General features: G+C 42.9%; 3 protein-coding genes across 4 annotated transcripts in view; all 3 read left to right on the top strand.

The window, feature by feature from the left end:
- Positions 1 to 44,795, top strand: part of CCDC187 (coiled-coil domain containing 187) — a 68,693-nt gene extending 23,898 nt beyond the window's left edge. Inside the window, exons 11-31 of the mRNA XM_065418577.1 lie at positions 6,893 to 7,083; positions 17,015 to 17,109; positions 18,103 to 18,213; positions 19,669 to 19,787; positions 20,838 to 20,968; positions 21,576 to 21,721; positions 21,860 to 22,047; positions 23,396 to 23,483; positions 24,901 to 25,047; positions 26,059 to 26,240; positions 29,055 to 29,239; positions 31,470 to 31,582; positions 32,989 to 33,070; positions 35,103 to 35,224; positions 36,034 to 36,128; positions 37,178 to 37,263; positions 38,764 to 41,762; positions 42,360 to 42,701; positions 43,276 to 43,419; positions 43,990 to 44,115; positions 44,640 to 44,795. Of these exons, the coding sequence (XP_065274649.1) occupies positions 6,893 to 7,083; positions 17,015 to 17,109; positions 18,103 to 18,213; positions 19,669 to 19,787; positions 20,838 to 20,968; positions 21,576 to 21,721; positions 21,860 to 22,047; positions 23,396 to 23,483; positions 24,901 to 25,047; positions 26,059 to 26,240; positions 29,055 to 29,239; positions 31,470 to 31,582; positions 32,989 to 33,070; positions 35,103 to 35,224; positions 36,034 to 36,128; positions 37,178 to 37,263; positions 38,764 to 41,762; positions 42,360 to 42,701; positions 43,276 to 43,419; positions 43,990 to 44,115; positions 44,640 to 44,795 (5,848 nt within the window). The remainder of the gene's footprint in view (positions 1 to 6,892; positions 7,084 to 17,014; positions 17,110 to 18,102; positions 18,214 to 19,668; positions 19,788 to 20,837; positions 20,969 to 21,575; positions 21,722 to 21,859; positions 22,048 to 23,395; positions 23,484 to 24,900; positions 25,048 to 26,058; positions 26,241 to 29,054; positions 29,240 to 31,469; positions 31,583 to 32,988; positions 33,071 to 35,102; positions 35,225 to 36,033; positions 36,129 to 37,177; positions 37,264 to 38,763; positions 41,763 to 42,359; positions 42,702 to 43,275; positions 43,420 to 43,989; positions 44,116 to 44,639) is intronic.
- An 8,235-nt stretch (positions 44,796 to 53,030) lies between these two features.
- On the top strand, positions 53,031 to 90,097 carry QSOX2 (quiescin sulfhydryl oxidase 2). The gene is made up of 12 exons (XM_065418826.1): positions 53,031 to 53,292; positions 63,551 to 63,651; positions 65,966 to 66,014; positions 67,256 to 67,364; positions 67,558 to 67,648; positions 72,306 to 72,451; positions 73,505 to 73,648; positions 76,822 to 76,951; positions 80,061 to 80,183; positions 81,973 to 82,123; positions 86,764 to 86,952; positions 89,131 to 90,097. The coding sequence occupies exons 1-12, from the start codon at positions 53,031 to 53,033 to the stop codon at positions 89,679 to 89,681; spliced, it is 2,046 nt and encodes a 681-aa protein (XP_065274898.1). The 3' UTR covers positions 89,682 to 90,097.
- Positions 90,098 to 101,682: 11,585 nt separating this feature from the next.
- LHX3 (LIM homeobox 3) lies at positions 101,683 to 123,364 on the top strand. 2 transcript variants are annotated; one of them, XM_065418855.1, is made up of 6 exons: positions 101,683 to 101,752; positions 113,944 to 114,115; positions 116,037 to 116,239; positions 119,417 to 119,568; positions 120,558 to 120,729; positions 122,946 to 123,364. In XM_065418855.1, exons 1-6 carry the CDS (start codon positions 101,683 to 101,685, stop codon positions 123,362 to 123,364), a joined length of 1,188 nt encoding a protein of 395 aa, XP_065274927.1. The 2 variants fall into 2 exon arrangements, with proteins under 2 accessions (XP_065274927.1, XP_065274925.1); XM_065418853.1 differs by lacking the exon at positions 101,683 to 101,752 and adding an exon at positions 107,048 to 107,324.
- Positions 123,365 to 144,179: the final 20,815 nt, after the last annotated feature.

Here is a 144,179-nt window from a genome sequence, read left to right as displayed (position 1 = left end):
ATAGTAGGAGTTGTGGGGGATCCCAAGGTTATTGTAGGGGGGGTTGCGGTACTGCCACCCTTACTTCTGTGCTGCTGCTTGACATGGCGCTGCCTTCAGAGCTGGGTGCCCGGCTAACAGCCACCACTCTCCAGCCACCCAGCTCTGAAGGCAGTGCTCTGCCAGCAGCAGCGCAGAAGTAAGGGCGGCAATACTGTGACTCCCCTAAAATAACCTTGTGACCCCCCGCAACTCCCTTTTGGGTCAGGACCCCCAATTCGAGAAACACAGGTTAAAAGCACACAAAAAAGACCAGATAACCTCGTTATCTCTAGCCTGACTCACTCTTGCTTGCATATTTATACCTGCCTCTGGAAATTTCCACTACTTGCATCCAACGAAGTGGGTATTCACCCACGAAAGCTCATGCTTCAATACGTCTGTTAGTCTATAAGGTGCCACAGGACTCTGTGTTGCTTTTACAGATCCAGACTAACACGGCTACCCCTCTGATACAAAAGACCAGATTTCACATGGAGAAACCAGATTTCACTGCCTGTGATGCATTTTTCATGGCCATGCATTTGGCAGGGCCCTAGTCAGTGTCGACTTAACTCCTCAATCCCCACAGGACAGAGCACTAACAAATATACCCCTGGATTGGCCAGGGATGGACCAGGAGACCCAAATCTTGTCCCTAACTTGCAGTTCCCAGGAAAAGGGAAGGAGATTGCAGGGCTGCGGCAGGGATCCTTGAACTGGAGGGAGGATCGGAGCTTCAAGTGCAGATTCAGCATTGCCTGAGACAAAGTCAGCATTTGCGTTTCCCATTCTTGACATGTTCCTGCTCCTAATTGGGGGAGATAGGAGGTGCAGCATAAGACTAAGGGCCATATCCTGCCCTGCGTTTTTCATTTGACTTCGAAACCACCAATACGATGGGCCAATATCACTCTCACTTTACAAAGATTTAAATGCAGAGTAACTGCATGAGGTGCTGGATTTACACTGGTGTAATAGAGCACAGTTTGGCTGTTTGCCTCCTCAGGGCCAAATTCAAACTCTCAGTGTGCGTATACTGGGAAGAAAGCAGAAGAAAGGCAATATTTGACGTGTGTGGGATTGGATTTCCAGTGTTAGATTCTATTTAACTATTGAACTGCAGAATGATCTACCAAAAGGGAGACCTGCTGCTCTTCACATGCAAGCTGGGCTCTGCCATTCATACAGTAAATGCCTTTAATACGGCACAAGATTCTTCTAAGAAGATTGTTTGATCAGTAAAACTGTAAACAAAGTAAACAAGAGGGAAATGGAAATTGGAGAGAGAAATCCGGATAGCTCAGCTTACTGAAGTTATGAACAGTAATTACTGGAATTACTGAAAGGTAAAACCTCTTCTTTGTGTGCATCAACCATGTTCACAAAGGTTTTACTGATTCCTGTTCCAGTGGATCAGTTGCAAGGATTATGCAGCAGTTACGTCACCCATGTACAGCACAAAAGATCTCGAAAACAAACATCCTTGGAGGGAAGCAAGGTGGCAGATGCTCTGCACCTCTCAGGATCAGGCCCATTATCTGAAGACACTGTGGGGTCTGTTAGTCTCATCTTGATGCCCTGGGATTTATATGGAACTCTCATTCACGCTAATGGCATTGAGGTGCAGAAATCCCCCTGAATCCAGATGGGACTAGACCTCAACTGTAATTGACAAACACCAGACACAGTAGAAATAGGATAGATTGTGCTGATCTCCTGAACAATGCAATTACTGAGAAAGCGAGCTCAGTTTGTTTAACAAGCAGAGTCAAAGTCCTTACGGCGTCACAGAAACGCTTTCACCAATAGAGGCCTTCCCACAAAGCATCACAACCCCGTTGCGATCGCTGCCCTGAGAGATGAAAGGAACGGTGTATGTACAAAATATGGCTACAGTTGGACTTGAGGGATGGTGGCAGGCTGTGGTGGTGGGTAACTCCGAGCTCAGTCCATTACTAGCTGAAGAACTTCTAGTGGTGGTGCTGTACTGATAGAGATGGAGGGGTGAGTGGAGAATATAAAGAGACACTCACTCCAATTCTGCCCTATAACACATAGCTAACTCCTTCGTTTTCAGTTTAAACGATTTTTACCAAAAAAAATCCCGGGGTTTTACAAAAAATATTAGTTTCCCCCCCCCCCGATTTTTACCCTACTTTTGTATCATTAAATATATAAAAAATAACTTGTTTTATTAGGAAAATACAATACATCGCATGAGATCTATGTATGACGATAATACATTAGTCTGTGTGTATATGCAAAGCTGCCTGTTGACATAAGGCAATGTATTAGTCTAGAAGATAAACACAATAAACAATCAGGCACGCATGCAAGCTCTGAAGTGCGGCCGCAGCTGAACGTACTGATGAATCTCACGCCCACCACGCACACATTTCAAGGTAACAGTTTAAAGATTTGACACACTAAAAGGGGAAGGAAATTAAAATCTGTATCAGAATACCTTTCAGAACCCAAGGAAGTATTAGAAAGTTAAAAAACAAAACAAAACAGGAGAAAAGGATGAAGTTGAGTGTATGCGCTGCAAATGGTGTGGTCCAATTATTAAATGTAAATATTTATAGGCTAATAATTTTAAGTGTACAACAGTAAACTGTTTATTCAAATGAAAAGTTTTATTTGGGGAACAGAGATACATTGTTTTCTTAAACTCACAAGTGGCACTGTGTTTTGAGTTCGGTTTTAGTTCTGCAGCAAACCAAACTGAATTCTGTTCCAAGCATTAATATTTCCCCCGTCCTTCTGTCCACCAAATTAGACCCCAATATTTACCCAGAAAAATTCATAGTTTTTTGCACCGATTTTCACCTGTTTTTGTTGTAGTAATAAACATTAATAAATTCCCAGGAAAAAATTAAATAAAATAAAACCCGAAAACGAAGGGCCCTACACATAGCCAAGGCAGCCAGTCTGTATAATGGGGAAGGAATGTCTCATGCAGAGCTTCTTACCTGAAAGCTTTTGGTCAATACCCCTATAAACAGGTCCTTGTCTTCCTCTCTTAGCCAGTGGTGGACTAGACAAGAGGGGGAATCAGAATGCCTGGAAATCAGAGATGGGCCTAGATCAAAACTCTGGCTCTGAACCACCCCAAACTTTGGACTGCTTGAAATCAAGATCCTAATTTTGCAGCGTGGTCCTATAGCCCCAATATAGATTTATATAAAACAAAGAAGAGGCATCTCTTGGATGCACAGTGATGGGAAGAATCAGTCAAGTGATGAGAACAGTCACCTTGCCCAGGAACAAGGGAATCAAAATGAAGAGAAACCCAGTAGTGAAGGTCCCACTTAAAATCCAGGAAGAATGGGAAGAATCAGGGAATTCATCTGGGCAACTAAGAGAAGTAGGAGGGTCTTGTATCCTGCGATCCAGGGAGGAGACCGAGAAGGGGGAAAACAGTCCTGCCTAGATTATGTGCATGTGATTGTGGGTGGGAAAGTCGAAGAACATAATGGGTGAAAATCCTGGCCCCAGTCGAGTCAATGAGAGTTTTGCCACGGACTTCAAGGGGCCAGCATGTCCTCCAGTATCTGAGTATTTATGTGTTTGGCTGTTACTGAACTAGGGCTGGGTGGAAAATGATGAGCCAAGTTCTGCTCTCAGGGCGAGATCATGCCATCGGTTATTTCTCAAGCTGAATTCCCTTTGAGTTGACAGACAACCGATATAAAAGCTTGAACTGTATTTTCCATTAAAGAAATGAGAGAGACCGTCTCCTAGGAGCCATCATGTAGTAGTGAAGGGTCATTAAACAGACCAGGGCTGGTCAGAACGTTTGGAACAAACTGAGTCTTAAACAAAAAGCGGTTTTCAAATGTGAATGTTTGCAGGGCTGGCTCCTCAGTGGGTGGAAGTCAGGACAGTCCCATTGCAGAGATGTGCTGATTTATACGAGCGGAGGATCTAGCGTATCAGGTTTGAATAGGCACCAATGAAGACCTCTGGCTTTGAAGAGCTCCATCTATTAGCAAATTACACGTCGCTTCCACAGGATTCGAAACTCCTTTTCCCCCAGTGACTCTGCCATGCCCCTTTTCCCTCTGTGTTTGCTGAGATCTGTGCCTGAGGCTTTGATCCTGCCCTGCACGGGTGCTGCGGTGCCAGCCTACGTGCAAGTTGAAAGACAATGAGCTGAATGGGGATTGCAAAGCAACCAGGCCCTGCATTGGAGCAAGGCTGCACGGTCACCCAGTCACCCCTGCCGAGCAGCAGGTCTGAGGCCCAAGAGGGGAGCACATGCCTCGTTAATACAAAGGAGGACTGCGCTGAAGTCCGTGCGCGCTGAGACACACCCATTGGTCTATGCTCTGCCCCTTTGACTCTGCGCACAAGAGGCACCTGAACTGGTGACTGCTCAGCTCGGGCAGCTCCGCCATACTTCTGCCCCTGGCTCCTGAACAGCTCCCTGCACTTCCACGTGTTCTGGAGCATGTGCTCCATGTCATGTCCTAGGCTCAAGGCCAAGCTCCCTGTGGACATGGCCAATGCCAAGCTCTGCTTTCCATTCAGCTACCCTACCATGCAGGAGAGGTCACCACGTGCACGTCTGTTCCCTGCTATCACTATATTCCCGTAGGGCCTGAGCCTGTCAGCAGGATAATGGGAGTTTGGATCAGGCCCTTGATCTCCACCCTTTCTGAAGCAGAATCTGTCCTTTCCCAAGTGATCCCTAAGGAAGTCGTGGAGCCTGTTAAGAAACTGGCACAAAATGCGAAGACAGAAACCAGGCCCCAGGTATTTGTCAGAGACAAATATTAGAATTTCTTCCTGAGAAATCCCCTCCCACTTCTCCCTACTCCATCTTCATACCACTTTCTGAAGACGGCATCCAAGGCGCAAGTTGGTCGGAGCCGTTCTACTCGTTCTAGCTATTTCTGGGTCATTCTGCACCAGGAAAAACAAAGAAAAGCTTATTAATGAAAAAAATGAAATGGGATTTCCCTAAGCTGATTGCTGATAAAAAAAAAACCTTTTCCACGTTCATTTTTTTGTACAAAAACCATCTGTCAATATTTCAGGCTGCCTTGGTCTCCCCGCCTTGTTCGAGCTGCTACTAGATCAATAGATGTCCATTTTCACGCGTTCCTTCCTAATCTTTTTAGCTAAGCTTTGTGCAGGGTTTTTTAAAACATTCCCAGTGGATCCTGTGTCCATTTAGCCCACAGGCAATGAGCTGTTTTGTGCTCAGAGACGCGCAGCTCCAATCCAGGGTAAAAGCGGTCTGGCTACTGAGATGTCGGACAGGATCGCGGGAAAAAGCAGCTCATTGGGACTCCTAGGCTGCATTTTGACATGATTCACCGTATTAAAGTATTTACACCTATTGCAGGACTTAGCTGGGCCTTCGCCATGCTCACTACAAGTCCTAGAAATGTGATACAGAGCGATACTTTGCAATTCCATAGCACCTTGCATAAAAGCATTTCAACGAGCTTTGCAAACATCTAGGGCGAGGCTGTGCAACCCTGACTCATGGTGGTGGAACAAGTACTCCCTAACGTGAGCATGGATTGCACAATCCAGCTGTAATGAATTAAGCCTCAAAACAGCGAGGTACTTATTTCCATTTTCAGGAGTGCTGAAAAATCCAAGCTGTGAGCAAGTAGTAATTTGGATGGGTAATTAGGTGCCTCTTTAGCTTCTCCAGCATCATCAAGGTACAGGAAGGGGAATTTTGTACATTGGCAGGTATGATTTTTGGTCCAACTTTATGTGAAGCTTCCATTTATAAAAGAGCTAATAAACAGACGTTTTACTAAATGGTTAATCCATTGTTACAAAGTCCAGCAAATTGCTTATAACCATATAGGACACTTTGTAGTGGTATGTTTATAACCAACGCTCTACTCATATCTGTATCTCTGTTTATAACATTTGTTTGCTAATGAAATCTAACTGGAAAGTGTGACTTTTTTTAAATGCCAATTGTGCCGGTCTGTTTTATAGGTGTGGAAGCTGACAGAGGTCAGGTGAATTTCCACAGATCACTCAATTAAATGGAGTTGGGAATAGAACATAGGACTCTGACCCCCAGTCCTTTGCTCTTATCCCACAGACCAGGCTTCTTCTCCAGTCCTCTTCTCCTTCCCAGCCTCCTAATTGTTTTTCTTGTTGTTTAGCAAAAAGTGTCTTGCTGAGCATTCAGAGCAAGCCTTCAGAATGAGGACTCACAGGCATTCCTCCCCATTTTGTGACTCTGCACCTCGGGCAAGGTGCTTTACCTCTGCCTCAGTCTCTCCATCTGTAAAATGGGAATAATTATCCATAATGATGGTCTAAGGACTGATGGTCCAAGGACTGTAAACTCTTCAGGACAGGGACCATCTTTTGGTTGTGTGTTTGTATAGCAAACCTAGCACAATGGGGCCCTGATCTGGGCCTGTAAACAAACAAATTCCTTACCTCAGAGAGTTTACTCATTCTTGTTTGGAAATCCTCAGATGAATCAAACAGTCTTATTGTTAGTACAGCTTGAAGCCATTTTAGGCAGCAAGATTCTATAGTCAGACAAAATTTTCTGCGTCCATGTCTGTATTCACTATTTCCTCAGGAGATTGTGTGTGGGAGTTTTAGTGACACTACACATAGCTTTCATTCATTCGTCTATTGAGAAATATAGAATCAGGCTCAGCACTGAATGGCAAGTTGACAGTGGGAAAAATCCATCCCTGGCATAACTTTGATGTAAATCTAGATTCTATTGATTTAACCCAAGACAAATTTGGCCCACTTTATCTTGAGGTCAAATTTTAACCCTATTATATATTTTTTTCTTGTTAACGTAATACAGTGCTCTCTCTCATTCACATCTGTCATTCAGCAAATTTTTGTTGTTGGCTTAACACAGTCCAGAGAGAAAACCAGCAAGTGAAAGGAATCGCTCCATATTTGATGCTCTTTCTGAAGCTCAGAATCAAGCGGAAATTATTTCATCCTCTCCTAGACGAAGTCTCAAAACATCTCTCAGGCATGGATTTGAACCCCACGCTTCTCCAACCAGAAGGATTGGGATGCAAAAAGAATTTGAGGACGACTTTGGTATGACAGCATTTAACAAAGTATCACAAAATGCAGTAGTTATTCATTACATTTCTAAGACAGTTTGTAATGCCATCAGATGTTCTCTTCTGTCCTGCATTAGAAGAGTATTATGGGGCTCGTATGACCAGTTGTGACAAGGGATAGTCCAGGGGTTCTCAAACCTGGGGTCATGACCCCTCAGAGGGTTGCAAGATTATTACGCGAGCTGTCAGCCTCCACCCCAAATCCCGCTTTGCCTCCAGAATTTATAACAGTGTTAAATATAAAAAAATGCGTTTTTAATTTATAGGGGGGGGGGGGGGGGTTTCGCATTCATAGGTTTGCTGTGTGAGAGGGATCACCAGTACAAAAGTTTGAAAACTACTGGGATAGTCAGACGTTTTTTGAATTTTTGATATTTCAGCTAAAATGGTCATTGAAATGTCAAACTTTGGCACATACACAAAAAAGGAAAAAAAACACGAGCTTTGCTGTGGAAAAAAAAATTCCCCCTGTCTTTCTAGCCAACTGTAGTAGTGACAAACAGGCCCCTGATTGTGATAGTCTATATTGTTGCCATGTGCTTTTGTAACCCCTTGAGGCTTCATTTGAGGATGTCAAAAAGCTTTACGATTAACCCTCCCAACCCCCTCTTTGGTACATACGGGATACTGTCCCAGTTCTGCAAATGGGGAAACTGAGGGAGAGAGATTTTAACCAAGTGAACCAAGGTCAGTGGTAGAGTCAGGAGTTGAACTCAGGATTGCTGGGGGATTGGCAGGAGGAAGGTTGTCACTTTATACTCTAAATAAATGTTTGCATAGAGACAAGGGAAAGTTTGTTGCTGAAAGGGTTAAGGAGCAAACAATAGCAAGCATGCCTTTGTCAGAGGAGACCTTGGCTTCCTTTTGCCAAACAGTAGCAGATGGTGCATTGTTTCGAGGGCTTTTCAGAGACAAAAGAACAAGATCAGATAATCTTTCTCCAAAGAGGGTACTTTGAAAAAGCCCTTGCTCTTATCAAGGATGCTTCATTGTTGCCCCCGCAAGATTTTATATGCAATATCGGATTTTTGAGGTGGGTGAGCAATCAACATTATTTATTCTGTCTCTTCCTCAGCCTCCAACAAATAGGAAGGGCAGTTCAGAGGCTTGCACACTAAGTCTCTTGTCTGCAGAGTTTCCCATTGAACAAAAGATGTTTCACTCATCTGGTATTAATGGATAAGGGCCCGGATTCTGCAGTCTCTTGATCAGCGAGGAAAACACCCTGCCACATACAGTGTATGAGTTGAATGATAGAAACTTCTTCCTGTATACAAGCCAGGCAGAAGTCTTTGCAAACCCCCAGCATTTGCAGAGGTTAAGGGAGTTTGACTGAATCCAGCCCCAAGTTTGATTGTAAGCAGGGTAGCTTCCAGCCTGTGTCACTTCTTCCTAGGTGAGGTAAGGTATTGTCATTTTGAGGGACAATATAGATTTAAACTACGGGTCACAAAGAGCACTGCTCAGCACTGGTGTCAAATGGGAGATGCATATGAAAGACAGTATTAAATGCTCCCATAACTAACAACCACCATCAGTTAATACTGGTACACGCTTTTGCAGAAAAGAGTGAGAGTCATTTCTGCAGTGCAGATTGTATAATGAGGCGCAATTATATAGATCACTGCAAAATGTAAATATTTATCTTTAAAATACGTATGCATCCCCTAAGTACTAATTGCTACTGAGTATTTCCTTTACACGATAATGAAATCCTTAAAGTATACAACAGAAGGCAGCAGAACAAATGGGAGCTTGCAAAATATCTAATATTTGTTAATATCTACCACCGAGAGTTAAGTGAAAGAGCCCATCCCTGGCTCTTGACACTTCTGTTTTTATAAGAAAATGTTGACCAAAATCCACAGCCCCCCTCAAATACAATGGACTGCCCACTTCATATATACAAGTTGTTCTTTGACAAACCCATGTAATCTCCACAGAGGATCGCTGGAAAGCAACACACTTTTTTAATAGAGGGGCATGCCAATCAATTTAGGCAGAAAATATACTTTAACTTAGTATTGGTCTGAGCTGGTAAGCAAATGTTCTCCAGATTCTGATTAACACCAGCCACTCTTCTGTAGGGTCCTGGGCTGCATTCTTCTTCCGCGCAGCCCGGCTACTGCACAAGACTGAGGCGGGACCACATATTAAAAGATCATTGAAAAGCGGCAGCCCCAAAAGTTCTGCTCTTTTTTTCTTGCCTTAGGAAAATCTCCCCAGCAGCTTAAATGAGTTTTGCCTGTATAGGAGTTGGCACTATAATTGTTTATAAGATTTGTTTAATCTGCTATAGATCAAATCTTGCGCCTGTCGAAATCAATGGGAGTTTTCAAGGGAGTGGAACCAGAATTCCACCTTAAGTGTGTGGTCCTCCAAAGCTATTGTATATATTGGGGAAGATTTTGGGAGGTACTAACAGCAGTTAAGCACTTGTTTGTATTTCTGTAACTATATTGGGCTAGAAACAGATACAAGTAAAATATAGTGTGCATGGAGATATACTAACAAAGGTATAGTTTATTTAATATCGAGGTTAACATGTATGCTATTTAACATATCGTCTCCTAGGTGCCTAAATCCCTTTTGAAAAAGGGACTTAGGTGCTTTTGAAAAATCTTACTCTTAATGCCCAATCCTATAGTCTGCTCATGTGACTGGCATGATTTTCAGTTAAGAGGACTTGTGAAAGTAAGGTCTTCTCACATGACTATGGGTCACAGAATGAGTGCATGCTTGTGGTGACTAGAATGAATAGTTTGGGATCTTCTGAGATGAAAGATTGTGGGCTTTAAAACTGAAATTCACTGTTGACCCAAGATTTCCCTTTTTTTTTTTTTTAATTCAAACTACAGTACAGCAGATGTTTTAAATTATTTCATTAGAGTTGGGAATAGAGGTGCAATCCGAGCAAATAGCCTTAAAATGTAATAATTTCACTGGAAGCACAAAGAAGAGGTATTTGTACATAAAACCATTTCCTTCCTTTGCAGACGCTTAATAATCTTTTGTGTCACTAGAGGGAGCTAGCCTCTTGTTTGTAGAACACGGAGAAGTGATTAAATTAATAATCAAAGCATGGCAGAGACTTGTAACATCACTGCTTCCATTAATTGTCCTCAGACTGAAGAGCTTGAGAGAAGACTCCTTTGGTGTTTTGCTTTAAGATCATAAGCATCACCTCATGTATTTCACAACAGCTTACAACCTCGTTGCCTAGCAAAGCTCAAACAAGTTTGGTCTTTGACTTCCAACTGGCTTTAAAGTGTTTTGCGATGAGCCCCCTTTCAGTGGGAGGCATGGAAGTGTAGCTTTCCCCTTGAATCAATAAAGAAAATTGCTCTGATTCTCATCACTACTAACTTTCTCCTTCTTTGACCTAGTACCATTCCCCATTTGAGAGGACTGTTTGCATTGTTCATTATCCGGCAGATAAATCAGACCATGGACTGTTTGTTCAGGAAGAGACCCCCCCTCCCCACTCCCTCATTCTGTGTCACAGCAACTCTTCTCCCAAGCTCTAGCATGCCGCTATTTGAAACATCCCACTCCAGGAAGTGTCCTGGGCATGTGTGTGTCTCCTACACTGAAGCAACCAGCATTGGTCTTGCACCACTGGTTGCACATTAGAAGTGCAGTGGATTGGGAGAATTCAATCCAAACGTAACTGGTGAACAATGGAAATGACATTTTATGGAGATTTTCACAACTTTGACCAGCTATAGTTTAAAGATTTAATAGCTCATATTTCTCTGTCCCACGCAAAGGCTGGAACCATAGCTAACATGCTCCAATTTGGAATGATCTCCCTGCCTAGCTCTGCTCCCATTAACTAGCAGCAGAAGCCAACTGCTTTGTCACTGTAGAAACGGCCATAGGTAGAAATTTTGGCTGCCTCCTGGACTACTGTGCAGAGTTGCAGTAGGGGAGTTGAATCGAGCCTATCAGTGGAATTTTGGCCAACCTCTTGTGCTAAAGGATTTAAAAAGAAGCACAAAATACGCCAGAAGCCAGCGAGAGTAGACAAAGTGATTCCGAGAGGTAGATAGTATGAAGACAAGCCAAAAATGTGGAAGTGCTCAGGGCCCAGGCAGATTTACTTATATAGGAAAATAGACCCAAAACACAAAGGCTACAATTCAACAGGATACACAAAACTGCCAACCTCATGAAAGTAAACCAATCAATTTCACTTAGCTACAATCCGTTCCTAATTACACTCCATCTCAGGCTCTCCTGCACTAGTGCAATGTGGAAATGTTTGGGCTGAAAACAATGCAGAGGATGTTTTCCCCTCCCCATCACAAACTGTTTCCACTGGATTTTGATTTCCTTAACTCATGGAAACATTTATCATCAGGCTGAAATTGTGAAAAGCTTGGTTCAAATTTGACCTGACTTTTCCCCTCCTCCTATAAGGTGATCATGGCACAGGGGATTGGACATTCAATTGTGAGATTATAAATCCCTTTTAGAGGTTTATAGAGTCCAAGGTCAGGAGATACCATTGCGATCATCTAGTCTGTGCTCCTGTATAACACAGACCACAGAACGTCCCCAAAATCATTTCTAGGGCAGATCTTTTAGAAAAAACATCCAGTCTTGATTTTAAAATTGTCAGTGAATCCACCACAATCGTTGGCAAATTGTTCCAATGGTTAATTACTCTCACTGTTAAAAATGTACAACTTATTTCCGGTCTGAATTTGTCTAGCTTCTAGTTCCAGCTATTGGATTTCTTTGCTAGACCAAACAGCCCATTATCAAATATTTGTATTTATAGATTGCAGTCAAGTTACCCCTTAACCTTCTCTTTGCTAAACTAAATAGATTGAGCTCCTTCAGTCTATCACTATAAGGCACATTTTCTAATCCTTTAATCATTCTCGTGGCTCTTCGCTGAACCCTCTCCAATTTATCAACATCCTTCTTGAACTGTGGACACCAAAACTGGACACAATATGCCAGCAGTAGTTGCACCAGTGCAAATGTATGTGAGATCTTGGGCTGCTGAACCGCCTTAAGGCTCTCTTACATGGAAAAAGAAAGCTCTTCATAAGAATTACTCCAATTTTATCATAAAGGAAAAAAATACTGCATGGTAGTTAGTCGTCTCCAAGTTGCACTTACACACATTTCAAGTTGCAAGTGCATATCTTTGTAATAATTGGTTCGGACTGATTGCTGACACTGGCAGAAAAAAGGGAAGTTGTCCTTGAATAAAGCAGCAGTAAGTGCTTCTGTCTAACTTCAAGTGATTAGAAAAATTAGACTTTGAGCCCAGCTTTTAAAATTATATCTAGTAGGGATTCTACAGGGTTTACTTAGATTATGCAGGTGTAGCGGTAAGTGATTTAATAAATAGCCTCAATGTACGCACATTCCGATATGTTTTTTTAAACGCTATTGGAATAGAATGGAGGCTGTGAAATTTAGCCAGATAAGGGGTTTTTTGAATGCAGGATGCAAAGAGTGCATCAAGATATAGCAAGATGGATACACGAGGGTGCTGGATGAGTGGGGTTTGTTTAAATGAGGTCCAGCTTTATTTAGCTTGCTTTCATGCTGGGCATATATAGGCATTAGGTGCACTTGCATCATCTGCATCGGCAAGTTCCCTTTACAGGTTCCATAGAACTGCATCTGACCTGCTCCTTATGCGTCTGCATGGCACATACCACTTGCACACAATGAATGAGGTTCTGCACTAGGGTGACCAGATGTCCCGATTTTATAGGGACAGTCCTGATATTCAGGGCTTTTTCTTATATTAGCACCCATTACCCCCCACCCCCGTCCCGATTTTTCACACTTTCTATCTGGTCACCCTATTCTGCACTAAGCTGCCAACAAGCTTCCTTGCACACACTCTGCCAGGGAACGTCCCTGAAACTATTTAAAGTCAGGAGAGAGACAATACCACGTGCTTTCGTGAAACAATAAGCTCCCAGTGAGTAATAATGTGACCTCACATTAACCTTATGTTCAAGAGAAATAAAACAAGATGGAAGTGATGCAGCAAATCATTTATTCACTGTGGCCGAAGTAGCATTTTGATGCCTCTAATCTGTATAGCCGTAAAACTTTCAAATTTGGAGGATAAGCTGAGGCTACCTCATAGTCATAATTATATCCTGGAGAATCCTTTCCGGGTTAGCGTGCCTTTAAACAACCAGATAAGCAGAATTCGTGTTTAGAACCTTAGTTTATACACTTGTATATAAAATTACCCTATATACAATTATATAAGGCGACACCCTGAAATGGCTGTTGAACGTGATGAGGAATCCAAGTAGAAGCTAAGGTACTGCTCATCTGTCTTTTCCCTGCTATTCTCTTCAATACATGCAAGATCTTGCTATGCAATCAACAGTTCTTTTCCCTACAAGGTCACTAAAAATGTGAGATTCCACTGCTTTTTGGCTAAAGTACCTTGTAACATTTCACCAGCTCAGTATGGCCAGCCCAAGTATGCAAAAGTCATGAGTCAGGCCCCCCCCCCCCAAAAAAAATCACAAGATCGTCTTACTTAAAAAAAAAAAAAAAAAAAAAAAAAAAAAAGATTTTTTTTTTTTTTTAAAGTGATGGATTCTTTTTATTCGCCTCCTGGTTTGTGTGTCTTTAGGACACACTTGCTTCACCTTTTCAAGCTTTTCCCCAGAACCAGGAGAGCTAGAAACATCCTTTAAAAAAAATAATAAAAAAAAAAAGCTGAGATTCTCATGCACTCTTCTCTTGAGTCCAGAAGCTGGGTCTTTAATAGAAAGCCCCAAATATCATAAGACTTGTGCTAAAATCATGAGATCTGACACCACCGCACGAGGTCAGTGAAACTGACGGCAGAGCTCTTAATCATCTCGCAAAATAGCAACAACGTTCCCGTGGAAGCCTGAATAAATTTGGGGCATTGACGTTTTATTTCCCCCACCTCTGTGTACATATGCCATGATGCTTTTTAGGTCAAGAAACCCACACGCTTTCTACAGCTTTGATAGAAGCCCCTATAAAAAAAAAAGAGGCTTCGGCATTTTAAAAACCTGCATATGTCAAGCTAGTATTGGGATTTGGGAACCTTTGGGCCCAAAGTATACCAGCATGAGCTATCCCCCTTAATGCAAACATCCCTGAAATTCTGGGGGGAAATGCAGCTCTGAAATTGATAAATCAGGCCCATTTCTACGATACATACAATGATCCATTTTATGATACTCATTTCTGACAGTGACGCAGCTCAGAGTAAATATGTAACCCGTTTGAACAGGCTTCACAAATTCATCTGAGAAGCTTTATATAGCCAAGAACATATAATTAGTAAACATTACATCACCTATAGAGCAACAGCCAGGAGAGTTGTAATAAGGAAGTAGCACTGAGATGGGAGTGCCTAGAGTGAGAACAAGCAACAGCATCAATATGCCGCGGTTATGAGATTGTTCCTCCCTGGCAAAGTGAAAGAATCACAACTGCAGTGCAGTGCTGAGAGAAGTGGGACACATGGAGGAACAGGTGCAGCGCCACTAGAAGTCTGAAACTGGTGGATCAAGGTTTGAAAGCTTTTATTCTATTCTATGTATGTGCATTCTGTAGGTGCAGCCCCGAGAGAAAGAGGAAAAGGTGGGATTACCCCCCTTTGTACCCTCCAGATTCCAGGCTGCTGCAGGGGCTGAAACAGCCCCAGTAAGTTAAAGCAGCCCCCAGCTGCTCTAACTTATGGCAGCCAGCCCTCATCCAGTCCCAATGCCGGCACACCCCCTTTGAAGTTCCACCCCTTTTCTCTGCCCCTCATGTTGCTAAAAGATTATCCAATAGCATAGAAGGGAGCAAAATCACTTTATGCGCCTTAGGCTACAGACATTTGTTTCCTGTGGATGCAGCACTGTTTCAGCCCTGGCTGAGTCCTCTCCCTTTTGTGGGTGGTCACCAGTCTTTGGATCCTGCCTGCTTCCAAGCTCACTAGGTCTGGGCAGCATCCAGACACGGTCTTTAACTCTGGCCTCTGAGGCACACTCCTGGGGTGCAGACCCCCTGCCTTGCACCTCCTCTTTGGGATGTGGGACCCAGGGGCGGCTCTATGTTTTTTGCCGCCCCAAGCACAGCTGTCAGGTGGCTTTCGGTGGCATGCCTGCGGGAGGTCCACCGGTGCCGCGCCTTCAGCGTCCCCACTGCTGAATTGCTGCCGAAGCCATGGGACCGGCGGACCTCCCACAGGCATGCCGCCGTACACAGTCAGACTGCCGCCCTCACAGCGACCGGCAGGCCGCCCTCCGTGGCTTGCCGCCCCAGGCACGTGCTTGCTGCGCTGGTGCCTGGAGCCACCCCTGGTGGGACCCCACAGTCCAGCTGCACTAAGCCTCAAGATTAGCACTGGCCCCCATCCAGTAGCTTATGCATGCTCCGTTAGAGCCACACACTCACATTATTCTTAGATGGTACAGGAGAGATAAAGAGCTATCAAAACCAACAAAGCCCTATATGCTCTCCCTGAGTCTATGCTGACCCATTCCCTGAGTCCCTAGGCCCAGTCTTTGTGTGAGGCAGATAGGCCCTTCTTCCCCTTGCCGTCCTTCTGGTTCCTGGCGATATTCCGCTGTTGAGAGAGAGGAGGTGCCTGGTGCAGACGCTGCCCTTAAATTAAGTTTCAGTTCCCTCTGTCAGGCAACTCACTGGACAGCTTCAAAGCCCTAGTCAGGTGGCTAAAGTCCCAGTGCCCAGGAGACAAACTGGGAGAACCAGGTTCTTTTAGCCTGGCCCCCCTTTTTAGGAAACACACTGTTCTCAGAGAGGAGAGTCGTTCAAAGGTGATGTCCCCTGGATGCTTCTCTCATTCAGGGTCGGACGCGTAGGCCCCCTAACACAAGAGTGCAAGCCAACATGAGGGTTACAGTGTGCAGTGAAGGGTGTGATCAAGGTCACCCTTGAAATGAAGATAGAACGTGGTTTTCACAGAATCAGACTGGGGGTGCAGAGTAAAAGCCAAACTGTCACAAGCACATGGGAGGCACTACTGCTCTAATAAAGGCCAGAAATCCAACCAGGAAGGCCTCTGACAGGAGATCCAAAGAGGTGTCTGTTGGGTGAAGCAGCTAGGGTCATGTACACATTCTTCCTTCCTCCTGAGTAGCCACCACCTGCCCCTATGGCTAAGTAACGCACATCATCTGTCATAATATGCGATTTGGAGGGCATGGCCAACCTTAAAACATTGCAGAGATCGGGAGTAGCCGCCCCACGATCCTGATGGAAAGTAGCCTTCAAAATGCTGCTAGATTACATATCACATAACACTGACCAAGACCCCGATCCAGCCAGCCATCCCTGTTCAGCAAAGTAGTGACATGCAAGTGTTTCAATCCCATTGACTTTGGTAGGACTTAAGCAGGTGCTTCAGAGTAGGGTTGGATCGGGGTCCGAAGTCAGTGGTAATTTATACAGATTTAGAGATGTGGTTTTGGCTGAATGCATCTGTTCTACCAGCAGCTGCAGCTGCCTTAGGACATCCTGCTCCAGATCTCACTGCTTGTGGAGCTGGGACAGGCTGGGGGCTAGTGCATAGCACAGAATAGGCAGAGCAGTAACCCTTTCCTCTTTGCGTGGATCCCTGGGACAACATTGGGGCTCGGTGGGTTCCTTGGTGGCACTCTGCACCTTGCCATGGCTGCTGTGTGGTTGTGATCCTGGATGTGCAGTTGTTGAAGGAGTACACCTGAAAGTGCAGGTATCAATACAGCTCTCTCAATACCACTCTCTCTGGCTAGTGACCCATTGGCTATTTCTGTTAAAGCATTGGATGCTTTCTCTAATGCATTCCTTATTGAAGGAGTACAGGTGGGTCCTATTCATTCTTCAGAATTAATTTGTGGCTAAAAATTCAGATACTGTCTCTATTTTCCCATCTTTCATAGGCAGAGATCCCAGATGCATAGATCTGGAGGAGAGATACAGGGATCACCTTGAAAACATACAGCAAACATCTCTGAGGCTGGCTCACAAACTGAAGGTACAGTACATACCCTAAGCAAAATTAAATGTGGATTCAGTGCTCCATGAAAAGAGATGCTGGATATTCCCATGTATGCCTTAAAGCAGGTTACCTTCAGCTGGCAGTGTTAGGTCTATGATCTCTGTTTTGCCTCCTCAGGTCAACTCCCAATGACACCTACACCCATCGTTAACTGCTAAGCCCAATTCCCCACTGGCAGGCCCAATTCTAGCACCAACAGGCAAGACTGAATTGCCCCTGGGAAACACAGTGTTCTCAGCTGCAAGTGGCAGTTCCCCAACCTGCTACAGCTGAGGTCAATGGGAGTGTAGGACCACACCTGTAGATAATCACTCCATCTCTGCATTTTCCTCTGCCTGCAAAGATGCACTTTGGCCCCAGCTCCTGCTGTGTGGGAGGTGAGGGTCACTAGCAGGTCTCAAACACCAAAAGGGCAGAATGCAGCCATGACATGAAGCCCACAGTGGTGGTGGGGATCGGAGGACATCATGGGTACTTTTTCTGTTACCCAGAATCTGTACCGATGGTGAAAGAGTCCTTGATGCTATTTCTCCAGAATTAATTAGATTTCAACCACAGGAGACAAATTCTGCCTGGGCAACCTTACTGAAGCCAATAGGGTTACATGGCTGCTCATGAGACTGGAACTTGGCATTGTGTGTTGAATTAGGCAAGTTACTTCCCCCAGTTTTAAAAACGGTTATTACGCACAATCATGTAAAGAAAAGCCCACACCACATTTGGAACTTGAAACTGAAGTCCGCTTCCTGATATGAATGATTCATCCTTTCATCCCCCCCCGCCACATTTATTATCATAAGGTTTCAAGTAAAAGCTGAGCAACATGCACCAGTTTGCCTGCAATAGCAATAGTGCAAGAACAAGTTTTTCACCTCTCGGCATTGATAAGGTCCCTGTAAGGAGCTCACAGTGAGGTTTTAGCTCATTACCCTGAATTTTAAGAGTCCCACAATTTTCTCCCAAATCCAGGCTGATCGGCTCCAACAGGAAGGGTGGCTGGCTATCCTGCGTGAGAAAGCAAAGCTAGAAGCTCAAGAGAGCCAGAGGTCTTTGGAGGAGTTGCTCAAGCATCAGTTAGCGGTAAATCTGTGTGGCCCCAGCAGCAGGAAAATGGCACCATTCCAGACTTGGCACGATCATCTTTGGAGTCATTGAGACCTGGGGCCAGTACCTACCTGCCTCTCTCACCCGAATGAGCAAAGAATGCAGACTGTGGATATATTTTCCAAAGAACTAGAGCCCAGATCCTCAGAGGTACTTTGGCTTCCATGGGACTTGGGTGCCTATGGGAGGTAGGCACCTACATACCTTTGATGATCTGGGCTCATGTCTCTTTGGTGATCGAATCCCATAGACAGTTGGTGGGACTCAGGCACCTTGGAAAATTTTATCCCAGGCATCTTTCTGTAGAACCTTTCACTGTAGTGTCTGAGCACTTTTCTCCTGAAGGTTTGTAAACTAGTCTTTCATGCTTCTATTTAGCACCCCATAGGCCTCTTGTCTGACCAGAACCACGGAGTCTCCTATTAAAAAAAGAAAAGGAATATTTGGGGAGGTTGGCGCACGGCTTGTTTTTCTGTCTTTAGGTCCCCAGGTCCTTAATTCAGGCAAAATCCCACTGGTGTCAATGGGCATTTGCCAGAGTAAGGGATCCCAGGATTTGGTCCCATGTTCATGAATACAATGCCTTGGACTCAGACCCACTGTGAAGTCCCAGGGCATTGCCGCATTATTAAGAATGCCATACTTTGTATGATGCTTTGACCACTTCTTCTGTCCATTTCTAGTAGCGGCCCTGGTAAAAGATAAACATCTCATTGGCTTTTTAAAAAGAAAGACCAGGAGGTAACCACAGTATTATGGGACATGCTCATTGTCAACAGAGCAGCTTCTGTGTGAGCGATTGTGGGACATTTCCATATGTCTACATCATCACTTCACTGCTAGCCTCTAACTCAGTGGCTCTCAACCTTTACAGATGACTGTACTCCTTTCAGGGTTCTGATTTGTCTTGCGTACCCCAAAGTTTCACCTCCCTTAAAAACAACTTGCTTACAAAAATCAGACATAAAAATACAAAAAAGTGTCACAGTGCACTGTTACTGACAAATTGCCGACTTTCTCATTTGTGTCATATAATTATAAAATAAATCAATTGGAATATAAATATTGTACTTATATTTCCATATATAGTATATAAAGCAGTATAAACAAGTCATTGTCTGTATGAAATTTTAGTTTGTACTGACTTTGCTAGTGCTTTTTATGTAGCCTGTTGTAAAACTAGGCAAATATCTAGATAAGTTCATGTACCCCCTGGAAGACACCTGCGTACCCCCAGGGGTACACATGCCCCACTGGTTGAGAACCACTGATCTAACTCATTAGTCAATACAACCCTCTAGGGGTCATTGGAATATGAAAGGCACTGTATAAACCCAGGTTCTAGCCCATGAGAATTACAGAAAGGGCTGAAAGGTGACACCTTTTGTAAAGATTGCTCATTGTCATTGGGGGTTCATTCCATTTTTACAGAGGCTGAATGGCTCCCAAGCCAGATGCACTGTGAGGGCAAGACTGAAGCATGCTAAGCAAGACCAGAGAGAATATCAATTTGAAGGTGATCCTGAAAGAGATGATACAGCCGAGGACAGGTACAGTAAGCAATAGACAATGGGATGCTTGATTGTTTTACTCAAAGATTTGTTCAAGTTCAATGACTCCGGGCTTTGGAGTGTTTGAACTGGGCATCGGCGAACTGGGCATCAGGAACATGTTTCTGCTACAGATGTTCTTCAGGATCACAATGGGAATAGCTCGCATGGCAGCTGCGCTGTACGTGGGATTCGTGTCCTAGCCCTTTTGAGGTTTCAGTTCTCCAATGTAAAATATACGTCCTGCAATTGCAAACTTTCTCTGGCCTGATTTTTGCCCAGATCCTGAAGGGAAACATCTCTGCCATGCGCAGCGAGTATCATAGGCTAGGGGAGGCTGAGCCTCCCCAAACAGCCCGGCGTGGCCCCACCTACATGCTGCCCGCCCGGCACTCCAGGGCTGGGGGCCACCCCGCCTGCCTGGCACTCCAGGCGCTTAGGCAGCCACTGGCTGGGGTGCTCTGGGCTCTGGCAGTGGAGGGGGGACGGAAGAGGCCTCGGGCAGAAAGGGAGGGGCCAGGGCTAGCGCCCCCCAACGACCGGTTCACCCGCTGCCCATGATCTCTGCTGTATTTTCTGTGGCAGGAAAAATTGCATTTAGCTATAGATCAAAGATCTCATTTATTATTTTGGTGAACAGGAACATCCTTTGCAAATCAAAGGAATTGAGGAGTCAGGTATCTTGGATAAACCATATATTGCTACCTGCTGAAGAGAAGGAGTATCCATTTTGACCAGCACTGTGGACACTGCCTACCAAGAAGGGGCGTTTTTCTAAGTGCACATTTTAACACTCATTTAAAGTAGCATAGACTAAGTACTTGAGAATTGGTTCCAACCTCGCACTGAGCTAAGTACCAGAAAAGAACTTTTCATATACATAGAAGCTCCACTATAGAATAAATATTACTAACGCGCTGTTATGAAAGGTACTTGAGATCAACTGAGGAAGAGTGCTCTCTAAGAGCTAAGTATTATTATTGTCCCTGGCAGCTAATATACCAAACTATCATGTCAGAATGTGTTTCTTTTCCCCTCCACCTCTGGTAGCTTTAGGGCACAGTCTCCAAAACAATCTGCACTGAAAACTGAAATCAACTGCCCTGTGATGGATGCCATAAAAACCACAGAGAGAAAATCCACTGGGGAAATGAACCTGGATTCCTCAACCCAGCAACAAGGTGACTATCCAGTTAGATGATTTAGTGGCAAATTTACAGATGCCCTACAGTGGCACCAAAAGTGGAGCAGCATTTTGGGGTTGGGACAATGAGCAGAGATTTCATCAAATTTCTTAGTACACCTTTGAAAATTTTGCCCCAAATGTTTTAACTCACTGTATATATGAATAGTCAGAACAGTATCTTTATATCCTCTAATCAGTCTACAGACATTAACCCTGAGAACACCCTGGGAGTTAAGTCAGCTGCTGTCATTAACCTTATTTATATAGCAGCAGGGAAATCAGAGACAAAAAAGATTAAGTGACTTTCCTAAGGTCACAGGAGGAGTCAATGTCAAAGCAGGGATTACAACACATGAATGTGTGGCAGGCTTCTGACCCTGTGCTCAGATTGTCTAGTATTTTGGAATGGAAACTAACTCGCCTAGACCGCAGTATGAACTGATCTGTTTGGAAGCATATTAGAAAGTTTAATTGTTTAGCTTTAATCTATATTTTTTACAACCACACTATAAAGTTTAGAAACAGGATACATCACTTCCCCCCTCACCCCAGATATGAAGAAATATTTTACTTACAGTGACTTTAATGCTCTCTTTCTTTAGGATCCCTGTCTGCAAAGCATGGGGACTCTTTGCACACACGTCAATCCTTGAATCCTTTGCCTCCTTCAGTAAATCAGCCCAACAGCAAGACACTCACAGCAGACGATTCAGGAGACAGCAGCGAACAAATGGATTCCACAAGCCAGGTACTTGGGCTCCAGAGCTCCTCTCCTGCGAGTCGTTGCACATGGAGTCAACCATGTGGCTTTTATTTGCAATGCCACACTTGTGGGACATCCAACGGCTTCCCCCTAATAAATCCATCCCTCTGCTTCTGCCTTTAGTGGAGTGAAGTCAGTCAGTTCTATGGAGGGTCCAGCACCTTTTGCCGTTTTAGTTTGACAATGGCTGAGCAGTACTTGAGGGAAGAAGAACTACGAGCCCGGCACCAGACTGCCCTCCTTCGACTCCGAGAAAAAGCCCTTCAGGAGAAAACCAAGGCAGAGCTGGCCTGGCTGGAGCATCAGAAAGGGTGAGCCCATTTTGCGTACCCTTTCCTTATTTCAGTACCTGGTAAACACGCTGTCTGACTGCAACAGGCCAGTCAGAACAAGGCAGCTGGGCTCTGCCTACTAAAGGGAGCGTGTACCCCCTTCATGATGGTCTACCTTGTAAAAACAGAGAAGTAAACATCCTGCCCCTTTACAGGGCAAATTAAGGTACAACAGGGCTTCCCCACAGCCAGAAGGGACAAGGCCTAGCTTGTTTCAACCACATCCAAAGCCTGGCTTTACTCCAGCTAAGCTCTTATCTGCGGCTTGGCTCCCCACAGCAAATGCCTCCTGCAGTGGGCTGGAGCTGGAGGTAATTAATAAATTCCCCACAGCTGACCCAGCTCAGGCAGATGCAGTTCTTCTAACCAGAGTGACCATTAACCCCTTTCCTGCCAGCATCCAGTCAGGCATACATAAGATGGAAGCCAGACCATGAGCCTGAACCCCTCACCATCTCCTCGATTTTGGGTTAGCTCTACAACATCCCTGTGAGTTAGGGAAGTACAATTATCCCCATTTCACAGATGGGGAACTGAGGCAGTGAGAGAGATGTGCAAGGTCACTCAGGGTGGCTGTAGGAGAACAGAGAATGGAACCTCAGTTGTCGGAAGCCCAGGCTAACACCCTAACCACTGCACCAGCTTCCATCTACAACATGGAGTATGCCAAAAAGCAAAATATATGATAACTAAGGGCTGGGCTTGGGGGAAGGGCTCTCTCAGGAACCTGTGAAGGACTAAACTTTGCTTGCTGAAGTGGCTGCTCTGAGTCCAAGCTGATAGTCACTGGAAGTTGTTACTATCTGGGAGCTGTTTGATGGCCTGAGTGAAATAAGTTTGCTGGGTGTCACTCCACAGAGTCTGCATCACAATACACAGATATTAAGGGCCAGATGTCCAAAAGAGTCCAGCCCCCATTTAGGCATCTGAAATGAAGTGATCAAATTTTCAAACTAGTTCATCATCCAGCAGTTCCTACTGCTGTCCGTGGGGAGGACAGAATCTCCATTGCTGTCAATGAGAGCTGCAGAATGCTGGGCGCATCTGGAAACCTGGCCATCTTGCAAAGAGGTCCACGGTGAAATGGGCTGTGAATACTGAAGTACCGTCTCATTCTCCTGATGGGGTTGAGATACAGGCAGGGCAGCGTGGTGCGCCTTGCACTGATGTACCTGTTCTGGGGATAAAGACTTCACTCCAGGCCCCAGCCCTGTCATGGGGACACCTGTCATGGGGACACCTGTCATGGGGACACCTGTCATGGGCATTGCATTCACACATCCAAACGTCCTTCTGGTAGTGATTTTGGTCTCCATCCTGCTTTCAGCTGTCTGGATAATCTGCGAGACAGTGAGAAAGTGTCTGCCATAGCTGAGAAGCAGCACAAAATCCTAACCAGGCTGAAGCAAGAACAGGTAATGTTATTGCAGTTACACAAGCCAGCTTTCTTCTTGAAAAACAAGGGGAAGTGTTAACACTCAGAGCTGATGAGAATCTCTTGGACAGTAGTAAAGGAGTATGTAGTGTTGTTGCACAGACTTCATAATATACTTCATTGATGTTGATTTTTATACCTCAGATAAGTTATTTTATGCCATGGGCTGTACTCTATACATTTTAAAGAAGCAGGAAGCACCATTTCTCTCTGCAACTCCAGTTTTACTGCAGTTATCTACTCTTAGTGTATACACCCGATGGTATGAGGTGTTTAGGATTCCATTGTTGAGATATAGGACATTAGCCAACAGTTAGTAGTGGTCTTGTGGCTAAAACACAGCCATGGGAATCAGATCTAGATTCTATTCCTGACTCTGCCATAGATTCCTCTGTGACTTGGGCCAAGTGCCATGCAGTCAGATTTTTCAGAAGTGGCCTGTCATTTTGGGGGCCTTATATGCCTTGAAGGAGTCTGATTTGCAAAGCGGCTGAGCATCCACAGCTCCTAATGTCTTCATCTGGAGTGGTGGGAGCCGCGCCCAACTGAAAACTAGGCCCAGGTTGTCTCAAGTTGGGCAAGCAACCACCAAGTTAGCCAAAACTAGTGGTCACCTTTGAAAAGTTGAGGCTTATGGTCTGACTTTCAGAGGTGCTTGTTTCATTAGCAATAAGCATTGCAGTGAGCAGATAGAGTTGTAGGACAGAGCACTTTTACGTAGCATGCACAGAAACACGCTGAGGGAGGCCTGTGTATCTAATAGCAACCTGGCCCAGCAAGCTCACCTGAGCCCCTGGTGTCTCACCAACTATGTCCCTCCTAAAACCTGACCCTCTTTCTTCAGTCCCCTTCTTCTTCAGTCCCCTTTCTTCAGATACTACAGTGTTGAGCACTGGAGCTCTCTCTGATTGAAACGGGATCTACAGGTAATCAGCGCCTTGGAAAATCAGGCTCAAGTGGGCAGTGGGAGTCAGTGTCAAAGCTTGAGTTTGAAGTGTGGCGTTTCTGGCTCCCAGGTGCTACTAGACCGTGCCTCACTCTCACCTCTCTCAGCCCCCCAATTTTCTCTGCACGTGCTTTCATCAACATTCAGAACAATTTGGCACTTTCTAATAACTCTACGAAACATTTCCTTTACCTGTTTGTCAGTAACCTCGCATGTCTGGGCACAAGTCAGCAAGCACTGCTCAAAGCAAAGACTGAAAAAATTGTACACAAAAATGCACATAAAAAGAGCTATATATATTGAATACCCAAAATGCACTTTTTGTTCTTTTTAATTGCAATATTTCCACTTGTTACTAATTATAATAAACTGACCCGTAGGCCTTTTTCATGTGTATTTGTATTTTAACTGTAACTTACGCTCCCACCTCTTCGCTGTCTGTTCTGTGCAGGCGGAAATCCAGCACCTGCGAAATATCTACAGGGCAGCTCACCAGGAGAGAAAGCTGCTATTAAAACAGCAGAGAGAAATCTTACTGATGCAGCAGTCAACAGCACAACTCCAGCGGGAGCTGCATGGGTTGGCACAAGGGCCACAGGTTAATAGAACCCTTAAAATGCTACCATTACATTTGGCATTGGCAGATTTGGGGGCATTACAGATAGAGGAAAGCCATGGGTTTGTTCTTATTAACTGCAGTAATGAAGCTAAAGCAATGATAAATGTTGCTATGGTATTGACTCCTATAGGAAAAGAGGAATGATATTTTACTTGCCCATTAAAAAAATTACTTGCCTCAGCAAGTTGGTGAATACAGTTTTGCAGAGTTGGTATAAGCTGTGCGGGAGGCCTTGCGTGGGTAAATTTCACTCCACCCTAGCGGCCTATGAACATCAATATGTAAATGCTCTGCCCCACAGAATAGGGATGTACATGTGACGTGACAGAATTGAGAGGAAAGGCACATGGGATTAAAGTTCTAGCCTTTTGCCTCAAGAATATCAGTACAAATGACTGTGACTCCTCATCATAATCTAGGGAGGAGGTGTCTTTATATTGATTATATTGTGCCAGTCAATCTGGCAGAATCTGGCATTGGTAATACCAGCTTTGCTCAAAAGAGGTAAATGCCCAAGATAGTAGATCTGTTGCGCTCCACTCCCAAAGAGCCCCAATACAGAGGATGCACACCCCTGTCAGTGGGCTTCTGAAATCCTTCCCCCTCTATACAGCAGGACTGCAGGGGTTCCACGGGAGAAAGGGCCCTCCACTCCTGCAGAAAAGGGCTCAGGATTCAGGATTTACTTGCATGAGAACAAATCCAGTGTAACACCACTATCCTTAGTGAATGCAGATTTATACTGGTGTATCCGAGTAAAATTTGGCCCTATACGTATATTTTAAGGGTAGCATTTTCAAATGCATTCAGTGTTGGCCTAACCTTGCACCCATTAAAGTCAATGGGAGTTTACCTGGGTTTCTTCAATGAGCGTCGGTTCTGATTTCAGTCATTTTCCATTCCAAGGGACTGCTGCAACCTCTAGTCCCTGCCTCTTACAGGCTGAAAGAATAACTAGTAAACTCTTATGCATTGCCCTGTTCCTTTTAGTTTACAAACAGCTCAGCAGACGTTGAAGAAGCAATAAAGCAGAAGCAGACTGGGACAATTTCCAGTCCAGCAATATCCTCCATGCCAGCAGAAGCTACAGCATACTCACAAAGGCCTGTTCTGTCAAGGAATGGAAACAGTTGTGCCCAGTTAAATAATACACTGAGCAGGAAATACAAGAGGTCGGTAATAGCTTTTAAATTCTTTTTTGCAGTTATGGTTACTGAGAAAACCAGCTGAGGAAAGGATGTGGGCTGCTATATCCCAGATAACTGACCACTCATTAAAGCAAGGCATTGAGACTCACTAACATAGCTAATTAAGCTTCCAGCACCCCTGAGAGGTAGATAAGGGACTTGTCATGGTTACACCGAACTTGTGGGACACACTGCTACAGCTGCTGAGCAGCATACAGCAATAACACACAATAGGTTAGGACAGAAAGGGAGATTGTGCCCAGTTGATATAGCAGTGGGAGTTTCTGTAGGCAGAATGCAGTTACCTGAGCTGGAATTTGGAGATGAAGAAAGGGCTATGTGATCTCTAATGACAAACGATAGTGAAACCACGCTATTATAGCTCATCTGAAAGATGTCACCTCCAGAAACAGTGTTGCACATTCCTTTGCTGGCACATGGGTCCAACAGGCAGGTATCTGAACTGTCTTCATGGTCTCCCATCCAAATGGGGTAGTGGGTGCTCAGCACTTCTGAAAATAAGATCTAAAAAACACTCATGAGGTTTCATACATACCCTCTGAACAGCAGCCTTCCGAAGCAGGCTGAGGTAAATGTACACATAAAAACTAGTTTGCTTTAGAAAAATAGGTGTAATGTATATCATTTTATATATATATATATATATATATATATATATATATATATATATATATATATATATATATATATATATATTACACCTCTCTCTATATAAAGGAGCCTCACTCATTATAACTAAGAGCTAGTATAGCAAGCTGGTGAGTCAGTGCTGGGCATTTACTTAGCTTCCCAGAGGGAACGGCTTTCAAATAAATCTCTGCATGAAACTGATCTATAATTCATGTTGTTATTGATTACAAGTCACAGGAATCGTTAGGAAGGTTTCTTGGCTGGACTTTCACTTCTTATTACTGACAAGTTTGCTCATAGTGGAAGAGTAAATATTAGCCCAAGTCCATAGACAGGGCCTAGTGGGGCTCAAAATGTACCCAAACTGTGGCTGCATTGTTGTATACAGATCTGTTTCACGTGTAAGAATACAGAAGGATAAGTATGCTATCTGTTCGCCAGTGCAGGTGCATTCATATTTTATACTGATCAGGATAATAATTAAAAGTCATTGGCAGTCTCTATTACTGTCTCAGAGCTTGTGTGGGGGTGGGCAGTGGAGCAACATTTACAAAATTAAGGCAAAATTAAAATAATGTTTCAAACTGCCCAAACATAACAAGTAAATGCTGACATTCTGAAAGCACTGCTGCTGCTAGATTATATGAGTGGATCAGGCTGGTATCCAGGTGCTGCGTTCCAGAACTTGTAAAGAGCCACCTGTGATATCTGACTGCATAATTTTCTGCTTCCAGGCTACTTCAAAACACCTTGCGATGTTGGTTCATTTGGAAAGAAGCTAAACCTTCCTTAAAACCATCCCTAGAGCCTCATCCAAACAGGAAATGTTGCAACCGTGGGGCCCCAGTTTAATTGGAAAACATTAACAGCAGAAGAAATCCTATATTATTTTTTCAGCATTCTCCTATAAGACTTGGGGCCTGATCCATAGCTCATTGAAGTCAATGGAAAGATTCCTATTGACTTAAACGGGGTTTGGAGCAGATACCATATGTATTTTTATGCACAGCAGGACTAGATATTGCTGTAAATTTAAGCAAATCTATACCACTTCCTAATGTTTATTGCTTTTTCTCAATATTTCATCCTAAAGAACTATACTTATTAAGCTTTATTCTGTATAGTGGCTTTAATCTGAATGTTTTACACTGTTTATAATAATTATTAAAAGGAAACAAAAATAATAAAAACAATTATGTAATCATGTTATATTGTCAAATAACAGTTTTCAGCTAAGGAGTCAAATACATCATCTGAAACGTATTTCCAATTGTAATTTTAAGGATTGGTGATATTAGATGCTTTATATGGCCACCTAAAACCATTTTGTCCAAATTAAAAAAGCGAAAATAAAAAATATATATTTTGCAGTTATCCAATAGCTGATTAACTCCTAGAAGTGAAGATAGTTAGTTTTAGCCCAATGGATAACATATGAAAAGTGTTTCAGTGTTTTTGTAGTAAATGACTAGTATGTACCACTGCTCTCTGCTGGGTGGAATCAAATTGCTCAACCATGTGTCATGGAGCCTGTACCGCTAACAGTTAATGGAGAATCTCCTTTAATTCAAATGGTAAAGCTCTATGCCTTTGGAGTAGGCGGATATGAGTTCTATCTCCCAGTTGCTGTTAAGTTCAAAGCAGTTATGGTGACCAACATGTGAAGTTCAAATGGCCACAGATTTGTTATGTTAGATTTTTTCATATAAAATAACTGTTGAAATCTAGCAAATCATTGCTGACTTGAGTGGGAGCAGCATGTGGGCACCAGGGGCTAGAATTTGGCCCTATACTTTGCTTTCCTTGATGCTGCTGATTTTTTTTTTAGTCTTCCACTGTGTATGGGTGAGAGGGTGGGGATTTCCGCTATGTAAAACCCGGCAACAGATGAGATGAAGGGAAAATGCCATTTCTTTGCTAACTGTATTTGGAATGGAAAATAAATGCTCTACGCAGGTAGCGTTACTGACTTCAATATTCTGCTGCTCTTTCTACAAACATACCCACGGAAGCATTCTCCAGCCTCTAAGAAGGACTTGCAGTAGCCTTCGATACATACCTTTATTGACTTCCCCTGGGTTTGTCATGATTAATTGGCAACCATGAACCCAACCTGAAATCGTTAATTGCTTGTCTAATTGTGTACAGCTTTCCTACTGAGAAAGAGAAAACATCGCTGCAAGGCAGGCAACAGGCAGAGGTGCCTCAGCGGTGGAAGCAATGGTCAGGTGCACAAGACCCCGAGGTGTTTGAAACAATGGCCAAGGAACCATGTGATTCCAGTGATCAAAGCACAGGCCCACTTGTGATGGATAAAGACTCTGAAAACACAGGTATCTAATACAAAAGCTTCCATGCCAGAACCATCCCGATTGAGTGGCATGACCGGTCCGTCAAAACAAGCAAACATGGTAGAAGTTGAAAGCTGAAACCCTCCAGGTAGCACTTTAAATGATCTGTTAAAAGGGGACAATTAATTCAAGGCCACAAGACTGGCTTCAAGCCTGAGCTTGATAAGTTTATGGAGGGGATGGTATGATGAGACTGCCTACAATGACATGTAGGCAGTCTGCGACTGCTGGTAGCAAATATCCCCAATGGCCAGTGATGGGACACTAGTTGGGGAGAGCTCTGAGTTACTACAGAGAATTCTTTCCCAGGTGTCTGGCTGGTGGGTCTTGCTGAAATGCCCAGAGTCTAACTGATCACCATATTTGGAGTCAGGAAGAAATTTTCCCCCCTGGTCAGATTGGCAGAAACCCTGGGGTTTTTTTGCCTTCCTCTGCAGCATGGGGCACAGGTCATTTGCAGGTTTAAACTAGAGTAAATGGATTCTCTGTAACTTGAAGTCTTTAAACCGTGATTTGAGAATTTCAGTAACTCATCCAGAGGTTATGGGTCTGTTACAGGAGTGGGTGGGTGAGGTTCTGTGGCCTGCAATGTGCAGGAGGTCAGACTAGACGATCACGATGGACCCTTCTGGCCATAAAGTCTATGAGTGTAAGTCTCAACCCTCATTTGAACCAATGTAAAATATTTCTGTTGGACTAGGTTTGCTACGTTTTGGGGTCCTAAGTAGACCTTGCCACAATTATCCATGTTTTTGTCATCGCCAGATTGGACTTCTGGATTGTGGCCTACTCAAGAGCTACTAGGGAGCTTCAACCACTGCAGAATGGTTTCACTTTTATAATACAGTGTAACTTGGTTAACAGGATAGATTTAAGCACTAGTTCTAGGGGAATTAAATAGATGTCAAACTGGTTTCTTCAGGGCTATGAAATCCCAGCATAAGAAGCTAAGGAATGCTGGAACCGGAAGACAGTATAAATACAAATGGGTCTTTTGCAGACAGGCAATACATTTTACGTGCCACACGGTTGTAGTATACAGAATGCAGCTTGATAACGTTGGGCTGGCAGACAGTTGATGTGCATGTCCAGAGATTATGTTCCAGGTTTATGATGTTTCATAATGCACCCCATGTATTTTATGTCATCTGCATTGCCTTCAGAGGGTGAAATCCAGGCCCTGTTGAAGTCAATTGCAAAACTTTCATGGACTTCAGTAAGGCCACGATTGCACCCAGAAAGTGTAAAGCTGGGGGCTTAAGCTGGCCTTAAGTGATACATAAGTCTTGTGCCAGCTTTCTGCACAAACAGGGGTAAAATTTTCACCTAAGATGAAGATTTGTACTTTGAAAGAGTATTTCACTTTGGATCCCAAGTCCCTGCACAGAGGTGTTTCACCTTTGATAGCAGGGGCGACGTGTGGAGGGGGACATGCGGGGTCATGTGCCGCCCCCAGATTTGCTGCTTAGCTTGTATTGAGCATGCTCACATGGACTGAGCGTGCTCAGTAACACTGCTGAAGCCAGCTGCCCTCACTCTGCACCCTCACTATTGGCAGGTGCGGGTTGTCTCTGTTTAACAGTAAAAAAATAATAGAGGCTCTAAGGTGTTGGCAAAGCTGCATCTAAGTGTTGCTGTAAATCATCATTGTTTCTCCAGGCTGGAAATGTCATGGTATCTCCCATGGGAAAATGTGATCAATATTTTCTTACACACAAACACTCACTGTGCAATATGAACTCTTATGAGGGTTGACAATATTCATGGGTCCTTTTCTTAATAGAACAAATACTAGCTAAAAACCAGCTTACACTATAAACAACCCATCCGTGAGTCTCACTTCCTGGCTAACAAAAACAGAAGTACTTTTGCTGAACTCCTAAAAGGAAGGCTAGGTTTGTACAGCTGGAGATTGGTGCTCTAGTAAATTAATGAAATGGATAGGATGGGCGTAAAAATAGCTGTGTGCTTAGATAGTTAAAATGTTTGAATAGTCTTAAGTATTATTGTTAGTTGCTGCTACTGTTGGGGTGATTTTTATTCAGACAAGGAATATTTGGGGCAAAATCTTTTTTTTAAAAAGTTTACTTAAATGCACTTTTTGTAAACCACGAAAAAGGTGCGTTGAATTTACCAAAAAACTAAAGTATAAGTTAACTTAGCCATGCATAAAGATACATCATTGTCACTTTAAGAACTTCATGTCTTTCAGAGATTAATGATAGGTGTCATGCTCTCTTACATTCGGAACACACAAATTCAGCCAAAATGGATGAAGCTACACTCACCCCTGTTCCGACAGAAGACAAACCCCATGAATTTCTTGTAAACACATCCTTCTTTGAGATCCTGTGTCCACTTATGACCACTGCAGTAATTCTACCCCAAGGCCTACGCGCCAGTCCAAACAGCGATGAAGTGGTGCAATGGCTTCATACTGGCTTCACCCTCTGCACAAGGGTGAATTCCACCATTTAAGATCTTGAATAGCTTTATAAGCAGGAGCTCTTATCACCTGCTAGGTTAAATTTACTAAGGGTAACCGGTTTGAAAATACGGCTCCCTTGTACTGTATGTTGTTTATTTGAGGCTTAAATGCTGTGTGGCCTAAGCAGCGACCTAACCTTCCCCTCCCTTGCTCCCAAGGGCAGTAAACTATTACATGCTCATACCAGCAGATTATTATCCCCACCACCCACCTGCAGGAGAAATGCAGGGAGGCTGCATATGGGGTGTGTGTGTGTGTGTGTGTGTGTGTGTGTCTTAGGCCTCCTTATGTCTCTGTATAGGCCTGGCCACTGTCCGGCCCTTAAGAGTTTGTCTGCACAGCAGCTGGGAGCAAGCCTCCCTCTCCGGGTACACAGACTCACACCAACTGTGTGAGCTAGCGTGCTAAGAATAGAAGTGTGGACGTTGCTGCCCGGGCACTGGCTCTGGCTAGCCGCCCGAGTCCAAGCCCACCCAACCCCGTAGGAGCCAGCTCAAGTGGCTAGCCTAGGTTGCCACCCTTGCAGCAACTTCCATACTGCATTTTTAGCATTCCAGCTTGAGCGGAGCTAGCATGAATCTGCCTATCCGGATCAGGAGGCATGCTCCAAGCTGCTGTGTAGACGTACTCTGAGGTACGTCTACACTGCAAAGAAAAACGTGCAGTACCCAGTCTAAGAGCCTGAGTCAATGGATTCGGGCTGGTGGGGCTCAGGCAGTGGGACTAAAAACAGCAGTGTAGCTGTTCCCATGTGGGCTGGAGCTGGGGCTCTGAAACCTGACAAGGGGGAAAGGTCTCTGAGTCTGGGCTCCAGCCTGAGCGGGAATGTCTGCACCGCTAATTATAGCCTCATAGCCCAAGTCAGTTGATCCAGGCTCTGAGACTTGGCGCCGTGGGTTTTTCTTTGCAATGTAGACATAGCTTAACTGGCTTTGTGCTAAATCTCCCAACTGCAGAGAGTCTGGGCTTCTCTTCATGTACAGCACTACAGCTGTGTCACTGTAGCGCTACAGTGAAGACGCTTCTCCCATTGGCGCAGTTAATCCACCTCTGCAAGAGGCAGTAGCTAGGTCGGTGGGAGAAGCTCTCCTGTTGACATAGCGTTGTCTACACAGGGGGTTAGGTCGGTATGGCTACATCACTCGGGCTGTAGTTATACCGATATAGGTCTGTAGTGTAGACCTGGCCCCTCTCTATCCCCTTTTATGATACTAAATCTGACCTTTGAACATTTACATTCTAGGATTACGATCATAAGGAAAAGAAGTTTGTTTCAAACCGAACACTAGCCCCTAAAGACAATGAGGATATTAATTCCCATGACAGTGAGTTTACAATGAAAGGTTTGGGGATACTTTCCACTTGGTGTAGCTTATGCCTTGCTTGAGTAGAAAATACTCTTCAAGGAACTGGTAAATCATATTTAATGCTATTATGTCCAATCTGTTTCAAGCGCTTCAATCAAACTTTAATATAGACAGAAAGAGAGACAGTCTTCTCATTTATTACCTAAGTGTCTTGCTCAGTGTACCGAATGTATAAATCACCTTTAGGCAAGATGTTGGAGATCTGTCTAAGGGTTATTATGAGAGATGATTATACTGCTTTTTCAGAACAAAATCATAACTTATTTGGATTGTGTCATTAACAATTTACTTTCTTTTGAGGTATTTTCAAAATAATTTAAGGGTCTGCATCTTAAAAGAACATAGATCAGCTAAAGATAGACTTTGACAGGACATACTGGAGTTATTTTTGTTTCCAGGTTTCATCTTCAGTTCATATTTCTTGTTCCCAGTTCAACTTATAACAAATAAAACTGGCTTTTTATATATGAGACAGTTATATCATTTATATAGTTCTGTGTATGCAGAGTCTCTGGATTATAAATATATATATATATAGTCACATCAGTTCTCATTTGTATCATTTTTACTAATGGAGTATCTTAATTGCATCAAATTCACCCAGATCCCATGATGAGGGCTGCTCAATTCATTTGTGTAATTTTTTTTTATAACAATGATCCAGATTACATAGGCCTAGTATAAGCTTCATTTCAACAAGGTACTTAAGTACGTGCCTAACTTTGAGCATGTGGGTCGTCACATTTTAAGTCAGTGAAGTCAATAGGAGTTTTTCCATTGACTTCAATGGGGCCAGGATTTCACATTTAGTGTTTTGTTCTCATTTGTATTCCTGTCCAGAGTCTCAGCTCTGTTTCATTACCTAGGTTTGCCATTGGTTAACTGCTAACACTCGTGCACAGGACAGGTATTTTGCTTTCTGCTAGTGTTCCCTAGATGACTCCTTCTGTGCTGACAGTGGAAGATTACCGAGGCTTTCTCAGACTTGGAATTAGAGCTGGTCAAAACATTTTTGTTACACTTTTTTCAAGAAAAAATGGTTTTTCGATTAAATGGTTTTGTCAAATTTTGAAAAATACAGAATGTTTTGGTTCTCATTTTTTCTCCCCCTTCACTCCATTCTCTTCCCTTCTTTTTCTTCTAGGTTTAGTCCCATCTATATGGGCTTGTGTCTTTGAGTCCATTTCAGTCTCTCCTGATGCCATTCCTTGGAAACTCTGCAGCTAATCACATCCTTCTGTATAATAGCCATCCATCTCGTCTGGGTCTTTCAACCCTTCTCTTATCCTTCACTCCTAAGTTTAACACCCTGTTTCCCATAGCTTTTCTCATGTCCAAATCATTTCTCTTGTTTATTCCGTCCAGAAATGGAAAAAAAGGAAGGGGAAAACAAATGTTTTTGGTTTTTTCCTTGAAAAACTGAAAATTTCCATGGAAAATTGTGACTGGAATGGAAATTTTGTTGTTTCATTCCAATGTTTCCATGGGAAATACCTAGCACTCTTCAAACATCACCACTCAGAATATATTTATCAATCCTGCCCAAACACTTGATGTAGTGCTCTCAGAAGCAAACAATACACAGTACGAAGGTGTTTAGTAAGAGCTTGCATGGTAGTCCTTCCCAGTGTGAACAGGGGTAGTTTTTGTCTGAGAATCATGTTAGAATAGACCATTTTTTTATAAAAACATGCCAGAGATATTACCTACATATCTGCTAGATACTTCAGTGATCAGTGCTTTACATAAGCCCATCTACAGGTAGACAGAGGGGACTAGTAGCTTTAGGTATAACAGTGGTAGAAGACACAGTTTGGCTAGCACAGCTCTTGGGGGATTCAAATATCCTTGCGTACAATGGTCAAAAAAGCCATACAAATCATCTGGCACCACTTTACATTCTCATGGTTAGAGCTAGCCTGGTGCTGCTGACACAGAGCAGCGAGCCGTAGATTCTTCCTTCTGTGTCCCAATAATCTGTGTATTGCAGGTAATGCTACCTCATCCTCAGTGGAAGAATTAGAGAGTGATACACTGACAATGGAAAAGGTGCACAGGGTGCAAGGAGGAAGCCAAGAGACTGCAGGAGAAGACGAAGGCCATCCATATAAGGTGCATGGCAGGGCTGCTATTTATGTTTTGAAACTGGCTTTTTCCCAGATAAACATGCACCCAAATAAACCCTCAAAATCAGCCGGCATGACAGCATGAACTCAAGCTGTTGGCATAAAAGCTAACGCTTTGTGCCGGCGCTTTGTTGCGGTATGTTAAAGTATGACCCTTAAATCTGATAGGTTGGCTTACTGTGGCAGTACAACTCTTATATATAGGGCCCTACCAAATTCACGGTCCATTTTGGTTAATGTCACAGTCATCGGATTTTAAAAATAATAAATTTCAGTTTCAGATATTTTAATCTGAAATTTCATGGTATTGTAACTGTGGGGGTCCTGACCCCAAATGGGGTCATGGGGAGGGGAGTCGCAAGCCTACTGTAGGGAGTGGGGGTCATGGTATTACCACCCTTACTTCTGTGCTGCCGCCTTCAGAGCTGGATAGCTGCTGGCCGGGCACCGAGCTCTGAAGGCAGCACCACCGCCAGCGGCAGCGCAGAAGTAAGGGTGGCAATACCACATCATGCCACCCTCACTTCTGCGCTGCTGCTAGTGGCGGCACTGCCTTCAGTGCTGGGCTCCCAGCCAGCAGTTGCCGCTTTCTGGCTGCCCAGCTCTGTGAAATCTGGTCTCTCCTACAATAGCCCAATTTCACGGGGGAGATCAGATTTCATGGTCCGTGATGCGTTTTTCATGGCCATGAATTTGGTAGGGCCCTACTTATACAGCTCTCCATTTATATTCTCTTTCTCCTACATAATCAGTGGGGCTGATTCTTCCTTTGTCTCTTAACCATGGTCCATGCAGGCTAATGATGGTGACAGAGGGTCAGGGTTGATTTCAGATGGAACCTCAGCAATGGAAGCACAGACAGGAAAAGGAAGGCGGTCAGAGGAGCAGAGGTACGTTAACCCCTAAGAGCATGGACTTCTGTCCCATATTCTGTTTCACTCACAAAGAATCAAAGCCTGTCCCAACTTCAGAGGTCTCAGAGAGCCCTGACCCAATGCAAGTGGTTGGTTCTACTGCAGAAAGGGGGAAGTAGGATATGGGGACCCTGCACAAGGGTCTGCTCACCTTGTGTGCCATGGAATTCTGCAGGGATCCATTAGCCTGTCCCTCGCCCTGAGGGAAAAGCACAGAACAGCTCCACTGCCATTCTGTGGTCTGGGGGGGGGAGGTCAGAGGGTGGAGCCATCTATTGCTTGGCTCCAATGGAGACCACTCGTTCACTGAGTGACCTCTCCCGCCGTGTATTGACTTCCAGAAGAGTCGAATCACAGTAAATTCAAAGCAATGGATTGCAGTATGATATGAAATCACAGCTGAGCAACAAGGGTGAATTATTCTTCCAGGTTAACAGACTTAGATATAAGGGGCAAGTTCTGCATTTGGATGCCAGTATGAAAATCCCATTGAAACCATGGAGAGCCATACAGCCAAGGGAACATTTGGCCCTAATCTATGTTTATAGTATACACGTGTCTGAAGATCATATAAGATGCAACATAAGGGGTCAGGATACTGAAGGCACTAACTCCTCCTATTGAAAATGACAGTTTGTTTATGCAGAATCATTTTATGAGTCTGATGAAGTAACCATCACATAAGCAAAATGTGCATTGACTTCCAGTTTACATGTGTAAGAAATTACTGCTAAGAGCTGATCCAAAGTCCTCTGAAGTCAATAGAAAGACTCCCATTGACTTCAGTAGGCTTTGAATCAGGCCATAAGTGTCTGAGAACACAGTTAAAAAATAAGTAATACCATTTTGTCTTTACCAGTGCGTTTATTTATTGTGCGTAGACAATGATTGACATATTTAACATTACATCCAGCATTCATTAAGATCACCCGAATACAGGGTTTAAGTACTAATGGATGCCAAGCTCTTCCTAAATTCACTGGAAGGATACTTTAAATCCAGCAAACGTGTGACTGTATTTCCAGGACAAATGTGAACTCCAAACGAGACTCGGACATCACTTACATGGGTGTAAAAAAACTCCAGGTGTCTAAAATCCTTCCACTGCAAGGTAAGAAACAAATGATTTTTTGCAATAAAGTTTGTGTGTTTGTGTAACACCGTAGAAGGGTTGACTCATGGCTGGTGCGCCCCCTTATGGCTGGATGTGGGAGTAGCAGACTCTCCTCCTCTAGCTCGCCCTGCCAACAGTTAGTTGCTCCAGCCCTGTGATGGCCAGCATCTTCTCACACCTCAGCCTTTCAGTCAGATCATGTTTAGTCTCACCCCTTCCATGGTAAACACAGAGTCCAATAAACTAAACTCAAATGAACATAACTCCTTGCTGCTACCCAGGCTCGCTCATCTGCGGGCTCTTCACCCCTTCCCAGGCTCTGCAGGGATGTCCTTCCACGCTTTTGCAATGATGCCTCCCAGGGCTTTCTCCCTGGAGGTCTAGCTCTAAACTCAATAGTCCTTCTTCCCTTGTGTCAGGGTGTGGTGTTTCCACACCACCTTATCCAGTGGATCAGAAGGGACCCCAGATCCTCCCTGTCCTTTGGGTTCTAGTCCAGGCAGGGACCTTGTGGTGAGCAGCTAAGATTTGCTGTCTCTCTGGATTTCATCCTACCTTGGCCTTCTTTCAGGCCCTTTCCCACAGCCCCTTCCTAAGCTTGCTGCGCATCTTCCTCTCTCTAAGTCCTTCCTTTACTCTCTACCAACTAGAGATGGACTGCAGAGTTCTTCCCCCTCTCCCAGCAGCCTCCTTCTCATCTGGGCTTCTTCCCTTTATGCTCCCCACACAGTTCCTTCCCCAGCTGGGCTTAATACAAATAAATAATAATAAGAAGAGTTGCAACCAGGTGAATTAATTGCTCTATCTTCAGTTATCTCTTTTATTACTAGTGTGAGATACATCACAAAAACACTTGCAGATGAGTCACATCCCCCTTTAGCAGCCAGTCCTCATAAAAGATAACAGCCTACTATTGCTACCAGGTAGTGGAATTACTCCTTTAGCTCAAATGATAGATGTCTGTGCTTTCGTGGTGAAAGTCCTGGATTTAAACCCTTCTAATTAACCATACTGGAGGTTATTATATTTGCTCACTCATTACATTATTTAGCTCTTCAATGTTATCTGGCCTATTTTAAATTTATGCACAATATGATATTAAAAATAGTGCTTGCCTTGACTGCACAGTTAGTGTTATTGACTTTGAAATGAAAAATACAAGTGTGAATAGAAGGTGTAGCTTGAGTAGGAAAGTACTACATATATATTATATAAAAAAATCAGTATTTGCCAGATGGAAAAAGTTAATACCTGGAGGGTGAGAAATGTTGTTTGCAAATTTCTAAAAGATTCTTGCAAACAGCAGAATGAAAAGAAAAAGAGAATAGGCCCCAGTCTTGCAGCTGGCTCCCCACAGGCACTCCCAGATCGAGACTGATTGAAGTAAGGGAGGAAAGGCCCTAGGAGTAAAGGATTGCAGGATTTGAAGGCTCAAGTACTTGACTGTAACCATTTAAAATAAAACTAAATGACTGTCATGATCGCTGATTTTGGCAGATGTTCCAGTCAACGAAGAAGAAGCGAAAGTATCTGCACCATATGAGAAAAATCCTGCTGAGGACAACCAGTTGATTAAGCATGTGGACAACGATCCGTGTGATCCCTCTGATGAAGAGCATGCTTTGAAAACATGTTCAGAGGGACGAGGGTACACAGTATCATCCACTGAATCACACGACTCCTCTCTGAGATGTGAGAGTGTAAACTCATACCACTCCCTCCCTGAATTTCATAAAGTGACTGCGGTTCGGATCGACGTCTCAGAAAGCTCTGTTTCAGACTCTGAATTAGAAGCTGAGAACACAGATATCAGCCTCCCTGAGGAGTTTACCATCCAGCAACAACTGTGTGGTGGCGATGATGCTGATGCGTTTCCTAACCCTTTGACAAAGGCACAGATAGCAGTAAGTGACGGAAATGAATTATTATCCAGTGATATATGTGATGAACAAGTGCCCCACGATGATTGCAATCATGAGGCCTCATCGCTCTTTCATGGCTCTGAAAAACGTCTTGGAGATGTTTCAGAATATGAGTGTGCTTATGAATCACATTCTGTCACTTCCTCAAACAGCGAAAATCCAACGCTAAGTGCCTCAGGGAGAGAAGAGCCATTTTCCTTTCAGTTCGATAACACTGCTAATGGAAGGAGCAAGTCGTACTTGGAAGCTTCAGCTCTATTGCCTTGCTCAGAAAACTGCAGTGTAAACAAGATCCCCTCTCAGGGAAAATCTGAGCAGCATTCAGATTCATCATCCATCTCCTTATTGTATAATGTTGACTTTTGTACTGAGGAGACCTTTGAACAACAGGATTCTGAAACTAGCAAAGCGGAAAAGGATGGTGAAAGTTATGGTTTATTTGTTGGTCAAAGTAAAGTAGCGTTCACGTGGTTTCCATCCGAAAGTTCCCTGAAGCACCTAGATGCTGTTCCTGAGCAGTTCAATAACTGTGTATTTCTTCCACCTAAAAAATCCATGACAAATGAACAGATGCCATTGTTTCCTGTAGACTCTTCACTAGCCTCCAGAGACTTGTCAGGTTTAGAGGAAGCTAAAACTAATCAGACAGAACTTTTAACTGAAGGACACATATCCAACAAACCAAACGAAATTGCATCGCCACACTTATCAATGCCCACAAGTTCTGAAGAGGCTCCTACAGAAGCTGAAGTCAGTTCATTTGACACACAAACCTTTCAAACGGTGACTGCACAAAATCAAAATAACTCAGCAAGAGAAAGACAAACCTTCAAGAAACCTGAGATGGTGCCACTTTGTTCTATCACCTCCAAAAAGCAGTTGCCACAAGCAAGGCGCCGCCCTTCTGAGAGTGAAGATGATATGATTTTTATCAGTGATGAGGTTCTGCCTCCTATTGATAAAGATACCTTGTCAGAAATACTGTCTCCAGTTGACGAAGTGCTATCCTATGGAAGTGTTGATTTACCATCATCTAATAAAAAGGATTTGTCATTGTACAGTGAGGACCTTCCCACACCCCCAGAAGAGGTAGGTGGGATAGAAAGTGGGGACATTAGCTTCAGCACAGAAGACTTCCCTTCTCCACCAGAACAAATGACATTCTCCGAGATGAGAGATTCACACTATTCTCTGAATGAAGATGTGTCAGCACAAACAGACGAGTTACCCTCATTAGGTGATAGCACTATACCTGAAGAATTGCCCCCACCATCTCCAGAGTTAATGGATGTTTTTTCAGCTCAGGACAGGACTCTCTCTGGATGTTGTTCGGGTAAAGAAATGATTTCAGGCGGAAAGGAAGACTTATTAGAACACGTGACAGCGGAAAACGAGACAACATTGCAGCCATTAGGCTCACTCTGTCTGTCAAGTCCCACTTCTTCAGAACAAGCCATTAAAAGGCCGGAACATTTAAAGAAACAAAGCAAGCCATTTTTAACGCTGTCCAAAGCTCAGGAAGATCATGACGACCCATTATTATCATTTGAAGTTGGAGACAGAGTATTAGTGAAGCACATCCAGCCAGGTACGCTGATGTTCAAGGGATGTACCTCTTTCGATGAAGGTTATTGGGCTGGCGTGGCACTTGACAAACCAGAAGGTGATCATGATGGAACTTATGGAGGAGTGAAATATTTCGTGTGTGCTAAATATTTTGGCATCTTTGTCAGACCTGATCAAATTTCACATCTCTTGGAGGATAATGAAAAGAGTTCTGATTACTCCGGGGATGAAGACTCATTCTCTGATGATGGATCATCCAGGGGGGACTACAAACGTGCTGATGATAACCAGCAGGGAACAGGATATACAGAGCGGAAACCTGAAGACACATACAGTGCACGAGGTTCAGCATTGAAAGAAAACAAGTCTAGGTCACATACGTCCATGCCATCAGGAAAAGAGCACAAAGGACAGTTTCCTACCAATGAGCAGTATATATCTAATGAATTCGCTTGTCAAGCTGACTTTGTATGTTTAGAATCAGAGAAGGAAACAAGAGAGCTAACACAGATAAAGAAAGAGACAATTGCAGAAGATGTGCTTCCAGTGAGAAATAAAGACAGTAACACAGAAGAAGTAAACAAGAGCAAACACATTAGTTGCTTATTGAAAGATCAAGAAAGAAATAAACTGGCTGATGATATCTCAAGCGAGCTTACAAAAAAACGTTTGTATGACACTTTAAGTGCATTTTCTGATACAACCGAACACAAATATAAGAGTGCCTTTGAAAGAGAACTGCGGAATCATGTTAAAGGCCTAAAAAAAGAAGGCAATCACAGCACTAGATTATCAGAGCGATCAGCTGAAGTTTTGGATGTCTTACTGTGTGACTTTGACACACTTAGCATTCATGGGCCTCACACAGCACAAACAGTAGCAGAAAAAATTGTAACTAAATTTGTAGATGATGCAGTGAAAGAATATAAGAAAATTAAAAGGAAACAAGGAGCTAAAGCAGACACGATGTTTCACCTATCTTCTGAGATTCCTCAAGGCACTTTGCCAGTAAGTATAGACTCAGGAGTTTCTTTGTCTTCTAGATATATCTGTTTAGGCCTTGATCCTGCAGTTGAGCATTTGCAGGCAGACCTTTGCGCTTGTCAAGTTGTTTTTTTGCCATCAGGAAGTTATATAATGTCAAGAGAACAACAATTAGGGCCAATTCTCAAACAATTGGGAATGTGCAAGGGAATCCTGAATGTGGCTCCCTTCCAACCTCTGAGGTAATCCTCTGCCCAGGGAGGGGCATTCCAGAGAGGCAGTTAAGGATCAGGGGACATGCTCAGCGTGATCCTTGCATAGACCATGCTCACCCTGACCCATCGCAGAGTAACTCCATCACGTGCAGAGCACCCCTGCAATCAGCAGAGGTGTGTGGGTGTGGTGGGTTGTGCGTGGAGCCAAAGACAGTTACAGTTAAAACTTTTGTGCAGCATTAATGTACATCTGCTTGGGGGTCAGTTATACTGGAATCTGGCTCTTAGCTGTTAAGCTTAAATGGCTCTTTAAATATTAGCAAACTGAATACCTCTTAAAATTAGGAAAAAATACAAATGTAAATGCAATGGATTTTTTCTTTTTCTTTTTTTTTTTCCCTTCCAGTTCCTTATTAAGATCCTCGATGCTGGTGTTTTTGGAAGTTCTGAAGATTTTGATCAGCTCAATTCTATCCAACATACCAAGGAGATAAAAACTCAAAGGCAAACTCAGCATAGATTAGATCACTGGCACTCAGCTCCTTGGAAGAAAACAATGGAGGTTCCTCTGGTGGTACCACATAATAGTTCACATGTTAAGATACTGTCTGCACATGCAGTAGATGAACTATGGACGCCTCAAAGCATTTGTTCAAATTCTAGGAGGATCCATGTGCCAAAGGATTCTGAATGTAATGACATCTCAGATGACGATCTGGAAGCAGAAAGCAAGAGGATTTACAATCAGGTATTTTTAAAGCGTTAGCTGCGGTTTAATATTTCCAGTTTTTTAAAAATGAAAATTGCTTTTTAAGGAGCACCTAACTTCAATCTAACTGTACAGACTATAGCAAAGGGAGACCAAAACAGGTACAGAAAAATGAAGAGTTACTACATTATTTTTATTAAACTATTGTGAAATAAAATATAGATTGCACTAATCTGAGACAACTATTTTGTTGCCGTCCATTGGGGGACACAAAACCAACATGATTTTCAGTCCCTCCTGTTCACTATTACATGTAAAACAGCAGCAATGCCTAAACCATTCATACTTGCACAGTAGGTGCTCGGATAGTGCTGTGCTGATCGCGACTAGTATTAGGGTTCATATGTTCTTTAGATTCTGGCCACTAGAGGGTGGCACAATCATACCCACTTTAGAGATGTCAGCAATATAATTGCGTGTGGGAATCTTGCACTGAGTCTGGAGACTCCAGGGCTGTCAGTCTGGCCCCTTTCACCAGCCTTAAATTAACTTTTGAAAAAATAGCAGTGGCAGATTCAATTGATTTTGCTATTCTGTTTCCTCTTTGTTCCAGGTTATATTTGATTTAACTCACGAGCTGCTACACGCAGAATATCAGGTGACAGCAAATCCAAATCCTCTTCCATGGCTCAAAGAACATTTGGATTCTCGCTATTACAGACATATTTGCAGAAAAACAGATATCAGTGAGGTCAAGGTACATCATGGGGATTTAAAGGGCACAATTCTGAAAGTCAGTGTAGAGATCTGAATGTGTGATGAGTAAAATGGTAAGGAAATGTACAACACTTGGGCAAGCAGAGTGATAAGAGCACAACACAGGTGGTGATAGAGAGGGTTGATCTGAAATGCATGCATAAAAATAGAGTGAGGTGGGCAGCTAATCCCTAGCACATAGACTTCTAGAGCCATTTAATTATGAATAATTAAGCTGCAGGCACATATTCTACAGCCTGGAGATGTTTTTATGTTAAAAGAAATGGGAATTGGGCCTCTAAATCTCTTAGTCAGCTTTACTCAGAGGTACAGTATAGCCTTTAAAGTATTTTCACTTTAAAAACGTATTTTTCAGTAATGATGACCTTGAGCCCAAACCCAGGATTCAGCACATCCCACACCAAACCCACAAACTTTGGGACATTTCCAGATTTTGAATTTGAATTTCACAGATCAAATCAACATTTCTCATTTGCAACTTCCACATCAGTGACAAATCTTATGTGCACAGCATTACAGTTCAGCTTTTTTTTATTTATTTATTTCAAAGTCATTTATTCAGGGAGAAATTATTAAGATAATGAACTTGGAAAAGAACAGCTTGGAGATGAAGAGAAAACTCCTTAATATGACCAAGTATGGAAATTGTAAAAGGGACCGAGTGGATCTTATTCTGGTAAGCATAATGGAGATGTTTTATATTTTATATATATTAAATCTACAATCCTTACGGACTCTTGTGACAGAGCTACATTTACTTAAAATAACATATTGAGTGTTATGACTCTCCTGTCTTTATATTTGCAATAATAATCCAGCATTGTCAAAGCATTAAGGCTCAGGTGATGGATTTGATTGCATGTTCTAATGGTTGCTTTCAATGGGAATTGCAGTTACTCAAAAACTCCTAAGTTTTGGCCTTGAATTAGTTCATTTTATTTAGCTTTCTGTTTGAACGCAGAATTAAGTCTGCTCATTGGGCTCAATCCTGCAAGGTTCTGAGCACCATGGCCTTGCGCCAGCAAAGACTTTAAACAGGTGTTTAAGCATGTGACTTCTCCACTAGACTTCACAGGAACTACTCATGCTTAAGGTAACGTGCGAAGTTGCTTTTCTGAATAGGAGACCAACTGCTCAGCATCTTGCAAAATCAAACCCTTTTTCTAGATGTCAACATTTATGTCTATGCTATATTTTTAGATTCAGGAGCTCCACAAAGAAGAATCTCAGTGGACTGACTATGCTGAGGATGAATTAGCTGTGAAGATGAGAGTAACTGAAGACATTTTTGACAGCTTGGTCCTTGATACAATAGGAGTTCTTAAAAAGATCTCTCTCAAAAGAACTTCTGATTAGATGTTTCTCTTAGAGCCCACAGTGGTGGAGGTTTTAAGCTCTGTGAGTTTCAAGGCAATGGTTCCATAAGCATATGCTTAAGAATTTTCATTCTGAACTTTGCATCCAATACCAGCATCTCCTGGCTAAGTTATATGTTCATGTTCACAGTGAAAAGGGTGCAAACAATTGACTTACAGGGATGAAAAAATATCACCCCCACCCCCCTTATGCACTGTAGATAATGTCTTCATGGCAGCCCCACATATTCTGCTCCAAAAGGCCAAGAAGAGGTCAGCCCAAAGGAGGGGCCACCACATCTGTGGTTAGGCAGATCCTGTGACCCCCCTACACACCTATAGAGAGGCTGTGGTCATTGTGGCAACCTACAGGCTGGAGTTGCAGTAGCAGCAGCTACAGAGGGGCTCACCACCAGCTCTTCACTCTGACCCTGGATTGTGGAAGTGGATTTGATTTCCCTAACCCCCTCCAAGCTCTCCCTAATTTCTCAGGGTTTACGCAGGTGGAATGGATTTTGTTCACATTTGAGACCACGATGCCTGCTCTCTGCACTAATATCGGCCCTACTGCTCATGTGCCTTAGAACCATGCTGTCCCCTCTGCTGGTTGTGCGAAACCCCTCAGTTTCTTGAGATATTTAAGATTAAATTGGAGAAAGCAAAATTAGACTGGAGCAAGAACATACTGTACAGAATGATCCTGCGCTGGCTGGGGTAGGCAAATGATCAAGTATTTCTGTTTCAGTGTCTGTGCTCTTATGTAAATAAGACACATACCAATTGTCTGTACAGTGTGATGCACTTTAAATGGGATACTTCCTATCAGCAGCCCAGTTTGATGAATGCTGTATATATTTATGAAAATAATTAGGTCTTTGGTATGCATTTAGCACATGTGAGTGTGTTTGAATTATTATAATCCCCCTAAAAAGAATGTATGCTGAGCATGTACGACTTGCCTTGGAATGGGCAAAATTGGGAAACTGAGGAAGTAGAGGAGGAAAATAGGATGTTCACATTCCTTGATCCAGATAAGGTTTCCATGTGTGCCCTGTACTTGCATTTTTTTCATATTCAGAGAAGGCCAATGACTTTGTTACTGTTTTAAACAAACATTGGCCAGTAGAGACTAGGGGTCTGATTTGTTTGTATATGATTTGTTAATTGGTGTTTTATTTAATTTATCAATATACAGAAACTGCTTAAAACTGAGGAATCAAGTAATTAGTTCTGTTGATTTATTAAATCCTACTCATCCAGGGAATCAAGATAATTAATTTAATATAAATTATATGTAACTGTTTATATTTAAGGCACAATATTTAAGATTTGGAATTGTTGGACAAGATGTAATGCAAATGTATTTTGTGTTAATATTTTTAAATATAGATACTTCATACTGCGGTTTTCAAATTGATTTGTTAGGCTTCTGAACAACTTAAATAAAACCTTTCTTTTTTAACTATTTTCATCACAGACTGGAATGGATTGAATACGATATGTTAATACATTTATATTATTTTATTAGATACCCATTTATATCACAATAGTGCCTAGTGGCACCAATAAGAGATTAAAGTCCCATTGTGCTAGGAATTGTACATCCATAACATGAAAAGAGCTTACAAATGTAGGCAAAGATTTGTGCATGTCCTTAACTTTACGCATTATAGTCCTTTTGCACTCAGTGGGACTGTTCACATTGCATAAAGTTAATCATGTGTGAAAGTCTTTGCAGATTCAGTCCCTAAGTAAAGCAAATAGTGGAATGGGCAATTCTGACATTCAGCTGCAATATTAAAATATATTCAATTATACACTTCTCACAGACTGAGGCAGCTTGAAAGAATGTTAATGCCAAAAGAAATGTGATGGAACCCACAGTCCCTTCAGTATGATGCTCTGGTCCCTAGCTAGTAGCAACTGGACCACATAGAGAAGTTGCTGAGCCTGCTACAGCCTTGGCTAACAGTACAGGGTCTTTTAACTTAGGTAGAAGAGGCTCATGCTTTGGTTTCCCAGGTTCACTCCCTGATGCCAGTGACCCACCCAGGGTGCAGTGTTACATGCCCTCTGCCCTTTTGGGGAGGTTAATTTTCCTATTTTATCCTCATGGTAATTCAGCTCTTTGTTCCAACAATAAGGTTTTCTTATTGTCAGTACAACAGGGTTTGGCCTTCCATGCTTGTCTTCCTGCACAAATGGCTTTGACACCTCTGGTTTGTAACCACTGTTGTGTATTTTATTTGTGTTATAGCAACAACCACCACCACCCTTACAGCCTCATGCAGCAATTCTAGTTACAATGTCACAGAATCATCATCCCCTTTTGACAGAGAGAGAAGAGCTTTCCCTTTACCCTACCCAGTGCTGGTTGGCTACACACTTCCCTTCCTCCCCCAAGCACCTCCTTCCTGTGCTCTTTTTAAACTACTTCCCTGTTAATGGGCTAATTTGCACTTTAACTTCCTAACCCCAGTCTAGCCTAGTAATCAGGCATACCCCTGACTAGCCAAGCTTTCTCTGGAGGAACCTAATTGGTGCTAATAGTGACCAGAGTGCTGGCTCAAGCGCCATCTCTTAGCACTCTGTGAGTTAATAACCCATCTACCGGATGGGGACAGTTTGCTCCTGCCCTGGTTGTACAGACAAGTTGTTGGGTACAGTAACACATCTATATATTGAAGAACCATAGTTTTCTCAAAGTTTACTTTCTTATTATTTAGTACCAGCATCATCAAGATTCCTGTTATGTATGTTAGCAATAAAGAAGTGTTTTTGAGTATAATTTATATATGTGAATGAGTGCCTCAAGGGCTTGGTTTATTTTAGAGTATTCAGATTGCAGGGCTGTATGTTACACTTGAGAGAGATGACCATTACAGCAGCAATCAGGAACCTAAGTGAAGCCTGAACCTTTGCAGGATAGCTATACATAGAAGAAGGACAAAGCTATAAAGTAACTGCTGCTTGATGGGAATAAAAAGTTTATACACAGAACATGTCAGACATGTTTAATATCCTCCACCATTATGTGTACAAAGCCTTAGACTTTGGCACCCAGATATATTGACCTGTTCAGGCAGTGGCAAGACTTCAATATCAAGATTACTTTATTTCAAGGTCTAATATTTTGCTTGCCTTGGTTTTGATCAATATTAACCTCCTGGGTCAATAAATCTTGATACTAGCCTCAAGAGAAGTCATTATCTTTCATAGAAAATGATTATTTCTCAGTTAAACCCTACATTTAATTTTCCTGTAATCCATCTCTTTCAGTCTCACACATTTAACAATTCTTCTTCTGAATAAAATGTACTCTAAAATATCTTAAACATCACCGATTTAAATTCCTCGTTAGCAGTAACTAGGAGATTTTGATTAATTTAGACTTCACTATTGAAACAATCTAATTTTGTTGCATTGGATATACAATAAAAATAGAGTCAGAAAATTCTTTGGATCAAATTAAAAGATGACATAAATAGTGGCGTAAGTTACAATTCTGTAAGTAGATGTAAAGGAACATAGACTGCTAAGGGGTGGCAAAGAGGTGAGTAGCAGGTGAAACAATTAACAGGAAAATAAAGGATAAATCAAGGGGTGATACCAGCGTTTATGTTCTCTCTGAATTTGGCCTGTTGGATATTTAAGGTACAGCAGCTACAAACAACTAATATATAGCAAAAAGGGCTATTTGGAAATTTGTTCTCAAAATATAGATCTAGCCAAATGCAAAAAAGTATCTGACATCCCGAGAACTTTTGCTCATTTCTGTTTCAGTGATGGTGAAAGTTCAGCGTTGAACAATGTTTAACCTCCAATCAGCCCATAATGCCAGTCTCCACTGTCCACTGTCATGCTTTTTCCTACGCTGCCCCTCATGCTTGGGAGAAACTCCCTGTAAACATCTGCAAAATTAACTCATTATCTTCCTTTACATTTCCTTGCCAACAAACAGCCTACAAAAAATTTGACAGGGATAAGGCAGCTGGTGTGCTGAGACCACTGCCTATCACATTGACCAATATTGTCTTATTGTTTCCTTGTACTGCATGTTGGTCCATCTATATCCATCTGTTATTGTGACGGGTTGGATCACAGAAACCCCCTTGGGAGCTGCCACCCGATGTGCAAAGACTACCCCTGCTTCTGTTTTCCCTGCCAGCTCAGGACTCCAGCACCCCGTCTCGCTGAGTCAGACACTCCTGTCTGGCTCCACCAGGTATAAATAGGCTCTCTCTTGTGGGAGGAGACCCCCCTCCTCCCTCCTATGCAAAGTCCAGCTCCAAGATGGAGTTTTGGAGACACCTGGGCAAGTCACATGCCCCTGCATGACTCAGTCTTTACAGGCCGACGCCATTGTCCACATGGTATCTTGCATGTCTCCAGGAAGACTTCTTATGTGGATTGGAGCATTCCAAGATGCATTGTTCCCCAAGTGTTTCCTGATCAGGTACTTAACCTGGCGAATTCCTTCCAAAGCTTACTTAGAAACCAAGCAGGCATACAGCCCATATTCTTAACCTCAAGTAGAAAATGATATATATATGTACAAATAGGATGAATAGATATAGTAGACCATAACCTTTACGGAGATATGTTACCTGGCACAGGCAGCACAAAACATATTCCAGTTATGTCATACATACATTTATAAGCACCCCCTCCCCATAAAGCCTTATGGGGTACACCGTCACAGTTATCTCCTGTCTTATTCTTAGATTGTAAACTCTTTGGGGCAGGGACTGTCTTTGTTCTGTTTGTACACCACCTAGTACAATCAGGACCGCCGCCAGCTTTTCTACCGCCCTAAGCGGCGGAAGGTCCCGCTGCCGAAATACCGCCGTGGTCGCCGCCCCCCAAATTGTAGTGCCCTAGGCGACCGCCTAGGTCGCCTAATGGGTTGCTCTGGCCCTGAGTACAATGGGGTCCTGGCCCAGGATTAGAGCACCGAGGCATTAGATAACAAATAATAATAATCATGTAAAGAACACTTTCAAATATGCACAATGAATTTGTGACTGGACTGAGAATCGCCATCCCTACTAGCCCTAACACAGTGGGGATTAGATTCGCAAATACGTGGGGGTTTTGTTGCTGTTTGGGTGGGTTTTTTTAAAACCCACCATCATGGACACACCTGAGCTGGTTGTATGAGGAGTTTCAGAAGTAGTGGAAGGTCAAAGGCATGAATCTCATTTCTATTAGTTATTCTCCTCCTTCCTGGCATTTCTATAGTTTGCACAGGAGTGAATTTCACCCCTTAGAAGCAGCCACAGAGGCCAGCCGAAGGTCTATGCCCTCAAAATAGGATGTATAGGCCCTTGTATTGGTCCTCTGTGAATTTTACCCAAGGTTGTTGGGTTTTTTATTCTTTTGGCTTGATTATATGGGGAAATTGACCAGCAGCACTATAGTGATATAATTATACCGCTATAGCAATGTTGATATCGCCCCTCCCCTCTGTGTGGACACTGTTCTGGAGCAAAAGTCACTTTATTCCAGAATAGTGTGTCCACATGAGGAGTTATACTGGCATAGCTACAGCATTATAATTATGCCACTATAGTTTCCTCATGTAGACACTATAGTTGCCAGCCAGTTTCCTCATGTAGACAAGCCCTCAGGGTTCTGCAACAAACGGCCTATCTGCTGAAAAGGTCATTTTATTGCAGAGTCAGCATCCATAGTTTTCTTGCATTTACACAGCTTGCAGAGCCATATGTTTTCAGCCACATTATTCCCCATTCTTTCATCTGGTCCATTTCACTTTGCTTCACTTTTTTGCTGCAATTAAAATACTTTCCCTTACCAAATATCCAGTCAAAGGACATTGCATGCACCAAATCAAAAGCATACAGACAAATACAAACAGACAACCCAATTCTACACATTTATTCATGAGTAGCATTTGTGTAAGTGCTACTCAGCATAAATAAAGGTGTCAGAATCTGGTCTCTGATTCTCAGATCAGCATTATTTGTTTATTTTATGTTATGTATTTGTAAGGTTCTAATCCGTGCTATAGACATCATGTGGACATTGACATCAGTGTAAATGCAGAGTAAATTATCATGGAAGTAGATTCCGTTATCTGAATTTACTCTGGTGTAATTTAGATAAAAATCTGGCTCTGTATGTTTGCTATTTTACCCTGAAGTATTAAGAGGTGAGTTTGTCTGTACCCTAAAAAGCAAAAGAATTAGTTGGGTTCTGGGTGACTTCATTCTTTATTTGAATCTATGAGAGTTCTTAGAGTCCTTTGAATTCTCCCTCTGGGGAACATTCTCTCTTTTTCTCTCTTTGGTAATGTAATGAAAATCCTTAATCCTACATTACTGCTACAGGAGGTGTTAGAAATGCATTACTAGCTCAGAACCAACCTGACTTAAAAAGGACAGTATTTCAAAAGTCCTCTTTAGAACTTGGGGAGTTCTGGTCAGCCTTTTGATCATGTCCTGTGTGCTGAAAGAACTTTAAAGTACTGTAGTTCCATTAGTGTCTCTCTCCTGCTGAGTTCTACAATTTAAAATATGATTCTTAGTAGGATTGATCCCAACTCCTCACAGCCACAGTTTTAAACTGTTCTTCTCCATGAGCCAGGAAGAAATGTCATGAAGGTAAAAGCTTTTATTTTCATAATAAATGTATAATTTTTAAAATAAACCATAGACATGTTTCTGGTGTTTGTTCATTCTCCTGCACATCCATGACAACATCTCTTGTTACTTAATTGTATAGTCAATAATTTCCTTGGAAAACAAGGCCAGGCTTTAGAATATGCAAAAAAAAATCTTAGCTATTATTACCAATGGACGCACTAGTCCAGCCACTGTGGGGTTCTTAACTGTGACCCCCTTTATGCTCCTCTGATTGTATGGGGGGGCATAGGAGGCAGAACAGGCCCTGGAAAATTGTGCCTGTACAGGGGTGTGCTGGTGCCCACACACAGAGCCCCCAGAGTAAGGACATGCTGAAGGAGTGACTGAACATGAATGGGAGAATATCGGTGGTAGAAGAGGAAGTGTCTGGAATGCTGATTGTCACGCTTTTCTGGGCCACTGAGTAGCCCAGTGACAACTGTGGCCGTAGCCACCATAAATTAGGGCAGATCCTAATTTGGGAGCAGGGAATTCTGCCCCATTTTGAAGTGTGTGTATGGGGGAATTTTTTTCAGTTGGGGAATTATAAGAAGATTGATTTTGAGATACTTTTGAAGCAGCACCCCCTTTATAATGCAAGTTTTGGCTGTGAGTGTGTGTTTCCATGCAACATTTTACAGTGCTTCTGAGTCTCATCAGTGTAAGGGAGAAACTCAGCTTCTTTTGGGGGAGTAGACTCCACTTCATTTATATGGAGCTTTCCTTCATTTAGGGCAGACAGGACAGCTTCATTTGAGGGCACAAGATGCAATTTTTTTGGTGGGGGACAATTCTCAGGGCAGCACCCCTCTGTTTTCAGGGGGATACCTGTTCTCATTTTGCAGGGTCTCCCCTCATTTGAGTGATTGTTTTGGGGTGTCACTCTCCATTTTGGGGATGACTCCCTCATTGGAGTGAGTTTCTTTGAGTGACTCTCCCTCACTTGGAGGCAGCGTTCCCCAATTCTCACAATCTTATCTCGACTCTCATGATATTTGGCATTTTTCTTAAAGTTCCAGCTCCTGGAATCCTGTGATTAGGTGCAACTCGTGGCTGTCAAGTAAATAAAAAAGCCAGTAAGTTTCTAGGCCTCGTGGCGGCAGAGAAAGGCTCAAAGACAGAATCCCCTAAAGGCTTGAAAGCCAGGAGGCAAATAAACAGAACCCCAAATTTATTATTATTTATATCCCTTCATTTTTGAAGGCTTGGGGCTGGCAATGCTGATTGGGGTATGTTGATTCTGGCTGACCCACACACATCTGTGGGGCAATGCCCTGTGTGGAGAGGTGGGGTCTGATTCGGGGTGACGCCCCCTCATCTGTGGGGCAGTCAGTGCAGTAGTCCTAGTGTGGGGGGAGGGCTGATTCGGGGTGACTCCCCCCTTATCTGTCGTGCGTGTCAAATGTGTATAGGAAGGGGGGGGACTAATTCGGAGTGACTCCTCTCATCCGAGGGGCGTGTCAGTGCGGAAGTCCTAGGGGGCGTGTCTCGCTGACCCCGCCCCTCCTGCGTGCCAACCCCAGCCGGGTGCCGGTTGCTGGCCTAGGCCCGTCTCCAGGGCCGGCCTGTTGCTAGGGCGAGCGGCTCCCAACATGGCGGCGGGTGGTGCAGGCGGCGGCTGCCCTCCGGCCCCGCTGTTGCTGCTGGGGCTGGTGGCGGCGGCCGGGCTGGGCGGGGAGGCGGCGCGGCTGTACCGGCCCGGGGAGGACCCGCTGACCGTGCTGGAGGCGGGCACCGTGCGCCGGGCGCTGCTCAACTCCTCGGCCGCCTGGGTGCTGCAGTTCTACAGCTCATCGTGCGGCCACTGCATCGGCTTCGCCCCGACCTGGCGGGCCCTGGCCGGGGACGTGAAAGGTGAGTCCGGGAGTCCCCCCGATCCCTTCCCCGGGGAGCCCAGCTCAGCCTCCTCCGCACCGCCTAGGCCAGGGACGTGACCCTCTGCCCTCCCTCCCCCTGTGCAGCATGTAGCTTCCCCCCCCCCATTCCTACCCCCTCGCCCCCACTGCAGCACTTCGCCCTGGCTGCACATGTGAGAGAAGATTTCAGTCTCTCCTACTCCCCCCACCTTGTACCCCCTCAGCCCCTCCACCCACAACAGCTTTGCCCTGCCCTTGAGATCTGTGCGTTGGGCTGTGTAAAGTAATGGGGTGTCCCCCCCCTTAACATCACTGATCCTCCCGCCCCCACAATCCCCATTCACACAGCTAGCCACCATAATAAACAACTGTCAAAATATGACGGTGCACGTAGAGAGCTGGTTTTAGTTGGTAGATCTCAAAGCAATTTACCTCCCGGCATCCCCCGCCATCCCATCACCAATCCAGTCCCCATAGCAAACCCCCCTAACCTGTCCAACTTCCATCTGCCTCGCTTGTATGGGCTGCACCCCCCCCCCCAGCAGAATCCTGGACAAGGACATCAACATTATACCCCAAATCCCAGTTTGCCCCCACTTTATTTTATTTACTTGTTGATTTGCAAACACTTGTCACTATATCAAAGATCTGCCCAGAAAGGAGCAATATGTAATAAATGGCAACAACCGTAGAAATAGTGAAAAATATTTTCAAATTAAGAAAAGAATCGCTGCTTTCACTGTCATGAAGAAGAGAATTCCACTGCTGGGGTGTTGTGTATGTGCAAATATCCAGTATCCAGGTGCTTCACAGTGTACAAGTGGAAGCTCTAACAGCATATGTGGTATATTTAGATTGTAAACGCTTTCAGGCACTGCATCTTCTGTATGTTTTGTAAAGTGCCTACCCTATTTTAAGAGCTAAACAAATAACGAAATAATAGTTTGAGCTGCAGTGCATTAATATAAAAAGGAAGACTGAACACTTGCATAGAGCTGTATAGAGAAATGAAGATAGAAAAGAATGAAGTACTGTAAAAATCTAAACTAACTGTAAGCCAAATTCTCAGAGGCATGGGGATTTACTGCTTAGATACCCTGATGATGGGCACCACCTAAGAACCTGAATAGAACTTTTGTCAAATGAAATGGCAACTGTACTAAATTCCTGTTAACAATCTGAGCATGTATGTCTTGAGAAGCCACCTTTATTTCCTTATCATTATGAAATGCTATAGTCCTGTATTGACTATAGGTTTTCACTCAGGCGCTGCCCCCCAGGAATGAACTCTCTGCTCCTATTAATGAATTTATAATATTTGATTAATGAAAAGTGCCTGGCTTTCTTTTGGGTGTTGTGTAAACAATTTCTTTTTATTATTTTTATACATCAGCATGGCACCTTGTTAATTTTACGTACAAATAGCTTTCATTGCTTATAGTTAAAATGTATATTTTCTTACTAATAACTTTTTCAGCAACATTTTAAACTTCTCCAGTCCAGAACACTTGGAATTTTTCATCAGCAGTCTGGCTTACTGGATCACCAACCACAAGATTTATATCATCCTTGACATGAGTTTGCCTTTCCCTTCATGAATTGCAAGACACATTTGAGAACCGACTGGTTAAATGGATGAACCCTAGCCCAGTCTGAGGCAGCCCTGGTGGCTAATCTGCAGGGTGGGTCCATATGCAGCACATTCAATGTGTTTCTCGCATATTGCTTGACACTGTAATGAATTTTCACTTGTGGCCTTCTGGAACACTGACTCTTACCCAGTGTGGCTGCTAATAGTGCTCTCTCTCGCTTCTGTGCTCTTACAGTTAGAACAGACACTCAGGTCCCAGCACAAAGCAAAAATAAATGCTTCATTCCAAAAGGGAGTGTTGGATAAGAATAACAATGGGAAAATAGGCGGACATTCTGTGTGTGGTGTGAGACTGCACAATGTGCCAGCAGTCATGTAATAGGACAGAATCATTTTGTAATAATCAGTATTTGATTTGTGTGCCAAAAAAGTTTTGTTACCCCTGTCCCTAGGTGTGATGTGTATTTAGTCACTTAAGATACTATTATTTTACTATTTTTACTCGTTGAGCTAGCACTGACAGTCATCTCAGAGCCATATAGAATATACACCGGAAAAGTCGCTGCCACAAGTTGCTTTCAATCCAATATGACATTACTGATGACCAATCAAATGCAAATACCTTTAAAAAAAGAGAACTACCTGGGCAGTGCATTAAACTTGATGGACTAAATGGTAGAAATGTGGTTTGAAGAGGAATTTGAAAGAGAGATGGTGGAAGCTTGCCTCTCTGGAATAGAGAGGATCTTCCAACTCTTAATAGCAAAATTGGGTGATTTCCAGAGAAATCTGTGCATCTTGGGACTTGTAAGGAAAGATACCTCTGTTCTCTTGTGAAATTCTGATTTTAATGGGACATCTTATTTGGAGACATTGTCTGTGCTTAACTTAGCACTGTATGGGTTCCAATTATTAGTTTTGAAAAAGGCTTTTTGCTTTAAATGCATCAGAGCTGGCAGCTCTTTGCAAATACAGCCATAGAGTTCAACTCAGCACTTCATAGGATTAGACCTTTGTTGAAACTTTATTTATATTATTGTGACCAACTGCGGGGTTGGGGGGAGCACCTTGTGGGAAGAGGGATTTGTGCTTCTAGCCACATCTGAAAATTTCCCCCCTAAAAGATTTACTTTTTTGTGATTGGCAGACCTTATTGCATTAGCAATTTGTCAGACCAAAATGGGCACTACTAACAGTGCAGTTGGTTAGGGCACTGTCTGAAATAACTTCTCTGTCTTAATTCTGGTCTACACTGGGGGAGGGGGTCGATGTAAGATATGCAACTTGAGCTACGGGAATGGCGTAGCTGAAGTCGACTTATCTTATTTTGACTTACCTCCCGTCTTCACGGCGCAGGATCGATGGCCGCGGCTCCCCCGTCGACTCCGCTTCCGCCTCTTGCCCTGGTGGAGTTCCGGAGTTGATCTGGTGGGTAGTCTGGACATACCCTTTGTGTCTGGAAAGGTTGGTGTTAGTAGGAGACCCATGTGAACTGCCACAATGAGGAAGGAAATGGAAAATATTTCACACAGCGGGGACTACTCGGATTTATCTTTCATGCGTGTTTTACTCAAACACTAAAATGTGTTTCAGATCTCCTGGCACTTGTCCACATAAGTAAATTGTACGGATTTAACAAAATTGAGTTAGGAATTTGTTTTGTGAATTTGGTGCATCCCCTTTGTCTGGCTGCTCTTAGGGCTTGTCTACATGACAACTGGAACCAAAATAACAAATTGGTTATAATTCACACTTAGTTATTTTGAGGAAAGTTTGAGTGTGGACACGCTTATTTCAGATGAAGAGTGTCATAAACCAGAATAAATTCCCACACACAGATTTACATTGAAATAAATAAAGATGTGATTTATAACCTATTTTAGGTATTTCAGTTGTAGTTACCACATTGACAAGACATATGGATCTCTAAATCAATATAAGGCGCTCTTATACAGAAACAGTGTCTACACAAGGGGGTTGCAGTGATTGAACTAAAGGGGGTTGCAGTGATTGAACTAAAGTAGTTTTTACTGATCTAGTTAAATTGGTGCAGCTTTTCTATATAGAGAAGGCCTGTGCTAATGTAGTTCACTTTTATTCCTTTTCTGAAGGTCTCAAATTCTGCAGTAACAACTGCAAACTTCAAAAACTGAAAGCAGGAACCATGGCTGTTTTATGCAATGCCACGTACACTGATGGAGCATCAAAACTTATATTTTCATTTACGTATCTACTCTTCCATCAAAATAAACATTAAAATTAATTTTGGAGTTGGTCCTGATGGTGCCCAATTGCTAAAATACTCAATATTAAAACAGTTTCCAGGACTGCTGCTCTATTTAAGTTTAGTATTGCTATTTTTTAAAGGCAATTAAAACTTGCCTGTAATATTTGCTTTGGGGCTGGAATTTTACATAATAGTTCTCAGTGCAAAGATAACTGAAAAACCCTGTAACCACTGCTTCCAAAGCTGGCACTTATGTCTTCCTTCTTATTTCTTAAATGAACACCTTTTCAGGAGAAGCTGTATAGTCCAGGAATAGACTTTCATGCTAGTTCTACACCTGATCACCAGGGAATACTAATAAAGGGAAGCCCTGCAATGTCTCTCTTATCTGTTACTAAACATTCATAATGGAGAATACTGCAATGCCAGTAGTATATAAGAGAAAAAGATTTGTGAAAAGGTGTTCCCTCTTTAGTAATGTTTTGATGTTGATAAGTTGGATACTTTAGAATATTAAGTGTTGATAGGTTTAATCTAAATACAGTCAATTTGACCAGCCTTTGAATTTTTTATCGTTTGTACTTTTATATTTGCAGGGATCTATACGGGAGGCTGGAAAATTCTTCAGAATAAGTAGTAATAGTCTTAGTTTAAATAATTTTACCGGATTTCCTTTTTCACACATTTTAGGATACACATGAGGTACTTAGAGATCCTCCAATGTAATCTGTATCAGAAATTGTTTTCCATTGATATCCCTAACTTTCATTTTTGGAACAATTTCCAGTATATTTAAATATATAGCAAAGTATTGCTGTTACTTTGGAAGCACTGGACTAAATTTGGCATGTGAGATGTGGCATGTTAAATTTTTAACTCTTTAGTAATGCAGTGTTGGAAAATCTTGGTACTATTTTTCATTCTGCATTCATTGAAAACTATTTGGGCCTTTCTGGTAATACTAATATCACTTTAAAATCTAATATGCAGTAGTGTTGTAGGCTGCAATGCCACTGTAAATAAAATGTGTACGATCTAGGCTGCGTGTTACAGAGGTGAACAGAAGCATGGGTTTCACTTCCCTTAGAAAACTAAAGGCTCTTTTAACAGAAGTGAATGCTAAACTGCACGCATCCCAGCTGGTGCTCTTTAACCCAAGTATTTAGCTAGTGATGGGCTTGCATTGTTGTAAAGTAGGCTATTTGCATTAGGTTTATAGTGCTTCTGTTCATTGTGTGTAGGGGGATCAAGACAGGTGGAAAAGGGAGGAGGAGTGGTAAAAGTTGAATGAGACAGATACCATGAAGCCAAACTTTGTTTTTTAATTTTGCATTTTATTTGATAAAATAGACTGTTGTATCTTTTGTGTTCCTGTGAATACATGTCCATCTGCTCTAGGATGCTTATAGTTACTGCTGGCGCCTGTTCAGCTGTTGGCATGTTCACTACAACTGAAATTCTCAATCAGCTGCCCCATCCTTCCTGATAAAAATGCAGGAGTTCTTTCAAAGAAAAACAAAGGTCACGCTAAATTTCAAAAGCAGCCTGGCATAGAAATGTCAATCAAGTTTTGAACTTAATGAAATTTTCATGTCCTTTGACGCAGAGGCAAGTTTAACTTTAGTATGTTTTTAAATTAAAGGAGTTTGTTGATTCGCAGGAATTCGTAAAAGAAAAAACTCCCAAAGACACTAGCATTAATAGTGACAGATGAATCTTCAACTTCTGCCAAAGCTGTTTGGATTCTTCTTTCAGTATTTTAAAGTAACTACTTGAGGATTCTCCTTCGACATACTGGTGTAGTAGGGAGTGGCTTAAAAAGAAAATTCCTGAGTTCTTATGCAGCCAAGAACAATTGTACAGATTAAGTCTTGTCTACATTCGGAGAATTTTGCTAGCTACAGCAGTGTTCAGAAATGGTGATCAGACACCAGATGTGGTTCTACCAGCACCACACTTGACAGACATTTTCTAGCATGACTATGAAAGCACCATTTCTCTGCATAGTACAGACAGATTTTTTTGGAATTGAGAGAGAATGATGCTAGTAGAACCCGAGCTGTAAATTGCTTTCCACCCTCATTAAGTCCTGAAGCACAGTTTCTGAAAATGACTTGTGTGGTGTCAAGTATCAGGGGGTAGCCGTGTTAGTCTCTATCTACAAAAACAACAAGGAGTCTGGTGGCACTTTAAAGACTAACAGTTTTATTTGGGCATAGTTTTATTTGGGACCTTGGGAGGCAGGCCAGTCCTCGCTTACAGACAACCCCCCAACCTGAAGCAAATACTCACCAGCAACTACAAACCACACCACAGAAACACCAACCCAGGAACCAATCCCTGTAGCAAACCTCGTTGCCTACTATGTCCCCATATCTACTCTGGTGACACCATCAGAGGACCCAACCACATCAGCCACACCATCAAGGGCTCATTCACCTGCACATCCACTAATGTTATATATGCCATCATGTGCCAGCAATGCCCCTCTGCCATGTACATTGGCCAAACCGGACAGTCCCTCCGCAAAAGAATAAATGGACACAAATCGGACATCAGGAATGGTAACATACATAAGCCAGTAAGTGAACACTTCAATCTCCCTGGTCATTTTATTACAGATTTAAAAGTCACTATCATTGAACAAAAAAACTTCAGAAACAGACTTCAAAGAGAAACAGCAGAACTAAAATTCATTTGCAAATTTAACACCATTAATCTGGGCTTGAATAGGGACTGGGAGTGGCTGGCTCATTACAGAAGCAGCTTTTCCTCTCCTGGAATTGACACCTCCTCATCTATTATTGGGAGTGGACTACATCCACCCTGATTGAATTGGCCCTGTCAACACTGGTTCTCCACTTGCGAAGTAACTCCCCGCTCTCCATGTGTCAGTATATAATGCCTGCATCTGTAACTTTCACTCTATGCATCCGAAGAAGTGAGGTTTTTACCCACGAAAGCTTATGCCCAAATAAAACTGTTAGTCTTTAAGGTGCCACCAGACTCCTTGTTGTATGTGTGGTGTGACCACCAAACTTTGTCCAACTGTGAATTGCTTTTAAAATATTATAAGCCCTATTAAGTACATGGCCTTATTGTTTACTTTTGGGAAGAGGGAGGGAGAGCCTTAGCTTCATCTCCACACCTACACGGAAAAATAACTTGTAAGATAAAATTCAGTATCTCCTACAGATGGATGCTTGCATTCCACAACTTCTTTTTGTAAAGTATAGCAGTATAGGACAGCAAGAAGAGAGGCGTATTACTGTATCTTATGTCATTGAGCTGTTTCACTGTGAAACTGGAATAATAAACATTAATACAGCTCTTCATGTTGAATATTTCCTAAAATGTTTTTTCCTCAAATAAGAGAACGGTTGCCATCTGTTACACCAACTGGATGATAGTATTAACTATATTAGTTTAGTTATATGCAATTTGAGAATTCTGAATGATGTGATCTGTTGTTCCAGTGCAATTTGTATGATATTGTTTTTATTAGGGTTTGAAATTACCTACTGAAGCTAGTCGGATTAAACTGATTGCACAACATGGCATGAAATGTCACTATGATTTTGCTTATTGATCATGATGCAGACATTTTAAAGTTTTCTCTCCTTTTGTCCTTCCTACTGTGTTATGCGTTATCACTAACGAAAAATCCCTGATTATTCATAGATGGATACCCTATCTTCATAATAATAAAACAAATGCTTTATCCTTATAGAAGGAATAGCTTGGTGAGCACATTGTTATGCTGAAAATATTGATCTGTAGATGTGGAATGTATCAGCCATTCTAAGTCAGCAATATTATACAAATTATTCTTTTTAGGAGAAGTGAACTATAGCTTTCTGCTTCTATAAAGAGGGACTTTATTCCTGACTCCCAACATATAAATCCACTATAAAGTATCCAGAGATTAGACTATATTTCAGCTCGGTCTTCAATCCAACAGTCAGTACCTGAAGACAAAAGAAACGATTTCCTGTACATATTATTGCTTTTTCTCAGAGCTAGATGATAATTTTACCAGGATAGAAAGATTTAGAATTCTTGCAAGAAGTGTGTGAACTATTATATGACATACCATTGGTTCTAAGTTTTGTAAACTATGCTGTAGACCTTCAGTGCAGAGTACTAAAAACTTGTACCACTTGTGCATGCATTTAATTGGGTAAGGGATTGCAACAGCCTAGAAATAAACTTTGGGAGAGGCAGTTATTAAGACCATAACTTTCCCGATCTCACCTTTTTGACACACTGAATGGAAAGTCCTTTCTAAGTCTCTGCCTCTGTTGTCCTGAGGACAGCAAGCATTGACGCTTTTTGTCAGATGCTTTTTGGTGTGATGTGAGAATACTGCATGAACAATCCAGTTTGAGCCTACAAAACAATATTTGAGGCTGTCTGTTAAAACTGTTATTGTAGTCTGCCAGATGAAAATAGAATGGAATTAGTTATAAACAAATCCTTCTGGAAAATGCCTTGAGTTATGATACTGCTGTAAGAATTCCTCTGTCAATGCCAAAGAGAGACTACATCCTATTAAGTTATGGATATATAGCCAAAAAAAATGGTTTGTACACTTGTTTTGTTCACAGTCTAGCAATTTGACATGACATTAAGGTTGCACTAATTACAGTAAAAGTTACCTAGCTCTTCTTATGCTTGCTAAGTTTAGAACTCTGGGGCAAAACAATACTGACCATTCTAAACTTCTTGATGCAAAGCTGACAACATGAATGTATCTGTTTGCTTTAGTACCACACGTAGGCATGGGACTTAAATGTCAACAGTGTATTTGAATACCCAAGGCTCCAAAAGCTTGGATGCGTGTGTGAACTATCCGAGCTACTTGGAGCTGCAAAATTGAGTTGGAAATCTCACAAGAACAGCTTGATTTGCAGCATTTTGGAATTTACACTTCACAGTCCATGGAGGGCATATGTGGGCAAAAACAGAGGAAATAGGTCAAGCTAACGTCTTTAAAAATATCTGAATAAAGTTTTGGATGAAAATTTTGAGGGACAATGGTGTTAATTTATCTGAGCCAGTTCACTCATCCCTAATAAGCGTATTCTATCACACAACAAAATGAATAATGAAAATGAGTGATAATGATCCTTTTCCAAATGTCAAGCCTTTTATCTTTGGCCTCCAACAAGAAACACAAGTTTCTTTAAAGGCCACTAAAGAATGATTAAACTGATGGTACAGCAAGGAAAGTGACATACGCTATTTCTTGTTTCCTATTGCGGGGGAGGACATGCTGGAGATGGGACCTTTTCAGTGCTGAGGGCTGGCTTTTGAAGCTCCCTCCTTGAGGATGTCCAGAGTTGTCATGGCTGTTTTCCAAACTTCTCTGGGTTAGTTATGGACATTTAATGTTCCTTTGTTTCCTCCTATTATTCTACATAGGTAGGGGAGGAAGGTTGTTGGGGAGTGAGAGTTGCAACAGAACTTTATTTTTAAAAGATTGAATATTTTTCTGTACAGTGCACAGGTATCTCTTAGCAATGAAGCTTAATACATTTAAATGTTTACTGGCAGCATGTACTTCACCATATTACTTTAAAATACTGATAAGGGGGAAAGAAACTAACTATTAAAGGCCTCCAAAGGTTCTCTAATCAAAATGGTTTGTGTAAGAATGTTTCAAGCGATTTATCATTCTAAATATTTGTAGTTATTCTCAATACAACTCTTTACAAAACTTGAAACTACACCCCAGTTAATCTTCATGGTTCTGTATTTGCTCAGATATTTTCCAGTTGCATCCAGCTTGCCCTTGGACAGCACTTACACCTAAGAGCACCTTCATTAATCAAAATGTGAGCTTTGTGGTTTAATTAGGCATTGCACCATTTTGTAAGCCTCTGAATAAGTTACAAGTTCAGCAAAAAGCAGGTCTATGTTACCATCAGCTCTGATAGATTATACATCGTCTATGTAACCATGTAACTGAAAGCCATGCAGATGGGTGACCATTATGTTCATCTTTGAAAACTGACATGAAGAATACAGTTAACTGAATAATGAGCTTAGCTGACAGGATAAACCAGAGAATACAGTACCACTTGTTAGTGTTGAGTTGGGCCCTGCTTCATCCACTTGGACTGAGTAAATGCCAGCAGCCTTAGAGAGAAGTCTAATTGTTTGCTTTGGGTTTCTTTTTCTTTAGATTTGTTGAAAATACTTCTCTCCATTGTGGTAGATGTCATCTTTAGTTAGTCTTCAAAACTAATCAGCCAAATTATTATTGAGGGTGCAAATGTAGGACAGATGTGCGCAGACCTACAACTTGATCCTACCCCATTGAAGTTGGTGAGAGTTTTGCCATTGACTTCCATGGGAGCCGGAGCATGACCTAAGATAGGATGCCTGGTCACCGCTGCACCAAAAAGTAAATGTGTTTATTTATTTATTTTTCAGACTGGGAACCTGCCATCAAGATTGGTGTGCTGGATTGCGGGGAGGAAGAGAACTATGAGACCTGTAAAGAATATGGTATTCTCTACTATCCAACTTTTAGGGTAAGTAGCACGATATACAGCATCAGGCAAATGGTGGTCATTCCATTTTGTAAAAAAATACTTGTTTTAAATCTCAAACGGTTTCTATTATTCCATGTTCCAAACTACAACTGTTGAACCTCCTACTTGTAGTTAAAAACAGCAAACTTATTTACCCAGAATATTGTGTACTTGTTCTTGGATTTGGGTGCTTTCTTTTTCTTCTGCAAAGGTTCTTGTGATTATAATAAAAGATGCTTTCAGACTCTGTTAATCAAAAGAATGGAATAGATTATGCAATTATCTGAATCAGCTGGACTTATGATTGTCCTAAACACTGAATTAGAATTTTTCAAACATAAGACACATGGCCCAGGAAGCAATATATTCTTAAAAGCATTTTTGTGTCTCCCATCACTAAGGTATCTGGATGCAATATATTTTTGTCAGCTGTTAAACGTGTAAAGATCCATATATAGTAAATATTAATAGAGTTATACATTTTGTTTCAGTTAGTGACATGAGGGTAAATCCGGTAGTTCAAAACTGATACATGAGGGACAAAGATGGAATCAAGTAGCTGATTTCATGAGGGACTGTTTGTTAGTTAGTCTTGTAATCTTTGGATCAATCCTTCGCTAGCCTCATATCATTCTTAACTTTTTACTTCACAGTTCACTTAAATTGAATTTAAAAATACTTTCTACTGTTTGCCAAGAGAATCAGGAACTGTGTTTAATACGGAAATTTTGCATCTAAGGATGAAAATGAACTTCTGTTTTTGCCATACTACTGATCTTCCCTGTTGTGTGTAATCATCATCATCATTATTTACCCCATGTGAGAATAAAATGGGGGACAAGGAGAATCTCAATAAAAAGTTTGTAGTGTGAGAAGGCAGAAGAGAGGTGTTATAATATAAAAACTGTTTGTTCTTCTGATGGTGGGAAAAACAATAGTGATTTTTTTTTCTTTTATCATGTTGTGAGACCAAAACCTGACTCATTTCTTCCCAAAGCACTGTATGTTTTGCTTTTTAAAATAGGTAGAAGTTATGTTGCATTATGTGTTTTGTTTTAACCACCAGAGGGAGTTAAGAATGTTTAGGGTGTGAGCAATATTCTTTAGCACGGAATCATAGAAACGTAGGGCAGGAAGGGACCTTGAGAGGTCATTTAGTTCAGCCCCGCATGCTGAGTCAGGACCAAGTCAACCTAGACCATTCCTGACAGATGTTTGTCCAACAAATGTGGATTCTACAATCTCTATTGGTAACCTATTCCAGTACTTACTTATCTTTATCCTAATACCTAACCTAAACCCCTTGCTGCATATTGATTGCTTCTTGTCTTACCTTCAGGGGACATGAAGAACAATTGATCACTATGCTATTTATAACAGCCCTTAGCATATTTGAAGATTTTCCATGTCCTCCCTTAGTCTTCTTTTCAGAACATTCCCATTTTTTTAACACTTCCTCATAGGTCAGGTTTTCTAAACTTCTGTATCATATTTGTTGCTCTGGCCTGTTTCCTTGAAATGTGGGGCCCAAAACCGGACACAGCTGAGGCAACACACGTGCCGAGTAGATCAGGACAATCACATCCTGTGTCTTACATATGACACTCCTAATAATACACCCCAGGATATTAGCAACTGCACTGTAGTGTTGGCTCCTATTCAGTTTGTGATGCGCTGTAACCCACAGCTCCTTCTCAGAAGTACTACTGCCTCGCCAGTGATTCCCCATTTTATATTTGTGCATTTAATTTTTCCTGTGTAACTTTGCAGTTGTCTTTATTGACTTGCACTGTGTTGATTTCAGACCAGTTGTCCAATCTATCAAGTATATCCATCAGTTAATAGTATTGCTAAGTAAATCATCAGTATGAGTCAACCTCTCAATCCTAACCTTGTCTATGAAGTTGGAGACTTGAGTTGAATTTTTTCAAAATGCCTCTGAAAAATTTTTTTTTTCTGAGAAATATCCATATGGAATTTTATGTTACTAGTTTGTTAAATTATATAAATTTTTGACTTATAAGAGTTTGATTGTTTAAGGATCAGTGGGCAAGATCCACAGCTGGTGTAAATCAGCAACCATTTTAACCACACCAGCTGAGGATCAGCCCTTGGAATTTACCAGGCAAGAGGAAAATTTCAGTTGTATATTCTGCTTGTCTGTAAGCTAAGTAACAATGTGTGATGAATTAAAACTGTAAAAAGCAAGAACTCATGAAAATTGGGTTCTGCCTCTGGACTGAGCTTTCCTGAAGTACTTTTTCCCCTTGAGCCATGAGTTGTCTTCAAAGGAATATTTTTTTTCACCCCACAGTACTTCAAAGCATTTACAAAGCAGTTCACAACTGGGGAAAATTACAAAGGTAAGAAAACCCCACTCTAACCTATCTCAAAAGCATTTATCCTACTATCCCAGAGTACATTATATAATAAACAAGATTTCTTTACCCATCAATAAAATTCAGACATCCCTAGGTGGAATACACAGGCTGTTTAACAGTACAGTCAGCAACTGTTTAGAATAGGTTAAAATATCCTTTGAAAATGAAACTGCAGGGGAAATTTTAGATGGCAGAATGTAATTGCTAGAGTTTACATTTGTCCGGGACGGTAGAGTTAACACACCTGTGCTTTTAAAATACGTTGTGGTATTTAATTGCTGCAAGTGGGCAGATCCTTCATTTTAAATCTCAGCAGCATGGTGTCCCTGTTGAAGCACTTGCTTGGCTCTGACTTCAATGGAAGATTGCCACCTTCTGATTTACCAGCACTACTTTCTCCAACACCTGAATTTATTAGAAGTCCTTCATTTAAATGTTAAACAACGTTGGACTTTATGGCTCTGATATGGTCACACCGTGAAGTGGTCTGGCTACAGACTAAAGTAACACATCTTTTCAATTGGACTAACATATAAAAGGCCAGAAGTCAGAAAACAGACCACCTGCACCATTGACCCTTCCAGTAGAATATTATTGCAATTGTACCTGCTATTTTTAGGGTTTGTGAGTAGGTTGCTTCTGTTGGCAAAAAAGTTTAAGGAATCCGTTTTTAGGCTTGATTTTTCCGCCCCGCCCAATTTCAAACCTCAGGTTAAACTAAAAAACCCTTTATTATTTATTGCCCTGTGTGGCTGGCTGTTACCTTACCTGGGCCATTTGTTAAGAGCGTTATACCAGTGGCTCAAATTTTCAATGCTTGCTGTTAGCCAGTGTGCAAACAAAAAGCGTTCATTTGGTCACTGAACATCTCCATTGCAAAAAAGCTGCTTGAACTCCTGCCACTACAAGTGTTGTTTGTGTGTGTGAGTGTAGACCAGGATGATGCAAGATGATAGTGTATTGAAGATGAAACTGATGAGACGCAGGTGAGCTATTTTGAGTAAGAAATGTCTTTGTTTCTTTTAAGCTTTTTGGGAAAACGACTTCTACAAAAAGTCTGTAAACTTAATCTTACAAATAAAAGTACTTCTACCCCCTCCAAAAACAAACATTGTCACCTAGCTTTTTAACTAAAAAAACCTCAAACAGAGAATGAGACAACCTGAACTTAGTGATACTTTTTTGTCTTCTGAATAGTTCTTTATTTATCTGTTTGTTTTTAGCAGGGTCAGATCGTGAGCTCCAAACCGTTCGTCAGATGATGATTGATTTTCTACAGAACCATTCCCAAGAATCAAGACCACCTGCTTGCCCTCCCTTGGATCCAATTCCGTAAGAATCTTGTTTGAAAAAACAGAAAATATTGTACACTTAGTAAGCTACTCAAATAAAATGTCAGGACTGTTTCCAAGGATAAAGAATGTTTTTGTATTTCTGTTTAACAAATACTTAGAGTAAGTTCATGTTGTGGGCAATGAGAACATTGAATTCTTCATGTGCTAAATAGCTTTTCTTTTCTTAAAAGGTCCAGTGAGATTTCTTCTCTTTTTGACAAGAATAGTCATCATTATACTGCCATTGTGGTTGAAAGTAGTAACTCCTATGTTGGGCGAGAGGTAATGTGTGACTTCTGAATTTAATCCAATATTTAAATCATGAATAATACAAATGAGGTTATATTTTATTCAGTCAGTGGAACTATTCATGTGAATAAAGTTGCGCCTGCTTGCAGGATTGGCATGTAAGTAGTTAAAGCCAGATCATATGCATTTAGAATATGACTAAGCCATGTGATGCCATAAGACATTGGCTTTTACTTCAGTCACAGAGAGGCGTGTGTTTTTTAAAGAAATGCAATTTTACTTTTCTTGCTATTTGGATTCCTTTCATGCCTTAGTGGAAGTTTAGTTTATCCTCCTCAATATTAGCAAAATACTTCTGACTGTCAAACCTCACATCATCACAGGAAAAATATTTCAGATCATGAATGACTGCTTTATCACTATTAGAGAACCATTCATAAAGTTTGTTCCTTTTGGTCAGCTTTTGCAACATCGTTATTTTACTGTAATCTGTATGATATACTGTGTGGTCCATACACCACACTAATTAAAATAAAAAAGCCACCAAAACCAAGACAATGCAGAATATTGTATTAGAACTCTTGGATGATGATGGTCTTAGCTCAGTTTGTGCTGAGGTGTAGTAGAGACTTTAGGAATTGTATGATCTTACATTTAGGGTATTGCATATCCTGTATGCTGTTATAATGTGGTAATATGCTGTTTTTCATACATATCTTATTTAATGTCTCAAATTGACCCAAGCTGCTAATATGTTTCTTGGAGTCAGGGCCTAATTGCCCATTTAAATCTTATAACAGATTTCTGTGTGTGATTGATATAAATCAGTGAAGCAGTTAAATATATCATTGTAGCAAGTAAGTGAGGTAAGAACCCCTCTGGGGTACTTAGCCTTCCTTTGGATGTGCCAAGTAAAGAACACAGCAGGGTCTTTTGCAGCAGGAAAGGGCCAACAACGAATTAACTCAACATGGATATTGGAGTGCTGCACAGGGGACAAGCTTTTTTTTTTTTTTTTTTTTTTTTGAGCAATATTGAAAGCACTATGGGATTCAAAATGCCAGACTGAAACAAGCTGCTTGGTGGGAGAGATTTAGATAATGCCAGTACTAGCAGTGCGCTATACAACATAGTCCTTGCCTTGAGGAGATGACAGTCTACCCCTGCATATAAATCTTGCTATACATGAATGGGGTAGCTTTATGTGCCACATTGCCTAATTAAATGTGAAACTTAAGGACACTTACAAAATGTTGTGCCATCATTGTAGTGTAGACTGGATAGTAAATATTTTCAGCATCTTGAACTGAAGTATGAGGAGGTGGAGAATTAATTTGTTATGAAATTTGGTTTGGCCCCATTTCACAATCTAAAGAGCTGCAGTTAGCCTACACAACTTCTGTTAGTTTTCTACTACTGCCAAAATCTAGGACAAGTAACAAAAACAAATTGCATGATTACTAGGCAGAATCTGTATAGAAACATGAGTGTGTGTTTGACACTTCTAATTATATTAGATTAGGAGCTGGCCAGCAGCACAACCGGAGTGTGGGGTGCTGCCTGCTTTGAGAACCATGTTCAGAAGCAGACTGGTTCCCAAGTGCTGGTTCACTGTGGTTAATCGTGGAAAATCAACATTACTGAGGTACAAGGAGGTATCAGTAACAAAGCTTCTCAGCATTTTATTTTGTCCATTCTGTAGTCTTATTGCCTCTGCTCTCTGCCTTCCGAAAAATGGAAGATACTCTGATGGTATCTGCTGTCAAGAATGGAAATTCTACTAACATTGTATAGAGTTCTAAGTTTACATACAGTGTTTAAGTGAAATAGACACACACATCACCTCTAGAAGCTTACACTCTCAATAAGACAAGACACGCACACAACACATGGCAGAATAGTTCAGGAGAGGGAGGTTTAGGTATTTATCACTAATGAGAAGAAACAGGGAGAGATTTGAAGAGATGGGTTTGAAGAAGCTAGCTGGAGAAGAGAGGTGAATGAATCTAGGGGACAGTTTAAGATATAGGGAGCAGCATATTCTTATTTGTATTATTGTAATGCCTAGGAACCCCAGTCACGGACCAGGATCCCATTGTGCCTGGTGCTGTACAAACAGAACAAAAAGACTGTCCTTGCCCCAAAGAGGCTACAATCTAAGTATAAGATAAGAGACAACAGATGGATGCAGACAGACTGATGGAGGAGTATAAGGAAACAATGAGAGAGTTCTGGCTAGAGTGATAGGTTGTGATCTCTGAGCACCAGCAGCCTAACGGTTGTTAAGTTTTTGTAGGCATTCTGGCAAAGGAGAGTAATGGAGTGGCTTTGTGGATGTTTATGGGGAGTACCTCCCAAGCATGAGGGGCAACGTGGGAGCATAGCAGAAGGTACAAAGCCAAGTGTGTAGGGGCAGCAAGGGGGGAGTGAAAAGAGAGGATTGGGAAGAGCACAGAGAAGGGCAGAGTGGAAAATAAAAGCAGAGAAGTAAACAAAACAAGTTATTGAGGACCTTGTAGATGTGAATGAAGAGTTTGATTTGATATGATAAGAGTGAGCCAATAGACAGATTTGAGGAGGACAGTCATTGGAATGGCAGGAGAGGAAGATGACTCTAGTAATGGGACCTTGAATGACTGAAATGGAGAGAGAGTTGTGAGCCAAATGTTCATCGGAATCTTAACTGGGCCTGCATATTTGCAAGCATAATTTTGGGAGTTAATGTTCAAGTGATGTAGATGTTTAAGTCCTTGATTGTGTCCACATAAGTCATAAACTTCGACATCTAAATGGCATCTAAACTGTGAGTCAAATAATTGTCCCTACAATTATTAGAGCTCAGAAAAATGGAAGCCAGTGTCTGAAAAATTGGCTTTAAACCCTTGTATGTATGTAACATGTCATCACAAACCAGTGGGTGTGTGACAAATATCATTTTATCATCTGTGTTTGGAGGCTTCTTCAGGACATGTCATCACTCTCTTTCATGTGGTCTTCAGATATGTGAGACTTGAGGGAGGAAAAAATCAGGATGGGTTAAGGAAAAATCATAGAGCTCAGAAGATGAGAAAAAATTGTTTCTCCCAATGAAGTAAAATTTCTGTTCAACAGAAATTGTTAGTGTCCATATTGGAATACTGATAAATAATAGGGCTGTCGAGAGATTTAAAAAATGTACAAAAAACTGCATTCAAAAATAAAACCAAGTAAAATTTTAGCGCCTACAAGTCCACTCAGTCCTACTTCATGTTCAGCCAATCGCTCAGATAAACAAGTTTGTTTACATTTATGGGAGATACTGCTGCTTCTTGTTTACAGTGTCACCTGAAAGTGAGAACAGGTGTTTGCATGGCACTGTTGTAGCTGGCGTCGCAAGATATTTATGTGCTAGATGCGCTAAAGATTCATGTCCCCTCATGCTTCAACCACCATTCCAGAGGATATGCATCCATGTTGATGATGGGTTCTGCTCGATAATGATCCAAAGCAGTGGGGACCGATGCATGTTCATTTTCATCATGAGTCAGATGCCACCAGCAGAAGGTTGATTTTCTTTTTTTTTGGTGGTTGGGTTCTGTAGTTTCCGCATCGGAGTGTTGCTCTTTTAAGACTTCTGAAAGCATTCTCTACACCTCGTCCCTCTCAGATTTTGGAAGGCACTTCAGATTCTTAAACCTTGGGTCGAGTGTTGTAGCTATCTTTAGAAATCTCACATTGGTACCTTCTTTGCGTTTTATCAAATCTGCAGTGAAAGTGTTCTTAAAACGAACATGTGCTGGGTCATCATCCGAGACTGCTATAACACAAAATATATGGCAAAATGTGGGTAAAGCAGAGCAGGAGAGACACTATTCGCCACTAAGGAGTTCAGTCACAAATTTAATTAATGCATTATTTCTTTTACAAGCATCATCAGAATGGAAGCCTGTCCTCCAAAATGGTGGCCAAAGCATGAAAGGGTATATGAATGTTTAGCATATCTGGCATGTAAATACCGTGCAATCCTGCAATAAAAGTGCCATGCAAATGCCTGTTCTCACTCTAAGTGACATTGTAAATAAGAAGCGGGCAGCATAATCTCCTGTAAATGTAAACAAACTTGTTTGTCTGAGCGATTGGCTGAACAAGAAGTAGGACTGAGTGGACTTGTAGGCTCTAAAGTTTTACATTGTTCTGTTTTTGAGTGCAGTTATGTAACAAAAAAATTCTACAGTTGTAAATTGCACTTTCTCAGTAAAGAGATCACACTACAGTACTTTTGAGGTGAGTTGAAAAATACTATTTCTTTTCATTTTTAGAGTGCAAATATTTGTAATCAAAAATAATAAAATATGAGCACAGTACACTTTGTATTCTGTGTTCTTATTGAAATAAATATATTTGAAAATGTAGAAAAACATCCAAAAATATTTAATAAATTTAAATTGGTATGCTATTGTTTAACTACGATTAATCACAATTATTTTTTTAATCACGATTAATTTGTTTGAGTTAATCATGTGAGTTAATTGCAATTAATCGACAGTCCTAATATATACATATACTTGATGAATAGTGAGGTGGTTCTATCAACAGCTTAGTTTACTTAAAAGTATGGTGCACTCCCTGTAATATACTTGTCCTTTCTTACAAGAATTGGATATTCTTTGAACAGTGTGTAACTCTTGTGTGTCGTCTTCTCATCTCCCAGGTGATCTTAGACTTGATTCAGTATGAAAACATTATGGTAAAGAGAGTGCTGAATTCTGATAAGGCTTTTCTAGAGAAACTTGGTATTACCTCAATCCCTTCATGTTATCTGATCTATCCAAATGGGTCCCATGGATTAATTAACATGTAAGTACTATATATCTGTAAGGGATACTTGCAGTACTTTGAGGGGTTCAGTTAAGCTTTAAAACCGTTGCCTTAGTTTCCTTGCATACAAGTTAATGTATTTGATAACCAGGTTTTATTTGTGTATTTAAATAAAGGCAATGTATCCCAATATGTGATCAGTGCATTTTACTGATTGAAGTTTAATGTTCAGACTCTTCATATTTGAAGAGACTGACAGTCTCAGACATTGTTGAGACAGCTATTCCATTGCGTATGAAAAATATCCCATTCATGTTTAATAATCTTATACTTGTACAGCTGACTCTCTGTAGGAGTTTACAATACATTGAAATGGACTAAGAGAACAAAAAATAGATTTCTCCCTCAGCTGGGAGAAAAAACAAAATGCTGTAGTGATTAGTTATAACTTCACTGCAGTGGTGAGTTTAGACTGCTCACAAACGTGCTTGTAAAATGAGCGGTAAAGAAGAATGCTCCATCTGTGAAATAGAAATTCCAGGCTGATGGTGTCAGTGCAAAGCGTTACGAAAATATAAACTGTTGAGCAGTAGCTAGTGACATGCTGATAGTCTAGTGATGTTGATAAATAGGATATCACTGAGGTTTTGGGAAGAGACTCTGTATTAGTCATGTCTTCCACTGCTACCAGTCATTATCACTGACTCATTATTGTGATGCCTGTGAGGAAAATATGTATGGTTTGGGACAGATCTGAAATAAAAATATTAAGTACCAAATCCCACAGATCCAATTCAATCAAATCACCTGTTGGATTCAGTGAAAGTGTTGCCTGCAAAAGGTGTACAAATATGACCTGAAGTCTTTATGAAAATGGGATGTTGTTGTTCGTTTGAATGGTATTGCAAGCCACTGGTCCTAATTATTTTTGCTGCTGCTTCTAAAATTTGCAAACGTGCTGTCTTTTACCAGACTTTTAAAAGAAAGAGTAAAGAAAACCAAATCTCGTATTTCACAGATATATTAAACTGTTCCTGTCAATCATTTAGCTTGAGGTGATTTTTAACCCTTACACTGTCCTTTCATACGCAGTTTGAAGCCTCTTCGGTCTTTCTTTTCTTCCTATTTAAAGTCACTGCCCGGTGTGAGAAGAAAACTTGTTTCACAACTTCCACTACCAAAAAAGCAAAATAAACAGGAGGGCACAGAAATCAAGGCATGGAAGGAATTTGATAAGTAAGTGATGCTGTTGAGCTTCAGTTTAATGGTTGGTAGTTAAAATTCACAGTTGTTATTGCCAAGTGGGAAGCTATACAGTAATTGATTTTAACATCTTACTGTAGCTGAAAGCTTTATTTGATTCCTTAACTACTCAAAGGAAACACCCGGAATTGAATAGCTGAACCACCACATGGTGACCTGCTGAGCAGAACAAAGGGATTGTGTGTGAATATTAAAGGGATCCTAGCACTGAAATGTCTTGCAGATCACGTTGTACAGCATTGCTTTCATTTGTTTGTTCAGCAGGATCCCTTTCACAATATACTCGATACACTGGTAAATTAATTCAGCCCTAGCAGCAGAGATGTAATAAATACTCTACTTAGTGAATGTACCTTTCTTGCAATTATGACTGTTTTAGAGATTTTAAAGAAGCTTCAAGCAATATTTTCAATCTGCATTTGGAGCAAATGTCTGCATTTCTCTGGAAGAAAAGTTCTATTAGAGACTATTTTTATTTTAAACACATGCTTTACTTAAAAAATCCAGGGCTCAGTTCTGCTCCCATTGGTGTCAGTGTGAGCAGGATTGATGATCAAACCAGTATCTGAAATGTAGGGTTCACTAGTTTATTTTTTATTGGAAAACTTTAGCTTGTAAATCAATATCCCAGATAAAAATAGTCAGTACTAAAAATTTTAACAAGCTTTTGGCAAACCTACAGAAAACAGCAAACCCAGTATTTGTTTGTATAATGGTGAGTCAGGACACCACTAGAAAGTGTTAGGTAAATGCATATATATTCGAAAACCCTAAAGTCACCAGAAAAGATGTTTATCAGACCAAATCCACTTAGGTTTATGTTCACCCTCTGACTATTTGAGAGAAGGATACAAGAGCTTTGCAGTGAGATAATCCTTCAGCATCTTTAGCTGGAAAAGATGTAGGACTGAGTGCTTCCATTTTGTACTTATTTTCATTTTTTGTTATGGTTACTATTAAAGTGTCAGCCCTGTTTGTTTTTTTTGACAGATGGCTATGTTGTTTTCTTTTAACAGTTTATATAGAATATTGTGTTTTGATAACTGATTTTTGTAGCTAATGAGTATCTTATTAACGTGAATGATTTTATCAATCTTGGTGCTTGTACAATACAATGTTTTATAAAAGATCACTATACAAGTATCTCCCAGCTAGATTGTTTGTGTGCCTGATGATTTAATACTGGCAACTATATTTAAGAAGTCAGCAGACATACTAACTAATAAACTTTTTATAACTGTTATTAAGTGAATACATTGTTTACTAAAGAGGTGACACTCGGCCACTCAGAATACGTCTGTAGTCTGTATCATTCAGAATGTAGCTGTCACAGTTCTTGAGATACCTGTATCTCTAACCTCTTCATGGCCTCCATGAGGGGATGCCACTCAGGCCTCTAGCCATTACCTTTCTTGGGGTGGGAGCCAACATTCCTTCCCTTCCAGACGGGATTTAGGCTAAAATTCCTCTTGCAATTCACTGTGATCACTTTAGCAGGTCTGAGTTTAGTTCACATCTTTTTCTCTCTCCGGGGCTATGACAGTGTTAATCAGTATCCAGCCAGCCTTCATAAATCAAAATATTTATTTGGAACCAAAAGCATTATAGAGAAAACATACCTTGAAAACAACAAACAGCTTATATGCCTGCCTCCCATACCAGGTATCACCCATCTTCAACATGGAAACGCTGGTAGATTTCAAACTCTTTCTGCAGGGTGTGTCCTTCCTGTCACAGCCTTAGGTCAGTTCTTGAGTTCAGTGAGAGTGACCTCCCTCCTGTAGCAGGCTTGGCAGTTCTTTGTTTGGTAACCTCTTTCAACCAGTTCAAAGCAGGATAGTCCATTTTCCTCATGTGGTGCCTTTCCAGACTTGTTTACCTGCCTAGGGATTTACATTAATTATTCCCCAGTAATTTTAGTTCTTGATAATTCATTCATGCTTAGGTGACTTCCACACAGTCACTCCCTTGTCTCAAAAAAATAAATTAACCCCTACCCACATGGTAGAACAATACAAAGGGAGAGAGGGGAAACTGAGTCTCAAACTTTTTTTCATAAACTCCCCCCCCCCCCCCCCCGAAGTTTCCCAGTTCTCCACTGCAGCTTTTCATGTGTTTTTAAGTGTACTGTTATCATTATGCAACCATTGTTGTCAGAATAAGCTGGCTTTCTGATTGATCGGCTCTCTTAAATCGACTGTTTAATCATGTGGGTTATAAGACATAAGGGTCCTCAGGAATTTTTTGAAACATTAGGCTGTCGGGTCTGTATCCAGTTCTGTTTGTTGTGCCGTGTTGCTATATTTGGTACTAACTTGGGCTTGTAATCTAAAAGCACTGAAGGATACAAACTCTACGGTGTTTATATCTTGTTCAGTTGCTTGTCTATTGGTGGTGGTGAAAATATAGAAATATTTTCCATGATAGTTGCTGCTCTGAGGAAGGGAGGTGTTGATGTCTCATTCACCTCAAATGTGTGCTTTATCCATATCCATCAGTGGGTGACTGACTGTCACAAGACCTTCTGTAATTGACTGACTCTTAAATACACTGTGGTGTACAAGGTGTCTCTAGTGGGACTGCTGCATTTGGGGAGAATGTCTAAATTCCATCTTCCTTAATATGGGTTTATTTTCACTTTTGTTATTGTCAGTTTCCTTGGCATTGTTCCTCATCAAAGATACTTCTGTTAAAAGGCTTTTCCCCTCACTGCCTGTTGTTCTCTACTTATATTTAACCATGTAGAGAAGTCGCAAGTTGTGACACCAGCAATTTGCTTGCTGACAATGTCAGGGTTATGATTTCTCTAGAGGGAGAAATTGGGCTGGGAGGCAGAAAGTTCTTACTCAAACACAAGATAACTTTTTATGCAATTGTGCTTCATTTTGTCTAGTCTCTGAACTAGTGGCATAAAATTGCTGTTCTAAAATCAGAGTACTGTGGAAGCCATTAAACTTGACATTCACCGTACTAGGTACTGCACTGTATATTCCTGCACTTGGAACAGGAGATACTGCAATCACTGTGGAATTGCAGATTATGAGGTTTGAATAGTGCCCACTATATATCCGTTTTACCTTAATGACTGGTGAGCAAATGGGTGAAAGAAAGCTGCCTCGATTTTTAACATTATATATGTGTTTTAGAGCTAAGCTGTACATGGCTGACCTTGAATCAGGATTGCATTACCTGCTCAGGGTAGAGCTTGCCACTCACAAGACGCTTGAGGGAGCTGAGCTAAAGACCTTCAAGGATTTTGTTACAGTCATTGCCAAGGTATACACTTCTAATCTTTGATTACATTCACTTGACTCTTACAAATATAATGTAAAATTTGCTATTTGACAGAATATTTTATGCTTCTGAAAATGTCTTTCAGAGTGCCCTTAAAAATGTACATGTTTTGGTTTCTACAGTATCTTCGATATAGAAATTCTGTTTTGCTTCTGTGGATAAACCTGAAGGATTAAAATGCTCTTTGTTGCATTGCATGGCTCAGAATAAAATAAGGATTCTGGTTGTCCCAGGCTTGCAGGACAGACCTGTGAAAATTGGGATGGTTGCTCAGATTTTTCTGGATAGGTAATGATTGTAACTGAGCATAGATTATTTCCCCCCCCCCCACACACACACACACCCTCACTCTGGATTCTTGGAATTTCTTAAAGTAACTTTAAAATTGTTGTGCCTATGTGACCACATACAGTGTTTAGAAAATTAGGTTGGACTTCTAACGATACAGCTGACTTTAATCAAGATTTTTTGAACATCGCTGATGAGCCCCATATTTCAAAGACTCTAAACAGGGTCACCTCATGGGTGCTGTGAGGATAAACCCTTGAATGTTCGAGGTGCTCAGATACTGTGACGATGATGGGAGTTTAGCTGGTGCTTTGTTTTGGACTTATTTGTCCTAAAGTTTAGACATTTTTAAAGTGAGTCTGACATGAAGAAAATGTGACTTGGAAAAATTCTAATATTTTAACCGTTAAAAGTGACTCCCAGTTAAACATGAGCTGCAGTGTCTCTCCATATTTCATTACCAAGTAATTAACAGATTGTATTTGTTTGTAAACAAGACAAATCAATGGCTGTTTAGAGGAACAATAAGAGTTATATAACATTTCCAAGTATCTGGCATTATGTGAAAATCAGTCAGACAGGTTCTTACCCCCTATGACAGTCAGAGGTCAGAAATCTCTAGCTGGCCTCATTTCCTTTAAGAAAGTGTAGTGCTAATCTGTCCATCATATTATCCCTAAAACAGCCTCTGTTCCTCCTGATGGAGCCTGGCCAGCTAATGTAATTTATTTTCCTGGCTATTAGTGAATAAATGGGGAATGCTCTCTTCTAGGCAGCAGAAGGGTTTTTTCTTTTGTATTTTTTAACACTTTTAAAAAAACATTTCTCTTCTGATATTTCACATTTTATTCACAATTCTGATTTCTTTCCTGTATGGTTCTTTATACCAAAGGACTTCAGAAAATATAGCATACTGCATTGATGCATAGTTTATATGAGATGCATTTGAGGTTTTGTTTTTAAGAACTTAACTCCTTTTTAAACTAAATATTTTGTGATCAATTAATAAAAACATCTGTGTGAACTTAGATTTTTAGGACTTTGTACACTAGCCTCATTTCTGAAGAAGAGCATTTACAGTGCTGCTAAGTCACTAAAGTCTGTGCTCCCATCTCCTGCTCAGGGATTTTCATTGTTGTAGGATTAGTTTCTTGGCTATTTGTGCAACTTGCAGTAGCCCTTTCTTTCGAATCCTCCATAAGACTGATACCTATCTCAGATCCCCTATTATGAGTGCAGCTAAAATGGGGTTCACATGCCATCTGCTTCTTTGTTTCCCCTGATGTTTGCACTGGTCAGCATTACTTTGGGAAGGTGTTATAACTTTAAGTGCATAGATATATCTGTCATATACAGTTTCAGTATTTCAGTTGTGTACAGTTTACTCATATTACGGTAGTTTATAGGAACCCCAAATCAAAGGTGAGGGCTCTTTGTGCTTGGTGTTATGCAGATAGCAAAGAAAACAGTTGCTGCTCAAGAGTTTTTCATGAAACCAATTAAGAGAGCTCTGGGCTGGGGGAAGAGCCAGAAGAGGGGAGCACACACTGGACCATGAATCAAGTAGTTGGAAGGAACCAGTTATCTGCCAGGACGTATCTTATAAACCATTGAACAGTTACTGCAGAATGAATTTTCATTGCTATAGCATTTCCCATCGTAACGTTCTCTACATATCTGATAAAGCAGATATAGGGCAACTTCCCCTACTGTGGAAATGCTGCTACCTTTGGAACTGTTTAACATAGAGCATTTCTGCTTCCTGTCCTAAGCTGTTGTGTATAGACTCCCATATGCAGTTGAAACAGCCTGAGGCATTTAAGTATGCAAAGTGTATGTACCCAAATTGAAATTGATCTGGACCAGTTGGATTGGGACCTGTATTCCTCATAAATAATACTGAAAAGCGCCACTGGAAGCAACTCTCTTTACAACTCATCAAAGACAGCAGTATGGTGGAGTTTGTCTTGTCCTCCGTCTGTGTCACTAATGGGAAATTTGCATCCAAAGTGTTGTGTCTTTACTTGTGGTTGAGGTCTTTGATGCTATATGCAGTATAGTCAGAGCAGTTTACAAGTTTATGCATCATTGTCCAGAGCTGATTTTTTTTTTTTTTTTTTTAATAAAGGTCAGTTCTCAAGAGAGAACTGAAAAGCTTTTAGAAATTAAAACTCCCCAAACTGTAATAACATGAAAGTAGACTTACAAATTACAATATATTTCCAATTTTAGAAGTGACATTACATCTCAAATAAAGTAGGGTCAGATTGAGTCAAAAGTTTGATGGGAAATCTCCATGGTTTTGTAGGAAGCATTGTGACACTCTTCCACTTGCGTCAGTATTGAACCAATACTCTGGCATTATTATTATTATTATATTTGTATTAGGGGCTGGTATCATTCAGGAGAGGTGTGAAAATGAGGTCCTGAACATTAAAAGTCCTCGGGAAGTGCCTGCCATAATTCCATCTTGAGGTGTATTCCGCCAAGCTAAATTCTCCCTGCAGTTTGGATACAATTTCCTTCATGTTCTGTCCTAAACTGCTGTATTATGTTTGTGTGTGCTGTAAAATACCAGCTGCATTTCAGTGGTGAGCAAAGTATGTGTACAGATGTTAAATTAATGCAAAGTGGGTATTTACTGAAAAATATAATAAGTGATTAATTCCAATTGTATGTAACAAAAAATCTAGTATGGCAAGTTTAATTAAAGCTTTTAAGAAGTAAAAACATTTTAAAATATGAATTGGTCTCACTGTAATGAGTGCTTTAAAATCTATGGGTACTTTCTTATTTCCATTAGTTATTTCCTGGCCGTCAGCCCGTGGTGAAGTTGTTAGAGACCTTGCAAGAGTGGCTGGTGAGCCTTCCATTAGACAAAATCCCTTATGATGCTATCCTAGATCTGGTCAACAACAAAATGCGGGTAAGCTGTTACTAGTTTCCAGCATAAAATACAGAATTAGTAAAGGATAAGGTTCTGTATAAATCCAAGACACCACTTACTGATGCCTCCCTCGAGCATAATGCAGTTATAAGAAGGTTAAAATGGAAATAAAGTGAATTCATTAACCAGAAAAAAATCCCCATGAAGGAACTTAAATGAGAGACATGAAGTACAGTGCAGCATAGCACAGTCCCTGTGTATGAACGTGCAGTCACTGATGTTACAGATCTTTCCTTTGCATGCTCCGATAACTCAGTGTCTCTGATGAAAATGTTTGCTCAATATCCTTTAAAAGAGACACATGCACACACAAAATATGAACGCTGCCTTTCTGGCAGAGAAGGGCAGGATGAGACTGTTCAGCACAAATCAATTCCACGCATTTATTGTATGTTGAGACACACCTCCCTCTTTATTTCCTTCTCCTCTGATGAATGGGATTTTTAGGACTTTGAATTGGACCAGTTATTGCCAGCACTGTGATTGTCCTGAAGGCCAGAGTTTAAAAGCTGGCAAAGTTAGCCATTGTGATTTTACATTAACCCTGAAGACTTTTCAGAAACTTATTAATATACTGACCTAGAACAGGTGTTGAGGAGAATAAAAAAAAATTCTTTGTCTAGTGTTTTTATAAAGAATCTTACAAATTAGGATGCCTAATATTTTCCATCACACTAATTTATAGTGTTTAAGAGAAAAGTATTATGTCCTGCTTTAATGCTTACACAAAAAGATATTTAATAACAATACATTAGAATAGCCCAGGCTACTTAAATTCTGAGTTCCTTTAAACATGAATTTAATAGTTTCAACTTAATACACTGTCACAAATGGATCATCTTTATTTTAAATTAGGATCTACTGGATCCTGGAATGTGCTGAGTGTCTGTGGAGCACTGGGTACCCTCAGTTCCCTTTCATTTCAGTGGGAATTGAGAACTTCATCTTGCAGGTTTGGGCCATTCTGATCTGAACTGAGCATTTCATTAAACTGCCTTTTTTTTTTTTTGGAAGGTGCTAGCTGGGAAAATACATGAACTAAGGCTATGTCAGTTTAGACAGTGGTGTGCAGAGTACAGGCGCTGCGTGTGTAGCTATGCACCACAGTGATAGGCAGGATGTGTCCACACTTGTCACTGCAGTGTGTAGCTGCGCGCCACGGGGAGCAGCCAAAACCTTTCCCTGCTCCCCCCCACCCTCCGGCTGGAGCATTTCACTGTGGTGGGGAAATGCTCCAGCAGCAGGAAACTACACTACTAAAAATTGCAGCGTAGACATGGGGGGAATGGAGAGAGCGATGTAAGGCATGGAACCTGGGGGTTCAGGCATTAAGGACATTTATTCTACTCACCTAAGCTGTGTTCTTCATCAACACTGCTGTTGATACCTGTGCTAGCTTGTCATGCAGTGTCTGTACTCCACACACCGCTGTCAATGTAGACAGACCTTCTATTTAACCAGAAGATGATACTCAACTAAAAGAATGTCCAAACATCAACCTGTAATATCAGCATTGTACATGTTTGGCTGTATAGGCTTGCTTGTCTTAGGCCCTTTTCTGCTAGTCACACGTGCGTAAAGGTCTGTTTCTTTTAACTGACTTATTGAAATTACCAGGTAAACACAACAAGAAGAGGTGCACACATACCAGACCTATCTTATACGTTCAGGAGCAATTAACAGACGTGATACGTTCAATAGGGAAGTGTCATTTTCAAGTAATCTGGTCTCAGACTGGACACATTTTAAAGAATTTTTTTCTTTTCAGATTTCTGGAATATTTCTCACTAACCATATTCAGTGGGTCGGCTGTCAGGGGAGCAGACCAGAGCTGAGAGGTTATACCTGTTCCCTCTGGAAGCTGTTCCACACCTTAACTGTTCAAGCTGCAGTTCGACCAAAAGCGCTAATCAACACAGGTAAGCAGCAGTTATGCAGGAGAACTAAAGGAGGGGAGATCTTGATGTGGCAATCTAGCTGTGCATAAATTAGCATAACAAATACTGGATTTGAATAAATCTCTGCTCAGAGATCACACACACAGGCTTTAATAAAAGCTGCACTCCAGTTCCATGGAGGACATTGACATCCAAGGCTCAGTTTTTCAGTTCTGGACCAGTAGGGGTCAGGGCATATCTGCTGCAACCCTTCTGGTTGACTCAAGAACTGTGTTGAGGGCTCTGAAAGGAGCAATGGCCATCTCTTCTCTCCTGCAGGAGTGGTTAAGTAAGGTCTATGGCCTTGAAGATGGGGAAAAATGAAACACAGATGAGTGGGAATGTCTTTGAAACACTGAACTGATGTTTCTCCCAATTAAGTTGGGGGGAGGATGGTATGCAAATCTGTTCGTTCGGATAGATCATATCCTATATTTTTTTTAAATGTGAATTAGTAGTGCAGCTGAACTAGTTATAAAGCAAAATAATTGGTCATGAATCAATTCATGTCATTTTATAGATACTAAATCATAGGACTGAATAATTATTTCAATTGCATTTTCATATTGTAGGTCAACCATGAAAGTTTGTGCCCAGAAATGATCTTTCTTCTTTAATAGCAGACACACCAAATAATTACTTGTCTTTTACAACCACAGGGGGGTATGAAAATTTGGTATTGATTCATATTTAAGAAGCTTGTATGCATTGTTGGTCAGATGTACATTTTATTTCCATCAGAGTTAGAAGAATGAATTATTGATGCTAAAATGAAATTTTCTAAATCATTTTGTATTTGACAGGACAGTATTTTATTCTTGCTCTGTTGTATTTTTTAAAATACTTGCGCTGATTATAATGTCAAAGCAATGTAATGGAAGAGTCCTAGAAATGTTATAGCAAATAGATAAATTATGGAATACCTTTCAAATCATCTCTTCAGGAATAGGGCAAGAATAATCTGAGGTTGGAAACTACCCAGCTAAAATTGGGGCAATTAATTTCTCTTAATTATGGCCCCAAATGCTCTGTATGCTAAAAATCCACTTTGGTTTCCATCAGTCAGGAGGGACTATTTAGTGATAGAGAATATGGAGGTTTGTACCTTTTGCGGCTATACCTGTTTGAGAGAGACTTTGTAAAACAAATGGACAATTAGTTTAGGCAGAGCCAGGCTCTAGGAAGCCTGTGTGGAATAACCCTGTGTCCAGATTGGTGGATTGGAGTCACAAAAACAATTTTCAGGCAAGAAATGTCCTTGAAAGATAAAATTCCAGGAAGAATGTCACCACGTGGCCAACGTCAGAAACTGGTTTAATTTTTTCCAGTTGCCATTTGTAAAAAAAAAAAAAAAAAGCTCTGTGGTTGAACTCACAAATTATAGGCACAAATTTTTGTGCTGCATTATTTGCAGACACAATTAAGGTTGCTTAATTGTCATAGCTTGACTCCATCTACAAATTGGGTAGTTCAGCATCTAACTGGCGGTACTTGTACATTCATACTTGTGGAAAGACAGGTTGAATCCCTTTTAGAAGTTAGCACGAACAATGCCTAGTGAAGAGCACACCCTAGAGAGGCACGTCGGATGGCACTGCACTGACAGCCGGTATAATTTACACCTCCTGGTGCTCTTCGTTCACTCATTCCACTTGCCACAAAAATGCTGTCGTTTAGCAGTATGATTTTTTTTTTTTTTTGTTCTGCATAATTTAACTATGCAAAATTACATCTTAAATTGCTTCCATATTGCAAGTGTGTTTTCAAAGCAGGCAGACATGTAAAGTATACTCTAGAACCTGAAAAATCTTCAGTACACTTAACTATCAATTTAAAACGGGGCAGATATTTGATGATCACTTCTTATGGCGAAAGAATTGGGTCAGTCTGAGACTGTCGGATTATGTCTTGGGAGGTTTTCCTCTCCTTATTGCTTGTTTAAATCCCATCTACTAAAAAGCATGATGCACTCCCTAATCCTTCCCACCACAGGTAGGGTTTTATGATTCTTGTCCACTTTAAAGATTAGGGTTACCCTGAATTGCAGTAGTTTGGGAGGAAAGAGAAAAGAAGGATTACGTGATGATACATGGCAGATGTTAATAGAAGATCCATCTCTGGGCTGATAAAAGAAAAACAAACAAAATGAGCCATTTTGCGTTTGGATTTTTTATTTTTTAAAAGCAACAGTATTTTCTTGGTAGTTCTAGTTACTTGTAGAGTCTGTTAGCTAAAGTGAATTTGCTCTCGTTTTCCTAACATATCGTTTCCTTCAATATATATTTGCAGACACATTGTTAAACTGTTGAGCTGTGTGGTCTGATCCTGCAACAGGATCAGTGTAAAGGAATCTAGTGGAATCATAGTGCTTAAAATCATTGCAAGAATTCAGTCCTGCAAATCCTTAGTTATATGAGCTGCCGTGTTGAGATGATGGGGCTATTCGCATGAGTAAATATTGCACGTGTAAGGTTTTGCAGGATGAGGTCCTATATTTGTTTTATTGATAACATCCAAATTTTCTCAAGAATCTGTAAATCAATAAATCACAAGAAACACTCAAAAGATGAACATTGTGACACTTGAGATTTCAAGGAGGTAGAATTTTAAGAGTTAATGCATATGGTTAAATCTGCGTGTGATTCTTTGCTCCTATGTAAAGGGGCTGAGTTTGCCAATAACCTGAAGAATAGTATAAACTGTGTTTGTTTAAAAAAATTAAAAGATCAATCTTTAAAATACTGTTGCTTAGTAATAGTTTTGTTTTGCCTGAAATTCATGTTGGCTTTCTAAAATTATTTTTCAGTGGTTCTTTTAATACTCACATTTAATCTGCTTTAATCTCAGTTGGGTTTTTTTATTTATACATGTCTGTTCAATCACAGATATTGAATGTCTGAGTAGAGATTGTTCACCATTTATTACTTCTCTTTGGTTTCAAATTATTTCTTTTTATGTTTGAGCTTTCATGTTTACAGCGTAATGCTGCTGTTTTGTTGCCTACATGTGTTTTATGAATAGACCCTTGTGCATGTGTTTCTGGAGTACATGAACAGTTAATATTTTTAATAGCTTGTGCTAACAGTTTTTCCAGTGAACAATGCAGGAGGTTATAGATGCACTACAGAACTGTTTTGAAATTAAAGTACTTCAAATATAATTATATTTAACATTAGTAAATGTAAATAAAATGTTGTATATGCCATTAGAAAGATATATTCAATTAAATGCTGTAATCAATTATGGTAGAACCTTACTGTATCTCATCCCATTGTAGATTGTTGAATTTTTGTTCAGCTACAGTAGTTGCTAATTCAGTCAATCAAGGAAGCTACATCACAAAATGTACTACATTTGGCAAAGGTTTTTATGTCAATTATTTATGATAATTCATAGTATACTAGTAAATATACTACAGTATGTTTTACAAGAGAAGTTAAGTACTAGTCAGACATCTCTACGCTACTCTGCAATTAAATCTTTGAGAAGTACTGTAAGAGCACGCTGCTGACTACAGGCCCACTGTATACAGTCATAGCTGCAGGATAAGGCTCTTCGTTTGCAGAGGTCTTTGCAGTTTTTCTGCACTACATAATAATGCACTCATGTATCTTCAGCATGGGCGTGTAAACACTATGAACCAATAGTCATGATTCTACCAGAAAATCATTCCAAAATTCTGATTTTTATAAGTGTTACTTAAGTAAAGTCACTGTATTAAATATACATATATGTATGCCTTTGTGTTTATGTAAATGTAGTGAGAATGCGATATTTGTGTTCCTCAAACTTACAGAAAATATTAATGAAAGGTGAGAGGCAGATTGTGGCTACAGAGACATCTTTACCTGTTTGAGGGATTTTGCTGTTTGGGTTTTTTTTTTTAAATGAGGTCACCCCACATTATAGTATTTGAGCTCAAATTTAATATTGAATTGACGTGTGTTCATTCAGTCATTGAAAGAGGTCTTGGAGTATACTCTATTATTGTAAAAATCACTTGCTATATAAAGAAACTACAGTTGGCTTCACAGTGCCAAATCTTACTCTGTGACTTGAGCTTCTGAGAAAAGTGTTTTACCATCTGTGCTGCACGTAGATCTTGTAGCTGCCTTTCTTTTCTGTACTGGCAAAATATCCTTTGAAAGGGAAAATAAGTGAACACCACTGATGAGCTTTTGATACTATATATAATGTTATCCTTCCTGCATTCAGTTCACCTTTGTAAAGTCAAATATCTTTAACACTCTGTGTCTGTCTAGTATTTGTTTACAACAAGGTTTTATTTGTATAAATAGCTATTTGTATTAGGCAGTAGAACTATTTATGCAAAGCTGTTCACTGTCCACCTCAGTTGTGATTCACTGAGGTGCAGTTGCTGTGTGAGCTCACTTGTAGATGGATATCCACATAAAGGAACATCTGTAAAATAAAACCAACATTCTAAATTTTGAAATGCTAGCATCATTGTGTGGAACCAACAGGGGGCAACATTTCCTTCTCTTTCCCCCCATGATTCATTTTTATTTTGGTTTGCTATGTATCTTGCTTGTGCAGGTGGAAAAATGTTGGAAGCTGTGTTTGTTCAGGTGCTGCTAACAGGGACCCATTGCTCTTTCCAGGTTTTGAGGATAATCCCCAAGTGGTCCTACAGATCATGCGGAGGTATATTCAGCACTTTTTTGGGTGCAAGGCTTGTGCTCAGCATTTTGAAGAGATGGCTAAAGAATCCATGGATTCCGTGAAAACCCTAGACCAGGCTGTTCTCTGGCTGTGGGAGAAGCACAATGTAGTGAATGACAGGCTTGCAGGTATGGCAGATCTGGCATAGGAACACATACCAAAGCTAGCTTTGGTCTGGTGACTATGATGATAGTACTGTTATACAATGTAATTTGAACAAATAGTGGTCTTACTTCTGGGGGTGTTCAAAAATTATTAGAACTGATCACAGCGCACATTTCCAATTCCAACAGAAATAACGCTGAGTGAGTAAAACTTCCATTTAAGGCACACCGCTCTTCAGGTCACAATGGTTCAGGATACAATAATGTGTGTGGTAGAGGCTCCATTGTTCTCAAGAGCATCAGTTTTTCTGAAGTTCCACCTGCTGCGTGATGAGATGATTCTTCCAGAGTGCGTTTCAAACCCTGTTTGAAACTGAGCAATGCAGCTTAGCTACTTACTAATCTGTGAACGAGAATAATTACAATTCTTTCCAGAATGTTTTAGATCACCATTAAAACCTGTTTTCATTTTGTTCTAGCTGGGAATACAAAAATCACTAGAGAAATGTAATTGAGAAGATGATCATAATTGAACAGAATTCTGTTCCTTGGTGTAGAATGGTTTAAACTATTCATAAATCAATAACTGAATAAACTAAAATTATTCTTCAAACATGATTTGTTTCCCTATAGAGCTTTTGTTATAACAATTGGACTAAAACACCGTGAAACTATTAGGTTGTATTTAATCCATTGTGTTGCACTGGTGTCCTGTAACTAAAAGCACTAAAGAAAATTGGTTTCTATTTGCACTTAGTACCTGTCTGCTGTTATGGATTAGTGTATGTAACATTACTTACAATTCAAATGTACAACATTGTGTTTATTTTCTGGGTAAGCTGCATTCCCAAGATATGTGAAGTTTTAAACATTGTTTTGAATACAAACATTTTGTCTTGTGCCTCCAAGTAGGAGAAGCACGCAACATAGTAGATAAAATTTCCCCGTAATGCATGTTACCAATGTATGATGGGGTAAAGGGAAAAATTGGAGTCTTTTTCTTCACGATAGGTTGCTAAGTATTGTCAAGATAGAATATAATATTTTAGAAAAAAATATTTTCTCCTTGGAGAGTTCACTAAGATGCTGGTTTGAGTAATGCAACAATTGGTCAAAGTCCCTTCTAGTACAGATTTTGAACGTGCATTGCAAATAATGCCAAATTATGTGTGCTAAATTTGTTAAAATCTGTTTTCTCTTTCGGACTATAATTTAGTGTTAATCTATAGTTTGTGGTGGTTTGTAGGAACTTTACAATGGGTAGGGCTCTCTAAAAGCCACTTAGTGAATTCTACAAATAGTTATTTCCTGTTGTGTGTTAGCATAGTTCTGTGAAATTTTTGAACAATAAATGTATTGACACTGTAGCCATGTTAGTTTTTTCAACCAGATAAGGATTTTTGTTTTAAAATACCTCAACTGAAGTTTAAGGAGTTTATTCTAGAGCAGACAAAGTCCAACACTAGCTATGGAAGACAGCTACCACCAATTAAGACAGAATGATGGCTGCTGCTATGAGAAATTGAAACACTAAAATTGAACCCAGTCCAAGAGAAACGCTTATACGTTTAAAAGTTATCAAGCAAACTGAAACATTTTAAATCTATAAAAACCATCATCAAAGTACTGAAAATGGTTTGCTATGGTAGTAAAACACACTTCTGAAATAAGCAGGGTAAGGATGGAATTGTTGCCAGTATCTATAGAAACTTGTAAATATATTTACAAGACTTTGAATGGCCTTGAAGCATCTTGCCGAAAACTAGGCTTCAGGACTACATAGTACTGTGCACAGAAGAGCAGTTCATTTTGAGCCATAACTTAAATTAACTCCTGGAAATACATTTGATTGAGTGGTTTTTATCATTGCTAAAACTGTAGCATTTGTGAACTGCTCTCATGTTACAGGGAGACTGTCCTAATGTAATGTTTGTGTCCTCCAGGAAAAAAAGCAGTAACTCAGAATATGAAAATTAACATTTCAGCAAGGAAGGCTTTGTATTGATTTCAAAATTCATTCTTGATCATTCTTAGATTAGTATAAACATGTTGACTGTGGCTTTTTAAGTGTGGCTTTTATTGTTTCCTTAAACTAAGCTTACTACTTTCATTAAATGGAAAGCAGTCTCCTCAGTTTCAGATGAGCAGATGCATAGATTACATTCTTTTGTCCATTTGTATTTTCTCTTTTTCCTTCCTTAGGTGATCCGAGTGAAGATCCAAAATTTCCTAAAGTTCAGTGGCCATCTCCAGACCTCTGTCCCGAGTGCCACGATGAAATGAAAGGGTTACACAGCTGGGATGAGGCCCAAGTGCTACAGTTCTTGAAGCATCACTATCACAGTGAAAATATTCTATATAAATACACAGAAGACCAGGTTAACATTAATGAAATAGAAGTTGGGGATGTGAGAGAGAGAAGAGACAAAAATTTACCCAAGAAAACAAGTGGAAACAAAGAAGACAAGATCCTGGATCAACAAAATATGTTGGATTCAAAATCTAAGGCCTTAGATAAATTAATAGCAAATAACGGACCTGTCAGAGATAGAGGTAAAAATGCAATCGAATCAGTTATCCATAAAGAGACCAAGCCGTCTGTGTCTTTCTTAGGGATTGGATTTTCTAACATAGACATGAGTCTGTGTGTTGTACTTTATGTAGCATCATCCTTATTTTTAATGATAATGTACTTTTTTTTCCGAATGAGGTCCAAACGGTGGAAGGTGAGGTATTATCGTCCGGGTGTGTAGAACTTACCAGAAATGACATTTTCATTGTAAGTGGCTGATCAGTACCAGACGCAGCTTTAATATTTATGATCAGGGATTTTATACACAGTATTGTTTCAAAACCCTCCTCCCCCGCTCCCAACTCATTTCACCAGTGTTCTCGCTTAGTGCTGTCGAGCGTGCTCCAGGAATCCCAATATTTGTCTAGTATCCAGGCCCATAGCACTGACTCAGTGTTTACTAAAGGAAAAAGATTGAACTTTTCCATTAACATATCATTACGGACTGTTTGCATCATTTACTGGTCTCTAATGTGAGGAATTGCACTACGGAATTAGTTACTCCAGGTTTTGGAAAGAAACTGAATACTATTGTGTGTGTTCTGACACAGCCTTTTAATTTTATCCTGAGTTGACTTAATAATCTACCTGTCCACCCGCTGCTCATTGTGTGAGATCTTGTTGTTGCCTTTGGAGAAGCAAGAATTTTGATTTTTTTTTTTTTTCAGAGAAAGAAAAAGTGTATTTGAATAAACTTTACAAATGTATTATGGAGGAAAAACATTCATTTTTTAAAAAACATTACATTTTTGCAGTTGGAAGCCATAAGTGTCCAAATATAATTCCTCCCTCTCCCCTTAGTTCCAACCGAGGGAATATGCACTTCTAGGAGGCTCAGCCTGGGGTATTTGGATGATCTGAATAGTGTACAAGAGGCCTGATTCTGATCTTGCGTAGGGCAATGTCCATTCAAAAGGAACCCTGTTGACGTCAATGGAGTTGCACCATTGTAAGTGAGAGCAGAACCAGGCCCAATCTTTTTGCCTGCCCCGCTATTCCAAGCTTAAGCAGAGCATTAAATAACCCACTCTGTTTGCTAATTTATTAAGTAGGGAAGTAACTAAGGAATAGTTAGGGGAAATACCCTACTGTTGAATTACGCTATTGGAAGCCACTTCTCATGAACTCTAGTAAAGTGAAACTCCGTGCCTGGTCAAATAGACTGAAAGTCTTGAGTGGTTTTGGTGGGCCAATACAAATTGCAGTTCTGGTTACAGTGAATTTCTTACAACATTGTGACACATACAAAAAACTTCAGTCTAAAGGGTTCCACAACGTAAGCATTTCATTTAGAAATCTCCCATTCTGAGCCTGCGAGGTGGTGAGGAATCTTTGCTCACAATTGTAAAGTTTCCTGGTGCTACAAAACTATGAGTGATTCAAGACAGTCTCCTTATGCATGTTCCTTCTGCTAGTGCATTCCACTGTTTGGATTAAAAAAAACAACAAAATAAGAATGGCCATACTGGGTCAGTCCAGTGGTCCTCTACTCCAGTGTCCTGTCTTCTGACAGTGGCCAGTACCAGATGCTTCAGAAGGAATGAACAGAACTGGGCAATTATCAAGTGATCATCCAGTCCCACCTTCTGGCAGTCAAAGGTTTAGGGACACCCAGAGCATGAGTTGCGTCCCTTACTATCTTGGCTAGTAACCATTGATGGACCGATCCTCCAGGAACTTATCTACTTCTTTTTTTAACCCAGTTATATTTTTGGCCTTCACAACATCACCTGGCAACAAGTTGCACAGGTTGACTGCATTATGTGAAGAAATACGTCCTTATGTTTGTTTTTACAGCTGCTGCTTATTAATTTCATTGGAGTGACCCCTGGTTCTAAACAGACATTTAGTTGCAATTGTGCTCATCACTTTTACTCCAGTATGGGTCGTGGCAGCTTTTTGGAACATAGAAATTGCCATTCCAGATCAGACTACTGGTCCATCTGTCGAGTATCCTGCCTCTGACCTTGGCTGGTGCCAGATGCTTCAGAGGAAGGCATAAGAAGCCATGAAGTGAACAATTACAAAATTACCAGCCCAAAGTAGAAGTTTCCTGATTTCAGCTGTCAGTGGATGGTTTATGGCATGGAGCATGAGGTTTACAATCCTATCTAGTGTAATTCTTGGTGGTGGTCTCATCCATATAAATGTCTAATCTTTTTTTAAACCTGCCGCTCTCTAGCCTCAATGTTTTCCTTTGGCATTGAGTTCTGCAAATCAATTATGTTGTGTAAAAAGGTATTTCCTTATATCAGTGTTAAAGTTAACTGTCAATTTCACTGAATGTCCCCTTGCTCTTGTATTATGAGAGGGGGAATAAACAGCTCCAGGCTAATTCAATCATTTATTCCTTCATTTGATTAATTATTCTGTGTACTTCTGTAATGTCCCCTTCTGATTTCCACTGCAAGCCCTATTATAAAGTTAAAACTTGGCAGTAAAAATGAGCTAAAACTTACCACGTACATCTCAACAAGGACAGGTTTTTTTTTTTTTTAACAAATGGAAATTATAGGGATTTGTGTGTCAAACTGCAGCTTTGTGTAACTTTAAAAGAAGGCAAATGATTATTCAAAGAAAGCCAGTGCAAAGGGACTAGCAGTAACTATTGCCTATTTACAATAACCACTTCAATAAATTTACTCTGCATACATTTGTATGTGTCTAAAAATGCCTAAATCTGCATTCACACGACAAGCGCGTGTGAAGAAACCATTAACTCATGTTTTTCTTAAGCTGCCTTAAGGCTAAAGTTTGTTTATGTGCAAAGCCTGAATAAATGGGCTTTGCATGAGTGACAAACCCCACCTCTATACCTGGAGCTAGAGGATTGGAATTCTGCATTCTGTCCACTGCCTGGGCCCCTTGGTAGTGTGCTGAGGTAGCAGAGTCTGCCGTAGGATGACGGTTTTGTGCTTGGGCCGTCTGTGAAGTTGTAAGAATTTCTGCCGAAATGGATGTGAAGAAGCAGCCATGACGATTTCACGTCGGTCTGCATTTTTCCAAGTAAATGGATGTTTTTAAAGGCGTGGCATGATGGACCAAAATGGCTTCCTCCCTCTTTTGTGGGATTGTTAAGAATCCCTGTAAGGTCTCATGGGGCTCATTTTTGAATACTCAGAGAGATGGTGAAACAAGAGTGGAAGTTAACAATTAAGGTTCTCAGTCTGATCAGTGCCATTGTGCTTTGTTATTATAGGGTTTCAAATAGTGGGGGCCCCAAAGGGAGGAGCTTAGTTAGAACAGAGGCCAAAATTTTGGAACTTGGAGGCGTTAAGTCAGGCCCCTAACCAAGAGGCCTGATTTTTTCGGGTGGACTTGACAAAGTGGAGGGACCTCAGCATCTCTAAAAATTGGGCACCTGATTTGGAAAATGTTGATGAGTCTCAGAGGGATCTTTGAACTTCCTTGCTGCTGTTAGTATCACACATTTTAGTATTAAATAACTGCTGGATGTGTAGAATTGGGTTCGTTAGTTTTTTGTCTCCTTTTATTTTCATCAGTATATTAATTGAACCAATCGAGCCAGTGAAGGATCATGGGGATGATTTTGCCCTTAGAACAGCTAGTGGGTGTTGCATTTAAGAAAATGTTTTTTGTTCACTGTATAAATACTGTAAGCTTTCACTCTGCCTTTATGCTGTTTGAAACATGGGAAGTGGAACAGATACCCAAACTTCCAGGATGGCTTTTTTCCCCTCAAAGAATAGAGAGAGATGTAAACAGAATTTGGATTATCCAATCTTGGTGTTATGGCTAAGTGCTGCCATGTAATTGGTACATAGCTTTCATTTTCATTGGTAGCAATGCCCACCTCACTTGGAAAAGCTACCCTGAACTTTGGGTTTAGTTATGTAAATCTGTTTGTGCTGTATTGTGTAGGTTTAAACTGACCCGTGTTATTTCCTTTTGTGCGTGATGACTGTCACGATGGATTTCCACATTCAGTGCTATAATATGATTTTACTCATGATTGACTGCGTCTCCAGAAAGTGTTAAGTGTCCGTCATGAGATAACGCAATGCTGTTCTGACATGCTGTATTGCAAATACCCTGTCATAATCTGGTTATTTCCTTTTATTAAAATACCTTTAAAAGCACCTATTCAATCCTGGAATTTTGATTTTATAATGCACTAAGTTCCAAAATTTGCAAGGTGAGAGAAATCAATATGTATGGATCATACCAGACTTCCATTTTCAGGAAGGAATTTTGTCCATCGTAACACACTGAAAGGGTTCTGTGCTGTTCAGATATTTTTACATTGAGAACATTAAACTGCAGAAAAAAGTAAAAATAACAAATATAGGGACTTACTAGGTCTAAGGGGGGAGGGGAAGCTAGTGCCAAGAATGCCAAAATGAAACTATTCCCTTGAGTTCCAATTTTAACTGCAAATTGTGTCCGTTTCACGTGACTCCTGTTTAGAACTGGACGTTAGTATCATTTTGACAGAAGGTTCAAATGTATTTTCTGTGTCTGAAAATGTTGACTACAAGCTGTTGAGACTGAATATAACTGTTCAATAATTTAAGTGTTTTATTTATTTTTAATTGAATGACTTGAATAAAAGAGAAAGTAGTGGACATGAAAATGTCAGTGTGATACCTCTCTCTAGCAGAGAAAGTGCCCATTTTGTACCAAACTGTAAATGAATGTGCTCATTTAAATAAATAAATTGCAAACGTTTTGGAAAAATGCATTTTGATTCTTTTTGTGGTCAAATCCTTTTTGATCTGGACTTTTAGTACAAATTGGGGAATGTTGCAAGAATAACTTGGTTAAAGTCCATTTCAACCAGTAGGGGGCATCTTGTGTTACACTTTTAAAAATATTTGGCCTGAACCCAACACTTAAGTTTAATACTTTGAATTTCCAAATTCACTTCCCCTCAGCCCCTACCCCCAACTTCATAAAGCATTAATGTAAACGGCATATTGGTGAAGCTGTGTCTAGTGGGGAAGAAAAACTATTGTCTGTATTTCACTTTGTTTCATGGTTCTCTTTGAGCTAAGACAAAGGAACGTACCTAATAGACAAAGTATTTGCTTCCTCGCTGCTGCTGATCTTGTGGGCTGTGATTACACTAGACATTTGTTAATTTCTCACCAGTGCATGTCCTCTGATGGTGGCAACAATGGGTGGGCTAAAGTTGACCCTGCCACCACCGTTTAACCCTGCTCAAATCAATTCTGGGCAACACTGTTGAATGTGCTGAAGAGGGTGCTGACAGGAAGACTGCTACACAAGGGCTACTATCAGTGGGAAATTTTAAGGAAAAAATTAGTTGTAGACAAGCACTTCAAAGTTCCAAACTTCCTTACAGAAAGGTGTGTTCTCTCATTGTAGCGTGTGACCCTGGCTAGTACACATCGGATTTGCTCACTAGGTGTTTGGAGGTCGGACCCTCTCCCGGGAAACCCCTCAAGTGCTGTGGAGCGATCCTGTCCTGCTTGTTGAAGTAGAATTCCCCCGTGCCCCAACTCAAAAAGTAACAAATGGTGCCTCCTTTTAAAATAGGGGCTGGGAGTAATCTGTGGAAGTCTTATTTCAGTACCAGTTAAACTGATTGAAACTCTAATTTAAAACAGTTATAAAACCTATAGTGTTACATATTTGTTACCATAGGGACAAACCAGCACAGCTTCTGTAAAGGAGAATTCTGCCTCTAATATTAAAGGAGAATATGTTGACATAATTTATTTGGACTTATAAAAGCCTTTGACAAACTCCATAAGAGAATTAAGGAAACTAAGTTCTCCTGGTCAGAAAACAGGAATAGATGGTCAATTTTCATCAGGGTGGAAAATTAAAGGGGGTTGTCCCAAGGATCTGTACTAGGACTTGTTTCATATGGACGGTGTGAGGTGTCTAAAATTGCAAATACGATGTAGGTGAATCAAAACAAGAGAAGACTGAGGACCTCCCAAAAGTGCTGTTACGGCCGAGGTGGGGTTAAGAATGAGCTCCCACCACCTATAAAAAGCAGTGGGTGAGGGGATATTTTTATTGGACCAGCTTCTGTAGGCAAGAGCTCCGTGTAGCTTGAAAACTCGTGTGTCTCTCACCCACCTCGTCTCTCTCGAATATCCTGGGACAGACACGGCTACAGCAACACGGCCAATAGAAGAAGGTGGGAAGAAAGTGGGTGTACATTTAGTCTAATGGGGGAAAGGCCCTCTCATTGCAGTGTGTGTCAGCGATGCCAACAAAGCAAATAATGTTTAGGGTATAAGAAACCTGCATCAGCCCCCACACCTGCCTCTTGACAGACAGAGACTAGGCTGAAGGGAGGGGGAAAAGATGGCCAAAATTCCAATGCAAAGGAGCCCAGAGAGAAAGAGAGAGACTGAAGAAACTTCTGCCTCTGAGGCAGAAAATTGGGGAGCCATGTCTGTGCATTCCCCCAGGTGCACGTGCAGAGGGTGCTGACAGAACGACTGCCTGGAGCCCAGGAGGAAAAAAGGATCTCTTTTCTACAACCAAGACTTGAAAAGATAGAAAAGAAAACCAGCAGTTACCAAACCCGAAGCCAAAATTACTGGTAAAAAAAAAATAACCCGTGGGACTCACTGCCCCAGGATATCACTGGGGGCAAGAAAGGATCAGACAGTGATATGGGCAAGGAAAGCAGCCCCAATTTCATTAAATAGCCATGACTGTGGCTCCTCAGATGCAATTCCCCCTTCCCTCCTCCCCTTCACCGTTTCTGCTCACACCTTGCGCCTTTTCTCATCCTGCACCATGGAGCGTTAAGGAGCAGGTATGCTGGGCCTTTAATCACAATCAGCTAAGAGCCCTGGATGGATGCCCAGTTGGTAGAAATCCACTTTTATTTGAGCAGGCAGCCTCCTTTCATAAGTGCACAAGGCCCAGTCTCCTTGTGTGCCTTGCAGGGTAAACTGCACAAAGATGGGCAGGATCGAGGCCTTATCACCCAAATGTATGTCAAGGGCCATCCTTCGAGCCCTCTGATTTCTGCCCTGGGCACAAGAGCAGCATAGAACATGTATCATTTCAATCTTGTGAAGCTATTTCCCTGCTCTTGGAACCAGGCAATAATTTTAATCAGCAAACATTTCCACCCACAAGAGTGAGGCTGGACTTGAAGCATCTTTTCTGCTCAGCTCCTCACCTGCCTCATTACTAACCATTAATTTACTTACCAGGCTTCTGACTTACTAAACAGCTAATGTACTTTAGCTGTCCAGGTTGTGTTCCTTAAATGGTGACATGCTGTACCACCGCTGAGGATTGGGTTCCTTCCACCTGATAGCAGCAGCGCAGTTACCCACTCAGCTCTAAATCTTCTAGCCAGGCTGAAAAGGCAGAGAGCTCACACCTGCCCGGCTGAGTGTGTTCTCTAGTGCCTGACAGCCCAGTCCTCAAAGCCATAATAAACAGTTAAGACTGTTAGTGGAGGAGACAGCTGGAGTCAAAGTCAATGCAACCCTGACTGACTTTTGCAAGGGGGTGGGGAGGGGAGGAAAATGAATCTTTCTTAAGGTTGGGGGCTTCCCGGATTTGGTATTTATCTGTGATTGTCCCAGGCACAAAAGCAGGTGGTTACATTTTTTTAAAAATAATCTGATGTTTTAGTATTTTTCTTGAAGAAAAAAAATCAACAAGCAAATGCAATGGAGATGTCCAAATTAAACCCACCCGCCGTGATTCCTGGCCTCAAGACAAAGCCATGCAAACATACAAGTCAATTGGCTTTATGTTTCTGTTAGCTGTAATTTACCAATGAATTATTACACTGCGGTTGCCTTTACAGAGGTGCTGGAACGAGGGGTGTTGCTGCACCCTCTGGTTTGAAGTGGGTGTCATCATATCCCGGGTTTACAGTTTGGTTCAATGGCTCTCAGCGCCCCTGTGCCTTTACCTGACAATTTTGGGCCGGCCTCCCCATTGTCTGGAGAAACACCTTCTGGTTGTTGGTCCTAGGTATCCCCCTTAGAGCTCGTCTCTCTCCTCCCTCCCCCCCTCCCCCCCAACACACACACGGGAGGTACCCACTGCATCTGTTCATGACTCATTCATGTGATCAGAGCACTACTTGAGCAGAGCTGTTAACTACTGAATATTAACTCTGGCTGCTCGAAACAAAATTCTGACCATGATTTTTTCTCCCCTATTAGCCTCTTTTCACTGTAAATCTAAACGGACCTGTCTAGTCTATAACCTGTTTTCCGTGGGAAATATATTCACTATTTATTAGTTTATATAGCCGGGTGGGAAAAAAAGTTAATTGGAGAAATTTGAGTCCTGCTACTAGCAAGGCTGGATCGGCTGTTTAAAACGGAAAGTTGCCTACAGAAAAGCAGGCTGCAAACAAAGCAAGTGTCTGGTTTCATAATTAATAATGAATGCTAAAGGCCAGGGAAGGGTTTTATCCACTGAAATATACCCGGGGTGCTACGTCACCGAAGGAGCTTTACCTAGTGAATTGCACCCAAAATGGAAGCGCCTCCTTGCAAAACAAGCCCTCTCCTGCTTGGACCTGCAAAAAGCCACGTGCCTCGGGGACTGGGCTCGCTGAGAAGCGTTTTGCATCGGCCAATGCAGATCGGTCAAACCCCAAACTTCGCGGGAAAGGATCCGTTTTCATTCCCCATTTTAAAAACCTGGACTATTTCGAAGTGGTCAGAACACCCCGGTGTGACTCTTACGCACCAACCAAGGGTCAGCTCTTCAGGTCAGGGTGACATTGTCATTTATTTTATTTTTATTACTATCAATTGACAAATTCTGAAACCCACCTTTGAACAGCTGGAAGAGAAGCTAAACGGGTTGCCATTGGAAGGCCCCGTTTTGACGAACCTGCTCTGATTCGATTTCATTCTCCGCACGGGAACATTTTCAAGATTTCGTTTTTTCTTCACGATTTGAGAAAAAATAAACGGCCAAAAATTCTCCTAACTGCTTTTAAACCAGCGGCCCGGCACTTTCCTAGAGCTAGTGGGATTCCTGGGGCACAATGACAAATGCCGAGAAGTCCCTAACTAGCCCCTTTCTAGAAAAACCTTTCCTGTTTGGTTGTTTGGTTTGGTTGTTCGGTGAGGAAGAGCAACATCCGCAGGAAAATGCCCCCTTGCCCATTGGCCTTTTGGGGAACAAACTATTAATTGTAACTAGATTTGAGCACAGCAGGGAGATCTTTCGCTAGAATATACCCTGCCGCCTGGAACTAAACCCAGGGCCCAGCGCTGTGCCAGCCGCGGTCTCATGCCTTGGGGCAGGTCTGGCGTTTGTCTACACAGAGCAGACCTGGCTGGGTGGGGGGCTTTTCCCAGGGCAGTGCCCCTCTCTCTCGCTCAGGGACTGGCGCTCCCCCCCCTCCGTCGTTTGATCCCTGAGAACAAATTTATCCACCCTCTTGGCCTTCCTGACTGTGGGCAACTTCTGTGCAATGAAACCTGGGCAGCCTAGCAGAGCCGCTCCCTTAGTCAAGGTGAATTCAGTTTGATCCCTCTCTCCTTTCTATCTCATTAGCTCTCCCCCGCTAATTAAAGCGGAACACGGGGGGTGGGGGGATTTGCTGTGGCTGACAGGGCTCAGTGGGTGGGTTACAGCAACAGGGAAACTGGCTGCTTTGTCCCTGAAGATGAACTCGGTGGCTTTTTATCATGGATTTTCGCGACCCGTTGGCTAGTCGGAACCTTTCCGCGAATAGAGAGAGACACGGAATCTGTAACCAGCCCCGGTTATTGGGCAGCTGGGGAGCAGGCTGTGGTCTCCTGCAAAGCTCCTTTGCTCCTTGCAGCTGCCCAGCAGATCTCAAGCCCTCACCCAGCTCCCGACCTGATGTTTTCATCCCCCCCACCCCCGGGACACGAAGGAGAAACGAGATTCCTCGCGCGGGGGACATCGCCGCGTGGTTGAGCCTCGCGGCCATACTTCGTGGGGGGAGTCTGTGGTGTTGGCCCCTCTCTTGTCCCCGGGTGTGACTTTGGAAAAGCAACGCGAACATATGTGCTTGCAGGCTGCCTGCCTTAAGCCGCTGTTATTAATTTGTAATCCTCTCAAAGCAGGAGGTAAAGGGATTCATTCAGATTAACCGGCTCACAGTAACAACCATAATTATCAGCCCCTGATGCTGGGGGGGAACACACACACACACACACACCCCTTGTGTTTGGGTTAAACACGACGGTCCAAACGAAGAGGTGTGAAACACACCACGCCACGTGCCTGGGACCGGAGGGGAGATTCCCGAACAGAAGAGCACGGGCTTGTGGGGGGGGGGGGGGGGGGGTCCATCGGTCCTGACCAGGCTCAGAGGACAGACGAGCCCGTGACCTATATCCGCGGGGAGAGCAGAGTGACCCAGCTCCAGGCTGATGCTGGAAAACAAAACAAAAAAGCCTGGAGTGAGCAGCGAGGGTCTCCTCGACCAAACCCAGCCAAGGGCGAGTCCACGGGGCTATAGAATCACCAGAAGGTCCATTTGCCCTGGGCTAGATTTGCCTTGGACTCTTTGCAAAGTTTCCTTCCCTGATCTGTCCCCAGGTGCCTACCCCTCTGCCGGCCTTGCGGGACTCTGCCGGCCATCCGTGGTCACTTTCCTTCCCGGGTCCCGCGGACGCTACAAAGTCGTGTCTGCACTTGGGCTTTTCTTTCCCCAGGCCTCTGCTGGAAATTAAGCTAATTAAAAGGCCCCCAGCTCGAAAGCCCGGAGGGGGGCTCAGGAGGGCCAGGCGCGAGTCTTCACACCAACACTTGGCTAAATCAGCGTTTCAAAGCGCATTAGCTTATCAAATTCATTAACTAATTAGAAAAACAAACCATCCACATTGAACGAGCAAAGCTCCCGCGGACTGGGGGGGTTTCCAGCTTCCGAAAGGGAAAGGGAAAAGACAACTTTCCTTGGGGGAGGGGCAGATATTTTCGACTCAACCTTCGGGAAACGAACGATTTGTTTGTTTGTTTTGGAAATAGCAACTGGTCTGTGCTACCTAACGCGAAGCTGAATTTCCTCTCGGTTTATAGATTCCTCGCGGCAAAGCCAGAGAAGGTCAGAAATCGGGAAACGCCTGAGGAGTGGGAGAAAACATCTCTTTGATTTCTGTAGCCCAGTCAACAAAAAATGAGCATTTGCGCTCGTTACCCGCGCTACTTTTTGGCCTCGATGGTTATTGATGGCTCTTCCGTGAATGAATGTGGCTATTAACTTTGTCAAGGGTTTATTTAGCCTCTTAATTTACAAGAAATATTTGTTTTTAAGCAGTTTTCCTTTAAAAAAAGCATCTTTGATGTATAGCTCTGCGTCCTGGCCCTGTAGCTGTCTCCTGGTGTAGTTAGTGAAACAGGAGGAAATTGCAACCGCGCAGGTTTGAGGTTCCAAGGTGTATTTTTAAAATGCAGCTAAGTGGGGTTTTTTGAAACAAACCAAATAACGCTTTGTATTTACGTGGCATCTCGTTTCTGTTCGGGGAATGATTTATTTCAGGCGCACGTGGGTGAAAATACAATGGATTCCCTCGGATCGCACAGGGTATTTCTGGGGTAGGAATCAGTTCGGAAAACCAGCTCCCGACCCCTTTAAAAAATGCTCTGATGCTGACATCTGACAACCAGCCCCCACCACAAACCCAGAGGAAGGAATCGCTCCTCCACCGTGTCCGTGTGAGCCGAGCAGGGGCGGAAACACCCGCAACTCGACAAATTAATGGCCTGATGGACCGAGGGAGACTTTTGTGGCGGGACAAAGGAAATGCGTCTTAACGAAAAGGGAGATCTGCATAAAGACAATGAGCCGGCGCTGGGGTCCGCCCAGCCCCTATTGTGCGGGCTGAAAGCTGGACACGTGTATGGGTATGTCTGGGGGGGCGGGGGGGAGACCACACGCCTGGCTGGCTGGGCGTCCTGTGTCAGCACCATGGACAGCTCCCCCTCCGTTGGCAGTCACTCCCTGGGCTTTGTTATGCTAAGCAGCACACCGGTGGCAACGGAGGGTCAACTGACGCCAGCCACTGCGCGGTGGGAAGCCAGCGCTCAGCCGGGCCCCCTTCCCCGAAGCCGCTAGATTAAAAGGTTGCAGCATCTCCTAAGTGCCGGGAGGTCCCGCGGCTCGGTGCAGAGGGGTGAGAGGGAGCTGTTTTCTTTCTGCCCAGGCGATCCGAGCCCACCAAGTTCTCCTGAAGTTACCCTGGGTCGGTCCTTCCTCGCCCAGCCCCGAGATGCTGCTGGAAAGAGTCCGAGCTAGTTCCGAGAAGGCAGCTGAGATCTGCCCCTTCAGCCGGACCCCAGGTAAGAGTCTCTCTCTCTCTTTTTCTTCCCAATACTGGACAGCAGAAACATACCCCTCCCCCCCACCCGGGCTGTTCAACTGTCCGTGACACTGGCGTGGTGGTCAGGAAATCCCACCCCACTCCGCCGTGAAATGGGCCAACTGGACGAGCCATGTCACCTTGTTCTCAGGAGGCGCTAGTTAAGATAAATTGCAGAGGGGAGGTCTCCGTTTGAAATAACAGAGTGGTGGGGGGTGGGGAGAAACCCCTTTATATGTAACCAGGAAAGCAGGTGTTTGTAACATGTGGCTCGTAGATCTCTAGGGTGGCTACCCCACACTGTCAGTGGCTTTCAGGGCTTGGGTCCCAGGCGCCTGGCTGCTTTAGGCTGGTCATATTTGGTGTGGCTTTTACATCATCAACTAGCAGGACCATTTGGCAGATTTTTCCTTGCCTAGAGCTGTGTTCCCAAGTGTTACAGTCCGAGGTGGGGAGGGAATAGATTCATTGCAGGCGGCATCTCCTGCTGGCTTTCTGCAAACAACGTTTAAAAGGGAAACAAAACGAAAAGAAAAGAAAATGTGTGCTGGGGGGGGGGGGTGGGGGGAGCCTCGCTCGCTGTGTGGGGCTTTGCCCGCCACAGACGTTAGGAATGGCTAATGAGCGGTATTGTTAGTGGCTGTTCTGGACAGCTGTAGAGCGCGTGTCTGACCTGGGCTGTCCCAGCTCCTCCATCACTCACTGCTGTCATCTGCCAGAGACCCGCAGCCGCCCGCTCCTCCCCTAAGCCTCAGGCCCTTCTCCAGCCGGGCTCTTCCACAGGGATGCACAGGTGAGCTACCTGTGTCCGCTGCTCTGGGGTGTCAGCGCGCTCAGAACATTGTTCCCCAGCGCCTACCCCAAGCTGCGGGCAAGCCCGCCAGCCCGGCCTGGATGCTCCTGCATGCGGGGGCTATTCCCGGGGACACTTCCACTCCCACCTCCCCACCCGGGATAGGCGAGAGCCCACCTCATTGCACTGCGCGGGAGAGGTCTGATATCCACTCGCATGGGAGCAGGATCGGGCCTTTCCACTCCAAAGGACAGCGCTGGCGAGAAAGAGCCACGTGTTAGGAAAAACTCGATTTATGAAGCCACCTCGCTTTGCTAACAGCTGTGACCCAGCTGATGTTGTTCATCAGGTGGCACCTCTGCCCTGGGATGACTCGAATATCTATTAACTAGGAAGACGAACCCCCCTATTCTCCTAGAGTGAGAGAAATCAGACCACATTTGCCTTTACATTAACTAGCCTGCCCGCTCTGAATAGGCAGCGCAGGGTTCGAGACAGCCGGATGCAGTGCATTATTATTCATATCTTAGCTGGGGGAGAAGATCATAGAATAAGTAAGCAGCTAAAATGATAAAACAAGCAGCTAAACTCTGTCTAGTCGATCTCTCCTGTCCCCTCCTCACACATACACTCGCAGCCAATATGGCATTCAATCTATTTCACAGGCTTCCCTTATTTATCTATTCGGTTAAAAACTGTCTCGTCCTTTAATAAATACCCAGCCGAGCTCCGATGCGTCCCCGCTCCAGCCATGCCCCTTTAAATGGATTATCACTCACCAGGGCACCGAGACGGAAATCTAGCCGAACCCCGGCCGCTTAGCTCGTTAACATGCACATTGGGGCTGAGTTTTAACAAAAGGGTTTGGAGATTTGTTCGGGTCCGTTTCTATTGGAAGAAGGTTCCTCAATAGGAGAAGTGGAATTCGAAGGGAAATCTTGTCAGGCCTAAGGGTTGTTTTTTTTTTTTAAATGTAGACACTTCAATTCAGCCCTGTCCCTGGACATGTTTGGACATAGCAAAAAGAAAACCTGCCTGATTGGAAAGTAAATAATCCAGGGAAATCCAGTTGATTTTTGCCGATTTCTCATCTGTTCATTTGGGTAATTAACTCTTACACTCAGGGGAATCTCTCTAGTTTTGTAACCTTTTAAACTCCTTCTTCCACTGAGTCTAACGGGTATTACTCTAACGAGTCTAACACGGCTACCCCTCTGATACTTAACGGGTATTTGACTCCAGGTAGCCCGATAGCTGCAGTGTACTTCCCGAAGAAGTTAGTGTACTCGCTAGCCTGGATGGTATGGGACTGAAAGGGAAGCGCGGGTGAAATCCAGCAGGAATGTCCCTGTTTAAAAGGAGCGGAATAAGATCTCTATATTACTTTCGTTTCTGCTTTCAGGTAATATACTTGGCTCTCTCCCGCCACCCTGGACTCTAGTCTGTTTCAGTAACGGGAAAAATAATCTGGAATTTTAATCCTAAAAAATGTACTTCCTATACGATGCTTTGTTAATTAGGGGTGGGGGGGAAATCACAGATGCACCGGAGAATGGAGATGTTCAGAAATCCATTGCTGCAAACATTCTTTGCTGGTGCTTTATTAATAGAGAAGCCCTTTTAGACAAGAAATAAAATGGGGGTTTCCTGTATAAACAGTGACAAATATTGTAGCGTTTCAGGGGTGTATCCAGAGTAAACCGCTAGCGGATTAAAATAGCATTTGCACTCCTTCCGAACAGCTTTCAACCTGCAAAACCACTCGATTGGGTTTGGTTATTTGGTGTAAATCAAGCGGATATGGCTGATCTAAAGCATTCATCGATGCCGTGTGATTGTGTGGGCGGGAGCCCAGTTCCTCGCAGAGCGGACAGTCTGTTACCCCCGTGGAAGAGCAAGGGAATTCCCGGGCTGGGGCTTTATCGGATGCTAGAAAATCAGAGATCCCGGGCAGAAAAACCCTGATCCTCCCCTTCCAGATTAATCCATAAACCAGGAGCACACGATGCCCTCCCCCCCCCCCCCGACAATTCCAGAGCCCTGCACTTGTGGGAGATGCTAGTGCAACGCAAGATCCTAACAACAAAAAGTACAGCCCTCATCCCTCCCAGGTAAACCCCACGCCTGGGAGCCAGAAAGCCCAACGAATACAGTTCCAGAGCCTGCAGTTAGCCGAAGGAGAAATGCTGCTAATGCAATACCCGATGCTCCAGACCTAAAAGTCTGTCCCTTCCAGCACTGCTAAACCCACATGCCTTGGCTCCAGGATGGTTAATATAATTCCAGACCACTCATCCCTAGTTTAGGCATGGAAAGAATAACAACGCACTCCTTTGTGTGGGTGTGAATTGGGCTTTAAGAAGCTGGGTGGATGCAAAAGCAGATCACACCCACCCACCCCTTATCCCCCTGCTCTTTGATAAAAAGCTAAGCTTATCTATAGCTATAGATTATACCACATGCCCTTTCTATCACTCCTCGGTCATAAGTGTTTCGCGTTTGATACCATTAGTGTCGCCCGGCTCCCTCAGAGAAGGCGATCAATAGGACATAAAATTATTATTAAAGCTTAAAAGTTGGAAATAACATTGAAGCATCGCACACCTTTCACCAAAATGCGTTTCATATCCTCGGAAAATGCAGGCAAATGGGGCATTGATTTTGAATTCATCTGCAGGGTACAGCAGGAGCACTACTCTTGATTTCCCCAGACACCTTTTGCCTCTAAAGATCAGTGTCAATAAAATTTATCAGGGTGTTGCCGCACTTAACATTTTATTGAGCTGCCGAGCTCGCCCAAAGTAAACAGTTGTCTTAAAAAAAAAAGAGTGGGGGCCACTGGACACCCTTATTAGAAAGGCTTCCTCTGTTCCCCACGCCAGGGAAATGTTAGCGTGGCTTGGCCAAGTCCTGGGATCCTGTGACACGGTGGGAAGTGGGAGGAGAAAGAGACAGGTTTCTCTAGCAATTCTGCCTACAGCTGCTCCCAAAAGTCCAAGCGTGGCAGGCCACTTTGCAAGCTCAGAGTCAAGGGAGCTGGTCCATGCAACTCCCGAAGACCTTGGTTTGCCGCGGAAGCCAATGGGAGCCTTTCCATGGGGTTTTGGATGAGGTTCCGAATGAAAGGGCGGGGCCTTTTAAAGGGGGGAATCGAATTTTTCGGGGAGTAAGGGGGAAATAGATGCATAGAAATAATTATAAAAATCAGATTCCTATGGACTCAAGTCCCCGCATCCCCACTTGTCCCTCTGAGACCAACGTGGTCCAAAAGAAGAGGCGAGTTAATCCTCCCAATAGGGAGTTCCTATGAATTAATGATCTGGCCCATTTACTTTCAACCTTGGGACTTGTTTTGGTTTTTCCCCCGCCCCCGCCTTGCCTTCCTGGGCAAAACCCTCTTCCTTAAAAAGCGAGGTTGTTTCACAGCTAGGAAGGGCGGCGCGATGCTCGCGGATAAGAAGCTTGGGCAATATTTTGGCCTTATTGAGGGCAGCCCCTTTACATCCCGACCCTGCCCTGGGTCCTAGGACTGATGCGCAGGGTCAAGCCCAGTTTGGAGTGCTTGTGGATCTGGTTTTCCTACCCGCTGCTTGGAAGCGAAGAGCGCAGGTGCCCATGTGCTCCAGCCAGCGTGGGCTGAGCCGCAGCGTCTGTGCGCTGAGCTGGGGTATCCTCCTTCCTGGGGGAGATGTGAGCTTTCCGAGCGGCCAAGTAGACATTTAGCTCTTCCCCCCACCCCATCAAACAATGCGGTTTCTTTTGCGGGTGACTGTAGAAATATCTTCCACATGGGACAGGAGAGGAACTCAGGGGAATGTCACTAGTGTATTTGCTAAATAAGCGGGGGGTAAATAAATACAAAAGCAACGCATTTTCCTGGGGGGGGGGTGTCTTAATTTGATACTTCCAGATTCGATGGGACCCCCCGCCCCCAAATCCCAGCTTCACCTGGGAAGTAGGCCCCGGCCTTTGCGTTCGCTGTTTATTCGGTAAGGAAAGTGATGGCTGTTGTGCTAACAAACTGCAGGAGGCTGTAAATTGCTTTCTGAAAAACAGAATCGACTAATCTCAGCGCTGCTCCCCCTTTCTCCATTTGCTCCCCGCTTCCTGCTTACGCCTGGCCTCCCTCTGCCCGCAAACCCACTGAGACAACCACAGGGCCCAGCAAAGCGAGCGTCAGATAAAACAATCACTGGGAAGCCCCATTGAAGTATTTTCAACGACGATCAGGCCGTATTCATTATTTCCCCCCTGCACACGTAAAAATGACGAATGGTTCCCTTTGCCTCCGCCGGCCCCTGGAGCCCAGTTGAGCCCTGCAGCCTCCCACTAGCTGGCGGTGATGATATTCCATCCTCCTTTGCATGGAATGAACTTTAAGTCAGCAGGGTTACTCCTCAGCCCTGTGTGCAACTCCCTCTTCTGCACTGCAAGCGCACGACACCTCCAGCGGGGTGTGGGTGTGTGTTGTGTGGACCCTGGATGGACTTGGAGGGTTCTCTGCAGAGCTGGTATATGGTCCGCTGCTTCGGGCTTGCTTGGGGAGCACAGGGAGCGCCGGAGAGGGGAGAGGGCGGGCAGACCCGGGCCACGTTTGGCTCTGAGACCCCGGAGTGGGCTGCAGCGCCCCATTTGTGCAGAGTTTGTGGCGGAAGGCGATGCAAGATGGATGCTCTTAAGGAACTGAGCGCGGGCAAGGACTGCTCCAATACAGAGATGCTCTTCGCTTTGCTGGCACAGAATGAGGACGTGCGCAAAGGTACAGGGCTTTTGGGGAGTTGCTGGGGGGGGGAAGCCGGCTTCTCAATGGGTCTGCAGACAGGTGATGGTTCTAGGGGATCTGAGAACAGGTGCAGCTGTCAAGATCTCAGTGCATTACGCAGTGTAGGAAGAGGGGTCCGTGCAAATGCGCACCCCTGGATTTGTACGATTAATTATTACTCATTATGACCTTTTATTTGAATGCACTTTTTTGTTGTTGGCGCCTCTGAACTTCTGACTCAACGGTAGGAGCAGGAGAAATGGAGAGCAGCCCCTCCGCCATTTATTTATTACACATCGAGTTAATTGTACGTCTGTCGTCATAAATCAGGGGAGACTTTTGCTGAAAAAACGCAAAACAGCCTAAGGCGAATTAATGGTAGAAAGAACTGCATAAAAATATAATTTATCTGTAGTACCGGGCGCCCATCCATAATATTTCGGCTGCCCTGGACCAGCTCCTTGCAAATGACTCCGGCGCCCGCGGTGGAAAGATGTCCCTTGCCTCGATTGATCACCGCTCCGCCCGGCAGGGATCGGTCTGACACTTCTCGGGGTGCTCTGCAGGGAAAGCCGCATTGAGAGCGGAGCGCTGCAAAATCCAACCCCGGGAGGCAAACGAAATCTTCCCCCGCGAGTTCGCCCCAAATGAGGCGCGACCGGCCCTGCTGCGATCAGTCCGGTGGCTGGGGGATCATCTCGTCCCCCTTCGAGCGGGGAGTCCCTGCGCCCTGAAATGGTTTGATCGTTTCTCTCGGGTGCCCTGCGGTTTCTTATCGCAGTAATGCCCGGGTTTATCGCTCAGCGGGCGAGGGATTAGGCGGGGCAGAAAAGGGACAGGGAGGTATCCCTGACATATGTTTTAGCTGCTTCTTCTTTATAAAAGCAAGACACGCGTGAGGCCTTCCCTACCGCCTAGAGCCTGGCCTCTTTCCTTATCTGTTTCACCAGCAATTCGGAGTCACCGCGGCTCCCTCTCCGATAGCCCAGCGCATCTTTTATGTCTGAACAGGCCCGATTTTCCCTCCCGTCCTTATCTAGGCAAAAATTCCCAAGAAGCTTGACGGAGGGTTTTGCCTGAGAAAATTTTTCAGGATCGGGTCCAAAGTCTTGGGATCTTGAAATTAACTATCCCTGAGCTGGCGAACTGTGTTGCGGCTTTGACGGGTTTTTCTGCTTGATTGTTAAATGGCAACGAACATTTTACTCGCTGGGTGTTGATAGTTCATGCACTTTATTCAGAGTCTTATTGACCCCGTGCGGGGGGAAGAGGAGAATTGGGTACCAGTTCCTGGGACACAAGTACAGTGGGTAGAAAGTCGCCACTTGGGCACTTTGAAAAGGGGCCTTAAAATAAATCGGAGCGAGAAACCCCAGGTTTCCATTTTCTTTTCAAAAAAAGAGTCAGGTCTCAAGAATGAACGGCGCCTTTCCCAGCAACGGGTCAGAAAAGTATTTTGTCCCTAAACAAATTCATAATTGATGACACCTGCCTGCCCAGAGCACCGAGAAGACGGACCTGCATTATTTTTGAGCTTGGACTAGATGACCTCCTGAGGTTTCTTCCAACCCTAATCTTCTATGATTGCCTAAAAGAGTTGCTTTTAAAGGGATAATTCGGTTCCCTGGCCAGAAGGCTGCTGGCTGAGATCAGGAGCAGGATCAGAATAAAACGGCTCAGCTTGCAGGCTCGTTTTACTAAGGGGGTTGTTCGCACAACCTGTGCAATTCTGTCCCTTACTCAAATCATTTTTGAAACACCCTTTAAAAGCACTGTAGGGCACCAGGGCTTTGCATTAGGGCCCTAACTCTAATGCACATTGTGAAGGGAAAACAACACGTCTGGTCTTTTCACGATGCGGGCTAAACAGTGTTTTATTCCCCGGGCTAATGATAGCCGGGTAAAGGGAGGTATTTTGGTGCCACCCGTGTTTCCTTGACTTGACCCTCTTCCGAACTAAAACACACATTGGCACAGGTGTATAAAGTTAGATCACTGGTTATTAGAGGCAACAGCCCAGGACTGGATTGTGCAGATGAGACCTGAAAAGGCGAGATCTCGGTTTTAATACAGCCCCAGAATAAAGGGGGACACAAAAAGGCAGACAACCCCCCCACACCCGCCCCCCTTTACTCCTGCACCCGGCTCAGGTCTAAGCCAGAGGAGCCCCATTTTTCTCTCCCCCGCCGCTGAGGAGAGGATCAGTATGAAAGCAGGGCATTAAAGTTTTAGTAGAGGCTCACAATGCAAACAAAAGCTAGATGCCGCTTCAGGCGCAGGGCTGGGGCGTGGGGCGAGGCTGGCGGATAAATAATTGAGCAGAGAGCTCGCTACCTGGGCTTCTTGAACAGCCGGCTGGGCCAGCGCAGCGCCCAGCCGCCGCCCCCGCCCCCCGGTCCTTGCCAGGTTCGCCCCGGGGACCTGCCTTGTTCACCGAGAGCGAGCGAAAATCGCCTCTTCGTTGTCGAGTCACTTGGGTACCTCTTTGAGGAGGCTTTGCTAGTTCTTCAAATGTCACCCCCAGCTTAGGTCCCAGGTGCCCATCCCGCCAGGGTAGACCCACGATCAGAGCGAATCTAACCGAAAAAAGAGTCCAGACAGAAATCCATCTTCACCCCCCCAACCCCCAGCGAAATGCCGAATGGATTGTTAGACTTTGAGCAACCGGCCCAAGAGCCAGCGACGGGGGGTTGCAAAGGCCCTTTCTTTTCTCACCAAGTTCATTCCCCGATGAATGTTTGAATGCCCAGCCTGGCTCTTGTCTGAGACTAAAGGAAAGACACGTACTTCCTAGTCCTGGGCAATACGCGCAGGGGGAGAGGACACTATTGCTCATTGCTATGGGCAGCCTAGCTAGCCCCAAGAAGCGTGGGTTCGCCCCAGCCCAGGGTGTAAGTCTGTATGGATCCCACGTGTTGCCATGTTAGCAGCGTCACATGCAATACACCCAGGGTATGGCCTACGGGCAGCGTTTGCCACGTGCGAGCACCTGTTCGTGGCGCCTGTCCCTGCTGGAAAGCGGCAAACTTTATTCCGCTCTGGTGATGCCCAGCTTGTTTCTGGCTGCCGGGAACTTGCCTCCCGAGAGCAGAACCTTTCCGAAGCAGTAGGGGTCGCTACACCCTGTTGGGGTGTATATATTATATATTAATTATCCTTCTGATCAGAAGACAAACGTTTATTTACATTTTCAAGACGTGGGTCTGTGACTGTGGAGACCAAATAATTGGATCGCCCTCTTTGTAGTGTCAGTGGCTGCCCTGGTGTCAGGTATCAGATCACCCCGGAGATAGTCCTCAGGGCAGGATGGTTGGATGGACCATGACAACATTCGGTTATTGCTGGCAAATAAAGCGCAACCTTTGCTCGCACATTTCTTTAAAAAGGGGGTGACATTTCACAGAGCTACTGCATTGAATCTCGTATAAGAACAGACACCCCAACCCTTGGGGAAAAGTCGTTTTAATAAACACGGTTTGTATTGCACAGGCTGTTCTTTGGCTGGCACGCATGCACACGTACAGACTTGTCTCTCTGGAAAATATGAAACACTTTATAGACCAGTATTGGCTTGTGCAGGAGGTCAGACTAGAGGGTGGTCAGTTCTGGTCTTAAATCTCAGACTCGACCAAGTACATGCACCTGGTTTATGTGTTCGTACTTCGGGATCTGTTTGTCTCAAGGCCCGGGCAGCTCAGCGTGCAGTGCAAAGGGGCTTTGCTGAGAACGGGCGGCCAATCTGGGAATGAATTTATTTCTTTTGACGAAGTACTTTAGATTCACCAAGAAAATTAAGACCGGGGATAAATCCACAATGAAGCCCAAAGCTCAGGACACGGACAAGTGTTGGCTGTCTCAGGAATCCCGGGGATTTTTCTGTGATACCGCGGCCTAGCCCGTTTATTCCTAAAACGTTCAAACGGCAGCATCCGTCGTGCAGCTAGTCACTGGGACCAGCAATGTCCTGGCGCTGAAATTAAACCCGGTGCCCACGTGATCGCCCCCCCCCTTTTAAAACTGACACCAGCGAGAGAAGCTGAAGTGACCCAGGTCTAAAAATAACCTGATTTAGTGAATTAAATCTCCTCTCTCCCCCCGCACCTCGCTTAGTTTGCAGCAGCCTTTACCGTTTGAATTGTCAGGCGTGATTTGGAGAGAGATCCAGGGTGGAGGGGGATTCCTGATTGGTTCGGGGGAAGGCTGTGACCAGGAATATTTGACTCAGGCCTAATTATAGGATTGGTAGCAGTGAGGGAGAGAGACAGGAGATGTGTGTAAAGATGGCAAACCCAGGGCTCCCGGGGTCAAACGCAGTTTAGATTTTTTTTCTTGGGGGAGGGGGGAAGGGGCGACCTGAAGGGCTACAAACAACAATAAAAATGGGGGATCCGCTCCCGCATGTAAACCCAGGGAGGACACTGCACCCTGAAGACACGTTTTAAGGACGTTTCCTCTCTCTCTCCTGGACTCACAATGCAACGTAAGGTTCTAGTCACTTAATAGGTGTGTGCGTGAGTGTGTGTGTGTGTGTGTGTGTGTGTGTGTACGTACACCCTGCAAGGCAGGAAATTAATTTCCACGAGGGTTTATATTAATTTAAGAGATTGTATTTTGTCTTAGAAAATCAGATTAGACGGCAAGGAGCAGAAGGAAGCAATATTCTTTGGCTATGAGACTGTGATTTGGGAGTCTTAAGCTTCCCCCCTCATCTCTCCCTCCCAGCCCCAGCTTGGGTCTTGGGGGTTAGACAGCAGCACCTTCTGTCTGACCTGAGCGTCCGCCAGCAGCTTGTGCGGAGGAGTGTAATTGGTGCTGGACAGTTGCTGAGAATATGGGATGCCAACCTTGGAGTCTAACGTTAGCTGGCAAGTTGTTTCTCTCTACTTGCAATGTCTTTGCTGTATTTTTAGGGAGGGGGGTATCAGATGATCAATAATTGTATGTTTGTTTCACGACATTTTTGCACATGGCTTGTTTTGCAAGGGGGGGGGGATATATTAGACAACACAACGAGCCTGTCAAATTATTGTTGTTGTTACTATGAATATTTCCCTGGGAATTTATTCCAAAAAACACAACAACAACAACACAAAAAACCCAGGACTTTTTTTGGCCAGTGTAATTTGTACGGGTCGGTTTTGCGGATGGTGGAAATGATGTTATTCTCTGGGCAGAAACAGAATCAAAATCTAATGAAGATAAAACTCGGTTTGCTGCTCTTCTGTTGAAATGACCAGGAGAGGACTCCTCTACCTTCAGCGCGGCCGGAGCGCCAACAATTGATTTCGGTTGCGGTAACATTTGTTTTTCGTTTGTTTTGTTTATTTGTTGACACTCCACGAGACCGCAAACGCTCACAGCTATGGGGATCCAAACGTGATGAAATCGGGCTCCGGCACGAACGGTTTTGCCTTGAAAAGGTTTCTCTTTTCCGACCGGCATTTGGGATTGTGTTCGGCTCACACAAAACGCAGCTGGGCTGGCTGGTCGCGCGTGTGTGTCCAGGACCCGGAGAAACCCACCTGCGGCGCGTGTGCGCCCCACTCGCAGATTTGCAATTTAACGGCGTTTCTCTTCTGCAATTCTGCAATCAGCCCGGCTCGGGGGTTTGTTTGCTTTTAAATGATTTTACCGGATCCGGAAGTTATACCTCCAAAATGCGGCTTCTCAGGCAGATCTAAAGCAACTGTTCATTCAAGGACATCACTAGAAATAATCCGGCGCCTCTTTTCCCCTCCTGAAATAGGAAATCAGAATGAATTCCAGCTCCGAGGCATTTGAACCCGTTTCTTTTCTGACAACCCCCCCCCCCCCCCGGTATTTATTGTTAAAAGGCACTTTCAGCGTCTCTGGGTCTTGAATCATAAATCCCAGAATTTCACACGCATCCCCACACACACGCGTTGCATTTGCCATGTTTAAAACCAGCGTGGACTATCACGTGATCTAATGTGTAGGCTTTCCCGTCTCTATTTTGACTCTGGATGACCTGTGATGTGCTGTTGTCAACACCAGGCGATTGCGATTTATCGTTTCAATGTTTTTGTTTTTTGCCCAGCACGGAATTGTTGCTGTAGTTTCTGGGCCCCAGGATGCGAGAGAGACACGGTGGGTGAGGTGAAACCTGTTATTGCACCAGGTCTGAGGAAGAGCTCGGTGCACGCTCCAAAGCTCGTTTCTTTCCCAAGCCGAAGTTGGTCCTTGTCTCTCCAACATCAGGCAGCTGCATTGTGGGCTCTGGGCCTGCCATGGCTCTTGTTATGTAGGCGAATCCCAACCTTCACACGCTGTGAAGTGTCTCCCACAGAACCGTGTTGTGCCTGTGTCTGAGAGCTGAGTTCATGCTCGCTAACAGGAGCCCGCTTAGCAAGCCCGAGCCCGAGAAACCGACCCAGGAAACGCGCCCGTGTCTGTGTGTGGACATAGAACGATTAGTCGGAGCTCCTTCCAGCAACTGGAGCTTAATTCATGCGCCGACGTTACCCCCAGATCTGATCCAATCCTGTTCCAACTGACGCCTTCCCAGTGCAAGGGTGGGATCGGGTCCCCAGTTGCTCTAGAACTGAGAAATTAAACCGCATAATTATGTCCTTTATCCCCCTCTCTCCCCTCCCAGAAATCCCTCTCTGTGCAGGCTGCAACCAACACATTGTGGACAGGTTCATCTTGAAGGTGCTGGACAGACACTGGCACAGCAAATGCCTGAAATGCAGCGATTGCCAGACCCAGCTGGCTGAGAAATGCTTCAGCAGAGGGGACAGCGTGTATTGCAAAGAGGACTTCTTCAAGTGAGTAAAACCAAACCAAACCAAGCACCCATGGAGGAAGGGGTGTGTGTGTGTGTGGGACGTGGCAGAGATTTTAGGGCCAGGACATTGGGGGGGGGGGGGGGGAGCGACTAGTCATCGGCAATGATTAATCGTAGCAGGGCCCCACATGGAGGGTGAATGGAGAAGTGGGGTGAGGGGTTTGTGGGGCATGGGGGGGTTATTGTTTTGCCCTCCTAGGGGATGCTTAGAACTCCTCTGATTTGAACAGGGCTCCAGCCCGTCCACACATCCCACCGACTAGCGCTGGAAGCAGGCTTTCGCCCCTTTGAATATATGGCTTCCTGGGAGATAATTGTTGCACCTGATAACTACAGTATCTGCATGCAGAAAAGGACCGGGCGAATAAAGAGGAAATCAGAGGCTGATTAAAAAAAAAAGTTCAGTAAAGGAGGGGGGGGGAGAGACAGATTTGTCTTTCTGTACCTCACGCCCGCCAGTGGATTTCAGTAAAGTTGATTAAGTAACAGGGGAAATCTGCATCTCAGCCTGACTTGCTTTGCAGCCGCTGCTCGGCGTTCTCCTGGCGGGGGCTCCGAGCAAACAGGCACCTGCACAACCCCGGGCCTGGCGCTGCCCTCCTTAAGCTCAAAGCGGAGTTGGCTGGGCCAAGAACCTCAGCGATCCGAAGCGAGACCCTCCCCTGATATTGACACGCGCGGGCTCCGAATATCCTCCGCAGCAAAGCTTAAATCATTCCCCCCAAGACAGGGGTCAGGCTCCAAATAGCCCGCGGAGAAACACGCACCAATAGAAGGCTAAGTCCTAAGCTTGGATTTTTACATTTTAACTCAATCGATGATTTTATGTATTTGATAGTAGCAAAAACAACCCCCCCCCCCCCCACCCGTCACTCTTTCCCCGGTTTTATCTCAGCTGCAATAAGTAAAACAGGACTTGCAAATTTAAGAGTCACGCGCCATTCCCGAGGTCAGAGCTCATCCAGCATTTGGGACCCCGCTGTTCCCCCCCCCCCCCTCCAGATTTTGCATCCACAGCAAAAAGGAAGTGAGCCCTTTCCTTTGTGACCTGCACTAGAAACCATCCGCAGTAAAGTCAAATACGGAATGGGAGTCGATTCTGGAACGCCCCCCCCCATACAGAATTAAACTCCCTGTAGATACTGCCTGCTGGGGACCCCCCCCCCCCAGGCGTTCACAGCCGCTTCCACGCCCGTTCTACCGAGCCAGCGTGTCCCCCGGGGACCAGGCGCGCCGCGTGTCCGGGCTTGGAACGCGTGGGGGGCGGTGCTGCTCCCGGGGACCTTCCCTGGGCCCATATCTTTGTCTTGCTAAAACGCCAATGATCCAGCCCCCGGTTTGAACTTAAACCTGCCGGGCTTCCCCCCTCCCCTTCTGAGCTAAGAGCCCCCCCGGCCCCAGCATATCCCTTGCCGTGTGAGCCCCTCGCTCGCCTCTCACACCGCAAAAGCGCCACTGGAGCCCAGGCGAGGCGAGGCAATAAGGTGCCACTCCGTGGAAGGCAGCTACCCCCGCCCTAGCTGCAAGGCAGACCCCTCTCAGCTGCGGGCAGCAGCCGGGCAGGCTCTGGATTCAGAGATCTCCCTTGCTCCAAGCAGAGGCCTCGCTTCAAGCGCCTCATGAGTGTCCTGTCCTCAATGCCCATCACCTGCTCAGGCAGAGCGTCCTTCCCAGGCAGCCACTGGGATTCCGGTGAGCGGGCCAGCCCCGCGGCAGGGCAGGAGTCCGCTGTGACGCGATCCCGGATTCACTCCGAAAGAAAGTGAACACGGTAGGAACCGAGCAAGTCCGACCGCTCCCGTGACACAGAACCAGCAGCAGCTTCTGCCCCGTCCTGAGGGAATCTCTCTTTGCAGTTCAATCAATAGCAACTTTCTGTTGGATTTTTTTTTTTTTAATAGGAGGTTTGGGACAAAATGTGCAGCCTGTCAGCAGGGGATCCCCCCGACCCAGGTGGTGAGAAGGGCCCAAGATTTTGTCTACCACCTGCACTGCTTCTCTTGCATCGTGTGTAAAAGGCAGCTGGCCACGGGGGACGAGTTCTACCTCATGGAGGACAGCCGGCTGGTCTGTAAAGGAGACTATGAGACCGCCAAGCAGAGAGGTAACTGGGCAAGTCAGCGTGGGATGTCCTAGCTAGCACAGTGCTCCGGGGAATCTAGAAAGATGGGAGGTTGTTCCTGGCCTCCCACCCACCCAAATTCCTTCCCATACAAGCTGGTAGATCAAGCAAGATTCAGTAACAGAGATGAGGGGAACTCGATAAAAGTGATCTGCAGCTTAGCGTGTCTCCTTCAAAACATGGACTCAAGAAGACAAGGGGTTACACCCTTGCACTGCTCGGAGAGATTTATTTTATTTTCCAAAATATAAAATCAGTGAGAGAACTAAGAACATAAGAACAGCCACACTGGGTCAGACCAAAGGTCCATCTACCCCAGTATCCTGTCTTCCGACAGTGGCCAATGCCAGGTGCCCCAGAGGAAATGAACAGAACCAGCAATCCATCCCCAGGCCCATTCCCAGCTTCTGGCAAACAGAGGCTAGGGACACCATCCCTGCCCATCCTGGCTAATAGCCATTGATGGATCTATCCTCCATGAATTTATCTAGTTCTTTTATTAACCCTGTTATAATCCTGGCCTTCACAACATCCTCTGGCAAGGAGTTCCACAGGTTGACCCGTGGGTTGTGTGAAAAAAATACTTCCTTTTGGTTGTCTTAAACCTGCTAATTTCATTTGGTGCCCCCCTAGTTCTTGTGTTATGAGAACTAGGGAGTCACCAAACTAGGGGTCACTATTAGCCAATTATTAATTACTTTCATCCGTCTCCTACCTTATAGCAAGTAAACCCTACTTGAGAATGCCCAGCACCGAAATAAATGAAAACACGTATTTCAGCTTGAAAAGGGTCTGTATTTTTGTATCTGGGCTTAGGATAGTTTTTTTTTTTGGGGGGGGGCATCCTGAGGCAAAACTTCTATTGACTTTATTGAGTTTTGCTTGAGTCAGCACTGCAGGCTGATGCTTTGACATGGAAGCTTGTGTTGCCATTGACTCCAACAGGGGCAGCAAGCAGATTGAGAAATTGTTCTTCCAGGGGTCTCCTCCCGAGCTGGGAGCTCTCGGGGTCTCTAAGGACCACACGCTAAAGCGATATTTTGATTTTGAAATTCTTAGTAAGCACCAGCCTATTCCAAACAAATGATCTTGTAAAGTCAGGTGAATTCATAGGATAATCATAGAAAACGCCTAAAATCTTCCCAATTTAGTAATGTTCCAGATTTCCAACGAGTAGTAATAGCCAGATATTTCAACCTTCACTGGTTTAAAGTAAGCATTTTCCATTTTCTGTACAAGTGGTAATGTAAATCGGACAGCTCTCTACTGTGGTAACTATCCGTCTATATATCCCTCCATGCATCCAAAATTCAAACCCCATTCAAATTCGGACATTTCTAAGTATTAGCTATTTATAGAGCGCATATCATTGCTGAAAGAGAACACACAGTGGGGAATTTTACACACACACACACACACACACACACACACACACACACACACACACACACACACACACACACACACACACACACAGTTTTGAGGTGGTTATTAGAGTTTCAGGTGCAGCTTTAGACCAGATGTTTGCTGATGCCCTAGAAAGCAGTTTGGCAGAGATCTGGGTAGCACAAAGCAACGTTAAAAATCTCTCCCTTTATAAGTATATTTGAGACTAACTGTGAACAATTTGGTTCTAGAATAACAAGAGGGGTTATTTAACCACAGAGTTAACGCTTCAGCCGTGTGTTATATACACACATCGCAGGTTGAGGGCCCAAGATAATGTGATCCCAACTAATGTGTCAGACCCCAAGGTGTTCGATAGGTGTTTTCCCATTCAGTCCTCCCTAAACTTGACTAGCAGATTAACCCGTTGGACCTTTTCCCGATTGCTCCAGGTAGGCTGGGGGTCTTCTGCGAGCCACTGGGTCTCTCACGCATCCCCCAGCAGGGGGGTTGAATGAACTGCACCGCTGTTACTTAATCTGATGACTGGAATTTGGGATTTCAAGGGGAATGTATTGCCCTTGTGTTCGGGTCGGCGCCCCTTAGTGGCGCCCGCTGGTCTGGGCGTTATGACAATCAGATCACACGCAATTCTGCACTGGGAACTCCAGCGCCACGTTGGTTTTGCGTACCACAGACACACAGTCCCCAAGCTCGCCGCTGGGGGACCCTATTCATATTCTGCGAACAGTAGAGCGTCTGGAGGGGAAGAAAGCAGAACAGTGAAAAAAACCGGTGGGAATAATTCTCAGGGTGGGAGCGGACCACAGTGGAGCCTTGGAGAATTATTGTGAAATTCGACTCTCACTTTTAGAACATGCGTCCATTCAGGCTAGTCACAGGCCCGATATTTGTACCCCATTGAAGGTCAGAGTTGCTGTTCAGGGGATATTTCATAGCCTGGCTCATTCCAAAAACAAACAAACCAAAACCAAAACCAAACCAAACCAAACCAGAGCGCGCATCTATTATTTTCAGGGCTGTAGCAACAAAGAACGTGCCCCCCTCCAAACATATGTCGGGCGGGGCCCCTCACAATGCAGAAACTGGAATGCGGTATTTATTTTGCCACTTTTAGGGGCCCCCCTTCCTTGCGGGCCCCCTCCGGTCGGAGGGTACGGAGGGCGCTCGCTACGCCTCTGATTATTTTGTATCCCAGGAGAAGTTTTAATACTAATGAAGATTTGCTTCAACAGAGGAGCAATGACTGTTTATAGTGTAACACCAAGCGCTCCCCACATCATTGCATACGCAAGTCAAAAAGTTATTTATTCAATAATTGCGTCTCAGCTTAATCGGTATCGCTTGCAGCTCCTTTCTTTATGGTTGTCTTTTATTTGTGTAATTTGAATACGATCTAGTTAAATATCTCTAGATCGACAATATTGCTTATTAAATGGCTACTTTCCCCTCCCGCGCTAAATTAACACAGGAGAATAACTATATTACCCCATGAAACCATAGTGGGTTTCGTTCTCATTTGATACGTTGCTTGTCCCTTAAATGTTGGCAAAGTGAGCACAGGTTTGTTTTCCCCTGGATTCCCCCCACCTCCAGGTCCAGACTAGTTTGAATGCGATCAAAGCCAACCAGGGCACGAAACCCCAGTTCCAGATTTTCACTCCTTGTCCTGAGCCATTCTTAAGGCGACTGTGACAGACTGGGCTCTCTGCTTGGCCAATAACGCGCTTTGTTTCTTGCCAACGTTTGCAGAGGCGGAGTCCACGGCAAAAAGACCCCGAACCACCATCACAGCTAAGCAGCTGGAAACCCTGAAAAACGCGTATAACAATTCCCCCAAACCTGCCAGGCACGTGAGGGAGCAGCTGTCCTCAGAGACCGGGCTGGATATGAGAGTCGTACAGGTGAGATGGGACAGCGGGAGCAACCCACGCAGGGGTCCCTCCTTAGAAAGCCAAGGGAGCCCCCCCCCAATAAATCGCTCTTATTTGTAAGGATTCCTTCTATATACAGGTATTGACAACAATCCATTTTAGTTGGTCAGATTGGATCAAGAAAACAGCGTTTTTTAAATTATTAAACATCTATCTTGTGGTGGCCATCTCTGTACAGACCCAGAGTAACGGCCAGTCCTTGTGCTTTCAGAATGGTTTACACACACACACACACACACACACACACACACACACACACACACACACACACACACACACACACACAGATTTGTCAGAGCATATTTGCTACAGCTGGGTGAAATGCTCCAAAATTGGATTTTTATAATGTGGGTCAAAATTTGAAATGTTGACCAAAAAACTGGGGGTAAAAAAAAAAAATCACAATTTTCGCAGATCCGCGCCTTCCACCCCCTCCCCTCTTGTTTTCTTAAAAAGACCGGTTCTAAAGCTGGCAAAAATTATTCACGTTTTGCAACGTAAACAACAAAAACATCGACATTTTGAATTTTGAGAAAGAAAAACAAACCTTGAAATAATTGTTCAGTGAAAGTTTCACAATTTCCTCCCATTTTGGGGGCAGATCTAATATTTGTACCTGATCTCTGTGCTTCTAGCTAGTCAAAGGCTCTGGTCCCCCAATGCACCGGACTCACAGGGGATTCCCTTGATTTCAGTGGGACACTGTGCAGGTACAGTGGTACTTCCCTGTGGCATGAATAGCTCGAAGAGCCGGTTGAAAGTTTTTGTCCTATGAAGAGTTTTATCCATTGAAAAAAGGTGTTTCATTGAAAACCAATTTTTATATGAAAAAAATTCATTTGATGCAAATATTAAAATTGTCATGCCTCTCTTTCCCCCCTCCCCCCGCCAATACTTTTCTCTAGAAAACTAGAAACTTCTCAAGTTGTTCCTTTAACCTCCTTTGTTTCGTTGGGCAGGTGTGGTTCCAGAACAGAAGGGCTAAGGAAAAAAGACTAAAGAAAGACGCTGGGAGGCAGAGATGGGGCCAGTATTTTAGGAATATGAAAAGATCCCGGGGGAATTCAAAATCTGACAAGGACAGTATCCAGGAGGAAGGCCCAGACAGTGATGCTGAGGTCTCCTTTACAGGTAAGAGGAAGAAGGTGCATGTTCTGGTTGGCACTACTAGTATGCTGCGGCGATCACAGGAGTGTAATTCAAGGCTTGAGCGAGATTTCAGGGTGCATAGGCCTCATGCTAACCCCCTGGACAGGGGTCAATTTCACCCCAAGTGCATTTTTCACCCAGCCTTCTTCCAAGCAAAGCTATTGGTTTTGCATCACAATTTCATTTCATTCTTTAAATACCATTTGCTTGCTAAGCATTTCCTGCCATAAAATAATCAAAGAAAACAAATGCCCAATACAGGTGAATTAAACTGGGAACATAAACACAAATACGTGTCAGCAAGAACTGGAGCAACCCATGACTGAGTCTGCATTCTGCTAAGTAACTTATCTCCACTGTGACTGCAGTGAGTGATTTAGAACTCCTCAGGGCAGGAGACAATTTGGACTCAATTGCATTTGAGAAACTAAAGGTGGAAGCTGTTTTTTTTAAAACGGTGTCACATTTGAAACCATCCAAGGAAAAACATGAAGAATGTCACTCCGGATTTGTCTGGGCAAGTGACCTCTGACATTAAAGGAACACTTTTCTTTGATGAACTTTATAAATGACAAAGATTTAAAAGCAAAAAAGTCCAGAACGATTGATCAGAATGTTTATATTGCAAATATTGATAGGAGAGTCTCTGTAACCCATTGGATTGTTTCTGGGGTATTCATATTCCATGAGTTATGTTCTGGAAGTGTTTTTATTTCAACAATTTTTGGGAGGTGGGGATTATTCCACTGAATTATTTTGGGGGTATTTTTTATTTTATCTCCTTGTTTTGGGCTGTTGCTCTCATAGGATTTCAAGTTTCTTTGGAGGAGAGATGTCACTCTGTCATCTGTATTGACAGACCTTCCCTCAAGCTTTGATGCAATAGAGCACTTAACCACATGCTTAACTTTAAGCAAGAGTAGTTGCCCTTGACTTCAAAAGTGTTATCCGGTTGTTCAGTGCTTGCTCAGTACCATGGACACCTCGTCTTCATGGCATTTCTTAGCACAGCAATCAGTTAACTGCTCCTTGCTGTGATTCTGCCAATATAAGGTACCGAGATGGGCCCATTACCATAGAGTTCAAGAACCTCGCAATGCCCAAAGTAGTTTTGAGCCAAAAACATCAAGACTTTCCATTCTGAAAATATTGAAATGTGAGGTTTTGACATTTTCAAAATGTTTTTTCCAATTTTTCAAAATAAAATGTTGTTGAAGTCAATGTAGTTTTGTGAAAAAGTTTGATTTTGTCAAAACAGCGTTTTCCAACGGAAAACTCTTTAGATGAAAAATGTTCACTCAGCTTTATGTATAAATCTATTTTAAATTTCAGCTTGTCTATTGATTCCCTACATTGTATTAAATTTTCATGCCTGGTCCCTCATGATCTTATGCAGCATCATTAGTCTATATGAATATCCCATTACACAGTAACTAAAAGTATTAAACACAACTATTGATAAGTTTAAGATATGCAGGTTGATATCCTAGATAAGAGAGTCATTCTCAGTTTTTATGAAGGGTCCAATAAATGCAGATATAATTTTGCTGGTAACTAGAAAATATTTTTCATTTTCAAAAATGTTTTTAAGTGATCCAAATACACTCCATTAACCTATTTCTGATCACCCAAAAAACATTGCAATTTTAATTCCTTTTCCTAAGTAATGGATGGTTTTCCTTTAGATCATTCCCTTCTATCAGTGAGTATCATGGTAGCTCCTGAAATGATAGTGAAAATAGAGATAAATATAAGTAACGAGGCCATAATAATAATTAATAAAAGGAACACAGAACAATAGAAAGAGGCAGATCTCAAGAGCCTAGACTCACTTCTCCCTTAAACGATGTTTTTTTAAAAATAAGTTTATTTCTTATCTACATTTCATACATGTTTTTAAAAGTCCAAGTGAATTAGACTCCTGCCCCCATGATAAAAAAAAATCCCATTGTCTTGGCTGAGATCCAGCCATAGATAAAAAACAGAGGTAATAAGGAATTAAGAAATGGCAAGACCAACATAGCATTGAAAAGCTATGCAAAACATGCAAGTCCTCTTTCTCTCTCGCCATACACACCCATCTAATCTATCTATATATCCATCCATGGGTTTTAGAGTTCCACAGCAGTCAAAGTTTCTGATCAGATTGTCTCCAGCTAGTTTGCTTTCCCAATAAATCAAGCCCGTTTCCCTTTCAGATGAGCCCTCTATGTCAGAAATGAGTCACTCCAATGGGATTTACAGCAACCTAAATGAAGCTTCTCCTGCTTTGGGGAGACAAGCTGGGACCAACGGGAGCTTCTCTTTGGAACATAGTGGCATTCCTGCTCAGGACCAGTACCACGACCTCAGATCCAACAGCCCCTACGGGATACCCCAATCACCAGCTTCTTTGCAGGCATTGCCAGGCCACCAACCTTTAATCTCAAGCTTGGTTTATCCAGACAACGGTTTAGGCATCATAGCTCAAGGTGGACAAGGCGTGCCCCAGCCAATGAGAGTCTTAGGTGGGAATGGACCCAGTTCTGATCTCTCTACAGGGAGCAGTGGAGGGTATCCAGACTTCCCTGCCAGCCCTGCCTCTTGGTTAGATGAAGTTGATCATGCCCAGTTTTGATACAGGATCCACCACAATGTGGGGAAAAGACTTCAGGCTACTAAGCATCATCTACTGTTGAGAATAAAATATGGGGCAAAAAATGACTTCTGAGGAAAAAGTAAGATAGTTACATGGAGAAAGAAAGGCAAATGTGCTCAAGAGGCTGGCCAGCTGTGGGTTAGCAAGACAATTGACCAAGGAATCATGTCAGAGTGACTGGCTTAAGAAAAGTCCAAGTGAAACTGCTCAGTGTCTCTACAGAACACTCCGGAACACCAAGACTCGTGCTTTACAGAGCTGATAACGTATTTTGTTTTCTGTTGTCAGTTCATTCTCCAAAGCAATGACTTGCTTCATCACTTACTTACCCCACAAGCTTTTTTAAAAATAAAGATCTCATCCATTGTAAAAGAAGCGACAATGTCTATATTTCTACAGGAGAAAGGTGAACAATGAATAATCTCTTCACAAATTCATGGTAGAAAACCATGTACCTATTTCTCTGTTCTTCCAACAGGTTAAAAAAAAGCAGTGACAGAGTAAGGCTTTTTTGTTTTATTTTTGAATTTATATTAGCTTTTCTAAATTTAAATGGTCTTTAATATGCCAATCATTTATTAATAATCACATTTTCCTTTATACTATGAGGACCATATGTTAACTTTGCTTTTCACCTTTTTAATTTGTAGATTGCTAGCTTTATTCTTTCCACATAAACGTTAAACTGTGAATAGATGTATTTATTATCAAATAACCACTGTTTTCCAACAGGGTCAAGGAAACTCTTGATCCAAGAATATTGGTCTTTCTGGATTGTTACACTAATGTTTTTCTTTACTGATTCCTCTATGACAACTTTATTGCAAAGCTTTTCAAAGTTGCACCTAATGTCTTGTTGCCAAATACTGTCTCAACATTTTGTTAGGCTTGGTTTAGTTACAACTGTTCTTCATATATTGTTGGGGAGGCATCCCAATGAGCATACTTATTTTCACCACCACTACACTTTCTCCATTCTATGCATTTGTGTATTTCACAGCAGATATAGTGAAAACTGATTGTGAAGAAAGGCAAAACAATATGTATACTGTTACCTGTAAAATTGAATATTGAATTAACTGTAGATTGTGTATGTCCAGTGTCTTATTTATATTCTCTCTCTCTCTCTCTAATGATCAAATACTTTATGACTTCAAATAAATTTGTCAGTTAAAGTTTAAATAAGTCTTTTGCTAAATTCACACTAAAAACACCAATCTGGTTAAATATCATCTTTAAAATACATTTAAAAAGCCCCTGAAGACTTGAGGCCCTGATTCAGCAAAGCACTTAAATACATGCTTCACTTTAAGCACATGAGAAGTCCCATTAAGTTCAAAAGTGCTTTACTGAACTGAGGCTAAAAAAAGATGGTCTCCCTGGTAACCTTTGGGAGCTACAAGCAATATTGTTAAATGATTGCATAGTCTTTGATGACTGACAGCCATTTTCGATGACCTAGGATCAGGGGCGGCTCCGGGCACCAGCGCACCAAGCACGTGCCTGGGGCGGCAAGCCGCGGGGGGCGGCCTGCTGGTCGCCGTAAGGGCAGCAGTTCGGCAGAATGCCTGCGGGAGGTCCGCCAGTCCCGCGGCTTCGGCGGCAATTCGGCGGCGGCTAGCTGCGGGACTGGTGAACCTCCAGCATGCATGCTGCCGAATCCGATTTACCAGCGGACCTCCCGCATGCCGAAAGCCACCTGCCTGCCGTGCTTGGGGTGGCAAAAAACATAGAGCCGCCCCTGCCTAGGATTATTTCTTAGCACTTGAGATATGGGAAGAAATACCCAATAATGCAGATGGTTTGTGGTTTCCAGTTAGTCTGTGGCAACACAGTCTGCATCTTGAGACTGTAACGTCCGTGCATTAAACAACGGAGGCCACAGGAGGATGTTTAATGGCGTGAACCGAAAAAAGGGGAAGGAGAGTTAACCTGTTTTTCCCTCCCCTAGGCCACAAATTTCAAATGTAGCTGACTAAATGCAGATCAAGGCACCTTTTATTTAGATTTCTACATATATATTTAAGGCCCAAAGGGGAGATTTTCAAAGGGGAAAATGGGATTTGAGTGCCCTTCTCCCATTGGAAGTCAGTGAGAACTGGGGGCCTAATTCCCCTTTGTGCCATCTCCCCCATAGTGTTCAGACTGGAATGCCTAAGTTTAGGCATCCATGTCCGCCTGTAGGCAAGTCAATAAGACGTGCTGTTTAGAGCTGCTGCAGAGATTGTCTTCAGCAAGTGCTGTATGCTCGGCCCTCTAAGGATCAGACCCCGCATCCGCAAAGCACCTGAGCACACGCTTACCTTTATGCTTGAGGTGAATCCCATTGACGTCACAAGCTTTGAAGTGCTTTTCTGAACAGGGTTGGGCAACTGCCCTGGGGGCTAAGGTCCCAATCCTACCTAGATGTGCCTAATTTTACTCGTGGAGAGTAGTTGCATTGACTTCAGCGAGCAAGTCACCAGAGGATCAGGGCTCATGTGCCTCACTTTAGGTGACTACATTTGAAAAAAATCTAGGCCTTAATTTTTACTTGGGATCAGCTGTTTAAATGTACACGTTCCTGTTACTAGCATATGGGTGAGTATTTTCTTCTGGGCTCTCTGGCCTTTCAGTAGGAGCAGCATTGTTAAATGATGAGTTAAGACAAAAGCATGAATGTTAAAATGTTCTGTTCAAAGCGATTTACTCCTGGCCTAGCAGTACACATTTCTTTCACTTGGGGGTGGGAACAATGGCTATTCAGAAAGTGGGGATCTTATCAATAGGTACTGGTAATACTGGGGACTCTGTCAAATGACTTCTCTTGAATTCGACACCTCACACTGGAGTCAGTTCTACACACAGAGTAGTTGCCGGCTTGGGGGCTTTTGGGAATAAAATTAAAGAAAGGAGGACAATAACTGCACGTGTTTCTGGAGTCAGAAAAGCTCTTTGGTTCTATTCTCTGTGCAAGAGGCATCAGCTAATGGTTTCAATGTGATCCAGGCACCAAGTTTTCCTGAATTCTAATTCTGACTGACAGAGTCCCCCTGTGAACATAACTGCTTTTCCTCAGTCTCCCCATGTGTAAAATGGGACTAGTACTCATTTCCCTCACAGGGATGTTGCAAGGGTTAGTTAATATTAGTAAAGCAGTTTGGAGATAAAAAATCCAAAATGTGATTAGCGAAACCTTTGTGTATCCTGCCTGCTGGGGAAGTGGGGGACGGGATGCTACATCACAGGCCAGCCCTAGATTGAATGGGTGCCCTCACATCAATTTTGTAAAGAAAGTACCCGAGGATGCGTCCACCATGAAGTCTCCTTCATGACCAATCCATAAAGGAAAGGGAAGAATACATAGTGACACCCGTAGGGCACATGCAGATAGTGCATATAGAAGTACTAGGCTGGACCAGTTATAGGTGTATATCTGCCTTAGGTACTTATATGCCGCTCATTACTGGTGTATCGGAGCACTCCCAATCTTTTTAATGTATTTATCCTCCCAACACCCCAGTGAGGGCAGGGCAGTGTTATTATCTCCATCGTACAGATGGGGAACTGAGGCACAGAGAGGCTAAGTGAGTTGCCCAAAGTCACACAGGAAGTCTGTGGCAGAGCAGAAACTTGAACCCAGGTCTCAGGCCAGCACACTGACCCCTGGATTATCTATCCTTGTTCTACAGAGCCCTATGCCTTCCAATGCATTTGGAAGTGCAGGATTAAAGACAGCAGCACATTTTAACCTCCCTTTTAAAATCGCATGCAACTCGTTAAGACTTGCCCACCAACAGGGGGTTGGATTCTGCAGTCGTAACAGACACTGGGCCATAAACAGGCATAATCCCACTGAAGGCCGTGTGCCGGTGAGCTCCAGTCCTGAAGCCCTTACTCAAGCAAGACACTCAAGCTAGACTTCAGCACTCCGAGGCCTGGATGCAAAGTCCATTGACGTGAACAGAATGACATGCTAGATATTGTAAAGCAGGGTCTTCCAGCCATCACTAAAAAGACTGATAGGAAATCTACCATGATGCAAATATTTCAGGTATTTCTTGGTTTCCCTGACATGTAACACTTCAACTCTGTCAGGGTTTCACTTCCCCTGTGAAATCGGCAGGGCCAGCCAGGAAACAACAATTCCATTCCTCATGAAAAGTTTCAAGGTTTCAAAACTTGTTTTCATTTGAATGTGGAAGGAAACAACACCTTTATTTTTTATGAAAAAAACACCCACCCACGCACACACACTCTCTCTCGCAGGATAGCTGATAGCTTGGTGGCTAGGGCCTACACGTGGGACATGGGAGACTCAGCCTCAAGTCTCTGCTCTGGATCAAGAGCGCTGTAACTACCAGGCTATCGAATTATAGATCTGATGTCTCCTGTTGGCACTGAGCCACTTTGTATAAATAATTAAATGTTTGTTAAGCCAGAGAGAGAAGCAAAAAGTTTGTTGAAAATTTTGACCAGCTCTAGAAATCAGTTCTAAGAGCCACCTCTGATAGGCAACCTACTATCATCAAATTCTACTGTAATGTAGGCTTAAGTTTTTCACTGTAGAGTAAATGTATCGACCAGGAGACAGGAAGTATTTTCAATGGGGAAAACCTTATTTTAAAAGATATCACACACTCATCTTTGTGGCCTTATCCTGTGCTTCTTGCACAACCCGGGAGTTGCTGGGTGTGTAAAATGGCAGGAGTGGGCCCCCCCCCCCTTCAAAATCTGTTTCCCCCCCTTTCAAAATCTAAAGTCACATTTTCTGCTCCAAGATCTATGAGGGAAATGCACTTGTGCTATTAAAAATTGTAAACAGTCTTACTGTTAAATATTTTCTGGTTAGTTCCTAAACTGGAGTCAGCTAAGGTCTGTAATCTATTTATTCCAGCTGAAAGAGCTGGAACGGCATGACCCTGCGTCTCCAAGGAGCAGGTGGGTAACCTGATGCACGTGGAAAACTACTGAAGAAAACTGGTGACTAACGTGTCAGAAATGCTGCTAATCCCCCCCAGATCTCCCATCAGGTAGTTTCTAAGGGAGGTAAATCTTGACAACCCAACCAAATGTAAACAAAGCAACAGAAACAGTTCCATGTGGACATGCAGATTCTGCGGGAAACAATAGGTAAGAGCATAGGTGCTGGAAGTAGGGGGGCTGCCGCACACTCTGGCTTGAAGTGGTTTCCATCATGTACAGCGTTTACAGGTTTGGGGTCAATGATTCTCAGCACCCCAGCTATACAAATTGTCCCAGCACCCCTGGGCAAGGCGGTGGTTTCATGTCGCACAATGCAGACCTCTAGGTGAACTCCAGAGCTCATCAGCCAGAGCTCATCACCCAGATTTGTACCCTGAATAGCCAGTTTCTTCTCTAGGGGCTGGATTTCAGGACATTCATTCCTCTTTATAGCTGGAATACGCAGATGGGCTACACCCTGTTCTCCCCTGCACCCCGTGAACATTGAGGCACCATTCCATCATGCAAGGGGGGGGGCAGAATTTGGGAATCTGTGCAGGAAGTGCATTGCGTGGCATGGACTGCCCTCCCATGTGACCATCGCAAGGGGATGCCGGGAGAGAGCCATCGCATGGATCTCTGATCCTCCACCCCGTGTGTGGGGGCCACTTTAACAGCAAGGCTAAAGAAGCCCCCACAGATCAGCACTTCAGCCACTCAGTGGCCTGCAGGGAGAGAATTTCCTCCATTGCCCTGGACAGGCACTAGGGTTGGCCATTGCCACAGGGATTTTGTCCCTAGGGCCCAGCCCTGCTGGATTTATTCATCACTAGCAAGAGAGGAGTCCAGGGCAGTTCGGTCTGAGAAAGCTGCACAGGATGGGGCCTATTGTTTGGATTTTAATATAATCCCCAAATTCTGGAGATGAATGTATTCTGCATGTAGCACGCACACACACATATACATTGGTATGCATATTACTATTATATAGAGAGGAGGAAGTATGGTCCTATATATATCTATACAGGACCATACATCCTCCCCTCTAGATAATATGAATTGTGCATACAAACACACGTCTATGTATACATGTGTGTGCATTATATGCAGAATACATTCCTCTCCGTATAAATAGAGACTCTTCATTTTTATAATGTTTTTAAATCCTTTGTTTTCCTCTGAAGAATCCCTCGTGCCTTTTGTTAGCTTGTTAATCAGTTGAATGAACGATGGCCTCGATTTCAATATATAAGTAAACTCTGCGGCTCGCCACTCTGCCATTCTGTTCTCTTCCTTACATGCGTGGATGGGATTTCTCTGCCTGCAGGGAAAGCAACATTTTAGCCTGCAGAGAGAGAGAGAGAGGGAGAGAGAGAGTGTGTGTGTGTGTCTATATATACATATATAGGGGTGGGAGCATGGATAACACACTGGATTAGGATACAGGAAGACCTGTCTCTGTCACTGACCTATGTTAATCAGCACTTTGTGATCTATGGATGAAAAGTACTTTATAAGAGCCAAGTATAGCTCTTATATATATAATACATGTACATCTTTCTGTGTACATATTACACACACACACACAGTTGTGTAGAAATAGTGTACAAATATCTATTCTCTCCCACCATGAAATAGTTCATTTAAGAACTTGAACCATGCAAACCTCACAGAACGTGCTATTTAAATGGTCCTTTATTGGATTCTAACCAGAAAGGCATTTCGACTGTTTATCAACATTCTTGTTTTAATTTTCTTTTTAAAATGAAACCACTTTCAAAGGAACAGAAAAATAAGGACCAAATTAGCCTGGCTTGGCACTTTGATAGGAATGATTCTGATGGTGGCATACATCACTGAGCTGGCAAGCCAGGAATATGAAAGCACAAGCTTTAAATTAACTCAGAGTCTCTGAAAATAATGGGTTTTCTAGTAAGGGTAGCTAACACAATAATGTGGAAAAGGGATCTGGCAATTTTTTGGCATCACTGGTGGTTTGAACAATTTGATGTGTTTGTGGCATTAAAATCTTTGCTCTCTCTCTCTAAAGCTTCACCCTGCAGCAATGATCAACTAAAAAGACATTTTGGAGAAAATACATTTGAGAACTAACAAATTGCCCCCTTAATCATGGCTAACCCGGGATGTTTTCTCACACTTAAATTAAATGGATTCTCCTTCCCGTGCAGCGTCAGCAAAAAAGGATTTGCCTCATACAGGGAAGATGGTGAGCTCATGTGAAATTCAAGATGGACAGTTCACCAAGCGTTATAGAAAATACTCTGTATTTTAACTGGCAGTTTTTATGGTGACTTGTAATACGGAGCCCACAATATAGATAAACTTTTATCTAAGCAGTTATTATTTTCCCCCTGGGGGCTAGAGAGTTCCCCATCTCTAAGGGGAGGTTAAAGCCACTTGCTGCTGTCACCAGACTGAATACACTAATACAAATGACCACACCTGCCCATGCCATGGTCTCTTCCAGCTCGTACTGAGAAGCTTGTAAAAGTCTCCCAGTCAGCTGGAAGGGAGTAAATCATTCCTGACAGTTACATCTCTACAGAGCAGCTAGAATTAATGTAACAATTTGGTGCTTAATGAAGCAGAAACATGCTGGGCTGCAGAGAATGGTTGGGACCTGCTGCAGTCATGTTATAATCCCCACGGGCCCCAAATGGCAGAGATTTAATCAGATGGTGACTTGTTGGGTTGAGAGAATTGCCATGTGGAAAGAAACCCAGCAGAGTGTGTGTAGGAAAACAACAACAAACAGGCCCCAGCTAAGCCTGAAACAATCTCAATGGGCCAGATCATTGATTTCAGTGGGAGTTCAGTTTAAAAAGATCAATGGCATAATATGGTGTTTCCGAGACTATGGTGAGGTGTGTCAACCTAGAGAGATAGAATAGCCCAGCGGATGTAAACATATTTCAATTACACAGCCCCCTTTGAATAGCCTGAATGCAGTACAGATCAGATCCCCAACTGGTGCAAATCAGCAACACTCCATTGACTTCTTTGGGATTTCTGAACTTGGAAGACCCACAAGATCAGATCCTTGCTTTCTGAAACCCTTTATTTTGGGGTTATCCCCACTTTGCAGATGTCTTATTTGTTGCACACTCTTTAGGTGTTTATTATTGATTTTAATCATCTATTGTGCTACCATTGTGCTTCATGCTGGACAAACCTATTATCACTTTATTGTCTGTACTGCAGCAGCACCTAAATGTCCCAGTTACAGACCAGGGCACCATACAAACACAGACAGTCACTTACAGTAGGTCTTCAAACATAATCACAGAACACTTCACAGCTGATTGCAGTCTGTATTGACTAGCTGTGTGTGTGTGTGCACCGTACAGTCGGTTACAGAAGGTGTTTGTACCAAAGCAGTTCTAATATATGATGAATCAGCATAATTCACATGAAAAATACTTTGTGAAAATAAATTAGCATTTCATACGTATGTGGGTGGGCAAAAATATATATATCTCTCTGCGGAACAATGTGTTTTGAGAATGAAAGACAACCTGATCAGGTGCCAAGCACTAGGGAGTCTCTGATTGTCACAGGAGTTGCCGGTACTCAGCACCTCTCCAGATAAGGTCTTGTAAACATACTGAATGTTTTAGGCAGGGAAAAAATGCAGATGGGTTTAGAGACAATTCTCTGTTTCCCATGCATACAAATATGTTTCCAATGTGCTGCCGTTCGCAGCAGCTTGGCTGCTTTAAAATAAATCATGCAGCACATTATATTTTTCTTGTTCCCAAATGAAACTGCAGCACAAAACAACATCCCCTCACTTGCAAAAACATGAATGCTGTGTGTGTGTGTGTGTGTGTGTGTTTGTGTAGGTACAAAACTAAAAGTGTTTGGTTGCAAAGCCTCATGGTCATCAGCTTTAAGGTCCTGACAGGTTTATAAAGTGCTAAGGGTCCCTGTGGGACCCTAGAACTGTTCACAGATAAGATCAAGCTTGCCATATCCAGCTGGTATACAAGGCAGAGGGACGTTTAAATTAATTCAGGAATCACTTCTGTTTTTCTGATGGAGGATATCATCTTCAATCTATGAAAATAGCACATCAAGAGAATACTTATTAAAACAGGGCTTAGGGCACACAGGGGCTGATTCTCCTCACTTATACTGGTGCAAATCAGGAGTGAATGGAAGGTAAAGTCACATTGCAACGAGGTAAAAGTGGCATAAATTATAGGAGAATCAGGACCATAATCTTGTAAACCACATTAAAGACTTTTCCCTGCTCTCGGTGTAGTCAAGAGGGAAAGGATCAGGCTCCTGTTAATATCAATTATATTATGGTATCCCAAAAGGACTAAATCAGGACCCAGTGGGCTAGGTGCTGTACAAACACAGATGAAGAGACAGTCCCTATCCTGGTGAGCTGAATATGTTAAATTGTTAAAATACAGAGCAGATAGGCCTGGTCTACACTGGGAGAGGGGGATCGATCTAAGTTACGCAACTTCAGCTACGTGAATAACGTCACTGAAGTCGACGTACTTAGATCGACTTACCGTGGTGTCTTCACCGCTGTGAGTCAACTGCTGCTGCTCCCCCGTCAACTCCGCCTGCGCCTCTCGCGGCAGTGGAGTACAGGAGTCGACGGGAGAGCGCTCGGGGATCGATTTATCGTGTCTAGACTAGACGCGATAAATCGACCCCCGCTGGATTGATTGCTGCCCGCCGATCCGGCGGGTAGTGTAGACATACCCTTAGGCTCCAAAAGCAGGGTAACATTTTCAAAAGCATCTAACTGAGTCCCATTGACTTTCAATGAGACGTAGGCTCCTAAATTGCATTTGAAAGTGTGACCCTTAGTCTATTCACATTGATTTTAATCCAGTTTTAAATGCAACCATCCAAGCATCCAACAAGAAACCTGGTGGTCCAAAAGTATACGTTTAAAAAGATGAACTTTGTGACACAGTTCCATAAATAACAAATTTTGGGGACATTGTGGAGTCCTGCTCTAACACATTAAACTTATGAGTCTTGATCTTGCAATTCTTATGCACACAAAACGCCCACTGAAACCTGTCAACAGCTGGTTTTTATAAAGACTTACCATGAACTGAAAGCACTTTGCAGATACAGGGTTGTTTTCTAATTAAATGCAGGTGCCTAAACTTTGCTATCTAAAGCCACATCTCACAGTCTGGATACAAGTTTTGGTGCTTATCTTCAGGTGATCACATATTAGGACCTTTTATAAAAGGTTCAACTTTACTCAGTGCATCCATCTCTGGGGTGGCACCCCACCAGCGATGTCAAATATCTAGAAGCTTGTGGGGCCTGATTTTCAAAAATCTGCACCCAGTTATGTGCATAATTAAGTTGCAGAATTATCACAAATTCACAACAGTACTCACAGTTCAGTTGTGTGTTTAATTGGCCATGAGTTCATGCCAATATCCAACCAGCGTGTGTAAATACCCAGTTTGTGGGTGTTCATTTGGTACTGAACAGTGCATACATGTAGTTCTGAAAATCAGGCTGTTTGGGGTCTAAACTACTTGAGTGTGGTTTTAAAATGAATTCATGAGGTGCTGTAAGTACTGGAACTACATGCTGGTATTGGGGTATTTATCTGCATCTGTAATACAAATAAGATTACTGAATGTTGCTTACTCTGTGCATGAATTAGGTTGAAAGGGACACACTCCATATTTTTTCACGTGGTGGCTGACACCTTAAACAACAAGCCCCATTCTGCACCAAAGTTCCCAGGGCACTTTTCCTAAGACCATTCACCTTCCTGCCCTTGACCTTGTATGTATTTGGCAAAGCACTTTGGGATCATTAGATAAGTCTAAGGCAACATTATTGTTTAACTGCCAAGGCAGATAACTGATTTTCTGATTTGTATTTAATTATGGAATTTATTTTTGGTAAATTAACATCACGATAAAAACCTCACTACATCATAGTCCAAGATTGGGACCATGCTAAGGTAGACTCAGGCTAATTCCCTCCTTTGCCCAATGGAGCAGCGATTCAGTAAGATACATATGTATTTCCATGTGAACTAGCTGGGGGCTTTAGTGAGATTTCCATCTAATTAAACTTTCTGGGTCGGCAGCTCCCTCCGCCCCACATTCATACATACATTTTTCACTTCTTTCCTGCTGAAGATTCCCCTTTTGCTCACCACTCAACTCTGGCAGGTGAGGCAAATGGTAAATTAAACTGACAAGATTGGGAGGGTTATCCGGGCCTGCTCACCAACACACCACCACAAATAGAGGAAATCGCCAGTTAATGAAGACATCCGATATCCTGCCAATCTTCATTTCCTGCAGCCTGGTGAAGATGGACCCATCAGCCGCAGCTGAATAGATGGGATTTGGGTGCACCTTTTCCCAGGTTGCTGTTATTTACTGGCAGCTGGCCTCCCTTACGCAACAAGGGCCTTATCTTACACCAGTGGAAAGACTCCCATTGAATTCAATGGGCTTTGGATCAGCCCTCAGGAGCAGACACTGATGAACATGAGTGTATGTTATAGAAACTGGGGCCAGAGGAGCTGAGGGTGGTGCTTTTCCAAGACAAGACTGCGGGGATGAATTTTCTCAAATTATAAGGAATATGTTGATTTGACCCCTGCAGAACTTGATGCTTTGACTGCTCCAGGAGTTTGTCTTAACAGTTTATTTAGTTTCAATCTGTGTGAGGTTTACATCCAAGCTAATGATTTTAGGTTCCAATGAACAAAAAATCTTGGCATGACCCATGGTGGGAACAGATTTGTTTCCAGCTGGTTGAGTTTGTTTGTTTGTTTTATTGCAAAGCCATGTGAAATTGAATTCTTTCTGCTTGATTTTGACAGAAAACCACAATTTGATCCAAGGTTGTGTTCAAAACTGAGCCAGGTTCATTCAGAAGGTTGCAATATTTTCAGCAAGCATGTGGTCAAATCCTGCTCATGTTTCCCCCAGAAATAGTCCCAGTGACATCCCAACAGTAATGTGTGTACTTACAGGACATTATTCAGCTGACAGAAGTCTCTGTGGGCTGTATGCAGTTGCAGACAAGGCATGGTCCCTGGAAAACATGGGAGACAAAGCTGGAACTTGAGCTGTGTGGAAAGGTATATGTGTCTGTGCCAATAGTTGTTTTTTTTCTTTTAAATAAACACCTCTTATTTAAGTAGGTCAGAGACTCCATATATCATGACACCAAAGGGATGACTTGTGTGAGTGAGCTAAGCAGCATGGAGCTCTATGTCCAACTTTCAAATTGTAATAAAATCTGAAACCAGGTGACTTCCAAATGTGTTCGATTTATGGCTAATTGAGCAGAACAGGGTTATGTGCAATGAGAAGACTAAAGAGTGCTTTGGCCAGAAAATGGGGGAAGGAGGAAAAGACAGTAAGATAGTGGAGCTTTTGCAACTGACCAATTAACTTAAATAAAATTCAATTGAATCCTTCCGTGACTTGCTTGGCTGAAAACATGGTGTACAGTTCTGATCCAAAGCCAAGGGGCGGTTTTGGCTAAACTAGGGAGGATTTAGAAAGCAGACCTTCCTGATCGGAGAAAAAGCTTCCAGCTGGTTGAGTTTATCATTTTGAATTGGCTCCATATTTAATGGGGCTTTTTGAGACTCGTTTAGAAGGATTGGAGCCAGGGTCTGCTACTGCTCTCTGCGACCAGAAGCACTTAATGCGGCATTCTCATTTTCATTTTCTGAACATAACCTGCTCACTGTGGCCTGTTTCTAATGGGAGGCTGCCACGATCTCCCAAATTAATTACTGTGGATGCTCCTAATGATTCTAGTTAAAACATCCCCTTGTTATGCTACACACTGGGACTTGGCTCTCGGGGATAACTGCTGGGTGATGAAGCTGTGGATGTAGGGAAGTTAGAAGTTATTCTGGGTTTAATTTGTACTAATCCAATTATCATCACACATTTAGAAATAAAGAATTGTTCCCCCAAGCACTTTTCTGGCTCATTTATTTACACGTGGATTAAAATGCAGGACACTAATTGTGCTCCTGGAATGTTGATATTCGCCATTCCACAGCAAATAGTACGACAGTATAATAATGATGCTATGCCCCATATACACCTCTACCCCGATATAACGCTGTCCTCGGGAGCCAAAAAATCTTACTGTGTTATAGGTGAAACCGCGTTATATCGAACTTGCTTTGATCCGCCGGAGCGCACAGTCCCGCCCCCCCGGAGCGCTGCTTTACCGCGTTATATCTGAATTCATGTTATATCGGGTCGCGTTATATCGGGGTAGAGGTGTACATCCCAAGACTGAGACTTTTATCTTATTTGCCTTCAAAGAAGTCATTCTTTCCCGTTTTTTTCTTATAGTTTTAAGCATCTTATCTTAAAGGGACATTGGGATTATTATATGCATTTCCCCCAAAGATATAATGCTCTTTTTTCTATTATAAAAGGGGGGGGGAAATGAATGGCCTGCACTCACGTGCAACCCTACGTAAACAAACCAATATGCACAGCTCAGTGCTCTTAAACAACCCTACAATAAACAAACCAGTGTGTGCAGGTTTAGATCCCATGAGCAAAGTTATAACTAGGCTAGGAAGGATCAGAGGTTTTTTGGTAAATGTTGGAAAATGTCAATTTCACCATACACACAAGCCAAAGAAAAAATATTCCCATAGATGATGATAAAAATTTACAAATAGTCAAAGAAAGAAAAATGTTACTTGAGACCTAGTGGAGTTTGATTTACTTTGTGTATTTTGACATGTGATATTGATGATTTGTGTTCTCTCTGTTGTAAAGCTTTAACTTTTTGAATCTCAATGGCTATTGTCATTAAATCATTATTGTCTGATCCACCCAGTGTCGAACCCCTTTATAATTTCCCATAACTGAACATTTAAACTGATAATGTTTTCTTTTTAAGCTTTTTATTTTTATCTGTTGAAATTATTGGAAAAAATCAAATTCTTCCAAGCCTATGTCTAACAAACCACTGTGCCCAGCCACTTGTTTAAAAGGAACAGTACAAAAACAACAAGCCACCTCACCCAGCCCAGGGTCCATAAGCAACCCTAAAATAAAAGAGCTGTATGTGTGTATGGACACCTGGGGAAATATTTCAGTGAAAACACATTTCAGTTTCAAACCTTTAAGAGTTAAATGTAATGAACAAGAGTGAAGGGCAGAGGGGGGAAAAACAGCTTTGGACCAGACCTTGAACTGTATTAATTTGAAGTGTCAAAAACATCTGAATACCCTGGAAACTTGAAAGTTGTCTGTTTTCCTCTAGGACTAGTATGTGGCCAGGATGCCCACAACGATTTGAAAATGAGTCCCATTCAGCTGAACAGAACGGCTCACTCCTAAAAGGTAAACACATGTCTGTGTCTTTGTGGCATAGGTGCAGAGTAGTGTGAGCTTCCCCAACACACCCATACACTTACTGCATGCATGTGCCTCAACCCTGAGCCAGAGGGATCCCCTTATAATGATCATCGGAGGTTGGATTTGAACGTTGGATCCAACTGATGAAAGGTTCCATTAATAATCCTGAGTTCCTGGTCCTCAATCCCAGTAGGCTTAATTATATTATCCCTTCGCCTATTTGTATAAATAGATCCCTGCCTAATAGCATCGCCAGCAAAGGGAGACAGTACAGGGGTATTGGCGAAACCCATGGAGTGGACTCTGTGTACCAAGTCTGCAGTATTGTGTGTGGCTTTATCATACAGATTCTTGGAGCTGTCGAGGTCCCTCCCAGCCCCAGAATCAGCCTGAGCAGAAAGCAGTTGGAATCTGATCTCTTTTGTGGCTATGCAGACAGGCACGATGCTTGCCCTTAATATTATACTAAGCCAAATGCAGATCACATTTCAACACATGGAGTCTAGCTGCAGCCTTGTGTTTTTGTTACTGTCCTACAATGAGCCAAAAGTGGGGGAGGGGACACACCGTGTAAATGAAGGTAGAAATTGGCTCTGCAACTGGAATTTCTTTCGCAAATCTGTTGACGATTCATGAGCCAGAATGGAATCCAGCTCAGTCTCCTGTAGCTGTGCTGGCTGTGCAGGACAACAGCAGGTCCAGAGGAAGTCCAGAGAAGAACAACAAAAATGACTAAAGATCTCGAAAACATGACCTATGAGGGAAGACTGGAAAAAATTGGGTTTGTTTAGTCTGGAGAAGAGACAACAGAGGGGACATGAGAACAGTTTTCAAGTACGTAAAAGGTGGTTAGAAGGAGGGAGAAAAATTATTCTCCTTTACCTCTGAGGATCGGACAAGACGCAGCAGCAAGGGTGGTTTAGGTTGGATAGTAGGAAAAACTTCCTGTCAGGGTGGTTAAGCACTGGAATGAATTGCCCAGGGAGGCTGTGGAATCTCCATCACTGGAGATTTTTAAGAGCAGGTTAGACAAACAACTGTCAGGGATGATCTAGATAATACTTAGTCCTCACATGAGTGCAGGGGACTGGACTAGATGAACTCTCGAGGTCCCTTCCAGTCCTATGATTCTATGAAGTGACCTACTAACACCTTTTCCCTATAATCAGCAGAAATTACTCTGAATGGCACATCGTGGGGGCCAGATTCTTAGCTGAGAATGGGGAGACGGTAGTAGCCCCCTTAATGGAGCTGGATCAATGCCAGCCCTGGTCCCACCATAAATTAGAACAGCAGGGAGAGCTGCTCTAAATTGTGCCTGCTGATTATGGCCCCAAGGAGCCATCTGCCATCCAGGGAATGACAGAGTGCCGTGCACTCTCGGCATACCTCCTCCCCCTGACCATGTTTCTCCCTACCCTCCAATGTGACAAGGGATGGGCACTGGGAGACTAGAACAGGAGTTGGCTATGACAGATCTACATCCACTAGGAGTTCCTAGTTCCTTTCTATGCCCGGAGCAGGCAAGGGGAGTGGGAGTGGCTCAGAGAACCTGACATATAATATAGGCATAATGTATATGTGTTATATGATACCTATATGTGTATATTATGGTACCCTTCTACAACTCTCCATTCTATTAATACATTGGCAGTGTTTATGCACCATAGAGAAACAGGCAGTTATGTAAATATGCCAGAGGCTTTATCAATATTTTTCTAACTTTATTTTTCATCTTCCACTGACTGATAGCTCCAGAACTTGAGGCTGCTGTCAGCTCTGAAAAGCAAAGGCAGAGACGCAAATGGTCAAGATGGAATATGTTCATGGTAAAAAATAACCGTAGATTCCATTAGCTCCTTTTTGGGGAGTTGTGTCACCTAACACAGATCATCGAGTCAAGCTAATGAGAACTCTCGGCATGAAGTCACCACTCTGCCATTAATTAAAACCCCTTTGTGTGAAAAGATGAAGAAGAATTGAGGAAGAGCTTTTGATGCAGTTACATTTTCCAGAGATGTTGCTGAGTATCCATTACAAGCAGTGAAAGCCTTGTCAACATTTTTCCAAGGAAGAATGAAAATGTAAATAACTTTAAAATTATTCAATGTCACTGTGGTATGGAAAAAGGTCATACTGCTGGATATCATTCATCTCTTTGCCGATTTAAAGAGCTTTTTTCCTATTACATTTTCTTAAATTAATGTTTTTTTAACATTACCCAAAGTAATGCTAACAATTATGGGGTTTAAGGAATTGATCATTATGCGGGCTAGGATTTAGATCTGAAAAGATTTGTTTTGGTTTTTTTTAATGCCTCTTGATTTTTGCTTTACTACTTGTCAAAACATATTTATATGATCTAATTAAAAGACAAAAAGTCCAAGTACATTTCCAAGCACCGTTTAAAAGCGGAAGGTGATCTGGGAAGGAGCTGAGATGTAAGTCAGGTTAAGCATGAGTGTAAATGTTTCAAGGACCAGGGCCCTAGTGTACGGGATATTTACTCAGAGGAACCAATTTGGGGCAGAATTCCTATCCATTTTCTTGATTTTGTTGTTGTTGTTTTTTTAATCAGGGTGTGAAAAACTGAAAATGGAAAGTGGCACATTATTTAATAGGGTGAAATTCACCCCCGTGCCGGGGGGTCAGCACAAGACCTTTGAAACCTCATTTAACCCTTCTCAATGGAGTTTAGAGGGGACTCGGGAGTGAACATGGCTTTGTGCTCGTCCTGCGCAGGGCTGACTTTCACCCAGAACATTAAATATAATAGACTGTAATGCTGCTCTGCAAATACTGGCTTATAGGCAGAAAGAATTTACCAGTTCATAGGCTCAGTGGAGTCCACGTCTTCTAGAAGCACAATGCAATGACTCAGAATCCTTCCAGGTGGCCCAGGGTGGTGGATTATTAATAATTCTGTTAATATTAATCTAGCAAACAGATGTGCCAGGTGCTTTACTGGCTTGTGGGAGACAAGGTTCCTGCTCTAAAGCACAAAAAGGAGAGAGAGAAAGGGAGGAGTTAGGCCTTGAAAACAAGAACCAAGACTTTCAATCCCGACTTTGGCTTGTCACTCTCCCCTTGAAAGGCTTTTTTACACACCTGGGGGGAGGGGGAAATGTCTCCTGCCCAGGGCAAAGATCTGGATGAGGGATTCAGTATCTTTCAACCACAGGTTTGAAAGAGTGATGAGTTTTAATTGGTCCTGACCCTCTCCCTGCATCGGAGCAGAACTGCTGGCAACACAGAGGTCAGTTCTTACGGTTGGATCCAGCCATATTGCAGGGTACAATCCTTGCCCAAGTTAATGTGTATTACAATTGTTTGTGGTCATGAAGGAAAAGTTGGATTTTTAATAAGCCTTCATCTGTTTCGCATAGAAGAGGACTCAGCATTTCAGTAATCCAAAACCTCAGCCCCAACATCAATTTGGAAAAAGGAGCTCTGGTTTTATCAGGAATGCTTGGCGTAGTGAAACATGCTTGCGTTTGTCATCTCCACGCCCCCTGCTACATCAAGTATAAGGTAGTGTAGTGGGGAATGCCACAGCTGGTGCTTTGCATGTAATTTTCACCCTCTTGTTAATGACCTTGTAGGGATTAGCATGGCCTTCTCCATATGCCAGTAGATTATGTCTGTTGGCAGCTGGTAGTGCTGGAGCAAAATGGGATAGTTTTCATTAGGAGTGCTTGACATTCGGTTGCCCTGGATGTCGTCAATCCTAAACTGTCAGGGCCTTTGAATAAAGCAGCGTACAGATGTGATTTATTAAATGTGCTGCTGGTTTGCTGAAAATGTGGCATTTTCAAGTCAGCAAGGTCTGGCAGAAGAAGTGTAAAGGGGAGCCTCCGAATGACAGTCTCACCCCTTAAACAGGCCAGATCTGTCCAGCAATGTCAGACAGACACACAGCTCTGAAAGGAACGAACGGGGACTTTGTCTGAGAGATGCAAATTGTGCAATGAACATGTTAAAATATAAAACATCGTGTGAAGTAGCTGCAATGACTGTGTGTACACACTCGTGCGTGTATGTGTGTACACACAGTGCAGCCCTTCTCTAGCAAGTACTTGTGTGTGTATAGTTTAGGGCTGGTGACATGGTGATAATCCCATGGTGGGTTTGGTTATTCCTAGGGCTGGGATCTGGATGAATCCTGGAGCCTTTGCCTCAGAGTCTTGGGGACATTTTAAAAAAGGTCCCAAATATACATCTTGGTTACATTAGCCAAAACCACTCTTCTCTCCTACTGAAAATATGTCTCGTCTCCTAGGAAACATATGCTTATTGAGAAGTAATAACTATGACCTTCCCCACAGATCCATTAACTGGGAGGGGAGGAAGAGGGTGCTGCATGGGTCAGGGGTTCACATTGCAGGGGAGGATGGATACGATATCATCCTGCCCCCTAGCCCAGTGGAGGTTAAGCAGGCGAGATAATACACCCAGAAGCTGTCATGAAGTCAGAGGTTCCCAGGGCAGCTGCAGCCATGGGTAGTCTTGTTGCCAGGGAGATGGGTTGAGGAGGTGGCAACATGGGCCAGAGGCAGTGAAGAGGCAAGGCAGGGGGTGGAGGGGATATGCCAGTCCTGTGGTGGGGAGGCAAACCCTGCCACAGAACGAGTGGGTCAGACTCCATGAGGGGATCTCAAAGAGATTTCCTTCTCCCCCCTCCCCCACTGAGTTTTGCTGTGGAGTGGGGAGAGGGAGGGGATGATCCCGGCCCCTGTAAGTAGATTCTCTGTATTTTACAAAGTTATTAATTCTCTGCTAATCCTGTTTGAAAGTAATCAGTTTAAAGATGATAGACTCCAAATCTATGTCGCTCTTTCTATTGTTACATCACAACTAAAACCTCCAGTGCCTTTCCCTCTTGAAAAATAAAGGTCCCCCCCCGCTCACATGTGCCCTCCAGTAACAAGCCAGCCTGCTGAATGACAGGGGATGCATTCTGGGGTAAGGAACATTTCATTCTGAGGGGCCAAATTCTGCATCTCACTCTCGCTGGTGGAAATCCAGGGAGCTGAGCCATAGAGTCCAGTGGACTTTGGATTGACACCCGTATGACAGAGCAAAACGGAGCCCCTACGGTTCCAGTGCGCAGCTGTGAAGCAAAACCAAGAAAGAAATGGTTTAAATACTCACTGGGCCCGATCCTCATCTACCCCAAGGCCACAGTGCAAGGCTCTGGCAGCGTGAAGGAATTGGAAAAGGAGTGTCAAGTACATTTGCACCACCTTTGAGACCCTGCTTCATTGCCAGAGCAGCATGAATCTGGGCCATTAAATAGATCTTATGGCCTGCATATGTAGCTCTGACTTCTGTGAGTAATCCGGATTGACTTCACTAGGGTTACTTATGTGAGTAAAGACTGGGTCCTTAATGGCCTTCTAAACAATACACAGCGGAGTAACTTCTATGCAAACTAACTATTCATATTTAATGGCACCTATTTCAAGTTCAATAACCACCGATTAATTATTTAAAATGTGCCAGTGAAGGATTTACAGCTATGTAATATACTAGGTATGATTAATCCTCAATGAATATGTTCCTTATAATCAATTGGTAATTATTTCACATGCAATACTCTCATTAAATCAAAATTAATTATATGTGTGGGGACTTTGATTTAAAGTGTTAATGTAACATTAAGTGAATTTTGTTCATCATTTATTGCAGTATAAAAACTGAGCATTTATAACAAAGCCACACAGCCAGAACAGTGCTGGCGTGTGATACCAAACAGGCACTGCCAAAAATGGAAAACTGAAAAAAACCCTCAAGTTTTAATCAAGTTGATTTATTGGTCTGTGAAATTCTGAAGATATCCGTAAACACCCTCTATGGGCAAACCTCCTCCTGCGTGCACCAGTGCTTGACCAGGCCTTATATTCTGATTACCTGCACAAAATCAGACACTCGCAGCAAATCGCACTGATGCGTGCATTACACATACACAGATTCCCAGCAGACCACCTGCCTAGCCCAGCTTTCAGTAAGGTCAGCAAGGTCAAGGCTTCTGATAGTTTTGTGGGCTTCTTAAGAGAAACGTGTCATGATCCCATGTGTCCTAGTGATCTAGCACAGGGGTTCTCAAACTGGGGGTCGGGACCCCTCAGGGGGTCGCGAGGTATTACATGGGGGGTCATGAACTGCCAGCCTCCACCCCAAACCCTGCTTTGATGCCAGCATTTGTAATGATGTTAAATATATTAAAAAGTGTTTTTTACTGTATAAGGGGGGTCACGCTCAGAGGCTTGCTATGTGAAAGGGGTCACCAGTACAAAAGTTTGAGAACCACTGATCTAGCGGGAAGAGGACATTTAGAAGAAGAAAAGGGGAGGAATGAGGAAGATGAAGCCAAAAGAGGAGAATGCAAAAAGTAATGGGAGGCAGATTCAGCCCTGATTTATCTGTTTACTTCAGTGGAGTTACACAAGAGATGAATTTGACCC

This window comes from Emys orbicularis, chromosome 18, assembly GCF_028017835.1.
Source record: "Emys orbicularis isolate rEmyOrb1 chromosome 18, rEmyOrb1.hap1, whole genome shotgun sequence".
NCBI classification, from domain to species: Eukaryota; Metazoa; Chordata; order Testudines; family Emydidae; genus Emys; species Emys orbicularis.
Note: the sequence above shows the minus strand (reverse complement) of the source record. Positions and strands in the feature narration are given on the sequence as shown.

Bases quoted from the DNA above. Each gene is read 5' to 3' on its own strand.
- QSOX2 (XM_065418826.1), top strand. From the start codon at position 53,031: ATGGCGGCGGGTGGTGCAGGCGGCGGCTGCCCTCCGGCCCCGCTGTTG. The intron at 72,452-73,504 runs GTAAGTACTATA...TTTCATACGCAG, and splicing joins TCCCATGGATTAATTAACAT to TTTGAAGCCTCTTCGGTCTT. The intron at 86,953-89,130 runs GTATGGCAGATC...TTCCTTCCTTAG, and splicing joins AGTGAATGACAGGCTTGCAG to GTGATCCGAGTGAAGATCCA.
- LHX3 (XM_065418853.1), top strand. From the start codon at position 107,048: ATGGACTTGGAGGGTTCTCTGCAGAGCTGGTATATGGTCCGCTGCTTC. The intron at 119,569-120,557 runs GTGAGATGGGAC...TTCGTTGGGCAG, and splicing joins TGGATATGAGAGTCGTACAG to GTGTGGTTCCAGAACAGAAG. The intron at 120,730-122,945 runs GTAAGAGGAAGA...TTTCCCTTTCAG, and splicing joins TGCTGAGGTCTCCTTTACAG to ATGAGCCCTCTATGTCAGAA.